Source organism: Schistocerca cancellata, chromosome 8 (assembly GCF_023864275.1).
Source record: "Schistocerca cancellata isolate TAMUIC-IGC-003103 chromosome 8, iqSchCanc2.1, whole genome shotgun sequence".
Taxonomy (NCBI): Eukaryota; Metazoa; Arthropoda; class Insecta; order Orthoptera; family Acrididae; genus Schistocerca; species Schistocerca cancellata.
Window position 1 is genome coordinate 62,593,022 of NC_064633.1, and position 144,179 is coordinate 62,737,200.

The 144,179-nt window shown below is 43.7% G+C and overlaps 1 protein-coding gene across 1 annotated transcript; it reads left to right on the plus strand.

The window, feature by feature from the left end:
* The first annotated feature begins 16,472 nt into the window (after window positions 1-16,472).
* Window positions 16,473-118,863, plus strand: LOC126094950 (myrosinase 1-like). The gene is made up of 11 exons (XM_049909605.1): window positions 16,473-16,608; window positions 31,404-31,537; window positions 53,884-54,018; window positions 63,804-63,926; window positions 64,006-64,189; window positions 74,152-74,246; window positions 80,083-80,230; window positions 81,766-81,881; window positions 98,346-98,480; window positions 98,574-98,680; window positions 118,678-118,863. Exons 1-11 carry the CDS (start codon window positions 16,473-16,475, stop codon window positions 118,802-118,804), a joined length of 1,440 nt encoding a protein of 479 aa, XP_049765562.1. The 3' UTR covers window positions 118,805-118,863.
* The last annotated feature ends 25,316 nt before the right edge of the window (window positions 118,864-144,179 follow it).

The window sequence follows — 144,179 nt, forward strand, 5'->3', positions numbered from 1 at the left end:
GTAGAACAGGGCATGTGGGTCGAGTTGCTTTTAGTTTTGAAAAGCCAGCTTCACAATGGCGTAGCAAAGCCGCACTGTGGGAGTTATGCTGGCAACCACTTAAAGGGGTGGCAGGAAGGACAGCGATGCTGGGCCAGGTGATTAAAGCTGGAGGGCCGCCTGTAGCGAGGGCATCGGTACAAGAGCAGAGAGGAAGCTTTAGAAAACTGCGTTTCGAAATTCCAATGGGATACGAACAAAAGCAAATGACGCATTTTCGTCCAGTGAGTGTGACTCACTGAAACGTCAATGTACTTTAGGTGTATGGAATGGGCACAAAACGTCCGATTGGCTGAAACTCACTAGGAAGCAGGAAACTACTCAAGTTTCGACGCAGTGTGATAGAAGGGAGATTGATATTGGTAGAAGGTGTTTCTACAAAATGAGAGGGACGCTCCTAATGGTCGAAAAAAGCCGTGACGTAAAAAAGGAAGCCAAATGGAGGGAGGCAGTTCCGCCATGAGAGGACAAGAGAGAAATTTTGTAATGGACTCTTCTCTGAACTGCCGTCAAGTGCAGAACGGAGCGCTTAACGCTCTGTACGACGCAGAGACGAAATTGGTGTGGACACTGCATTCACAGCGGCTGCACTGAAGCTAAAATTAGCTATAGCAACGTTTAGCTCCAACTGTGGAGAAACGAACCAGACAAAGTATTTAATTGTTCTTGCGAGAACTGAGAGGGCACTATAATATGCACGCTGCTCCAACCACGCGCGTGTATATCGCCATATAATAAGACTAGGGCTGAGTACATGTTTTCTCGCATAACGAGAAACATAGGGAAGGTTTCCGCTGGAAAGTTCAGAAAAGGCCATATTAATTTTGTGGGAATTTCAGTGGGAGAGAGCGTCCTTGCAGACAGCACCACGTCGCAGCTTAAGGTAAATACCGCGTGCAGAGGCGTAAACTTTGTTGGTTCACCAGCTTGCGTCCACTGTAAACTCGAGCGGCCTTGGATAATCTTGCGCTCAAATTTGTCACTTAACTAACCATCCACCGTAGACTAGATTGTCATCTTAAATACACTCCTGGAAATTGAAATAAGAACACCGTGAATCCATTGTCCCAGGAAGGGGAAACTTTATTGACACATTCCTGGGGTCAGATACATCACATGATCACACTGACAGAACCACAGGCACATAGACACAGGCAACAGAGCATGCACAATGTCGGCACTAGTACAGTGTATATCCACCTTTCGCAGCAATGCAGGCTGCTATTCTCCCATGGAGACGATCGTAGAGATGCTGGATGTAGTCCTGTGGAACGACTTGCCATGCCATTTCCACCTGGCGCCTTAGTTGGACCAGCGTTCGTGCTGGACGTGCAGACCGCGTGAGACGACGCTTCATCCAGTCCCAAACATGCTCAATGGGGGACAGATCCGGAGATCTTGCTGGCCAGGGTACTTGACTTACACCTTCTAGAGCACGTTGGGTGGCACGGGATACATGCGGACGTGCATTGTCCTGTTGGAACAGCAAGTTCCCTTGCCGGTCTAGGAATGGTAGAACGATGGGTTCGATGACGGTTTGGATGTACCGTGCACTATTCAGTGTCCCCTCGACGATCACCAGTGGTGTACGGCCAGTGTAGGAGATCGCTCCCCACACCACGATGCCGGGTGTTGGCCCTGTGTGCCTCGGTCGTATGCAGTCCTGATTGTGGCGCTCACCTGCACGGCGCCAAACACGCATACGACCATCATTGGCACCAAGGAAGAAGCGACTCTCATCGCTGAAGACGACACGTCTCCATTCGTCCCTCCATTCACGCCTGTCGCGACACCACTGGAGGCGGGCTGCACGATGTTGGGGCGGAGCGGAAGACGGCCTAACGGTGTGCGGGACCGTAGCCCAGCTTCATGGAGACGGTTGCGAATGGTCCTCGCCGATACCCCAGGAGCAACAGTGTCCCTAATTTGCTGGGAAGTGGCGGTGCGGTCCCCTACGGCACTGCGTAGGATCCTACGGTCTTGGCGTGCATCCGTGCGTCGCTGCGGTCCGGTCCCAGGTCGACGGGCACGTGCACCTTCCGCCGACCACTGGCGACAACATCGATGTACTGTGGAGACCTCACGCCCCACGTGTTGAGCAATTCGGCGGTACGTCCACCCGGCCTCCCGCATGCCCACTATACGCCCTCGCTCAAAGTCCTTCAACTGCACATACGGTTCACGTCCACGCTGTCGCGGCATGCTACCAGTGTTAAAGACTGCGATGGAGCTCCGTATGCCACGGCTAACTGGCTGACACTGACGGCGGCGGTGCACAAATGCTGCGCAGCTAGCGCCATTCGACGGCCAACACCGCGGTTCCTGGTGTGTCCGCTGTGCCGTGCATGTGATCATTGCTTGTACAGCCCTCTCGCAGTGTCCGGAGCAAGTATGGTGGGTCTGACACACCGGTGTCAATGTGTTCTTTTTTCCATTTCCAGGAGTGTAGTACCGAACTTTGAACCGGAATCAGACGATTTTCGTAGCACTGACCAACATCATAACGTATGTGTAGGAGCAATTTTGTAAAGAAACGTCCAATTAAACTTTCGTATTATTGTGCTTAGAATTAATGTAAAGAAACTTCCAATTAAACTTTCATAATATTGTGCTTAAGATTACTGTTCTTTCAGAGAGTTAATATCTAACATGGTTGTGTGTAAACTTATTTCACTTTTTGATGTTGGCAAGATGCGTTATCCATTGCGCTGTTGGAAACTGTGTGAAAACCTGTAATTTGGTGAGAAATATTGCGACATTAAACTTGTCTTTTCACCTCACATAGTTGTTCTCAATTCAAGAATAAACAAGCAAATAACAAACCCCCACAACCATACACAGTGCGTTTAAATTATGATATTCCCCTTTGGCTGTTTTTATGTTAACTGAGCCGCCCAGAGTTGTCTGTTCTGGGGATAGAATACTAGGCAGGATCTGGCGGCATCGCGTAGCCAGGAGTCGTGCAAAAATTCTATAGTCTGTGTTAAGCAGAGGTAGTGGGTGGCAAAGTGCTGTCGTCGCTACCGGTGTCAGTTTGTGGATGGATATAACAGTTCCCGTAACAAAGATAGGCAGTACGGCGTTGCCCAATCTTCAAAAGTTCATGAGACATTGCCGTCCAAAACGATACCATTAGCACAAGGAAGGCTCGATAAAATTCTGTCGGAAATCCGTCGACGCCAGGTGACTTATTCAGAGCATCTTTGCTGATTGCATAGTGGACTTTGTCGCACGTAACCGGCTCCGACTGCCTGTCTGCCTTGTTGCCGGCGGGACCGATACTGACCTGTGGTAACACGAACTCCTCTCCATCGGTACTGGCAGGCTGCTCCTGGTACATTGCGCAGTGGTTATAAAGGCATTGACGATTTCCACCTGACAAGTGATATACTGCGCGCGACACGTGTGTAAATCTCGGTAATGAGTCGTCGGCGTTTCCAGTTGGAGTCGATATGATGCATGATGCGATGTTCCTGTTCCGCCGTATCTTGATGTCTGGTGCCCTCTGCAGTCTACAGTGTGTCAACGTTACGATTTCGGCAAAATTCTGCTGCGTCTTTGCTGTGTTTCAAGGCTGGGTAGTTGGGCGTCCAGGTCACAGAGAACGACATAGAAACAGTCGGGGGTGCGCCAGCGTCTAGCAGCCACTTCCTTGCCATACTGAACTGACAGACGTCGAATGGCAGTTTGGCACATTCCAGCCACCAAGGTGGCAGGGGTAAAACTCAGGGAGCGACAGGCTATTTACAATTTGTACAGAAACCAGATGGCAGTTATATGAGTCGAGGGACATGAAAGGGAAGCAGTGGTTGGGAACGGAGTGAGACAGAGTTGTAGCCTATCCCCGATGTTATTCAATCTTTATATTGAGCAAGCAGTGAAAGAAACAAAAGAAAAATTCGGAGTAGGTATTAAAATCCATGGAGAATAATAAACACTTTGAGGTTTACCGACGACATTGTAATTCTGTCAGAGACAGCAAAGGACTTGGAAGAGCAGTTCAACGGAATGGATAGTGTTTTGAAAGGCGGATATAAGATGAACATCAACAGAAGCAAAACGAGGATTACGGAATGTATTCGAATTAAGTCGGGTGATGCTGAGGGAATTAGATTAGGAAATAAGACACTTAAAGTAGTAAAGGAGTTTTGCTATTTGGGGAGCGAAATAACTGATGATGGTCGAAGTAGAGAGGATATAAAATGTAGACTGGCAATGGCAAGGAAAGCGTTTCTGAAGAAGAGAAATTTGTTAACATCGAATATAGATTTAAGTGTCAGGAAGTCATTTCTGAAAGTATTTGTATGGAGTGTGGCCATGTATGGAAGTGAAACATGGACGATAAATAGCTTGCACAAGAAGAGAATAGAAGCTTTCGAAGTGTGGTGCTACAGAAGAATGCTGAAGATTAGATGGGTAGAACAACTAATGAGGAGGTATTGAATAGGATTGGGGAGAAGAGAAGTTTGTGGTACAACTTGACTAGAAGAAGGGATCGGTTGGTAGGACATGTTCTGAGGCATAAAGGGATCACCAATTTAGTATTGGAGGGCAGCGTGGTGGGAAAAAATCGTAGAGGGAGACCAAGAGATGAATACACTAAGAAGATTCAAAAGGATGTAGGTTGCAGTAGGTACTGGGAGATGAAGAAGCTTGCACAGGATAGTGTAGCATGGAGAGCTGCATCAAACCAGCCTCAGGACTGAAGACCACAACCACAACAGCCCCCAAGTCCAGGTTGTACAGTACTTACGTAAGCGACGTTCACAGGAGACCTATGTCTCAGCAACGCTTTGAAGATAGTCGGGGTCGTTGAGGTGGGAGGTGGGTAGCTTCCACATTGCACGACTGCGCCAGACCACTTATTGAGTGAGGAGATTATTGTAGATGTAGGCACAGTGGTCCGAAAAGGCAAAGTGCCAAAGTTCTGCACCTAGGAGTGCAGGTGTGAGCTCCTGAGAGACATAAATACTGTCAAGACGGCTCGTGGAGTGCCCCAACTGGAAAGTATGTACGGATGCGTCGCCGTGCCGAACTCCCCAAGTGTCACGGAGCTACAGATCACAGACGACAATGAGCATTGCTTGCGTATCCGTCTCTCTGTTTCGGACGACGGGAGGGAATCGTGCTGGTCTGCGAGAAAGGCCGTCGCAGGGATAAGTGAAGGAGTGTCCATATCATCGCCCAGGAGGGGATCGGAAGTCGTGGCCGTGCGGTTCTAGGCGCTACAGTCTGGAACCGAGCGACCGCTACGGTCGCAGGTTCGAATCCTGCCTCGCGCATGGAGGTGTGTGATGTCCTTAGGTTAGTTAGGTTTAAGTAGTTCTAAGTTCTAGGCGACTGATGACCTCAGAAGCTAAGTCGCATAGTGCTCAGAGCCATTTGAACCATTTTGAACCAAACGTCGATCAGATTCCACGTTACACTGTAGCTCCCTTTCTTACAGTTTAATAACTGGTTAGGGACTTGCAAACCGCTTGAGTGATTCCCATGTCATCGAACTCTTTTCAGAACAACTTCATAAAGAAAAATATGGGAGTCCAAAACCTATGTTTTTCAGCTATTTATGCAAAGCGTAAAATGCAGCATGCAGTGCAGCTTTGCTTCGCATATATAAAGAATGTTTTGCAGCGGCGCGGCAAATGACTCAAATTCAAGTTTCCTGCTTTCCTTATGTCAAACACAGATGCGACCACGATGCTTTGCGTGATGGGGTGAAAGATGTTATTTGCTTAGAGACTTTCAAACTATGCTGAAGACTGGTAAACTAGTCTCCTCTGACGATAAAGGGGTTTAGTCCTTTTAAGGATCATAAAAGCAGGGGCACGATATTCTTGAATGGAATTCAGATATTTATTGCGGATGAATGCACATTTCGAAATACTTCTACAGACTGCTGAAGGACGGAACTCGAAATATGACAACAAACTGCCAATTTTTGCGTTCCTCAGATTACCAGTCGCGATTCCCAGTCTTCATTCACTGCAAATTCTTCGGACAACGGGCAGTGAGTTACTCAGTCCTGAAGTATCGTGATAAATATAGCTAGTAACGAAAAGAAACCACCTCATCTTCAGGATGTGATGTGATATTTACAATTCGAAATAATCGAATATTTTTAAGTAATAGTTTCCCTGCAGTCGTTTGAGAACAATTTCCTGGAGAAAAAAACATGCAATTCGAAAATATGTTGGACTTTACTGCTTATGCTTCAAGTAAAACTTTCTCCGAAAAAGTGCTTCAACAGCCTTGCTTCGTGTACATGTATATGTTCTTTCATCAGCGCATCCGATGGATCAACTTCCAGATTTCTGCTTTCTCTGATCAAAAATACATGTGTTGATGTATCTTCGCATAGCATGGCAAAGAAGTTCCCCAAACAGTGTCAACAAGCTAATGAATCAAACATTTTGCCACGGCCGGAACTTGAACCCACGTGCTTGAATGCTGGGGTGGTATTCCAGTACCGAAGAGCCCCAGCAATAATGACGATTTAAGGGGAAGATGATTTGGTGTTGGGGAGGGCACTCGAGTTGGATAGTCCATGCAGCAATGTTGACCATGGTGCTCCGGTGAGGTAATGGTCAGCATTCCTGCCTAGTATGCAGGCCGGCACGGTAGCTCAGAGTGTTCGGTCAACGGTCTAGCCGCCCTCTGTAATATAAAAAGTGAGAAAACGGATCAACGATGAACTTGAGCAGGTGACATGGGACAAGCGCCCCGGACAAATGCAGTGCACGTTAACGACCAAAATGAGATCAGGGAAAAGAAAGTAATCAAGGAGACCTGGTCGTGGCACAAATTTCGATTCATTTAATCAGCTTCCATCATTATCGTAGATAAAAATCAGATTTAAATGTCTAGAGGAAAATTAAATTATATGATTTATTTCCGAGTTCTACAAAATAGTTACATGTTTCAAATTCGTACTGTCCTTCAGAGTAGTCGCCAGCATTGTGTACAACCCGATGCCAGCGATGTCCAAGAAGTAGGGTAACCTTAGCAGCTTTAGTTATGTTGACAATTGGAGTGGAGTCGTTAGTTGCCGAACGAATCTTTGTAACAGTTCTGAAGCGAATACCGTGAGCTGCTTCCATCAACTCAGGAATCAAGCTGAAGTCACATTGACTTAAGTGCGGGGAGTTTCGTGGAAGATACAGCACTTCTAAGCACCAATCAATCATCATATCTGTCACAACTTGCGCCATATGCGCCGAGCATTGTCCTGCAAAATGATGGTTCCTGCAGAACGTGTCTCAGCTTCTTTCTCTAACGTGTTCATTTTTGGAGCACAGCAAGCGACTGCCGACGTGTATGGAATTTTGTCTGTCAAGTTCAGTTTCGGTAACAAATAAATTGACGTGTAATAGTACAAATGAATTGGTCTCTATGAAAAAAGTTTAAGTTGCAAGAGACTGAATGTAGAGAAAGGAAAAATTACTCCCAAGTCTTTTATGAACTGTGAGAAGAGCCTGAACAACAGGTGTAGACGTACTATGGCATGTATAACAATTCCGAAATATTGCACTGATAATCCCTAGCTACCAGCCGAAATCTGTATCTGCTCTAATAAAGCTAGAACGGAAACGGTGACTGATTGCTGCCCTTTACCATTTTGATAGTTATATCCCAGTCGTAGCGCAATCCACTTTCTAAAAAAATTACTTCTTATTTAGTACTTTAGTACTTAGTTTGAACGTCCTTTATCGTCATCTATCTTTACGTGAATATAATACGTGATTTTTAGTTCTGATGTAAATGGCCAACGGAAATGGAAGTGCCGTGTGGGTAGACTGTTTCGCCTGGTGCAAGTCTTTTGAGTTGACGCCACTTCGGCGACTTGCTTGTCGATGGGGATGACATGATGATCATAACGACAACACCCAATCCCTGAGCGGAGAAAATCGAACCTGGGGTTTGACATTCCGTCGCGCTGACCACTCAGCTACCAGGAATGGCCAATAGTATATCGAAAACAATGGCTGCCACCAATGATGCATGAGTATGATTTCTTTCCGTCTCATCTGTGGTTGAGGTTGATGCTAATCTCTAGCACTCCCAGACCAGCAGATGTTTTTGATGCGACAGGAAGGTGCAAAGATGTCTGTGACCAGCTTCGTAAACGATCAAATTAATTACAAAATGCAAATAACTCCAGCTACCCCTTTGGTGCACCTTCCTGATTGCTAAAACCTTGGAAAGGATAATGGAATGATATGTGTTGTTCTGGTGTACGAACAAAGTTTTTAAGCACAACAATGAAAGCTCACATAACGATGTACTTGATCAGCGTGTCCTCGCTTTATTAGTCAAGATTAAGGCATGCTTTTCTCCTCACAGGAAGCGCTTTAACAACCGTTAATTCCATCACAGTCCTCCTCAAACAAGAAACTGACCAACAATCAATTTCTGTAGCACAGTATGCAACACAACTGTAGGTCCCTTGTTGTGTTCTGCTCTTAGGTGAAGTACCATCAGTATCCCCTCTCCACACACATTCTGCCAATATATCAGACATTCACGGTCCTCTGATGAAAATCACTTGTGGCCTTCTACTTTCAGATGTTTATTAAAACTTGATCTCCTGTTGTCTTCTGTGCTAATCTTTTTAATTAATATACAAACTTAGTCTTGAATCTTGCGTTCGTATAGTTCCCTCTTCCACGTTACACCTTCCGACTGTTACAACAAAGAAACATGCCTCCTATCCGCAAATTTATCACTCTTTTCTCGTAATAAAACGACAGGTCTTCACATTCCAACATCCCAGCTCCAATTCTTAGCTTTCATTTGTCATTTCGTTCTTACTAAAAATTTGCACAGACTTCATTTCTCGCGTCGAACCAAAACGCTGTCTTTTGCATAGACATTACACAGAAATCATATAAAATGTACTACACAAATGTATTATATTTTCTTTACAGTTGAGTAATATATGCATAAATACATACAAAAGATATGACATTACATACAATGTCTATTATTATAATATACAATGTTTATTAGTAGTGGAAAAAATTTCCGTTTTATAACCTTTCAACCCCAACAGAGTAGACTCAGCTTAAACCACGTTCCAAACAGCTAATTAATTATTAGAGTCGTTAACTTTTTATTTCTTTTTCTCGCAGCGTACCGCCACCAGCCGAAGAAATGCCATTACCTTTTCCTCCACTTAGTGTTTCCATTTGACTGTCTCTTTTCCATGTTTCTCTGATTTTGTATTGATATTAATTCGTCTGGGCATAAAGCTTAAGCTACAGTACATATACGTGTACAATATTTACACACATGAATAACATCTGCATTGTTTAAATAACATAAACAATATTAGTTAAAAAGTGCATAAATAAGGAACCATTCATTCAGAGAAATATTCGATCTCAGTTTGTATGGGTGCACAAGACTGGGGTGTTTCGTGTCCATATTGAAATCTGATAACATGTATGTTGTTGAAGCAGATTGTGTTAGAATGGAAAATACCATTTTTTTCTAAAAATTCTTGTTTACAGCCATACACATTCGCAAACGATCACGCCCACACACACACGTAAGATAACTGTTTGACTTGTGCTAGTCGTTCAATGTTTCTTTTGAAATAAAGATTGATATAATGTCGCAGACATTGAGAAACTATGAATGTTCAAGAAAGCCCCAAAATTGTAAATATGTCTCACCGTCAGCCAAAACAGAGGGCAGGTCCTCACTTACGAGTACCCCCGCGCTCTTGTCAGAGATAAAGTACAAACAATGGCGGCTCGTTTTACATTATCGCGAAATAAAGGAGATAGTGCCACCGACATGATACGTGAATTGGAGTGGCAATCATTAAAACAAATGCATTTTTCGTTGCGCAGGATCTTTTCTTGAAATTTCAATCACCAGTTTTCTCCTCCGATTGCGAGAACTTTCTGTTGGCACCTATCTACACAGGGAAAAACGATCATCACGATAAAATAAGAGAAATGAGAGATCGCATAGAAAAATTTAAGTGCTCCTTTTTCCCGTGTGCCGTTCGAGAGTGGAACGGTAGAGAGACAGCTTGATGGCGGTTCATTGAACCCTCTGCCAGGCACTTTACTGTGAATAGCAGAGTAATCACGTAGATGTAGGTACAGTTGACTCAGAATGTAGCGCACAACGCCGTCCTCTCGCCAGTGTACGAATGTACGGGCTTTGGAGGCGGAACTTCCTGACTGGCTAAGCATGCAGGTAACACAAAATATAATGATGAAAAGTGATTTTAGTAGAGTAGCCCATGTCCTTCCTGAAATTAACGTGCAATATCTTTGTCCTTCCCATATCAAAAGAGCAACATTTTTATCTAATATGTTAGAGGGAAAGCAAAGATACGTATTTTGTTATAGTGAGCAAGAACAACTGATCAAAAAATTGTTGTATCCACATTCCATTTTTGGGCAACACACTATTAAAATAGAAGTGGAGAATGGGGGTGCTTACATGAGCAAGTGCAGTGAGAGACTGTCTCGTTAGATTGTGGCTCGACGGCCAATTATTCAAACCGTAGGAGCGACGTAAATGGCAACCTGTATGTTTGTCTCAAAAAGAGAACTTTCGTGTGCCCATCGTTGATACATATACACATGGTTATCTGTGAACTTAAACAAGAAGTTATCTCCACCTCGTGTGGATATGAAGCTATGACCTCACAGTGAGCAACCATTATTCACCGTTGCATCGACAAGCGCAACATACAGCTAACGAATTACAGATTGCGTCTATCTTTCACATGACTGCAGATTTGTAGTACATACGTGGTTGCAACAAATGCTGCTGTAGTAAGGTGCGCATCTCAATCACTTTGGAGAAACCGTGGTTCAAATTTTAGGAGCCTGTTGAGTAATAATGGGGACGCCAGCCATTATTTTACGGCGTTAGCGCACGCTATCAAAAATTTCCTGAAGCGACTGCAGGCCGCTTCTATATTTTCACAGGGCCAAAGAGAAATATTGGCTAAATGATTCAAATAGCTCTGAGCATTATGAGACTTAACATCTGAGGTCATCAGTCTCCTAGAACTTAGAGCTACTTAAACCTAACTAACCTAAGGACATCACACACATCCATGCCCGAGGCAGGATTCGAACCTGCGACCGTAGCGGTTGCGCGGTTCCAGACTGAAGCGCCTAGAACCGCTCGACTACACCGGCCGGCAGAGAAATATTATCTCGTAAAGACTGTCCTACTATTCGCTCTGTTTTACTGCGTTATTTATCAGTTCTGGTATTCATATGTTGAGATACGCATGATGTTACCAAAAATTGCTTTCGTGCGATCAGTGTTCTTGAATGTTAACGAGGTGTGCTTTTCGGTATCATTATTAAAAGTCAAAGTTGCTGGTCATAAATTAGCACTATGATCGAAATTGTTTTATTGTTCTCTTCAGAAGGCAGATGATTTTTCTAGTATGGTTGTTCAAATGGCTCTGAGCACTATTGGGCTTAACTTCTGAGGTCATCAGTCCCCTAGAACTTAGAACTACTGAAACCTAACTAACCTAAGGACATCACACACATCCATGCCCGAGGCAGGATTCGAACCTGCGACCGTAGCGGTGGCGCGGTTCCAGACTGAAGCGCCTAGAAGCGCTCGGCCACCCCGGCCGACAGTATGGTTGTTGACAGCGGTCTAGCCGACTGCGCTTTAGTCGCTGTTCGGTGGCTGTCGATTTCGAGCAGTGTTCAACAGTGCTATGACCAGTGAAAGCTACTTTCGTCCGACCATGGATGTGGGTTCTTTGAGTGTTCTGCGGGAAGGCTCAGCAAACTAAAACACATAAAATGTTAGTTCACTTTGTTACAATTAATGAATACAAGATTTACGTAACTTTGCCACAGTTCCTCGCCAGAGGATTGAGTGATAAGTTTCATTGACTCTGGCCGGCCTGAGTGGTCGAGCGGTTCTAGGCGCTACAGTCTGGAACCACGCTGCCGCTACGGTCGCAGGTTCGAATCCTGCCTCGGGCATGGATGTGTGTGACGTCCTTAGGTTAGTTAGATTTAAGTAGTTCTAAGTTCTAGGGGACTGATGACCTCAGAAGTTAAGTCCCATAGTGCTCAGAGCCATTTGAACCAACCATTGACTGTGAAAGCATCACCTGTTACGCAGATTAACAGAATGTTCTCTTGCAGTACGAAATGAAACATTTACAGAAGTACATTTCTTCGGAAACTTCAGCTGTCACTGCCCTACACGATGATGTTGACTGCTGAAGCTGAGGTTACGTACTGGGCAGAGCTCCTCCATGCTCGGCTCTATATTGACCTCAGCACGAGACCGTTGCTGTTGCTGAGATGGGAGCTGTGGTCCTCTATAGCTCCTCCCACACGTCGTTGCAGACAGCAGCAACCCCTCGCTAACCTCCGTGGTATCGGTATGCGTTGCCGACTTTGTTGTGGCACCGCGATCTCTGGACGATACCACAGAGAGAATCGCAAGACTTCGAACCGCTGTTGATAGAAAACTAATGGGAAGCTATCGTTCTACAGCAGCATTTGTTACATCCAAGTATCTACTACAATCGTGCGAAAGATGAGCAAAACCTTCTCCCTTCCTAGCGCCGTAGCGACTGAGAGGCTGCCCTCTATTGTAGCCATGCCAGCAACCCATAGCCCACGCGCGGATTGAAGTCCATCAGGTTTACGATTCCATTGCCCGCAAATGCGCAACATTCATTCTGCTCTGCGTCTACATTTGGCGGTGATTTTATTGATGAGGGAATGGTAGAGGTGGGTCACAAAGTAAAACGGTACGGTGTCAGTCTGTTTGAATCATTCTCATCCATCATAACAAATGTAATGTGTTGCGAATACATAGAAAGAAGGATCCTTTATTGTATAAGTACATGATAGCGGAATAAACACTGGTAGCAGTTACTTCTGTAAAATATCTGGGAGTATGCGTACGGAATGATCTGAAGTGGAATGATGATATAAAATTAATTGTTGGTAAGGCGGGTGACAGGTTGAGATTCATTGGGAGAGTCCTTAGAAAATGTAGTCCATCAACAAAGGAGGTGGCTTACACAGACTCGTTCGACCTATACTTGAGTATTGCTCATCAGTGTGGGGTCCGTACCAGGTCGGGTTGACAGAGGAGATAGAGAAGATCCAAAGAAGAGCGGCGCGTTTCGTCACAGGGTTATTTGGTAAGCGTGATAGCGTTACGGAAATGTTCAGCAAACTCGAGTGGCAGACTCTGCAAGAGAGGCGCTCTGGATCGCGGTGTAGCTTGCTGTCCAGGTTTCGAGAGGGATTACCACTGTAAAATTAGAGAGATTCGAGCGCACACGGAGCCTTTCCGGCAGTCGTTCTTCCCGCGAACCATACAGGAAAGGGAGGTAATGACAGTGGAACGTAAAGTGCCCTCCGCCACACACCGTTGCGTGGCTTCTGGAGTATAAATGTAGATGCAGATGTTGAACAAGAGACGCAGTGATCGTGGTACTCTACTGGGTAGATCAGTAAACTCAGACACAGGAGATACCGGACTGATTTCCAGGTAGGAGTGGGGGAATTTTCCTCGTTCCAGTCCATCCAGCACGGCCCAGGTCCACTTACCCTGCTAAAAAATTAGTACCGGGAATCCGCCCCGGGTGTGGAAGGTCGCTGGTGCCACTGACACGCCGGCCCAGCCACTCCTAGTGGCGCGGTGAGCAACAGGCTGCACTCCACCTGCCCTTTAGAGCACCAGACTTCACCTTTACTAATACGCAAGCGAGTTGTCACACTACGGGAATGAAACGTTCGCCAAAATTTCCTAACGTTACTCCTCGTCTGCGTTGCACAGTAAAACTGATATACACTATTGGCCATTAAAATTGTTGCACCACGAAGATGGCGTGATACAGACGCGAAATTTAACCGACAGGAAGAAGATGCTGTGATATAAAAATGATTAGCTTTTCAGAGCATTCATACAAGGTTGGCGCCAGTAGCGACACCTAAAACGTGCTCACATGAGAAAAGTTTCCAACCGATTTCTCATACAACAACAGCAGTTGACCGGCGTTGCCTGGTGAAACGTTGTTGTGATGCCTCGTGTGAGGTGGAGGAATGCCTACCATCACGTTTCCGACTTTGATAAAGGTCGGATTGTAGCCTATCGCGATTGCGGTTTATCGTATCGTGACATTGCTGCTCGCGTTGGTCGAGATCCAATGACTGTTACCAGAATATGGAATCGGTGGGTTCACGAGGGTAATACGGAACGCCGTGCTGGATCCCAACGGCCTCGTAACACTAGCAGTCGAGATGACAGGCATCTTATCCGCATGGCTGTAACGGATCGTGCAGCCATGTCTCGATCCCTGAGTCAGCAGATGGGGACGTTTGCAAGACAACAACCATCTGCACGAACAGTTCGACGACGTTTGCAGCAGTATGGACTATCAGCTGGGAAACCATGGCTGCGGTTTCCCCTGACGCTGCATCACAGACAGGAGCACCTGCGATGGTGTACTCAACGACGAACCTGGGTGCATGAATGGCAAAATGTCACTTTTTCGGATGAATCCAGGTTCTGTTTACAGCATCATGATGGTCGCATCCGTGTTTGGCTACATCGCGGTGAACCACATTGGAAGCGTGTATTCGTCATCGCCATACTGGCGTATCACCCGGCGTGACGGTATGGGGTCCATTGGTTACACGTCTCGGTCACCTCTTGTTCGCATTGACGGCACTTTGAACAGTGGACGTTACATTTCAGATGTGTTACGACCCGTGGCTCTACCCTTCATTCGATCCCTGCGAAACTCTACATTTCAGCAGGATAATGCACGACCGCACGTTGCAGGTCCTGTACGGGCCTTTCTGGATACAGAAAATGTTCGACTGCTGCCCTGGCCAGCACATTCTCCAGATCTTTCACCAATTGAAAACGTCTGGCCAATGGTGGATGAGCAACTGGCTCGTCACAATACGCCAGTCACTACTCTTGATGAGCTGTGGTATCGTGTTGAAGCTGCATGGGCAGCTGTACCTGTACGCGCCATTCAAGCTCTGTTTGACTTCATGCCCAGGCGTGTCAAGGCCGTTATTAGGGCCAGAGGTGGTTGTTCTGGGTACGATTTCTCAGGATCTATGCACCCAAATTGCGTGAAAATGTAATCACATGTCAGTTCTAGTATAATATATTCGTCCAATGAATACCGGTTTGTCATCTTCATTTCTTCTTGGTGTTGTAATTATAGTGGCCAATAGTGTAAGTACGTAAATTCCTACACAAGAGCCAAATGACTACAATCTCTGAGAAGTGCAGATACGTGACACAAAGACCTCATCTTGTTAACGTACTGAAATCTAACGCACATTGAGAGCGCCACGTCAGAAGACAGAATTAGATAAGATGACGCTCATAAGGAAAAACTGGTCAGTCATTAACGAAAGGGAGTACAAAGTACACTTGAAGAAATTTTAAATGTCTCGAAACTGCGGACTCCAAACCCTATTAGGTTGCAGTTATATCCCTTGTCTACGTTCCATTAGGCAGTACTTGTGCGTCTCTAGAGCGGAATTTTTAATCTCCTTATATATGACACTCTTGTATTAATCACCAGATCAGACCGATGTGGACAACAAGGGTATAACTAAGTACTGGGAGCACAAATGTTGGTACTACTACATTATTTTGTCCATTTTTGTAATAGATAGAGAGTTGATCATGCTGCAACTGTTCAGGACCAAAGATAGTATGGTTTTACGAACTTTCTGACCTCAACAACGTCACAGAATCGCTTAGGTTTGGAAATGATTGAGGTTTAGCCTTTTATTCTTTATCTATTCTCAATACTCTTGGGTGCGTATCTACATTTCCTGTAGCTGGCCTCAAATTGATTTTTTTTTTCACTCTTAAATCTGACGGGAAGACGTCAGTAGACGTGCACTGTTTGAGGTAAAAAGGAAAGAGTGTGCCTGTCACCATTATGACTTTGTATTTGTATGTAATTATAGTTACACGACGTAGAAAATGTGTCAGGCTCAAGAGTAATACTTCTACGGCATTCGCATAAGAAATTAGTTTACAAATCTTGACAAGTAAAATTAAGTAGTCAGCAACACCAAAGACATTGCAGAGGACTCAGATGTACATCCTAGACTGCACTTGCATCTAGATCTGTAACAGCATTAACCACGGTCACTTTCCTGATCTATGGGCGCTTTTCCTGCTTGGCTGTACTGGTTTTTGCCCTCTTTCCGTCCTTGGTAATCTACAAATCGCACCTCGCCACTTACCGAAAATCTTTTCAAAAGCGAGAACGACTTGATATCGCTATTGTCTGATTAGAATCAGCGATAACCTCCACGTATTACTTTGTTTGTCCACCGCATAAAGATGCTGAGTAATATTGTGAAGTATCACAGAACGTATATATACGGAATCCAATTACCGCGTATAATCGTTGTCCGTACACAATGTTGACGCCGATTCTGTTGGCAGCCCTGCTGAGTGTCACTACGGCACAAACAGCTGTTAACCAGTTCCCGGAAGGTTTCCTTTTGGGGACCGCCACGGCGTCCTACCAGATCGAAGGAGCGTGGAATGAGGATGGTGAGTTCATGCCAGAAAAGCCATCTGCTCTGTTCGCAGACGTTCAAAGTGTATTGCGCGCATTTTCTAACAACGTATCTATGGTAACTGATTTGCGTCATCTCAACTTTTCTTCTGAAATACAGTGCTTACATTAACCACATCATACACTACTGGCCATTAAAATTCCTACACCACGAAGATGACGTGCTACAGACGCGAAATTTAACCGACAGGATGAAGAGGCTGTGATATGCTAATGACAAGCTTTTCAGAGCATTCACACAAGGCTGGCGCCGGTGGCGACACCTACAACGTCCTGACATGAGGAAAGTTACCAATCGATTCCTCATACACAAACAGCAGTTGACGGGCGTTACCTGGTGAAACTTTATTGTGATGCCTCGTGTAAGGAGGAGAAATGCGTACCATCACATTTCTGACTTTGATAAAGGTCGGATTGTACCCTATCGAAATTGTGGTTTATCGTATCGCGAATTTGCTGCTCGATCCCTCAGTCAACAGATGGGGACCTTTGTAAGACAACATCCATCTGCACGAACAGTCTGACGATGTTTGCAGCAGCATGACCTATCAGCTGGGAAACCATGGCTGCGGTTTCCCCTGACGCTGCATCACAGACAGGAACGCCTGAGATGGTGTACTCAACGACGAACCTGGGTGCATGAAAGGCAAAACGTCATTTTGTCGGATGAATCAAGGTTCTGTTTACAGCATCATGATGGTCGCATCCGTGTTTGGCGACATCGCGGTGAACGCACATTGGAAGCGCGTATTCGTCATCGCCATACTGTCGTATCACCCGGCGTGATGGTATGGGGTGCCATTGTTACACGTCTCGGTCACCTCTTGTTCGCATTGACGGCACTTTGAACAGTGGACGTTACATTTCAGATGTGTTACGACCCGTGGCTCTACCCTTCATTCGATCCCTACATTGCAACAGGATAATGCACGACCGCATGTTGCAGGTCTTGTACGGGCCTTTCTGGATACAGAAAATGTTCGACTGCTGCCCTGGCCAGCACATTCTACAGATCTCTCACCAACTGAAAACGTCTGGTCAATGGTGGCCGAGCAACTGGCTCGTCACAATACGCCAGTCACTACTCTTGATGAGCTGTGGTATCGTGTTGAAGCTGCTTGGGCAGCTGTACCTGTACACGCCATCCAAGCTCTGTTTGACTCAATGCCCAGGCGTATCAAGGCCGTTATTACGGCCGGAAGTGGTTGTTCTGGGTACTGATTTCTCAGGATCTATGCACCCAAATTGCGGGAAATGTAATTACATGTCAGTTCTAGTATAATATATCTGTCCAATGGATACCTATTTATCATCTGCATTTCTTTTTGGTGTAGCAATTTTAATGTCCAGTAGTGTAATATGCAATGTGAGAATTCAAATCGCAGGTTATTTGTATGGACTACTTGTTCTACAAGTACCTTAGTTAAGATTCTTTCCTACCCATCTGTCTTGTTTTCGTATCATTTGAATTCTTGTCTAAATTGTGGTTATCAGAAGCGTGCGCTTTCCCAAATTAGTAATAATCGATCAGAAACATGTAACAGATGGCATCAACGAACAAACTTGGCATACAATCACAGTCAGGCAACACAGTCTTGAGAAATATGAATCTAGGTGACAAAATTGGTCTTGGAATCAAATCCTATAATTCCAGAATGAATTTTCTCTCTTCAGCGAAGTGTGCACTGGTTTGAAACTCTTTGGCAGATTAAATTTGTGTGCCGGACGGCTGGGCCTCGAACTAGGGACATCTACTTGTGCTCTCCTATCCTACAAACTTCACAGAAGTTCCCCTGCACAACTGGCGGTATTAGCGCTTCAGAGATAAAGGATGCTGCGGAGAAACGGCTTAGCCACTGCGAGGTGAACAATGAAGTTTGTACAGTTAAAGGGAGGTGCTGGCGGAACTAAAGCTATGAGTGCCGCGTGGGCAGCTCCGTCAGTGGAGCACTTCTCCAGAATACGCAAAGTGGCCACGTTCGAGTCCCGATTCGGCGCATACTTTTAATCATCCAACAAAAAGTATAACTGTGTACACAATACGATTACATAATCTTTCTTACTGCATTTTCACTTTATCAGTTAAATTTTCATTCTTAAATATTGATTTTTCTTTCTATAAAGTATTTGTCATCTAGTGTCCGTGAACTGCAAAGTGACACGTTTTTAACAGAAAAACAAAAATCGTATTCTTTCACATGACTTAACAATGAGTGAATAAAACTATAGTTACGAAACCACAATGTATGTAATTTTATATAAATGTTTCTAATGCACAGATTTCCTGGACATACGACAAATTGTCTCACAGTACATACTTATGTTGAACGCTGTGTGCTTTACGTATAGGGTCTGTCTCCATACTTAATGACAAAGTTCATGATATATTCATCTCCGTTTTTATATATTTTTAAAGGTTCAGTTTATGTTTTCGACTGTTTCCCATTTTGTATTTCCCCAATAATTTGAAAGGCCGAAAGCTGGGTCGTAATTAAGTAAACAACAATATAGTCAAATGGCGGTGTGTTCATTTAAAAATTATTGTATGACTGTTGCTCAGCAACATCAAAAATTTGATAATAAGAGACTGCGTGGATGTACGGTAATATCCTCTGACTACATATGCTGTAATATGTTTTTGGAATTGAGAATATTATTATTGTGAGATGTTACGTTACACAACTGGTCTGTCTGTTGTTAGCTAGCAGCTAATGGCGTACTGTAATTGCTTTAATCAAGCTTGAAGAAACATTTGAATAAATAAAAGATAATTAGTAGAAGCAGCTCTTGCCGACATTTACGCGTCAAAAACAACCTCAATTATACAGAGTGTTACAAAAAGGTACGGCCAAACTTTCAAGAAACATTCCTCACACACAAATAAAGAAAAGATGTTATGTGGACATGTTTCCGGAAACGCTTAGTTTCCATGTTAGAGCTCATTTTAGTTTCATCAGTATGTACTGTACTTCCTCGATTCACCGCCAGTTGGCCCAATTGAAGGAAGGTAATTTTGACTTCGGTGCTTGTGTTGACATGCGACCCATTGCTCTACAGTACTAGCATCAAGCACATCAGTACGTAGCATCAACAGGTTAATGTTCATCACGGTCGTGGTTTTGCAGTCAGTGTAATGTTTACAAATGCGGAGTTGGCAGATGCCCGTTTGATGTATGGATTAGCACGGGGCAATACCCGTGGCGCGGTACGTTTGTATCGAGACAGATTTCCAGAACGAAGGTGTCCCGACAGGAAGACGTTCGAAGCAATTGATCGGCGTCCTAGGGAGCACGGAACATTCTAGCCTATGACTCGCGACAGGGGAAGACCTAGAACGACGAGGACACTTGCAATGGACGAGGCAATTCTTCGTGCAGTTGACCATAACCCTGATGTCAGCGTCAGAGAAGTTGCTGCTGTACCAGGTAGCGTTGACCACGTCACTGTATGGAGAGTGCTACGGGAGAACCAGTTATTTCCGTACCAAGTACAGCGTGTGCAGGCACTATCAGCAGCCGATTGGCCTCCACGGGTACACTTCTGCGAATGGTTCATCCGACAATGTGTCAATCCTCATTTCAGTGCAAATGTTCTCTTTACGGATTAGGCTTCATTCCAACGTGATCAAATTGTAAATTATCACAATCAACATGTGTGGGCTGACAGAAATCCGCACGCAATTGTGCAATCACGTCATCAACACAGATTTTCTGTGGACGTTTGGGCAGGCATTGTTGGTGATGTCTTGATTGGGCCCCATGTTCTTGCACCTACGCTCAAAGGAGCACGTTATCACGATTTCATACGGGTTACTCTACCTGTGCTGCTAGAACATGTACCTTTACAAGTACGACACAAGATGTGGTTCATGCACGATGGAGCTCCTGCACATTTCATTAGAAGTGGTCGTACGCTTCTCAACAACAGATTCGGTGACCGATGGATTGGTAGAGGCGGACCAATTCCATGGCCTCCACGCTCTCCTGAACTCAACCCTCTTGACTTTCATTTATGGGGGCATTTGAAAGCTCTTATCTACGCAACCTCGGTACCAAATGTAGAGACTCTTTGTGCTCGTATTGCGGACGGCTGTGATACAATACGCCATTCTCCAGGGCTGCATCAGCGCATCAGGGATTCCATGCGACGGAGGGTGGCTGAATGTATCCTCGCTAACGGAGGACATTTTGAACATTTCCTGTAACAAAGTGTTTGAAGTCACGCTGGTACGTTCTGTTGCTGTGTGTTTCCATTCCATGATTAATGTGATTTGAAGAGAAGTAATAAAATGAGCTCTAACATGGAAAGTAAGCGTTGCCGGACACATGTCCACATAATATATTTTCTTTCTTTGTGTGTGAGGAATGTTTCCTGAAAGTTTGGCCGTACCTTTTTGTAACACCCTGTATACATGAAAACGTCTCATCGCCCAAGCTTCCAAGTTTTTAAGCGAAAGTGTATCAATATCAGCTTACGACAATTACCTTTGTGGGGCACGTTCCCTGGACATTACATTCCATCGCACTGTTGCGACTCCAGCTCCTGGCAGGCTTACGAAATCAGCCAACATGTCTACGGGGCAGTACTGGCGTAATTCTGCAGCCGGGCGCTTCGTATTCTGGAGCTTAAAGGCGGTGCATGGGACTGCTGCGTACTGTGACAGCAAGTAGCATTACCGCAGCCGACTACGTGACAGAAACCTAGCTCCTGTCATAACAACCACAGCTGGAGCGAGTGCGCATGTTTCCGGCTCAGCTGTATCGGTATCGTTGATCTTGTTGCTTTTTTGGGTGTACGGGCGCTCAGCTGCCAGCTCATGAGCGCCCTGACAAATATTAAAAGAAACGACTATGGGTAAAAGGACTGAAGGCGCTGGCACACTCACTCAACCACTCCCATGTCGTTCGCGTCGATCCACACAATGACTACACACCACAGGTCGTAAAACAAAGGAGAAATAGTGAAAGGTCCTATACCAGGGATGAAAACAGAAGTAGAGCGACAGAGGAGCTAAAACAACAGCGGACGTATCCCTGAAACGTTTGGAAAGAAGCCCTGGACAGATCGCAGAACTTTGAAACTCTAACCGCATTCGTTTCAGTTTCACTTAAAAGAGATAGTATGTCTGCCAGCAAACCTGTCGCTGCCCTCTAGTCTGAAAACAAAGCACAGTCCACCAAACTGTGATGCGCAGTGACCTGTAGGCCGCAACCTGCATGCACTGGAGAGTCCTGTCGCCAGAGCCAGAAGAAATGTGTCAGAGGACTGCGGCCTGTGCGAAGACGATAGGAAGGACCTTATCCCGTCTTCGTGGCTGAGAGGTACGCCACAGCTGTGCAATGAGCTTTACGGGGCACAGTTTTTTATCTGTCACTTGTAGCCAATCTTCCACCCAGCGACACATGAATCTGTATCTCAACAACGAAGTGATACCATGCAGAGAGATAGGACACTGAAATAACTATGGCGACTGCCTCCTTGGCTGTTACATCCATCCTTTCATTCCCCACAATACTCGTGTGCCCTGATACACATCAGAGGGACACCGCCTTCCCCAGCAGTTGTATTTGGAGGAGGACGTCCTGAATATTCTGGACTGTTTTATCTGCTGAGCACAATCATTGTAGAGAGTGAGGGGCACTCAGAAAATCGGAACAGAATTTAGCATTGGAGGCACGTCTCAGCTGCTGCAATGCCCGCAAGATGTTGAGGACACGATAATGGAAACAACAGGCCAACCAACGGAGTACCTTTGTTTCTCTCCATCCGTAAAGACAGTGGAGTTCTGGTGCTCAGTTATTATGTCATAAAATAATCTTTAAAAAAATGCAAGAGTGCAATGTCTCCGCTACTGCACTAAATCCAAAATTACTCTGGGGTTCTGCAGTAACTAGGGTGGCAGGCAGTTACAACACTGGATTTGGGGTTGTACACGTTGCACACCAAGTGACTCTGGTACACGTTGCTTGTGGACGATTGGAGAAAATCCGTTCCAGAGGTGGACGATCAACAGGGCGGTGTACAGATGAAGTCCGAGCTGCGAGAAATCTACATGCCTGTGCACTGTCAGGAGCCTCCACAGGATGGTGAATGGTGGTTCCCCAACCTCCACACAGACATTATGGATGGGGCTGATCCTCTAAGCACTGGTGGTCAGCCTAATCTCCTCATGATGGATGTTGTTGTTGTTGTTGTTGTCTTCAGTCTTGAGACTGGTTTGATGTAGCTCTCCATACCACTCTGTCCAGTGCAAGCTTCTTCATCTCCCAGTACCTACTGCAACCTACATCCTCCTGAATCTGCTTAGTGTATTCATCTCTTGGTCTCCCTCTACGATTTTTACCCTCCACGCAGCCCTCCAATACTAAGTTGGTGATCCCTTGATGCCTCAAAACATGTCCTACCAACCGATCCCTTCTTCTAGTCAAGTTGTGCCACAAAATCCTCTTCTCCGTAATTCTATTCAATACCTCCTCATTAGTTATGTGATCTACCGATCTAATCTTCAGCATCCTTCTGTAGCACCACATTTCGAAAGCTTCTAATCTCTTCTTGTCCAAACTATTTATTGTTCATGTTTCACTTCCATACATGGCTGCACTCCATACAAATACTTTCAGAAACGACTTCCTGACACTTAAATCTATATTCGATGTTAACAAATTTCTCTTCTTCATAAACGCTTTCCTCGCCATTGCCAGTCTACATTTTATATCCTCTCTACTTCGACCATTAAGTATCTCAATTCCTAATCTTATTCCCTCAGCATCACCCGACTTAATTCGACTACATTCCATTATCCTCGTTTAGCTTTTGTTGGTGTTCATCTTATATCCTCCTTTCAAGACACTGTCCATTCCGTTCAACTGCTCTTCCGAGTCCTTTGCTGTCTCTGACAGAATTACAATGTCATCGGCAAACCTCAAAGTTTTTATTTCTTCTCCATGGGTTTTCATACCAACTCCGAATTTTTCTTTTGTTTCCTTTACTCCTTGCTCAATATACAGATCGAATAACATCAGGGAGAGGCTACAACCCTGTCTCACTCCCTTCCCAACCACTGCTTCCCCTTCATGCCCCTCGGCTGTTTGTAACTGCCATCTGATTTCTGTACAAATTGTAAATAGCCTTTCGCTCCCTGTATCTTATCCCTGCCACCTTTAGAATTTGAACCTAAAAGTTTTTATTTCTTCTCATGATGGATAGCGTCAATAATCTTTAGATGGGAAGGCCTCCCAGACCCGTACTCTGTGCACCCATAGTCTTCTGGCAAACACGTGAATGCCCTATAAAACTGGAGCAGATGTGCCCTGTCTCCTCCTCAGAGCTGTAGCTAAGGCGCTCTGTGATATTCAGTGCCTGCACTAAATCCACAATAGCTCGGAGTGGGAAACGAGGCCCAGTGACCACGCTGAGTCTTCAAAATGTAGAATTGTGTCTTTCACATGAAAGTCAGTTAAATTAAAAATAGGACGGGAATAATTAAAATGAACAAGAACACATTTATCTGCAGAAAACTGTAAACCTGTCTTTACAGCCCACTCCTCTTACCTCTGCACTGTAAGCTGCACCTGACGGCTAGCAGTTGCAAGACTGCAGGAGGAACAGAAACAGCAAAATCGTCCGCAAATAATAAACACTGTACAGGACCCTGCACCGTAGACATGATACTATTTATGGCTATGGCAAATCGGGTAACACTTAAAACACTGCCCTGAGGGACACCGTTCTCTTGCTCAAAATGATTCGACAGCGTTCCACCAACGTGTAATGTAAAAAAAATTGCTCGGACTGGAAATACCATATCAAGGTAGCCAAGAAATCCTCATTGATGAAGTTGCTCTGGGATACTATGTCTTCCAGTAGTATCGTACGCCTTGCTGATGTCAAAGATATTGGCATAGGAAAGCCTTCTGAACAGCCGGCTCCTGTTTCGTCAGGTTGTCGACAGTGGACCGGAATCTCCGGAATTTACAATGAGGGTGGCTAAGGAGTTGCCTATTATCCAACAATGAGACCAAACGACGGTTAACCATTCACTTTTCGGTCTTTCCGACGCAGCTCGTTAAGTGATACTCTCATTACTACTGGCACGTGTGTGGTCCTTCCCTAGTCTGAGGAGAGGTGTCAAAAATAACTCTCTCCACGAGTTAGGGAACTTACCTGTCGGCCATGTCAAATGAAAACATTCGAGGACGATTTTCTTTGATGCTGTAGGTAAATGTCGAAGCATGCATTACCGGATTATCACGAGTCTCAGACAGTATCGATTCCAGCTCCCACACAGAGAACGGGAAATTGTAAGAGTCAGGATCATTGGATCTGAAGCCCAACTTGCCCCTCTCCACAGTTGCATGGTGTTATGTATGAGGTGGAACTGCGGGCCTCATGGAAAAAGGGTGACCCGGCTGAGTCACCCAACTTGACTCTTAGTCTGATGTGGCCATTAATTGCAAGCGTTGATCATGTAGGATAACGTGAGAATCAATGAACTATACTTGACGGGATTTATCTGGAACATCTTAGGTGATTAGAAAGTTAGTAGACAGGAATACAACTAAATACTTAGCTTTGATTCAGCTTCAGCGGGGAACGTCGATCTTGACTTTGTACAATAAAATTTACAAGTGCAGTTATAGACTGAACTGCGAATACTTCTTTACAATTCTGATTGCTTCACTCATATAGATCAATTGTCAATGCATAAACTGTACGTGGCGCCGGGCTAGGTCGTAGCTACTGTTTTAGCTGAAGGCTATGCTAACTAGCGTCTCTGCAAATGAGGTCTCTGAAGCTATAACAAGTGAACCATCCCTATTAAAGTCGGCTGTAGAACTGGGCAGTTCGCTAGCTTGTCTCGTAAGACCAGCCGAATGGCGGCGCTCGGTCTGCTAGCGTCGACAGTGGCGACTCGCGGATCCGATGTGTACTGACGGACCGCGGCCGATTTGAAGCCTACAACCTAGCAAGTGTGGTGCCTTGTGGTGACACCACACATGGTATTGGCGAATCCCTGGATCCTGGCTGACATTGGCAGTAGTCGCTGTAAAATTCTCTGCCATCGTCTGACCGGTGTCTCTGGGCGTTGTGGCAACTGTGGCTTCATCAGATGTTCTTGAGAGGGCTGTGGGCTCTGAAAAAACTGCAGCTTGACAAGTGCACTGACAAACACAGGTACAGGTACTAGAGCTGACACTAGGAACCTCTGTTTGTGTATAAGCGTTGGCTGTCGAAATAGGCTTTTTAATGGCGGAAGGAAAAAGATGTAGTGAATGTGGGAGGCTCAATGGCCTTATACATCTTCTTGGTCTTATCATACAGAATGCGTTTCGATGTTGTGATCTCCTGTGTCTTCCTTCTTCAAGAAACACACTGCAGTCCCTACTCCAGCTGGGTGATCACAAGAGCAAGTTACATACTTCGGAGCAGGGAAGCATCCAGCTCCATAATGGGCGGCCTTGCCTCTTTGTCACCAAGGGGCTACAGTCTTACATTCTAAGGTGTGCCAAAGCTCTTTCGTTTAAAACAGTGCACTGGTTTCGGGGCAAAGGGCCATACGCTTAGGCGAAGGAAACCTACCTCTCGTGCTATTCAGTGTAAGGATGAGGGAGTCAGATTATACGAGCTCCGCATACATCATTTTCATATATTTTGCACATCAACGATCTGTTCATGCGCCCACTCATTCTTCGGTTCCTCCTTTGGAATGTCAAACAGATCTCTATGTGACGCAGCACGTTCGCTATGGATCAAGGTGTTGTGGGGCTTCGTTTCTAAGACATATCCCCTAAGGCTTTTAGCTTTCCAGAGGTTGACTACTTGTTGTGAACTAACAGTTTCAAACAACAGTGTTCCGTTAGGCACTAGCTTGACCGATTTCAGAGTATTTGCGATGTTCTCTAAACTTTTTTGAACGTAAAAAAGCGAAAGCTTGTCACTGCTGCCCTCTTTTCGCTTCGCAATCGAAAACACATTCCGAACAGCAGGATGCCTTCTGTTACTATGTACGGAAGAACTCTGTATAGTCTCTGAGTCAGGAGGACTGGCTACATCAGCCCTCTTGTTATGCTGGTTGTTGGTACCTACCAGCGGCCCACCCAGTCAACTATGAGGAAATTTCGACGGTTTCACCTCGACTCCACGAGCAGCTAAGGAAGTAAAAGTCAACCTAGACAGAGCCCCACCTGCTTGCGCAATCCTCATACCACTAAGGTGCCGTAGATTCCCCAGAGATTGCCCACCAACAACTGTTGCTTGCCACTCATCGGCACGTAGCACACCTTGAGATGGAGGCGTTTTTGACAGAGGTTATTAGAATCCTCGTGATCCGGGTGGTCAAGCCAAGATCCCCTTTTCCTGTGGCACACAACGTCAACATTCCACCGCTGTGCTGTACAGTGAGAGCTGAAGCATGCCCACAGCTTACAGTGACAGAGGACAGGTAGCGCGTACCAGTGTACAGCTCATAAACCTTGGGGTCGCGAAGCCCATACTCAGAAAACGAATGCTGAGCCCCTGAAGGCATGTAGATGTGAGTGGTTGACAGAAACATCGATACTGAATGTACCACTGACAGTTATCCTGCTGGAAGATCCTATCGCCATTCGGCAAGACGTAAAGTATGATGGTATCCAGGTGGTTTGCAATAAAGTTCACGAAGTCCGTTCAATCCCGTCTCCGGCCATCCTGATTTAGGTTTTCCGTGATTTCCCTAAATCGTTTCAGGCAAATGCCGGGATGGTTCCTTTGAAAGGGAACGGCCGATTTCCTTCCCCATCCTTCCCTAACCCGAGCTTGCGCTCCGTCTCTAATGACCTCGTTGTCGACGGGACGTTAAACACCACTAACCTAACGAAGTCCGTTGCAAGGCCAGATATTTGTGAGCCTAAGGGCTCAAGCGTCCAAGTTATAGAAGAATGGAAAAGACAGTTGAGGATCTGTTAGACGACTATCAGTTTTGGATTCGGAACGATAAACGCAGTTCTGATGTTGGGATTGATGATGGAAGCAAGACTTAAGAAAATAAAAGCACGTACGTATGATTTATCGACGTGGAGAAAGCAAAAGTTGAGAAAAATCAAGATCATTTGTTATCTCCCTCGCTCTTACCACTAACTCTTGTAAAAAGTATAGCACACAGCAAGCTGTGAATGAAAATATTCACATCACTGAATCCTCTATCCACCGTCACAGCTCCCAAGACTAAGACCATGCCACTAACACCTTGGCCTCTTTCCACGAGGCCCCAATAATTTTACATTCCTCCACCTGCTGACCGAAGCGCGTCAGACTCATCAGTTAAGAGCACATTCTTGCACTCACTCATGGCCCAATGTCATTGTTGCTGATTCCACTATCAAGTGGTCTTTCTCTCCACCGCCGATAATGAGTCACACTGTTGGACAGCTCACATACCGACGGACATACGTGAGCCAGCAATACCTAATTATCGAGGAACATTGGTTCCTGAAGCAGCTGTAAGCATCCAGTGCTACATCGGTTGAATGTGTATGTTCGAACGCTGTCAATGTCGTATTCGCAATTCTGTGGTTCCGCCTAAAAGGTGAATTAAATTAGCCCTGCAATTGACAACCGGCAACTGAGAATAACATGTGGAGTCATTACCTAAGTAGTAACAGTACTCCACTATAAATCAGGATCAGTACTTGGAGTGTAACCCTAGGAGACGTAGAACAACTAGGCACTGATAATATATTTTTGTATAAAAACAACTTTCGAAGAAAAATATTCAAATTGAAAAACTACAGACATAGATCGTTAACTCTTAGCCATTAATCTAAATTTGAGATTGTGTGTGTGTGTGTGTGTGTGTGTGTGTGTGTGTGTGTGTGTGTGTGTGTGTTGGGGCTTATGGGCGCTCAACGTCGAGGTCATCAGCGCCCTGACACGCACTATAGGGAACGAATGTGGACAGACCTAATTAAACTGAAACTGAAAGTTGAGATTGGCAAAACATGTATGACTTGACTAGAAGTCGCCTCACCGTTTAAACAATGGTAACGTTAAGTGGTTGATACTATTTGGCATCGAAATAAAGGAAACCTCCATCCTGTGCGGCACTGACGATAAAGAGCATTGCGATCAAGCAACTGATCTTAATATAGCTACGGTTAAAAATTCCCTATCTTGCTGGCCGTGGTGCGTACGTCACCGAATTCACTGCTGTGAAGAGCAGTTCAGCAGCGCCGAGCTGCTCATTGTTGCCGGCAGTCGTGCCGAGAACGTGTGTTGCGTAGCTAAAAATATTGTGACTGCACAAAAGACACGAAACAGCGTCCGCAAAGTTACTTCCGTGCAATGCCGGACACAAACCAAGAATTCCGCTTGTTCATAAGCCAGGAGCAGAGATTTGGCTCAAGTGCGCGGTCGTGAAGAAGCACTTCGTAATACCTCAGTCTCCACGAAGAATCACATCTTAGTTTCTCTGCTCCCAGAGAAACGAATGCTGCCATTCCTAGAGGCGAAATCAGCACTTCGGAAACTAATGGTGAAACTGTCCACTCACGCCTTGCTAGCCAAGTCTCTAAACGCTACCCAGCGAAGTGTGTCCTACCAACACCTGCCAGAGACCCCCTCGCCACGCTGTGCCCAGTTCAGAACAAACCTCAGCTCGTTAGCGTGGACGATCACCACGCCCTTAACAAACGGAATGTCTCCCACTCTGCGAGTCATGAAGCTAACTGCCTTCAGCTCATACACAATTCGGTAGAAATTTTTAAAACAAGCTGTGACCCCTCCTTCATCTACGAGTCAGCCAACAAGATACATCTCTCTGTCTTTTTGTGGAAATACGCTTTGGCGTTTGACAATCATTCTTCATGCATTCCTCTGTGCTAAATATGGCCGTTGGCGGCGTTTGTAAGATGCTATCTATACGATCTTCTGCTTTTAGCATCGTCTTGCGCCCTGTCTCCTTACCAACGCAGGGCGTCTGCGAAAAGCCCCTATCCGCCTGCTTCTCAACGGGCGGCGGAGCGGCCACAGTAAACGCCCGGCGTCCTCTTTTCAGAGCCAGAAACCGTCCTGTCTGTCCGCTTTATTCAAATTTGTGTCTGTGTCGCGGTGTAAAGTCCGTTTGCAACAGCGACGTGTAAGGTAGGGAACTATAATTACAGTTGATTCAGCAAAACTACTCTATTAGCAGCCGAAAGGAAGTGGCTTTCAAATGGGAATCGCAAACGATTGATAACAGGGCTACAAGTCATCCGAAGTCTCCTCCGGAAAACAGCATTAGTTCAAATGGTTCAAATGGCTCTGAGCACTATGGGACTTAACATCTGAGGTCATCAGTCCCCTGGCCAGCCGGGGTGGCCGAGTGGCTCTAGGCGCTACAATCTGGAACCGCGCGATCGCTACGGTAGCAGGTTCGATTCCTTCCTCGGGCATGGATGTATGTGATGTCCTTAGGTTAGTCAGGTTTAAGTAGTTCTAAGTTCTAGGGGGCTAATGACCTCAGAAGTTACGTCCCATAGTGCTCAGAGCCATTTGAACCATCATCTGTCCCCTACAACTTAGAACTACTTAAACCTAACTAAAGTAAGGACATCACACACATCCATGCCCGAGGCAGGATTCGAATCTGCGAACGTAGCGGTCGCGCGGTTCCAGACTGAAGCGCCTAGAACCGCTCGGCCACCCCGGCCGGCACAGCATTAGTGACTGTACGTGTGTCATATGTTAGGAATCTCTTGTCGACGTACGTACCTAATTTGTACGCGCAGTATGCGAATGAGATATGCCTCCTTGCCCGCCGCGCGGGATTAGCCGAGCGGTCTGGGGCGCTGCAGTCATGGACTGTGCGGCTGGTCCCGACGGAGGTTCGAGTCTACCCTCGGGCATGGGTGTGTGTGTTTGTCCTTAGGATAACTTAGGTTAAGTAGTGTCTAAGCTTAGGGACTGACGACCTTCGCAGTAAAGTCATATAAGATTTCACACACATTTGAACATTTTTCACCTCCTTGCCCGATTTAGGTATTCGTATGAATGTGAAGGTCATCACTCCCAAGGAAATGATGAAAACATAATAGTTTTTCACATAAATTGCAAAAAATGAAAGCAACAGCTTCATAATCACACGGATTGTCTGTGCTCTGTCAAAACATAGGTTTTCAAAGTTTTGGAAATTGCGTTCCATTTTGGAAGTATTGACTCTTGAATTGTTTTGTTGTAACATAGTTCACAGCATTTTATTTGGTGCAATCATTTCTGCGAGACGTCTATACGTATATGTGCTATCTCGCCTGCTCTCACTATTCATCACACAGGCTTGGGACGGTAACGTATTCTTATCACGTGACTCATATTCTATAACCAGTGTATAGTATGACAACTGCCAAGACAACAGAAAGAGAACAAACATCTCAGTGACCGGACGCACAGTTCATAATTTGGTGAAAAACAAAAAATAAAAAATAAAATAAACAGCATGAAACAGTTTAGTAAGCGGGTCATCCACATAGTAGTCCAACACGTCAACCACTTAGCACGGCGCTCTAGCTACTGAAATGTGCGCGATGTTGCACTTGTTAATCTTGGACCATTCACTGGTACACTTCAGTACATCTTGTTCCTATTTTCATGCCTGATCTGTGTTCAGTTTTTGACGGACTAACCACTTGTACATCTTACCATTATATCTCAGGGGGGAGCGATGAGGTAGGTATTTCTTAGAAATTACCTATTTTGTAGCTATTGTCGTTTCAAGCAAACATGGTCTACACTTCGCCAAACAATTTCGTTTTGTACGCAGGCAAGGGCGAGAACATCTGGGACCACATGCTGCACGAACACCCGGAGTACGGCACGAATGGCGACAACGGCGACGTGGCCTGCGACTCGTACCACAAATACCAGGAGGACGTGCAGATGCTGAAGGCGCTCAACGTGAGTATTCTGTCTGCCACAACTCATGTGACGGATCGCGCAAGCGCTAGAGGACTCTTCAAGTTGGCAAGCAAAGGCGATTGTGCTGAGAGTGGTAGGAATCGTCTACTTGTTTTTTTTTAAATATCTCTTGTTTGCAACGGTTAATGCCCAGACGAAAATGTCTTTCTGGCTTCTGTGACGCTTTAGTGTTAATATTTGCAATAACTCATACAACCGTTTGTTTTTCCTACTAATAACTGGTGTAATATTTTTACAGTTGTCCTTCTTTATACGAAATTTCACATATCAGTAGTTCAGGGAGACATCTAATGAGAAATATTAACTTCAGGGACACTAAAATAGTTACCTTTTATTCTTTAAAGCTGTGTCTTTTCATTAAAGTGGAAACTACAAGGGGCGTTCAATACGTAATGCAAAACTTTCTTTCGGTTCAAAAAATGCGGAATCCGTTATGGACAATGTGAAATATTCCCGCTTCAGCCCCCATAGTTTCATGAAGTTCCTATAGATGATGGCGATACACGTAGACTTCAAAATGGCGTCTGTAACGGAGTTGTGTTGCAGAGAGTTGTCACTGACCTTCTTTTGGTGGAAAAAGAGAACATCGCAGACATTTATCGGCGCCTCACAGAAGTCTGCACACCCCAGAGGAGCTCACAAAAAATTCAAATGGCTCTGAGCACTGTGGGACTTAACGTCAGAGTTTATCAGTCCCCTGGACTTAGAACTAATTAAACCTAACTAACCTAAGGGCACCACACACATCCATGCCCGAGGCAGGATTCGAACCTGCGACCGTGGCAGCAGCGCGGTTCCGGACTGAAGCGCCTAGAGCCGCTCGGCCACAGCGGCCGGCCGCGCAGCACCGCCGGCTCCGACCGTGGGAGCAAGCTGCAGCTGTGGTAGGGAGCCCGACTAAAGCTCACCTTTCCTCCATATCGATAACTGGCCTCGATGCGAAATCCGAATCACTGTTGAACACTAAAGTTAACATCCATGCATTCTCTCTAGTGCAAAACCACATACTTCACTGAAAAAATGCAGTATATTCCATCTGTGTCTTGTAAGTTCAGTAGTGGGGATTTATGCTGTCAGTGTAACGTTCCAAGTACATTTTACTTCCCATCACATCCTTATAGCGAAAGGAAAGAGAGTCAGCTTTCACATTCATCATTGTTGCTTCCAGTTGCCAACTGCCATACCTACTGCAGATATCTTTCCCAAACACTTGTAATGGAAACAGTTTCAGCAACACTACCACATAATTAAATGTCAGGAATGAAATATAGTTTGTAGATAACTGTGAAAGATGGCATACACCACAGTAAAATAAATACGCTCAATCAAAAACTTACAACAACCAACAAATGAGTTTAATCACAAGACATTTGCCACAGAACAGAGTATAAAACTTCTTGTTGCAACTAATATATGGATTACAAAAATATTTAATTATAAAGGAGCAACTCTTGCATTCCGACTAGGTAGTTATTTTGCGATGTGGTTCTCTCACATTCCTGTAAAAGGGTCTGAAGAAGTTCTTGCTGGCGGCTAAGAAAACGAAGTTCGTCGCCGCAATGGCATCGCAGCCATTCTTTACAGAATTCACACGCGTTGACTGTGCCCAACCGATATCTCCACTTATCCATCACAGTTTCTCGTTGTGGGCAACGCATAATGTCGATGAAATGGATACCCAGACCAACTGTCCCGACTTTTATGTGCATGCAGTGTGTCACAGCTCCACCTCGGAACGTTAATGATCTTATTTTCTTAATTCTCTCTCTTATATCATTTTAAATAGATGGTTCGGCACTCTCACTATTTAAGAGGAAGTACATAATTTCCCCCCACCCCCACCCCCTCCCACCATGAACCATGAACCTTGCCTTCGGTGGGAATGCTTGCGTACCTCAGCGATACAGATAGCCGTACCGTAACTGTACCTGTAACTGTTGAGAGGCCAGACAAATGTGCACCTTTTCAGCAGTTCCAGGGGCAACAGTCTGGATAATTGACTCGTCTGTCCCTGCAACATCAATCAAAACGGCCTTGCTGTGCTGGTACGGGGAACGGCTGAATGCAAACGGAGACCACAGCCGTAATTTTGCCCGAGGACACGCAGCTCTATTGTATGGTTAAATGATGATGGCGTCCTCTTGGGTAAAATATTCCGGAGGTAAAATAGTCCCCCATTCGAATCTCCGCGCGGGGACTACTCAGGAGGATGTCTTTATCAGTAAAAACGAAACTCGCATTCTACGAATCGGAGCGTGGACTTTTAGACCCCTTAATCGGGCGGGTAGGACAGAAAATTTAAAAATGGAAATTGATAGGTTTAAGTTGGATATAGTTCTAATTAGTAAAGGTCGGTCGCAGGAAGAACAGAACTTCTGGTCAGGTGAATACAGCATTCTAATTACAAACTCAAATACAGGTTCAATGGCTCAAATGGCTCTGAGCACTATGGGACTTAACATCTATGGTCATCAGTCCCCTACAACTTAGAACTACTTAAACCTAACTAACCTAAGGACGTCACACAACACCCCGTCATCACGAGGCAGAGAAAATCCCTGACCCCGCCGGGAATCGAACCCGGGAACCCGGGCGTGGGAAGCGAGAACACTACCGCACGACCACGAGCTGCGGACAAATACAGGTAACGGAGGAATGGCTTTAGTAGTGAATAAGAAAATAGGAATGCGGGTAAGCTACTACTAACAGCATACTGAAGGCATTATCGTAGCCAAGACAGAAACGAAGCGCAAGCCTACCGGAGTAGTACACGTTACATGCCAACTAGCTCCGCACTTGATGAAGAGATTGAAGAAATGTATGATGACGCAAAAAAAAAGGTAGTAAAGGAGATGAAAATTTAATCGTAATGTGGGACTGGAATTCGATAGTAGGAAAAGGAAGCGACAAAAACCTCGTAGAGTTATTTACAGAGCATAATTAAATCATCGCCAACACTTGGTTTAAGAATCATAAAATAAGATTACATACGTGTAAAATACCTGGAGACACCGGAATGTTTCAGATTGATTATATAATGGTTAGACAGAGATTTAGAAACCAGGTTTTAAATTTCCAGTTGCAAATGTGGACTCTAATCACAATTTATTGTTTATGAACTGTATATTAAAACTGCAGAAACTGGAAAAAGGTAGGAAATCACAGAGGTGGGACCTGGATAAGTTGAAAGAACTACAGGTTGCTGAGAATTACAGAGGAAAAATTAGGGAACGACTGACAAGAACAGGGGAAAGGAATACAGCATAAGGAGAATGGGTAGCTTTGAGAGACGAAATAGTGAAGGTAGCAGAGGACCAAGTGGGTAAAATGACAAGGGCTTCTAGAAATCCTTGGGTAACACAAGCGATATTTAATTTAATCGATGAAAGGAGAAAATATAAAAATGGAATAAATGACGCAGGTGAAAGGTAATACAAACGACTAAAAAATGAGATCGGCAAGAAGTGCAAAATTACTGAACAGGAGTGGCTACAGGACAAATGTAAGGATTTAGAAGCATGTTTCACTAAATGAAAGATAGATACGTCACATAACGAAAATTAAAGAGGTCTTTGAGGAAAAGAGAAGCAGCTGTACGAATATCAAAAACTCAGATGGTGGACCGGTCCAAGTAAAGAAGGGAAGGGTGAAAGGTGGAAGGAGTATATAGAGGGTCTGTACAAGGGAGATGAAACCAATATTATTGAAAAAGAAGTGGACTTAGATGGAGACGAGATAGGAAATATGATCCTGCGAAAAGAATTTGACAAAGCTCTGGAAGATCTAATCCGGAAAAAGGCCCCGGGAGTAGACGGTATTCCATCAGAATTACTGATAACGTTGGGAGAGCCAGCCATGATAAATCTCTTCCATTTGGTATGCAAGATGTATGAGGCAGGCGAAATAGCCCCAGACTTCAAGAAGAATGTGGTAATTCCAGTTCTAAAGTAAGCAGTTGCTGACAGGTGCAAAAATTGCCGAATTATCAGTTATACAAGTCGTGGCTGCAAGATACTAACATAAATTCTTTACAGAATAATGGAAAAACTGGTAGAAGCGAGGTAATACTGACCCTACGGCTTATCTTAGAAGGTAGGTTAAGTAAAGGCAAACCTACATTTGTAGCTTTTGCAGACTTAGAGAAAGCTTTTCAGTGTTGACTGGAGTACTCTATTTGAAATTCTGAAGGTAGCAGGGGAAAAATGCAGGGAGAAAGGCTATTTACAACATGCACAGAAACCAGACGGTAGTAATAAGATTCGAGGGGCATGGAAGGGAAGCAGTGGTTGAGAATGGACTGAGACAGGTTTGTAACCTATCACCGAAGTTATTCAGTCTGTACATTGAGCAAGCAGTAAGGGAAACCAAAGAGAAGTTTGGAATAGGGACTAAAGTCCAGGGAGAAGACATTGGAAGAGCAATTGAACGGAATGGACGGTGTTCCGAAAGGAGAATATAAGATGATCATTAAAAAAAGCACAACAAGTATAATGGAAGGTTGTTGTTGTGGTCTTCAGTCCAGGGACTGGTTTGATGCAGCTCTCCATGCTACTCTATCCTGTGCAAGCTTCTTCATCTCCCGGTACCTACTGCAAACTACATCCTTCTGAATCAGTGTATTCATCTCTTGGTCTCCCCCTACGATTTTTACCCTCCATGCTGCCCTCCAATGCTAAATTGGTGGTCCTTTGATGCCTCGGAACATGTCCTACCAACCGACCCCTTCTTCTAGTCAAGTTGTGCCACAAATTTCACTTCTCCCCAATTCTATTCAATACCTCCTCATTAGTTATGTGATCTATCCATCTAATCTTCAGCATCCTTCTGTAGCACATTTCGAAAGCTTCTATTCACTTTTGACTATTTATCGTTCATGTTTCACTTCCATACATGGCTACACTCCATACAAATACTTTCAGGAACGATTTCTTAAATCTATACTCGATGTTAACAAATTCCTCTTCTTCAGAAACGCTTTCCTTGCCATTGCCAGTCTACATTTTATATCCTCTCTACTTCGACCATCATCAGATATTTTGCTCCCCAAATAGCAAAACTCCTTTACTACTTTAAGTGTCTCATTTCCTAATCTAATACCCTCAGCATCACCCAACTCGACTACATTCCATTATCCTCGTTTTGCTTTTGTTGATGCTCATCTTATATCCTCCTATCAAGACACTGTCCATTCCGTTCAACTGCTCTTCCGAGTCCTTTTCTGTCTCTGACAGAATTACAATCTCATCGGCGAACCTCAAAGTTTTTATTTCTTCTCTATGGGTTTTAATACCTACTCTGAATTTTTCTTTTGTTTCCTTTACTGCTTGCTCAATATACAGATCGAATAACATCAGGGAGAGACTACAACCCTGTCTCACTCCCTTCTCAACCACTGCTTCCCTTTCATGCCCCTCGGCTGTTTGTAACTGCCATCTGATTTCTGCACAAATTGTAAATAGCCTTTCGCTCCCTGTATCTTATCTCTGCCACCTTTAGAATTTGAAAGAGAGTATTCCAGTCAACATTGTCAAAAGCTTTCTCTGAGTCTACAAATGCTACAAACGTAGGTTTGCCTTTTCTTAATGTAGCTTGTAAGATAAGCCGTAGGATCAGTTTTGCCTCACGTGTTCGAACATTTCTAAGGAATCCAAACTGATCTTCCCTGAGGTCGGCTTCTACCGGTTTTTCCATTCGTCTGTAAAGAAATCGCATTAGTATTTTGCAGCCGTGACTTATTATACTGACAGTTCGGTAATTTTCACATCCGTCAACACCTGCTTTCTTTGGGATTGGAATTATTATATTCTTCTTGAAGTCTGAGGGTATTTCGCCTGTCTCATACATCTTGCTCACCAGAAGGTAGAGTTTTGTCAGGACTGGCTCTCCCAAGGCTGTCAGTACTTCTAATGGAATTTTGTCTACTTCCGGGGCCTTGTTTTGACGTAGGTCTTTCAGTGCTCTGTCAAACTCTTCACGCATTATCATATCTCCCATTTCATCTTCATCTACATCCATTTCCATAATTTTACCCTCAAGTACATCGCCCTTGTATAGATCCTCTGCTTTCCCTTCTTTGCTTAGAACTGGGTTTCCATCTTAGCTCTTGATATTCATACAAGTGGTTCTCTTTTCTCCAAAGATCCCTTTAATTTTCCTGTAGGCAGTACCTATCTTACCCCTAGTGAGATAAGCCTTCATCCTTACATTTGTCCTCTAGCCATCCTTGCCTAGCCATTATGCACTTCCTGTCGATCTCAATTTTGAGACGTTTGTATTCATTTTTGCCTGCTTCATTTACTGCATTTTTATATTTTCTCCCTTCATCAGTAAAATTCAATATTTCTTCTGTTACCCAAGGATTTCTACTGGCCCTCGTCTTTTTACCTACTTGATCCTCTGCTGCCTTCAATACTTCATCCCTCAAAGCTACCCATTCTTATTCTACTGTATTTCTTTCCCCCATTCTTGTCAATTGTTCCCTTATGCTCTCCCTGAAACTCTGCACAACCTCTGGTTCTTTCAGTTTATCCAGGTCCCATCTCCTTAAATTCCCACCTTTTTGCAGTTTCTTCAGTTTTAATCTACAGGTCATAACCAATAGATTGTGGTCAGAGTCCACATCCGCCCCTGGTAATTTAAAACCTGGTTCCTAAATCTCTGTCTTACCGTTATATAATCTATCTGAAACCTGTCAGTATCTCTAGGCTTCTTCCGTGTATACAACCTTCTTTTATGATTCTTGAACCAAGTGTTAGCTATGATTAAGTTATGCGCTGTGCAAAATTCTACCAGGCGGCTTCCTCTTTCGTTTCTTACTCCCTATCCATATTCACCTACTACGTTTCCTTCTCTTCCTTTTCCTACTATCGAATTCCAGTCACCCATGACTATTAAATTTTCGTCTCACTTCACTATCTGAACAATTTCTTTTATGACATCATACATTTCATCAATATCTTCATCATCTACAGAGCTAGTTAGCATATAAACTTGTACTACTGTAGTAGGCGTGGGCTTCGTATCTATCTTGGCCACAATAAGGAGTTCACTATGCTGTTTGTAGTAGCTTACCCGCACTCCTATCTTTTGATTCATTATTATACCTACTCCTACATTACCCCTATTTGATTTTGTGTTTATAACCCTGTATTCAGTAGACGAAAAGTCTTGTTCCTCCTGCCACCGAACTTCGCTTATTCCCACTATATCTAACTTTAACGTATCCATTTCCCTTTTTAAATTTTCTAACCTACCTGCCCGATTAAGGGATCTGACATTCCACGTTCCGATCCGTAGAACGCCAGTTTTCTTTCTCTTGAGCAGTCCCCACCCGGAGGTCCGAATGGGGGACTATTTTACCTCCGGAATATTTTACCCAAGAGGACGCCATCATCATTTAACCATACAGTAAAGCTGCGGAAAAAAATTACGGCTGTAGTTTCCCCTTGCTTTCAGCCGTTCGCAGTACCAGCACAGCAAGGCCGTTTTGGTTAGTGTTACAGGGCCAGATCAGTCAATCATCCAGACTGTTGCCCTTGCAACTACTGGAAAGGCTGCTGCCCCTCTTCAGGAAACGCACGTTTGTCTGGCCTCTCAACAGATACCCCTCCGTTGTTGTTGCACCTACGGTACGGCTATCTGTATTGCTGAGGCACGCAAGCCTCCCCACCAACGGCAAGGTGGGGTGTGGGGATGTAATATAGTCGAATTAAATCACATCATGCTGTCAGATTAGGAATCGAGATACTTAAACTATTAGAAGAGTTTTGCTATAACGACAGCAAAGTAACTGGTAATGGCCGAAGTATAAGGGATATAAAATGTAGACTAGCAATGACAGGAATTGCATTTCTGAAGAAGAGAAACCTGTTAACATCTAATATAGATTTAAGTGTTAGGAAGTCTTTTCTGAAGGTATTTTTTCGGAGTGTAGCCACGCATGGAAGCGAAACCTGGACGATAAAAAGTTTAGATAAAAAGAGAATAGAATCTTTCGAAATGTGGTGCTAGAGAAGAACGCTGAAGATTAGATGGGTAGATCACGTAACTAATGAGGAGATACTGCATAGAATGGGAAGACAAGAAATTTGCGTTGACGAGAAGAAGGAATCGGTTGATACGACGTATTCTGACACATCGAGGGATCACAAATTTAGTACTGGAGGAAAGTGTGTATGTGTGGTGGGATGTGGGGGGGGGGGGGGTTAAAATTTAAGAGGCAGACCAAGAGATGAGTACAGTAGCAGATTCAGCACCGCGACATTCCGTGCCTCGGCTTCACGTGCGGCTGTCGGTTGCCCGAAGCCTAGTGTTCGCAGTGGGCGGCGGCCATGCTCGCCACGTGTGAGTGATCTTTCGTTGTTCGGTGAATTCTCTTAGTAATTCCTTGTCTTTTTATTCCTTTCACAGTTCACTTTCCTCAGGTTACTTTGTGACAGCTTGGTGCTGCACTGTTGTTTTCACTCTGACCAATCCGACCGTATCAGCCTCACACACTGACGGAAAAAAAATCGCGAAACCAGGAAGGAGTTGTGCGACATAAACGGAAGCTGTAGGCGTGTTTCTACATCTGAAAGGTTATGTCTATTAAAATATCTCGCCAGTCGCATTATAATGGCGCTAGTAGCGCCACAATGACGATGCTTATCAGGTTTGCTTTAAATACACGCTGTAGCTGTCGTGAGTGTTAGTTACCTTTGAGATTAGATGTGGTGCCTTGATGTTAGTTAAGAATGCCTTCAAGTCGACGAAGACACCTTTATCAACATCTCACTGAGTTTTGACGATGTCGTATGATAGGGCTACGAGGAGCTGGATGTTTCTTCTGCAATACTGCAGAAAGTGAAAATTACCGAACAATCAGTTTAATAAGCCACAGCTGCAAAATACTAACACGAATTCTTTACAGACGAATCGAAAAACTGGTAGAAGCCGACCTCGGGGAAGATCAGTTTGGATTCCGTAGAAATACTGGGACACGTGAGGCAATACTGACCTTACGACTTATCTTAGAAGAAAGATTAAGGAAAGGAAAACCTACGTTTCTAGCATTTGTAGACTTAGAGAAAGCTTTTGACAATGTTGACTGGAATACTCTCTTTCAAATTCTAAAGGTGGCAGGGATAAAATACAGGGAGCGAAAGGCTATTTACAATTTGTACAGAAACCAGATGGCAGTTATAAGAGTCGAGGGACATGAAAGGGAAGCAGTGGTTAAGAAGGGAGTAAGACAGGGTTGTAGCCTCTCCCCGGTGTTATTCAATCTGTATATTGAGCAAGCAGTAAAGGAAACAAAAGAAAAATTCGGAGTAGGTATTAAAATCCATGGAGAAGAAATAAAAACGTTGAGGTTTGCCGATGACATTGTAATTCTGTCAGAGACAGCAAAGGACTTGGAAGAGCAGTTGAACGGAATGGATGGTGTCTTGAAGGGAGGATATAAGATGAACATCAACAAAAGCAAAACGAGGATAATGGAATGTAGTCGAATTAAGTCGGGTGATGTTGAGGGTATTAGAGTAGGAAATGAGACACTTAAAGTAGTAAAGGAGGTTTGCTATTTGGGGAGCAAAATAACTGATGATGGTCGAAGTAGAGAGGATATAAAATGTAGACTGGCAATGGCAAGGAAAGCGTTTTTGAAGAAGAGAAATTTGTTAACATCGAGTATAGATTTAAGTGTGAGGAAGCCATTTCTGAAAGTATTTGTATGGAGTATAGCCATGTATGGAAGTGAAACATGGACGGTAAATAGTTTGGACAAGAGGAGAACCTTTCGAAATGTGATGCTACAGAAGAATGCTGAAGATTAGATGGGTAGATCACATAACTAATGAGGAAGTATTGAATAGGATTGGGGAGAAGAGAAGTTTGTGGCACAACTTGACCAGAAGAAGGGATCGGTTGGTAGGACATGTTCTGAGGCATCAAGGGATCACAAATTTAGTAATGGAGGGCAGCGTGGAGGGTAAAAATCGTAGGGGGAGACCAAGAGATGAGTACAATAAGCAGATTCAGAAGGATGTAGGTTGCAGTAGGTACTGGGATAGAGTAGCATGGAGAGCTGCATCAAACCAGTCTCAGGACTGAAGACCACAACAACAACAACACTGCAGAAAGACTTGGCGGGAATATCCCCATTGTATGTGATTGCTGGCGGCAGAGGTCACAAGAATGTATGGTCGAAAGGGGAGTGGGCTCCGGACGGCCACGTAGCACAACCGATAATGAAGACACAACGAACTGCTACAAATCGGTTACTTCAAGGAAATCTTCAAGCCAGATGCGTTGTTGCTAGCATTCCGCTGAGTCAAAACCCCCTCCATTTGTGACTTCATTCGTGTGAAACGAGAGCGTATTGGAGGGCAGGGTGAAGGCCTGTTGTGTTTTCTGATGTAACTGGTTTTGCCTCTGTGGCAGTGATGGTCGTATAATGAGACCAGATGAGGGCCTGCAGCTAACCTTCTGCGTGCTTGACACACTGGACCTACACCTGGACCTGTGGTCTGAGGTGCGATTTGTAATGGTAGCAGGAAGATTCTCGTGGCTATCCCACGCACCCTAACTGCAAGTGTGTACGTCAGTCTGGTGATTCGACATGAGCTGCCATTCACGAATAGCATTCCAAGGGTTTTTTTTCCAACAGGATAAGTGTGTCGACATGTTCTCTTGGCCTGCGCGATCACCACATCTGTCTCCAATCGAGCATATATGGGACATTGTCGGATGACAACTCCAGTGTCATTAACCGTCCACCGACCAGCTGTAGCAGGCATGGAACTCCACCCCACAAACTGACATCCGGCACCTGTACAACACAATGCATGCACGTGTGCATCTTGACATTCGACATTCTCGTGGTTATAACGGTTACTACTTTACCACCATTTCACACTTTCAATGGCTTATTTTGTGCTTATATTAAGAAGTGATCCTTCAACGTTAGTAGCGTAAATCTGTTACTTAGACAATTACACTAGATTAACTATATTTTGGTGTTGCGATAGTTTATTCCGTCACTGAAACTTCCTGGCAAATTAAAACTGTGTGCCGGACCGAGACTCGAACTCGGGACCTTTGCCTTTCGCGGGCAACTGCTCTACCAAGCACGACTCACGCCCCGTCCTCACAGCTTTACTTCTGCCAGCACCTCGTCTCCTACCTTCCAAACTGGTAGAGCACTTGCCCGCGAAAGGCAAAGGTCCCGAGTTCAAGTCTCGGTCCGGCACACAGTTTTAATCTGCCAGGAAGTTTAATATCAGCGCACACTCCTCTGCAGAGTGAAAATCTCGTTCTGAAAACATCCCCAAGTCTGTGGCTAAGCAATGTCTCCGCAATATCCTTTCTTTTAGGAGAGCTTGTGTAAAGATTGGAAGGTAGGAGACGAGATACTGGCAGAAGTAAAGCTGTGAGGACGGGGCGTGAGTCTTGCTTGGGTAGCTCAGTTGGTAGAGCACTTGCCCGCGAAAGGCAAAGGTTCCGAGTTCGAGTCTCGGTCCGGCATACAGTTTTAATCTTCCAGGAAGTTTCATATCAGCGCACACTCCGCTGCAGAGTGAAAATCTCATTCTATTCCGTCACTGTATTTGTAGTTAGGCAGTGAATCCCCACAATAAGTCTTATCTCTTATACAGTCTCTTATTATAGCTTTTTTTCATTTTCCCTTTTGCAGTCTCGTCCACCTGAAAAAGGGCTTATTATTGCCTGAAATCGGTAGTGTTTTTGAACCAATAAAGGTGTTTACTACTGAAGTGGTTATCTGATTCTGCTACAGAAAGAAGAGACAGGTTTAACATTCCGTTCAGGATGAGATCATTAGAGGTGGAGCACAAGCTCGAATACGACAAGGATGGGGAAATAAACTGATCATGTCGTTTTCTAAAGAACCTTCTGGATATTCGCTACTTAGGGAAACGAAGGAAAACTTGAATCCGAATGGCCATGAGGAGTTTGACCCTGTCCCTGTCGTACGCGAGTCCACTGCGCTAACCAACGCGCCACCTCTCTCAGTAACGATGAAGCCCGTTACAGGTTGACCTAGGAGTGCAAATTAGTTAGGATTCTGGTATTAATGCCATGAAAATACTCCCTTTTATATAAAATTTGACCCATGAATGAATAACAACGCAATCTCACTACTGATAATAAGCTATCAGGTAGAAATCAAATGTCTATAGTGCAGCTTAATACGTAAAGAGGCCTTTAACATGAACTAAAGGAAATCGGATCACAACGAGGATCTTCAATCGTCGTAATGCGGCTATTACGTACAGGTGTAAATAGACCTCTTCTTATAGAAAAGACGTGTGCAGTATGGGTCAGGCTGCAATTTGTAAGGTCTAATAGCTAATCACAAGTAGCATGAACCACTAAAGTTCAAAGTCTCTATTTCTTCATGACTGCAACACGTGTCTTGAAGTTGTCTGCAAGTCAAAACCTTCATTTTGTCTGCAAAATTGCGTGTAAAGAAGAAAATACTTTGTCTGTTGAAGTTATTTTATGGTAATATTAATTCTGATGAAGGTAGGTCATTTGCAGCAATATTTGTGTTCACATCTGGTACTAACATGAAGAAAGGCTAAACGAGCACATGTGCATCTGAGCATAACAAATCGTAAAATTTAGAGATGAATCCAGAAGACGAAAATCATCGCGTCCAGCCTCCTTTCCCCAGCGTAGTGCGGAAACTACGTGGTATGGACTCAACCAGTCACTGGAACTCCGCTGGAGAAATATTAAGCCATGCTGCCTCTACAGTCGTCAATAAATGGAAAAGTGTTGCCGATGCATGATATTGTGCATGAACTGAACTCTCAATTATATCCCATAAACGTTCGATGGGATTCTGGGCGGGCGAACTGGGTGACCACACCATTCGATCGAACTGCCCAGTATGTTCTTCAAACCAAGTGAAACAGTAGTAGCCCAGTGACCTGGCGCATTGCCATCCACAAAAATTCCATCGCTGTTTGGCAGGAAATGGTCTCCAAGCAGCTGAACATTACTGTTTGCAGTCAATAGTCGGTTTGGCTGGACCAGAGGACCCAGTTAATCCCATGTTAACACAACCCATACCATTATGAACCACCACCAGCACACAGTGCTGTTTTGACAATTTGGGTTCATGGCTCCGTGGGGTCTGTGCCACACTCGACTCCTACCATCCGTTCTTACCAACTGAAATCGGGACTCATATGACCAGGCCACCGTTTCCCATCGTCTAGTGTCCAACCGATGTAGCCGCCAGCCCACAATAGGCGCTGCAGGCGATGTCGTGCTGTTAGTAAGTGCACTCGCACCGGTCGTCTGCTGTCATAGCGCATTGACGTCATTTTTTACCGCACTGTGTTAATGGATACGTATGTCGTACATCCCACATTGATGTAGTCATGTGTTACGTCTGCCACAGACGGCGCCTGCCAGGCAGACTACACTACAGACACCCCTGTGTACCATGTAACATACACAAGCACTTGCAGGAGCAACCAAGAGGAACACAATTCTTCAAAATAAACAGAACTTGCTAGAGATAAATGCGAACCTTTTTCTGCAGAGGTCGCCTCACAGACGCAGGGAAAGTTGGAGTACTACGCCGACCTCCGCCAGCTTTATAAGGCCAGCGCAGCAGCAGTACAGCCACATACCTTTTACAAATCCCTTCAGATACTTGAACGCCAAGCTCTCCGCCTCGCCTATCGCATCCGTCTCCCCTCCCCCACGCGGATCCAGTACGACCTCATTCCGTTCCCCCACCTCCTCCTTTTCCTTGAACGGATACGGATCCTGTACATCTCCCGAAAACTCGATCCTCCTCACCTGCTTGTCTCCCCCATCCTCTCCCACCCCCGCCCACTGCCGCGCCTGTATTCTCACATCCCACACAGTCTCCGTCTCTCCACCCTCCTTCCCCTCTCCCAAGGCGGCTTCCGCCAGCTCCTCCTCCCTGATGATGTCCTCCACCCCTCCATCTACCCCTCCTATCATCTTTGATCCTCCCCTCCCACATCCTGTGTCTTTTCCTTTGGGCACCCTCCCGCCCTTCTCTCTCCTTTTCCCGCCATCCCCCCTTCCTCCCCCCCTGTTCCCTGGGCTTCCTCTCCCCCTTCCTCCCCTCCCCCTATCTCCCCTGCCTGTGGCAACTCTGCTCTCCCCTCTCCCTCTCCCACCCCCCCCGCTCCTCCTCTCTTGGCAGGTCGCCAGACTTGTACACGCTCAGTGGACAATCGCGCGCCGGACGTCATCGCCATCAGTGTCTCGTGTGTGTGTGCCTTCGTTTTGTGTTTAGTGTTCTTTCGCCGTGACGCCACCACTGTTCACCTGTGCCGTCGCAAGCGTCCGTGTTTTGTGCGCCGTGTCAACGGGTTTTAGTGTTTCTTCTCGTCCAGCGTGAACGGCTTCGTGTTTATTGTTTTTCGTGTCTACCGTTTTTGCCCGCCATTTTTATTGTATTATCTGTACCACCTTTCTGTCATATTTATTGCACCACATGTGGTAACCACAACCAACAGCGGGAACGCCTTGGGCTGCAGATCGGAGCCGCGAGGCGTGGAAGCCACCGGCGGTGGATCACGCACCACCGGGTAAACACAGGACGAGTCGGACGACAGACCAACGACAACTGACAACAACCGACCACGACCGACTATGAGCGACACAACAAGGAAGAGGTAAACAACGGAGGCCTGTAGAAACCACAACACGAAACACCAAACGTAAATCCACTCGGAACCAGAGCCAGGCAAACGTCAACAACGAGCAACGACCAGAACGCAGTACCGCCGAGATAGAAACGAAATCCAGAGCGAGTACCAGACTGGCTTTTTTTTCTTTTTCTTTATTATTATTTGGAAACCTGTTTACAGGCAGGCCTGCAGCAGCATACTACGCCGCTCTTTGCCTGCAGACAAACACAAAGATACAAATGAAGACAATTAGAGAAAAATAGATGGTGGACATATAAACGGAGACAAACACTTTTTAAAATACAAGGTGCCGTTCACGGGCGTAGAGTCCAAGATAAAATTGTTCAGACACTTGGAAACACACAGAGACGAAAATTGTCACACGTCAACGTAGGTCCACAAAACGAATAACACTGAACCACTTAAACACAAGACGACGGCACACACAGAACACGAGGCGTTGATCTCCGGCACGCGAATGTTCACTAACCGTGTACGAGTCTGGAGACCTGCCAAGAGAGGAGGAGGGGGGTGGAAGAGGGAGAGGGGAGAGCAGATTCCATGGGCAGGGGAGATAGGGGGAAGGGAGGAAGGGGGAGGGAAAGCCCGGGGGAAGAGGGGTGGAGGGAGGGGACGGGGGAAAGGAAAGAGAAGGGAGGGAGGGTGCCTAAAGGAAAGGACACAGGAATTGGGGAGGGAAGGATCAAACTTGATAGGAGGGGTAGATGGAGGGGAGGAGCACATCATCAGGGAGAGGGAGCTGGCGGAAGCCACCTTGGGAGAGGGTAAGGAGGGTGGAGAGATGGAGACCGGGTGGGACGTGGGAATACAGGTGGGGCAGGGGGCGGGGGCGGGAGAGGATGGGCGAGACAAGCGGGTGAGGAGGATCGAGTTTGCAGGAGGTGTACAGGATCCGTATCCTGTCAAGGAAAAGGAGGAGGTGGGGGAACGGAATGAGATCATATAGGGTCCACGTGAGGGAGGGGAGACGGATGCGATAGGCGAGGCAGAGAGCATGGCGTTCAAGGATTTGAAGGGATTTATAAAAGGTAGGGGGGGTGGACATCCAGGCCGGATGGGTGTAATAAAGGATAGGGCGGATGAGGGATTAATAGGTGTGGAGTATGGTGGAGGGGTCCAGACCCCACGTATGGCCAGAAATGAGCTTGAGATGGAGGCGGGAGCATGCCTTGGCTTGGATTGTTTGGAGATGGGGGGTCCAGGAGAGGGTGACGCCAAGGTACTTAAGGGTGGGGGTGAGGGCGATAGGATGGCCATAGACGGTGAGATAGAAATCAAGGAGGCGGAAGGATGGGGCGGTTTTGCCTGCAATGATCGCCTGGGTTTTGGAGGGATTGACCTTGAGCAACCACTGGTTGCACCAAGCGGTGAACCGGTCAAGATGGGATTGAAGAAGGTGTTGGGAGCGCTGCAGGGTGGGGCCAGGGCAAGGAAGGCGGTGTCATCGGCAAACTGGAGAAGGTGGACAGGGGGTGACGGCGGCGGCATGTTCGCCGTATATAAAAGGTACAGAAGGGGAGAGAGGACGGAGCCTTGGGGCACACTGGCGGAGGGAAAAGAGGTGTATGAATCTGTGTCATGGATGGTGACGAAGGAAGGACGGTGAGAGATAAAGGAGCCGATCAGACGGACAAAGTTAATGGGAAGGGCGAAGGTTTGGAGCTTGAAGAGGAGACCAGACTGCCATACGCGGTCATAAGCATCGGAGTGGGCTGGCAGCAGCATATGCGCTGCTCTTCAGCCGAAAGACATAGAACAAACAATAGAAGACATTTAAAAAGAACAAAGGAGAGAATATGGTGAACATAGATATAAGAAAGGGGAATATCATGGAAGGCAATAGACGAAAAAACGGGGTGACTGTAAAATGGAGATAAAAAACTGTTTAAAAGTAGCACACACAAAAGCCACACACTGCGACAATTAAAAGAACATAAGGCACAGTATGACTGGAGCATAAAAGGTATCGACGGATGGCGGAGAACATAACAAACACTGACGGCGAACCGCAAGGCAGCACACAATTAAAATTACATCTCTTGATGCACAGGAGAAACAGTACTAAACACAACACTGATGTGGCACACTGACGATGATCAAAACGGAGGATCTGCAAGGCGCAAGGAGATGGGGGAGACTGGAAGAAGGGAGGGAGGGGAAGAGATAGGGGAGATGAGCGAGGGGCGCGCTGAAGAGGGCCAGGTATGGAGGGATGTGGAAAGGACAAACGCAAGTATGGGGTGCAGGGTCTCAGGGGAGGGGGGGGGGGAAGGAGGAAAATCCGCTCGGGGAGAAAGAAGGAAGAGGAAAAAGGGGGCCCTGGGGAGTGCTGGACTAGGGCAGAGCGGGTCCCTATACAGGGTGTTACAAAAAGGTACGGCCAAACTTTCAGGAAACATTCCTCACACACAAATAAAGAAAATATGTTATGTGGACATGTGTCCATAAACGCTTACTTTCCATGTTAGAGCTCATTTTATTACTTCTCTTCAAATCACATTAATCATGGAATGGAAACACACAGCAACAGAACGTACCAGCGTGACTTCAAACACTTTGTTACAGGAAATGTTCAAAATGTCCTCCGTTAGCGAGGATACATGCATCCACCCTCCGTTGCATGGAATCCCTGATGCGCTGATACAGCCCTGGAGAATGGCGTATTGTATCACAGCCGTCCACAATACGAGCACGAAGAGTCTCTACATTTGGTAGCGGGGTTGCGTAGACAAGAGCTTTCAAATGCCCCCATAAATGAAAGTCAAGAGGGTTGAGGTCAGGAGAGCGTCGAGGCCATGGAATTCGTCCGCCGTCACCGAATCTGTTGTTGAGAAGCGTGCGAACACTTCGACTGAAATGTGCAGGAGCCCCATCGTGCATGAACCACATGTTGTGTCGTAGTTGTAAAGGCATATGTTCTAGCAGCACAGGTAGAGTATCCCGTATGAAATCTTGATAACGTGCTCCATTGAGCGTAGGTGGAAGAACAAACTAAAATGAGCTCTAACATGGAAATTAAGCGTTTCCGGGCACATGTCCACATAACGTCTTTTCTTTATTTGTGTGTGAGGAATGTTTCCTGAAAGTTTGGCCGTACCTTTTTGTAACACCCTGTATACGAAACCGGAGGGAGCGGCTATTGGCCGCTGTCGGCACGTGGGTTAGCGGTGGCGCCCTCGCTGCGCGAGAGCCTCTGCGCGGAACAGCCGCCGCGGAGGCGGAGTCCTCTATGGGCTGACCACGTCCATTTGTTCTGCCGCGTGTTCGACTTCCGCGGCGGAAGGTACTAGACCACTCGCGGCTGAAGAGCAGCGTACTATGCTGCTGACAGCCCACCTTTGTATAAGGTGATTAAAATAACAATAAATAAAATAAAAGCAGTACAGCCAGTTCCTCGTCGAGCTAGGACCAGCTCCGACGGACCTCACCGACGCTCTTAATGAACAGTCGTCTACATGTTATTTGTTTTCTTTGTGTGTATATAGTGATATTTCGATAAGTGTAGTTCAGTTTCAATAAACGACATTATACTGAGTGTTCTACAACACTGTTGCTTGTCTGTTAACACGACAGCTCCCTGCATACGCCGCTGCTCTCAGTCGCTACGTGGGAGCTGTCGGCCACTTCATTGTCCGTGGTGAGAGGTAATGCCTGAAATGTGGTAGTCTCGGCACACTCTTGACACTGTTGATCTCGGAATACTGAATTCCCTAACGATTTCCGAAATCGAATGTCCCATGCGTCTAGTTCGAACTACCATTTCGCATGAAAAGTCTGTTAATTCCCGTCGTGTCGCCACAATCACGTCGCAAACCTTTTTATATGAATCCTGAGTACAAAAAACTGTTCATTTATACCTTGTGCACGCGATACTACCGCCATCAGTATCTGTGCACATCGCTGTCCCATCACTTTCGTCAATCAAAAAATGGCTCTGAGCACTATGGGACTTAACTTCAAAGGTCATCAGTCCCCTAGAACTTAGAACTACTTAAACCTAACCAACCTAAGGACATCACACACATCCATGCCCGAGGCAGGATTCGAAGCGGTCCCAGACTGTAGCGCCTAGAACCGCTCTGCCACAACGGCCGGCGCTACAGTCTGGAACCGCACGACCGCTACGGTCGCAGGTTCGAATCCTGCCTCGGGCATGGATGTGTGTGATGTCCTTAGGTTAGTTAGGTTTAAGTAGTTCTAAGTTCTAGGGGACTTATGACCACAGTAGTTGGGTCCCATAGTGCTCAGAGCCATTTTTGAACAACGGCCGGCTTTCGTCGATCACTGTGTACTACACTTCGATCCAGACAGTAATCAGAAGCTACCTCGGGTTCGTAAATTTCACACGAGCGTGAATATAGTAGCTACCTTGGTACGATTGCGTGCCAACTGTCGCTCAACTCCTTCTCACTCAAATAGACATCAAGGATAAACCTTTCCGTCAAAAGAAACAAGAAGGTGGAGTAAATCATGAACGGTGTCATGGCCCATCGAACGTAGGACGGTGTGAGGTGGAGCGTACACCATTAAGTAGTGGTTTTGACTTTTCTACATATGTACTGTTTGTGTTTTCCTTTTCTATTTCGTTTATAAATGTGTAGCTGTGGTGTTCTTTTAATCATTGGCAAAGGTCTTCTTAGGCACTTATGGGTTTTATTGTTGTTCTGAGGTACATGTAGTTATCTACGCCGAAGCCTGGATTAACACTAGGTGCTTTTTTCGCAATCGAGGCGGGTTTTTAGTTTTTTACTGTATTAACCAATGATTGCTGACGCGCTGCGATGTTGAAGGTTCTTATTTTCTTTGTGCTTCCAGACCCTACCTAGTCCTGCAGGTTCACCGGATCGCTCTCCAACTGAGAAAGTTCTGACTATCATGGGCAAAGCCCTTCGACCATCTCGGCATTTTGATGATGTATCGCGTCAGTGGGACACACCCTGGCTCTATAACCCTATAAATAATATCCAGTAACTCTGTGAATCAATGCTAAACTGAATAACGGCTTGCATAAGAGCCAGAAGTGGGCCAACTCGTTACTGATTTTCTGAGTCTGTGAAGCTGTTTCTCTTGAAAAACTATCCAATTTCTCAGAAACTGCAATCGCTTGTTTGTCTGTACATGAATACAACCTCTGCCGAATTGTGTTGTTCTTTTTTTTATTCTTTTGAGTATATTTCCACTATGTCCGAATTAAGTGTCTTTGAACGGTATGCTTTGAGTATAAAAAGCTTGTTCTCTTTATGGTCCCTGAGCAGGAAGAGACAGTTCTTATATCTAACCAGGGTGTCTCCTCCACAATCCAAGCACTGTAAATTAGTAGCTATGCACTGAGTTGACGAGTCTCCTGCGGCACATCTATTACGGCGCTCGAAGAAAGACGCTAGAGTTTAACGTCCCCACCATTAAAGATAGATCTCGGATTACGAAAGGCTGAGGAAAGAAATCGGCCGTGCGCTTTTCAAGGGAACCAGTTGGAGCTATTTAGAGAAATCACAGAAAACCTACATTTGGATGGCCGGGCCAGGATTTGAACTGTCGTCGTCGCGAATGCGAGTCCAGTGTCCTGGCCACTGAACCTCCTCGCTTGGTGCAGCGCTCGAGACTACGGCATTGAGTCTGAGGGATTCGTTACATTGACGGACCTATGGAAAGTATGGATGCACTTAATACCTAGACCCAAGCAGATAAACGTACTTCCGGGACAGAGAATCTCTTCATATCAATCACTTTAAGAACGGATTAGATTTCGAAAAATATTTCCTGTTCGTCAAATTCTTAAGTTGCTCCTCGAATAACATCCTGCCTCCTATGTAAGTGAGTATGAAAGCCACTAAACTGTACTGTACTAGTAAATTCATTCTACTAAATGGTTAGCTGTGAGTGCTTCCTTACTTGCAAATCGATCCTGTTTTTACCGGCAGAGGTAATATTAACCATTTTGCCTTTAGTTTCTGGATGGTTTAAATTTATTAATTTCCAGCACACGCTGAATGCATGTTGCTAACATCATCTAGTTACTTTCGAATACAAACGCAGTAAGGAGCACAATCATTTGGTTTATACTGGTTGTTTTTAGCTAGAGCTGTCTAATAACAGTAGTGGCATTTTTCTCATCAGACTGTACCTAAAGCGTTATTTTGAATGGTAACATCTTGTGCGCCGACACTTTCGAGGCTATTTCCTGTAGCAATCTTTTTCTCAACAGCATGCAGAGTGTCAACTTCATTGACACCATTACTGTTTTCATCTGCTTGCTGGGCTTCCGCATTGGCTACATCCCCAGGACTGGTATAACACCACGCTACTAATGCTTCACAGAAAGCAGCTGTGAAAAGGTAAGCAGCCGCTGGGTGGCGGCACAATCCACACACAAACACTGAAGCACTACTTGAGCAAACTGCGCGACACAGACTGCGATACTCTGGGTGAATGGGTGAAGAAAGAGATGCTAGCCCGCCTTATACCCCCTGAGGCGTTGCGGGACGGATGGGTTGCTTTTCGTTATCAGTCAATTACGTGCCTATCAGAAGTACAGGGCTATTACAAATGATTGAAGCGATTTCATAAATTCACTGTAGCTCCATTCATTGACATATGGTCACGACACACTACAGATACGTAGAAAAACTCATAAAGTTTTGTTCGGCTGAAGCCGCACTTCAGGTTTCTGCCGCCAGAGCTCTCGAGAGCGCAGTGAGACAAAATGGCGACAGGAGCCGAGAAAGCGTATGTCGTGCTTGAAATGCACTCACATCAGTCAGTCATAACAGTGCAACGACACTTCAGGACGAAGTTCAACAAAGATCCACCAACTGCTAACTCCATTCGGCGATGGTATGCGCAGTTTAAAGCTTCTGGATGCCTCTGTAAGGGGAAATCAACGGGTCGGCATGCAGTGAGCGAAGAAACGGTTGAACGCGTGCGGGTAAGTTTCACGCGTAGCCCGCGGAAGTCGACGAATAAAGCAAGCAGGGAGCTAAGCGTACCACAGCCGACGGTCTGGAAAATCTTGCGGAAAAGGCTAAAGCAGAAGCCTTACCGTTTACAATTGCTACAAGCCCTGACACCCGATGACAAAGTCAAACGCTTTGAATTTTCGGCGCGGTTGCAACAGCTCATGGAAGAGGATGCGTTCAGTGCGAAACTTGTTTTCAGTGATGAAGCAACATTTTTTCTTAATGGTGAAGTGAACAGACACAATGTGCGAATCTGGGCGGTAGAGAATCCTCACGCATTCGTGCAGCAAATTCGCGATTCACCAAAAGTTAACGTGTTTTGTACAATCTCACGGTTTAAAGTTTACGGCCCCTTTTTCTTCTGCGAAAAAAACGTTACAGGACACATGTATCTGGACATGCTGGAAAATTGGCTCAATCATTTGTAATAACCCTGTATATGTACTCGTTTCCTGCACGGACAGCAACAGTTTGGCTTACATGAAACACTGACGGTGATTTCGAGTAATTACTCCCCTTTCCTGCCTTACTTTTCGTGTTTTGTCTGTTACGACTAACTTTGTGCGACCGTTGTATGCTCTTGTCGTACCATCGTAATGAGTTCTGTAAAAATTATTTACACAGCGGTTATTAAAGTAGCTTTTATTTCTCTTTTGTTCGTGAACAGGCGGATGTGTACCGGTTCTCCATCTCGTGGGCCCGCATCCTGCCAACCGGGGACCTCGACGTCATCAACCAGCCGGGAATCGACTACTACAACAACCTCATCAACGAGCTGCTCGCGAACGGAATTCAGCCCGTGGTAAGAGACACACACAAGTGTGTTTAGGTGGTGCAATTTTTTTAGTTGTTTTGTGTTGCAATCTAATGCTGGAAACTTCACCTACAACGGAATAAACTGTTACCGGAATATGTTACGGAAAGGAGGACTCAATTTATTGTACAGTGGGTTGCTGGATGTGAGACAAAATGTTCCCTCCTCTTAAATCCATGTGCGCTGTTTGCATAAACTTACTTATGCCACAAAATTACTTCTTTCAATTTTCAAACTTTTTTTTATTTATTTTGAGTAGCTTTTTCCAGCTCGGTGTCATGTCCACCGTTATTACTAAAGCTAGTTCATGTAGAAATATTGTTCCGCCGTATGAACTCAACAACTGCGAAAAGAATTCCGGATCAACCGGTTCGTGGAATGAGTCCATGTTCACTCATCGATATCGACTGAGAAGCGAAAATATTGTGAGCTCCTGCTTAATAGCACGGTGGTCCACATATGGGACGCAAGACAGCAACGATTCTGAGTGATATGGGTTATACGAAAGCTGGGTCTCCAGCACCAGATGTCTACGCACAGGTGACGCACTTCCCGTAAATTATGGGTCGACATCCTGTGGGAGTGAGGTCTGCGCCCATTAGTGTTCCAGATGTGTTCCACCGGGTTCAATAGCACGATTCAGGCCTTGTAACACCGACTGTTATCCTGTTTGACGATTCCATCGCCGTCGGGGAAGACATCAAGTATGGAGGGATGCAGGCGGTCTGCAGTAATATTCACGCATCAAATGAAACCTTGTGGGCAAGAGAACTATAGTCTCAAACATCTATGAGGTACACAGGGTGTTTCCGTTAGAGCGTCCAAAAATTGATCAGGACATAGAGGATGCACCACTGAACAATGTGAGGTAGGGAACATGGGGTCGTAGAAGCCAGTTTAAGGCTACGCCTGCGAGTAACGACATTCCTCAAAACAGCGAGTAGTTCGCCTTCTGTAATGTTCGCACATGCATTGACAATGCGCTGACGCATGTTGTCAGGCGTTGTCGGTCGATCACGATAGCAAATATCCTTCAACTTTCCCCATAGAAAGAAATTCGGGGACGTCAGATCCGGTGAACGTGCGGGCCATGGTATGGTGCTTCGACGACCAATCCACCTGTCAATAAATATGCTATTCAATACCGCTTCAACCGCAAGGGTGCAATGTGCCGGACATCCCTCATGTTGGTAGTACATCGCCATTCTGTCATGCAGTGAAACATCTTGTAGTAACATCGGTAGAACATTACGTAGGAAATCAGCATACATTGCACCTTTAGATTGTCATCGATAAAATGGGGGCCAAATATCCTTCCTCCCATAATGCCGCACCGTACATTAACCGGCCATGGTCGCTGATGTTCCACTTGTCGCAGCCATCGTGGATTTTCCGTTGCCCAGTAGTGCGTATTATGCCGGTTTACGTTACCGCTGTTGGTGAATGACGCTTCGTCGCTAAATAGAACGCGTGCAAAAAATCTGTCATCGTCCCGTAATTTCTCTTGCGTCCAGTGGCAGAACTGTACACGACGTTCAAAGTCGTCGCCATGCAATTCCTGGTGCATAGAAATATGGTATGGTTCAAATGGTTCAAAGGGCTCTGAGCACTATGGGACTTAACATCTATGGTCTTCAGTCCCCTAGAACTTAGAACTACTTAAACCTAACTAACCTAAGGACATCACACACATCCATGCCCGAGGCAGGATTCGAACCTGCGACCGTAGCAGTCGCGTGGCTCCGGACTGAGCGCCTAGAACCGCTAGACCACCGCGGCCGGCAAATACGGTATGGGTGCAATCGATGTTGTAGCATTCTCAACACCGACGTTTTTGAGATTCCCGATTCTCGCGCAATTTGTCTGCTACCGATGTGCGGACTAGCCGCGACAGCAGCTAAAATACCTACTTGGGCATCATCATTTGTCGCAGGTCGAGGTTGACGTTTCACATGTGGCTGAACACTTCTTGTTTCCTTAAATAACGTAACTATCCGGCGAATGGTCCGGACACTTGGATGATGTCGTCCAGAATACCGAGCAGCATACATAGCACACGCCCTTTGGGCATTTTGATCACAATAGCCATACATCAACACGATATCGAACTTTTCCGCAATTGGTAAACGGCCTATTTTAACACGGGTAATGTATCACGAAGCAAATACCGTCCGCACTGGCGGAATGTTACGTGATACCACGTACTTACACGTTTGTGACTGTTACAGCGCCATCTACCACTAAGCGAAAAAAGTGGTCCAGCTAAAACATTCATATTTTTTACGTACTACACGAATATGTAATTAAAAATGAGGGTTCCTATATTAAAAAAAAACGCACTTGCTATCCGTTTGACGTATCGCAGCGCCATCTAGAGGGAGCCAACCATAGCGGCATCTGGTTTCCCCCTTCAAACTAGACGAGTTTCGTTCTTTGTAGTTTCTTCGTTTGATGCTTATTTCATGAGATACTTGGCCCGGTCACTATCAATGGACTACCCTGTGTATGGATCGTGGCAACCCTTGAGGGGGCTCTGAGCACTATGGGACTTAACATCTATGGTCTTCAGTCCCCTAGAACTTAGAACTACTTAAACCTAACTAACCTGAGGACAGCACACAACACCCAGCCATCACGAGGCAGAGAAAATCCCTGACCCCGCCGGGAATCGAACCCGGGAACGCGGGCGTGGGAAGCGAGAACGCTACCGCACGACCACGAGATGCGGGCGGCAACCCTTTGAGCATCAACTAAGACCGGTGTGGTGTCACCGCCAGACACCACACTTGCTAGGTGGTAGCTTTAAATCGGCCGCGGTCCATTAGTACATGTCGTACCCGCGTGTCGCCACTGTCAGTAATTGCAGACCGAGCGCCACCACAAGGCAGGTCTAGAGAGACGTACTGGGACTCGTCCCAGTTGTACGACGACTTTGCTAGCGACTACACTGACGAAGCCTTTCTCTCATTAGCCGAGAGATAGTTAGAATAGCCTTCAGCTAAGTCCATGGCTACGACCTAGCAAGGCGCCATTAACCATTTCTAGAGAGAATCTCACTTGTATCATCCAGAATGCTGTATACAAATGATGGATTAAAGTTAAGTATTCCAGCAGCTACGTACTTTTCTTTATAGCATTCATTACGTATGCTGTTTCAGACCTAATGCCAGCCGGCGTGTGTAAACGCGTGCCTTTCGGTTACCAGTCACTGTGGACTGGCTGTCTTCTCAGTCCACTACAACAGGAAGATGGCACACTGAAGCGCAGAAACTGGTAGCTACACAATAAATAAGATCACAAGGACGGCTGTAGGGGTTTCATTTTCTTACAATAGTGAACGGCCGTGGTCCGCGAGACCTCCAGTCAAAAGGACGGACATATAGAAACCTCTGCCTGAAGTCAAGATGGCTGGTGGGAAACAGTGTGGCGTCAACGACCACAGTAAAATGTTATTACGGTTCAGTACGTACGTTCACAGTGATCACAAATCGTCGTTCTCCTGCAGCAGCCTCAGCTGTTGCAGAGTCAGCCGGGTGCTGGATTCCAGCTGACGTACGTCGAGTCAGCTCAGCGTCTGCACGCCCGGGGTGGTGACGTCAGCGACTCTGGCGGCGTGGCGGCTGTCCAGCGCGAAGTGATTTCGCTCGCTCCGTCCGAATTCCACGGTGACGCTCGATGGCCGAAGCGCTATGTACCTGCTGTCGGCAGTCGTGTGGTCGGTTGTTTTCCCCCGTAGCCCTCGTCGGTTTCAGCGCTCGAAGGCGCCTGAGTTGAACAGGAACGTCGACCCCAAGGGGTTGATAATATATCTAGTAATTTATTGAAATATTCTTCTGTCATATTTTCAATGCTTCCCTTCAGAAAGGTGTTGTTCCCAGTTCAGTATGCCATTGTGAAGCCCCTGTACAAAAAGGGTGATAAAGCTGAACTAACTAACTATCGACCTATCTCTTTGCTGACAGCTTTCTCCAAAATTCTAGAAAAGCTAATACATGTAAGAATTACTGATCATCTCATGAAGAACGAAGTTCTCAGTAAGATCCAGCTTGGCTTTCAAAAGGGCCGTTCAACAGAAGATACAGTCTACACACTTGCAAATGAACTCCTAGAAACTCTTAATGAAAAAATGCTAGCACTTGGTGTCTTCTCTGATTTATCCAAAGCGTTTGACTGTGTTGATCACCAGATTCTCTTGCAAAAAGGAAAATTAGTAGGAATAAGTGGTGTTTCAGGCAATTGGCTACAGTCGTACCTCCAAGACAGAAAACAAAAAGTTGTGTTGAATAGCTCGGGTGGAGTATGTGACACTTCCTCAGATTCTGAATGGAGTTCCATTATATGTGGAGTGCTCCAGGGCTCAATTCTTGGGCCACTGTTATTCCTGATTTTTATAAACGATCTACCATCATGTACAAGCCTGCCGTGTAAATTTACATTATTTGCTGATGATACCACAATTTTTATGAGCAGTAGAACAGACAACACTCTTGAGGAACTCATTAATCACATACTCTCAGATGTGGTTAATTGGTTCAAGGTGAATGGTCTCTCATTAAATTCCAGTAAGACCAGCTTTATTCAATTCTGTACAAAAACAGAAAAAGAGAGAGAGGTAAGTGTGACATGTGGTAATCAACCAATAGTTAGAATGGAAACAACAAAATTTCTTGGAGTGCACATTGACAAGAAAATGAACTGGTCTTCACATATTATTGATCTCTGTAAGAGGCTTAGCTCTGCTACCTATGCTTTACGGGTTGTCACTACATGTGTTGAACCTAACACTGCAAAAGTGGCATATTATGGCTATTTTCATTGTCTCATTGAGTACGGAATTATTTTTTGGGGCAACCAGCCATTAGCAAGGAAAATGTTCATTGTACAGAAGCGAGCTTTAAGAATTATATGTGGATTGCGCCCAAGAGACTCGTGTAGAAATAGTTTTCGTAAACTTTAAATATACACAACTACATGCCAATATATTTTTTCTCTCATGTGTTTTGTTTGTAAAAATATGGAGATATTTCAACCAAACAGTAATTATCATGAGCATAACACACGGAGGAAGAATGACATACACAGTGAACTCAGAAGTTTGAGCTTGGCACAAAAGGGTGTCCACTACACTGGAGCAAAACTCTTCAATGCTCTTCCTCCCGAAATAAAGACAGAGATTCATAACACGAGTAAGTTTAAGAAAGCTCTAAAAATATTTTTGCTAGAAAAAGCTTTTTACAGTCTAGATGAATTTTTAACTAAATAAATTATAATACTTTAATACTATATAATACAAGTTGACATAATGCCACTACGAATTTTATTTAACCTGAGCTCTGTAGCTGTGTGTGCTCCATATCTGTTTTCTGTAGTGTTTTAATGATTCTAAGGAAATATGTATTTTCTTTTCCTGTATTGCTGCCCAAAGAATTTACTGTATAAATTTTTATATAATTATGTACTCAAATTTCTGTATATGCTATAAGATTATCAGATTGTATTTGTAAAAACCTGACTCGTTCCACGTCCTTGTGTATCCAACACAGTTGGACCTATGGAACACGAAATAAATCAAATCAAATCAAATCAAATCAAGAGCCCCTGTTGCTGGCTTCCGCGTTGAAGTGCGGTACTTGCAGCACTCTAAAATGTGGTGTCGTTTCTCCATTAATAAATGGCAGGAGGAGAGCAGCACGACGTTCATCCAGTGAAGACCATCGTCTTGAGTACCGCTAGTTTACAGACTGTACTGGAGCATATAGGTCATAGATTCACTACAGTATCGTAATCACAGAATCGAGTGCTGTGAATGACCAACTCATGACGGCAGGTGAAGAGCTGGAGTATTTAAACTGAGCTAGCGTGAGGCTATGACGCAAAGTTCGATTCGAAATGGCCGAATGTGCTCCCCTTATTCTGCTGCAATCCGTCCCTGGTAGCTGTGTGGTCAGCGCGACGGATTGTCGTGCCTAACGGCCCGGGCTCGATTCCCGGCTGGGTTGGAGATTGTCTCCGCTCAGGGACTGGGTTTTGTGTTGTCCTTATCATCCTCATTTCATCCCCCATCGACACGCAAGTCGCCGAAGTGGCGTCATATCTAAATACTTGTAGCAGCCGACCGGTCTACCCGATGCGAGGCATTTCCATTCTGCTACATTCAGTTGACAGGCTGTTAAGTGCTGTGTCGGTCCGTCACTATGTGCTCTTACAAAATACACGGCTATTACAAATGATTGAAGCGATTTCATAAATTCACTGTAGCTCCATTCATTGACATATGGTCACGACACACTACAGATACGTAGAAAAACTCATAAAGTTTTGTTCGGCTGAAGCCGCACTTCAGGTTTCTGCCGTCAGAGCGCTCGAGAGCGCAGGGAGACAAAATGGCGACAGGACCCGAGAAAGCGTATGTCGTGCTTGAAAAGCACTCACATCAGTCAGTGATAACAGTGCAACGACACTTCAGGACGAAGTTCAACAAAGATCCACCAACTGCTAACTCCATTCGGCGATGGTATGCGCAGTTTAAAGCTTCTGGATGCCTCTGTAAGGGGAAATCAACGGGTCGGCCTGCAGTGAGCGAAGAAACGGTTGAACGCGTGCGGGCAAGTTTCACGCGTAGCCCGCGGAAAATTGGCTCATGCCACAACTGGAGACCGACAGCGCCGACTTCATCTTTCAGCAGGATGGTGCTCCACCGCACTTCCATCATGATGTTCAGCATTTCTTAAACAGGAGATTGGAAAACAGATGGATCGGTCGTGGTGGAGATCATGATCAGCAATTCATGTCATGGCCTCCACGCTCTCCCGACTTAACCCCATGCGATTTCTCTCTGTGGGGTTATGTGAAAGATTCAGTGTTTAAACCTCCTCTACCAAGAAACGTGCCAGAACTGCGAGCTCGCATCAACGATGCTTTCGAACTCATTGATGGGGACATGCTGCGCCGTGTGGGAGGAACTTGATTGTCGGCTTGATGTCTGGCGAATCACTAAAGGGGCACATATCGAACATTTGTGAATGCCTAAAAAAACTTTTTGAGTTTTTGTATGTGTGTGCAAAGCATTGTGAAAATATCTCATATAATAAAGTAATTGTAGAGCTGTGAAATCGCTTCAATTATTTGTAATAACCCTGTACATACAGTTTCTTGCAACTTGCCTTACGGGCTAACGAATATGCTTGTCCCGCTTCCTTTGGTTTTCGGTCCTCTTTTTCTGCTGAACACTTATTCCTTACTCTGGTGACAGTGACGTCGACCTGACCCACTTGCGTCATAATGCCTCTCTTCCTGCTTCTCTGGCATGACTTGAATTTGCCTGAGACTATGTGAGTGAGTTTTACCACTTACTATTCTGTGTCGTAACAGCCAGAACGAGGAAAAGTTGACTTTCCGTTAACTTCTCAACGCGGGCAGCCTTTTCCAGTTTTGCAATATTTTCGGCAAAATAAGGCGAAGAAATGATCGTCTCTGTGGTTTTTGATTTTATCAGTATATTTAGGCAAATGCACGATTTTTGAAATAAGGTCTGTGATAACTTTAACTACTTTCGAATCCAATATTAAAATAGCAAATAGTAGCAGCACTTCATTTTAAAATCGTTACAATAGGTAAGATAGATACTGCCTACAGGAAAATTAAACAGACCTTTGGAGAGAAGAGAACCACTTGTATGAATATCAAGAGCTCAGATGGCAACCCAGTTCTAAGCAAAGAAGGGAAGGCAGAAAGGTGGAAGGAGTATATAGAAAGTTTATACAAGGGCGAGGTACTTGAGGACAATATTGTGGAAATGGAAGAGGATGTAGATCAAGACGAAATGGGAGATAAGATACTGCGTGAAGAGTTTGACAGACCACTGAAAGACCTGAGTCGAAACAAGGCCCCGGGAGTAGACAACATTCCATTTGAACTACTGATGGCCTCGGGAGAGCCAGTCATGAAAAAACTCTACCATCTGGTGAGCACGATGTATGAGACAGGCGAAATACCCTCAGACTTCAAGAAGAATATAATAATTCCAATCCCAAAGAAAGCAGGTGTTGACAGATGTGAAAATTACCGAACTATCAGTTTAATAAGCCACAGCTGCAAAATACTAACGCGAATTCTTTACAGACGAATGGGAAAACTGGTAGAAGCCGACCTCGGGGAAGATCAGTTTGGATTCCGTAGAAATGTTGGAACACGTGAGGCAATACTGACCTTACGACTTATCTTAGAAGAAAGATTAAGAAAAGGTAAACCTACGTTTCTAGCATTTGTAGACTTAGAGAAAGCTTTTGACAATGTTGACTGGAATACTCTCTTTCAAATTCTGAAGGTGGCAGGGGTAAAATACAGGGAGCGAAAGGCTATTTACAGTTTGTACAGAAACCAGATGGCAGTTATAAGAGTCGTGGGGCATGAAAGGGAAGCAGTGGTTGGGAAAGGTGTAAGACAGGGTTGTAGCCTCTCCCCGATGTTATTCAATCTGTATATAGAGCAATCAGTAAAGGAAACAAAAGAAAAATTCGGAGTAGGTATTAAAATTCATGGAGAAGAAGTAAAAACTTTGAGGTTCGCCGATGACATTGTAATTCTGTCAGAGACAGCAAAGGACTTGGAAGAGCAGTTGAACGGAATGGGCAGTGTCTTGAAAGGAGGATATAATATGAACATCAACAAAAGCAAAACGAGGTTAATGGAATGTAGTCAAATTAAGTCGGGTGATGCTGAGGGAATTAGATTAGGAAATGAGACACTTAAAGTAGTAAAGGAGTTTTGCTATTTAGGGAGTAAAATAACCGATGATGGTCGAAGTAGAGAGGATATAAAATGTAGACTGGCAATGGCAAGGAAAGCGTTTCTCAAGAAGAGGAATTTGTTAACATCGAGTATAGATTTAAGTGTCAGAAAGTTGTTTCTGAAAGTATTTGTATGGAATGTAGCCATGTATGGAAGTGAAACATGGACGATAACTAGTTTGGACAAGAAGAGAATAGAAGCTTTCGAAATGTGGTGCTACAGAAGAATGCTGAAGATAAGGTGGGTAGATCACGTAACTAATGAGGAGGTATTGAATAGAATTGGGGAGAAGAGAAGTTTGTGGCACAACTTGACTAGAAGAAGGGATCGGTTGGTAGGACATGTTTTGAGGCATCAAGGGATCACAAATTTAGCATTGGAGGGCAGTGTGGAATGTAAAAATCGTAGAGGGAGACCAAGAGATGAATACACTAAGCAGATTCAGAAGGATGTAGGTTGCAGTAGATACTGGGAGATGAAGAAGCTTGCACAGGATAGAGTAGCATGGAGAGCTGCATCAAACCAGTCTCAGGACTGAAGACCACAACAACAACAGGTCTTCCCGCATAAGATACAACATTTTGTACAAAAATAGATGATGCTTTGAAGTACTAGTGCTGTATCAACTATTTCACCTTTTATTTTTATGAAATACGGACGTATACTTGCCACAAATAAATCAGATACTGATAGCAAGAGTCTCTTATTAGAAAGGTGATGCTGTCAGCATTCTGTAAGGTTAGATCTTGGTTTTAATTCTGTAGTCAGATTTCCGAAGGACTACATATTTTATACACAGCTTGTAGTACAAGTAAGTCTTACAAACGCCACGATGTATTGCTAAAGTTACGTAACTTAAGTTTATTTGCAGGGGAAAGTTAGATTGCGTTTCGAGAACAAGAACTTATATTTATGAATATAAAAGTGTTACGAGTGAGCAGAGTAACGTGAGATTGGTAACATGAAGCTATAACTGGGCGCAGGTGACGATGTACCACTGGGACCTGCCACAGGCGCTGCAGTACATCGGCGGATGGCCGAATCCACTGCTCGCCGACTACTTCGTGGAGTATGCCAGAGTGCTGTTCGAAAACTTTGGAGACAGAGTAAGTGCCGGTGGCTCCATTGTTTCTCGCACCGCCTTCTGCTCATTGCGATACATGTCTGAGCGCCGTGGTCGCACAGGTGAAGTGGTGGATCACCTTCAACGAGCCGTCCGTCTTCGTGATGGGCTACGCGTCCTCCGGCGGCCAGGCGCCGTCGCAGAACGCCTCCGGCATCGGCGACTACCTGGCCACGCACACCCTGCTCAGGGCACACGGACTCGTCTACCGCCTCTACGACGAACAGTACAGGGCCACGCAGAACGGTAAGTTTCATAATTTGCTTGCATTACTTTGCTGTCGAATTATCTCAGTCTGTCAACCTGAACACGGCGTTTAAAGAAAATTGTAACGTATTAATAAATGTAAAGCACTAGTTTGCTTTTGTTCTACGGTATTACTTTTATTGTGTTAGCCGGTTTTCGGCTTACAGGGCCATCTTCAGACATTTGCTGAGTATTGTCACCAAAGAAGTTACAATGTGTGTAAACAACACTGGAAGATAAGTTACACGTCTACACTGAAGCAAACACTTACATTAAGTAACATCTTTGACAGTGTGGTGGTAAGGCAAAGTAAAAAGTAAAAAACTGAACAGTACATAACAAAAGTAAAAACGGAAAAGACAGGAGAAAAAGTAACACAAAATAGGAACAGCATGCCTACATATTAATAAGCGAAACTAATAAAACGATATAAAGTTAGTACTTGACAAGGCTACTTCAGGAGGTATAGAACATGGAGAGTGATACACAAACCAATTGAAAGAAGAAAGAATTATCAGTGTATCTACAGAATTTATAAGGAACTTAAACAATAGCAATAAGATAAACAGAAATGAATAAATGCAGGAAAATGGAGGAGTGTGAGAGAACATACTGTAAATGAAATCTTTGAGAGTGTGGTGGTACTGCATTTTAAAAGATAAAAAAGGCTGAACAACACACAAATACAACAAGAGCAAACACGAAAAACGTTAACATTATACTCAAAACTGTGACTACATAACAGTTTGAATTACATAAATGAATCAAATAAAATAAAAACAATATTTGATGAGGCAACTACAAGAGGTATTAAACCAGTTAGAAGAAAGCTTTAACAACAGAAACTACAGTTTATATGGATTACACAGACGATTTCAATAAAATGAAAGAACTTAATGAGTATAGGAAAATGAGAATATGTAGGAACAGACAGTGTTGGAAGTAATGAAAAACACAGATGATTATGTGGAGCTTGGGATAGGGGAAGTGTTGAGCTGTGTCTGGTCATTTAGGATTAGATCTAGACTGTGAGCTAGATGTTTGTTAATTTCCAGTGCTTCCAGCAGGTTGAGTTTATGGCCTTTGTTTGCTAAGTGAAGGACATGGGACACTGGCTGGTACTTGTGACCCTCACTCAGTACATGCTCAACAAACGCAGAGTCAGAATTCTGCAGCCTCCAGCTGCGTTCGTGTTCAGCCAGTCCAGTTGATATGTCTCTGTCTCACTGACCAATGTAAAACTTGTTACAATCAGAACAGGTGATTTTGTATACCCCACTGCTGGCTAATAACTGGATCTTATCTTTGCTATTAAAATACACTGGGCTGTCGTGTTCATAACGTAGTACGGAAGCCTATACTTGCAGGCCTTCAGTCCTTTGGCTACAATCTGTCATACCTCTAAATTGCTCTGAGCACTATGGGACTTAACATCTGTGGTCATCAGTCCCCTAGAACTTAGAACTACTTAAACCTAACTAACCTAAAGACATCACACAACACCCAGTCATCACGAGGCTGTGATACCTCTCCCAGATATGGTAATGTACACAATTTGACCAATGGATGGGGAAGCAGACGGGGCATGGAGGAGGGGTATAATTTTCCGTTTTTGTTTCCTATGCAAAATGTGGTCAATAAGGACACGACTGTAGCCATCGGCCATCTAACTTTGCTTTAAAATTATGTGTGGACAGGGGGACAGATATGAGACGCTGTACCATTGAGTGGAAAGCTGCGTGTTTGTGAGCTGTGGGATGCTGTGAGCAAGACGGTATTACTGCGTCTGTAGTTTAATTTTTTTTATAAATTTCGAAATCATGTGTCTAAGTACTGATGTTAATGGTGAGATCTAAGAAGTTTATTGAGTTGTTTCCAACCTCCATTGTGAACTGAATTTATTGATGTTGACTGTTTGTTGTTATTGTTGTGGTCTTCAGTCCTGAGACTGGTTTGATGCAGCTCTCCATGCTACTCTATCCTGTGCAAGCTTCTTCATCTCCCAGTACCTACTGCAACCTACATCCTTCTGAATCTGCTTAGTGTATTGATCTCTTGGTCTCCCTCTACGATTTTTACCCTCCACGCTGCCCTCCAATGCTAAATTTGTGATCCCTCGATGCCTCAGAACATGTCCTACCAACCGATCCCTTCTTCTGGTCAAGTTGTGCCACAAACTTCTCTTCTCCCCAATCCTATTCAATACTTTCTCATTAGTTATGTGATCTACCCATGTAATCTTCAGCATTCTTCTGTAGCACCACATTTCGAAAGCTTCTATTCTCTTCTTGTCCAAACTATTTACCGTCCATGTTTCACTTCCATACATGGCTACATTCCATACAAATACTGTCAGAAACGACTTCCTGACACCTAAATCTATATTCGATGTTAACAAATTTCTCTTCTTGAGAAACGCTTTCCTTGCCATTGCCAGTCTACATTTTATATCCTCTCTACTTCGGCCATCATCGGTTATTTTACTTTCTCATTTCCTAATCTAATTCCCTCAGCATCACCCGACTTAATTTGACTACATTCCATTACCCTCGTTTTGCTTTCGTTGATGTTCATCTTATATCCTCCTTTCAAGACACTTTCCATTCCGTTCAACTGCTCTTGCAAGTCCTTTGCTGTCTCTGACAGAATTACAATGTCATCGGCGAACCTCAAAGTTTTTACTTCTTCTCCATGAATTTTAATACCTACTCCGAATTTTTCTTTTGTTTCCTTTACTGCTTGCTCAATATACAGATTGAATAACATCGGGGAGAGGCTACAACCCTGTCTCACTCCTTTCCCAACCACTGCTTCCCTTTCATGCCGAGGCTACAACCCTGTCTCACTCCTTTCCCAACCACTGCTTCCCTTTCATGCCCCTCGACTCTTATAACTGCCATCTGGTTTCTGTACAAATTGTAAATAGCCTTTCGCTCCCTGTATTTTACCCCTGCCACCTTCAGAATTTGAAAGAGAGTATTCCAGTCAACATTGTCAAAAGCTTTCTCTAAGTCTACAAATGGTAGAAACGTAGGTTTGCCTTTTCTTAATCTTTCTTCCAAGATAAGTCGTAAGGTCAGTATTGCCTCACGTGTTCCAACATTTCTACGGAATCCAAACTGATCTTCCCCGAGGTCGGCTTCTACCAGTTGACTGTTTAGGTTTTCAAAAATGTGCTGCCTTGTCTTGTAGTACCAGTCCTCGTCACATATCTAAACCATTATTCGATATTTTGACTCAAAGGTTCTTTTTTCAGAAAATGTTGTTCAAAATGGTTCATAAATATTTCAGCCAACAGTGGACTAAGAGTGGAACGCATACCTAAGCCATCTTATTGTTTATAAAGAGCCACCTTGGAACTGGAAATAGTTCCGTGACAAGCATGTCTGAGTGGCCAGTCTCAAGTCATTCAGTTCCACGGGATTGACATTAGACTTGTACATCAACTCTGTCAGAATATCAATGCATTCCAATGCTGGTATGTTGGAAAACAAACTGTAGACATCAAAGGACACTACTTTATCACTCTGTTACATAGTGCATCTTTCATATTATTTACAAGGTCCACAGAGTTTGAAATACCACGGTTTGGTTTGAATTTAATCATGCTCTTAATTAAGGCATCCGCTTGAGACTTCCCGATATCAAAGTAAGGGCTTCAGTACCGTTTATACGACATAAAGTATTAACATTTACTCGAGCTACTCATTCCATTATATCTCATTTATTAACGTGTCTTCGACCGGCCAGTCTGGCTCCCCCTGCCGATGTTGGCCGGATCAATTCTAAATTCCGGCACATACGTAATAACAAGTTTTCTGGTCGCCGACGTTTTATCAGTGACACACCTTATCACCAGATCTTTGGTTCAAAAGGCTCTGAGCACTATGGGACTTAACATCTGAGGTCACCAGTCCCCTAGCACTTAGAACTACTTAAACCTAACTAACCTAAGGACATCACACATATCCATGCCCGAGGCAGGATTCGAACCTGCGACCGTAGCGGTCGCGCGGTTCCAGACTGTAGCTCCTAGAACCGCTCGGCCACCCCGGCCGGCGCAACAAACGAAATCCCCCGATTTTGACCCACCTGTAAAGACAGATATGAAGTTGTAGTGCTGAGTTAAATGCTCTTAAATAATGTATTAAAAACATCTATAGGAGTACAACGTCTCCTGCACTGTACTAAAACTAAAATTACTCTTGGCCTCTGCAATAACTATGGTGGCAGACGGTTGAATCCCTGGATTTGGGATTGTACATGCTACATACCAAGTGACTCTAGCATATGCCACACGTGGATCACAAAGGTCCTTGTTGCTCGTGGTCGATTGGAGAAAGAGTGTGTCAGAGGTGGTATGGCATGCAGGTGAAGTCGGAAGTGTGAGGAACTTACATACCTCACGCACCATGAGAAGCTGCCGTCGTATTGTAAGTGGCGGTTCACCAGTCTCAGCACAGAGACTGGGTATAAGACTGGTCCTATAAGCATCCTTGGCGGGTCTGTTCCCTCATGGTCGATAGCGTCGTTGATCTTCAGATAAGAAGGCGTCGATGATCCATATACTGGGCATCCATAGTCCAGCAAACGGACGAAAGCTCTGTAAAACTGGAGCAGACGTGCTCTCTCTGTTCCACAACACCTGTGGCTTAGGTACTTTATCATCTTCAGGGTCCTGGCTTTCAAGTGTCTCAAGAGTGCCAATCACGACACTTTGAAGTAAAAACAACGAGGCCCAGAAAACTCACTGAGTCTTCAAAAAGCAGAACTGTGTCCCTCCTATGCAAGATAGGTAAATTAAAAAGACGACGAGAACGGAGGCGCACATCTGCAGAAAACCGAAAAACCTGTCTTTGCATTCCACTCCACTAACCTCCGCAGAGCAAGTTGCAAGTGACGAGTCTTTGTTGCAACTCTGTAGGAGGAACAGAAAACATCAAAATCGCCCACAAATAAGGAACATTGTACCGGATTCTGCACCGTAGACGTGACACTGTTCATGGTCGTAGCAAACAGGGTTACACTTAAAACACTACCCTGAGGGACCCCATTGCCTTGCTCAAAACAGTCTGGCAGAGTGAGGAGGGTGATAAAAATTGTCTCCCTCCCAGAGTTGGGAAAGTTCCTGTTTGCCATATCTAATTAAAAAATTGAAGGAGGATTTCCTTTTATGTTGCTGGCAAGTGTCGAAGCACGCAGTACCGTTTTTGGTCGTGTCTGGGTGCAGTATCACGAGTCTCAGACATTGCCTGTTCCATATTCCACTAGGAGAATGGGTGGTTGGAGCACCCACAATTGTTGGATCTGAAGTCCAACTTGCTCCTCTCTACGGTCGCACGGTAGCAGCGAAACTCTGGATCCTGGCAGGGATTAGCTACAGTCTTTGCAAAACGTTCTGTCATCGACTGAGAGAGGTCTGCAATTATTGTTTGGAGACACACATTTTCCATCACTGCTGCTGTCGGTAAACGACTTTGTTTACCTAAAATCCTGGTGACGGCTTCCCATACTTATGTAAAACAAGTGAGACTGTTGATGGAGTTCAGGCGAGAACGCTTTGCCATGACGTTTCCCTGCTGTCCTTAATTACGCGTCGAGCCTTGAAACTCGCAACTGTGAAGGCTGTGAGGTTGTCTGCCGCTGGGCGGTATTTAGACCGTCGGAGGGCCACACGCCTTTTACGGTTTGCTGAACGGACTCATCAGTACACAAAGGTATAGGTCGCCCCGTAAGACAACCAGAGGACTTTGGGATGCATAACTCAGTGGCACGATGGGTTACTCGTGTGATGTGGTCCACCCATTCTTGGACACTACGTTGTCGCTGTTTTGAAATACTGCCAGCTGGCTGAACAGTGTCCACTTAGCACTGCTGACAATCCATTTCGTTGGCTTATGTTCAGATAATGTTCCAACCTGTAGCTGGATCCACAGTGGGAAGCGGTCACTCGAATGAAAGTCATCAGTTGCCTTCCACTGATCTGAGTCTGCAAGGGCGGGAGAGCAGTAAGAGCGATTGATGGCTGGGGACGATCTAGTAGCAGCCGCGAAATGACTGGGACTGCCTGTAGTGAGAATGAACAGCTCCTGAGACATCATGAGGTTCTCCAAGATTCGACGAATTACATTTCCACACAGGTTCTTCTGTTGCGGACGAGAACACTGGTACTGGGTTCGCAGATAATTGATTTTCCTTATCCGATCATCTGAAGCTGCTATCTCAGTTAAACGTCTTCTCCGTCTGCACTTACCCATTTTCCCTCAGACGATCGTATGGTTCCACGGGCACTAAACTGACTATGCAGTCGGGTGTGACAATACCAACCCCATATTTTTGACCAAGATATGACGAATTTGCATTGGAAATGGCAGAGGCTTCCACGTTATCGTCAAGCTACTGGAGATTTATAGGGCCTTTCCCCTTGTTCTGGAGCCTTTCCGCATTGCGTTCTTCCTAGAGAAAAAAAAATTGTGTTTCCTTTCAGCCCCAGAATAGTGGAATTTATTTGCATTAACTTTTATTAAAAAATGTTCCACGCCTGTATTGTGAAGCAAGGCCTGTGTGAGTTCTAAAAATCGAAATGCAAGAAAGTGGTTAGCGTTCAAGCTCTATAATCGGTGGGTCACTGGATCGAGTCCCGCTTATGTTTTTAATGTATATCTGTTTTTCAACAGTCATGATATTATTTCATATCTATGAAGTTTTACATGTAATATAACGAAAAAATACTTGTATTTATATGAAAGTTTGTTGAATGCACAATGGTATTTGGCTGTTTTCTAATTTTAAATATCATGACAAATACTATATTTATAACTGTCCACAAGTAAACGACCAAATGCATAAAATTTTCCTGAAAATGTATGCCCGTCGTGATTTGCAAAATGCGTTACACTTGTATGTGCTTTGTAGCTGGACGGTTCAACCTGCAGACACAGAGACAGGGCCAATTCAGCATTTATCTTGGGTAGCGATGTGACCCTACTAGTGTTGCAAGAACGAAGAATGTTCGTAAGAAATTTTTGAAGAACACAAAATTTGTATTTTTTACTGCAAAAATGAACATATGATACTCATTGTCGTAAAAGTCTTCAGTTTCACAGAAAAGTTCTTCTTCAGCCAGTCTGTAGGAATGGATGAGGTCCTCGTCAGTAGCAACTGTCTTTTCTCGTAACATTTCGACGTTAGGCCGACCATGTTATTCTCCCATCGCCACAGCATCTGCAGAAATCGTTTTGGATGATTCTTATCTTCTTGAAGAAGATTATCATAGTGTGCGAAGGCATCTATTGACTGACGTTTTGCGGCTGCGTTTTGCACTGAGTCTTCATGACATTCATCATCCGCAGTAGTGGAAGGATCGGGAGTCGCCTCCATTTTTGCGCTAAAAATGTTAATTTTATGATTTTCGAAAAATTCACACATGTGCGAGGATCTGTGTCTGCAGGTCGAACCGATCGTCTACAAGGTAGTTCTGTGTGTCTTAGCCAACTGCAAGTACAGGGTGTTCATAAGTCTCTCCGCAGTGGCGTATGTTTGTTAGCCGCTCGTGCGTATGCCGCAGTGAATATACCGAAATGAAACTCAGTGAAATACAAGTTATTAATTGATTGAATATTCATTTTTATTTACAGTGTCCCTGCTGTTGCTGAATACACAGTTTTATTCGTCTAATCATCTTTCCAAACACAAGCTGCAACATTTCTTCTGTTACAGAAACAGTGAAAGTGGATATTGCAGTACTCAATTCATCGATGGATTTTGGTCGGTTTTTATAGACAGTTGCTTTCGCTGCACCCCAGAAGAAAAAGTCAGGTGGTGTTAGGTCAGGCGATCGTGGAGACCAAAGTGCCTGTGAAATTATGCGATCACCAAAAACATCAGCAAGCAGTGCCATTGAGACGCGAGCTGTATGCGCGGTTGCTCCATCTTGTTGTTCAGTATTTCACTTACCACAAGTTCTCCTATGAATGGGTACAGAATATCACTGCAGTATCGTTGTGCGTTTATTGTTTCGCTGAAAAATACGGGACCCACACACCGAGGTCTAGAAATTGCAATCCAAACTCCTATTTCCACAGAATGAAGTGGTTCCTCATGAATACACTACGGATTTGCAGTACTTCACATACGACAATTTTGCGAGTTCTTGTACCCGGATAAATGAAACGACGCCTCATCAGTGAAAAACCTTTCATTAAGAATATCCCCTCCATTTTGTTGAACGGAATTTTTGAACCATTGACAATAATGCAGTCTCTTGCCAAGATCAGTATTTTTCAGTTCTTGCACGACTGTCACTTTGTATGGGAAAAGTTCTAATTTTTTTCTTACATCTGTGTGGGCCGTTCCGACACTAACATCGATTTCCTGGGCGAGTTTTCTTACTGACTTGTTCGGACTCATGTACATTTTATCGCAAATATCGAGTAGTTTATCCTGAGACAAAACGCTAGGACGACCACTTCTCGGTACATCTGTCACTGAACCCCTACTTCGAAATTTGTTAATCAAATCTCACACAGTATCGCGATGTGGGAGTGTTTTCTGCGAGAAAACTGAATTAAATGTTTGACGAACTGACACTGTGTATTTACCGCCAGCTTTGAACACTTGTTCGGCTAAAAACACACGTTCTTCAATGGTTAGCATTTTAAGTGTGACAAAAACGCAACAAACGAACAAAGCAACTAAACTTAAACGTTCACGTCAACACGTAACGACCCACACCAACGATACTACTGACGCTGGCTGAGATAAACGAGACAGTGGAATGTTGGGAGAGTCCACTTGAAGGGACGTAACCCAGGCAGGCGAACAATCATACGGCACGCGCGGCTAACAATCACACGGCACTGCGGAGGGACTTTTTGAACAACCGCTATAAGAAATTTCGCAACACACGACAGACATATATGTTCACGGAAACTTCATCTGTTTGTTCGTTCTCTTGTTCCACTTGTCGAATACTATTAATATAGCACTTGCTGTAACAATTAAAATCAGTAAAAGGCCAAAAGCAATCAGTAAATGTTCGTGAAAATACGCGTGTTTTTTCATTATGTTACCTTTCAATTTCACATATGTGTGAAGTAATAGTACGGTCAATAATATGACCAGCGTTGAAAATATATCCATAAAAAATAAGAATGAGTGTGCTACCGATTACCGCTCTTGACTTAAAAAAAAATTAAAAAAGAAAAATAGAAAAGCAGATTTTATCCCTGTCGTCGTTGACTGTAGCTATTTTTATATATTTTTTTCTTTCGTTTATTTGTTTATTAATTTTTATAGTTCAATAAAGCGACAGCAAGAGTGCCACAGAAATGAAATAAATTATGAAACAATATACCTGAAAATGGGCCAGGACAAGAATACCACAAGGACCGGTCAACTCAACCGGTACCTTGACGATGAAATACAAGGTTCAGCATATTTGCGAGTAACTCGTGGTATAGGGGCGGGCGCAGACACTTCCAATGTGCGGTGTCAAAATATTGGTGAAAGGCGATTGGGTCTGTGCTGTCTCCTCCATCTACAATATAATGAACATAGTGGCCCAAAAGCCATGGAGTTGTGCCTGAGTTTGTCCTCGGAAAGTAGGAGGAGTCTGGACGCAACAGGATATCGGCCGAAAAGGCAGTCTCAGCGGCTCGAGTTAGCAACGCTAATCGTTTTTTAAGCCAATGCCAGTTCGCTTCGTCAGCGTGACATTATTTAGAAACAGCTTATACTAAAACGGTTGCTAAAAGTTAATGATAATTGTGGTTATAAGCTCTGAGTAGCCAATGAAAGTGCTCACTGTCATGATGAAGGAATAATGTCGAGATCAGTTTTGCTTTCATAAGGCACGGAAGTTCTCTGTGTTTATAACATATAAAATTGTCAATAATATGTATTTTCTTTTACTAGATGTTAACTACATGACTGTTAATGTCCAAAATGAAAATTTGTTCCAGGTAGCGTAGGAATCACGTTGAACATTGGAGGAAGCGAACCAGCTTCAAACTCAACGGAAGATTTGGAAGCCGCTGAGAGGAATCTTCAGTTCAGTGTGAGTAAGATAAATACCACATTTTCAGTAATTCAGAAATACTTATTTTCATCCAATAACAAATTTTGAGCAGTAATAATATAGTTACCGCAATGGATTAACATGATGTACCCCCCCCCCCCCCCTCTAAGAGTGTAAACAGTTCACTGACTACCAGAGATATCATTATCACGGTAGAAGGAAAACCATTCTACGAACCACCTTTGATCACCTTGAGCCAACTGCAGAAGGGCATATAAAAATATTAATGCAGCAGAGTTCGGAAATCTGTGACCGTGTAAATTGTCATACACATCCTAAGAATAGGGCCAACGATGTTTTCTAAAAGCCTGAACCACACTTCCAACAGGGCGCGGAGAGCGTAGCGTGAGATGAATGTCTCCATTAATATTATTTTAAACAAAAGCATCTATTCCAAATAAGTTCTACTTAACTGAAATTAGACAGCAATTGGGTGACTCTTACAGCAGTGTCTTCTGAGATGGTGAACAGCAGAGTGTTTAAGGTAGCCCTCCTCTTCAAGCCACATTTTGTTCCCTTATTTTCCAGTTTTTACAATTTTGTACCGCAGATATCACGTAGCATTCAGTAAGTATAGCGGTAGTGAAGAACGCACACCGTAGGGAGTAAGATTTCGGTTCCCACGCTGGCTGAATCAGACGGTGGGCCATATGGCGTCGCCAGAGGACGATGGTGTGAGGCACGGTGGCTACAGAGGGGAACGCCGGCTACGTCAGCAGCGAGGTACTGTACGTGGTTTTACTCTCGCGCTGAAGCAAGTGATCTTATTTAACAAATACTTGCTACCGAAAGTCACTTTTTCCCGTACGGATTGAGAGGCACCCACATTCCTTGCTCATACCGTGGCATCAAGCAGTCAGGCCTGCAAGATGAGTGGTCTGCCAAGCGAGTGGATTCATTCTTATTTATCGAGTAACATGAACTCTAGTACTCACTATTAAGTTACAAATTATTCTTCTGCATGAATATTACGCAACGGAAACGCACATCTGACTATTAGTATTTTACACAACTCTGACTGTTCACTACGCACTGGCAATACCACATTTTCTTTTTTTATTTAACGGCTTTGATCAACACTTGGCCATCGCACTGAATATGAATGGCGCACACATTATAAATTCTGGGTATCATGGCAACATACAATTCGAAGGAAAAGGCCACCAATCTTTTTCTTTTCACTATCTTATTTATTCCGATAAATTCTATAACCTAAACACACAAATTCTATAACCTACAACAATAACACATGAGAAATTCCGCCCAGAGGGCATGGCTTTACATTGGTGATTCTCTATCTTGTGGTCTCGTAATTCTTTAACGCTACAGTGAACTTTCTGGATAGGATGGTGGATCTTTTTCTATATCTCACACTTCGACTCTCACAACCATCATCACAAAACTTTCCTCCAGACCGAGCGGTACAAAAGGAACATGCATAACCCACTACCTCTGAAACTACCTTGCTACTCTCCCATGCAAACCACACATACTTAAATTACATGATATACACCACACTGCAACAAGGAATACAACACAAGGAATAGCCACAACATTATAATCATATCACTTTCAGTTTTCCCACTTCATTTAGTATTTATCCCAGTTTCACACGACACTGCCCCACTTCGTAACTTTTCTTTCCTACTACGAACTCTGGACGTTATATGCACGTCTTCCTGTGCAATGCAAGCCAAGTGGCGTTGCTGGATACAGTGCTGACTCACCTTGCTTCTCTCTCAGAGTATTAGAGTTTGAATCAAGCGTCACACGGAAACATAACACGCAAAGTAATATTAAGAACATATTCATCACACACGCGAGTCCTCAACTGATACCATGGACGAGTACTTCTCTTTATCCTTTGTCTCATACACAGATTGAGACTCACACAGTACTCACCACGTGGAAGTACTCGTCTCTAATTTCAAGTCCTGCACACGCCATTTCTTAAATATTTCCAACTTATAGTACACACGCTAGTAATTCAGCTTAACTTAAGCACTCGGAAGTATTTCAACTTATTGCTACACGTGGTTTCATTGTGACCGTTGGTCACTTCCGAAGATTACTACGATCCCATTAATATTACCTGCCTGACATTTAATTCTCCCCACAACAGTTCCTGAAATAGAGAAATTATTATTCTAAACTGCTCTTAAGTATTTCACATGCATACCATGTCTCCACTCTTTTGTCCTTACGGAGCACGCCTAAGACAGGTCTTACCAACACTAGATCCAGCGGCAGAGTGCTGAAACATGGCCGTTCTTCAGGTCATCTCGCATCTCTGTCGAGGTGGGGGAAGACCATGCTACCGTATTGGTCAGCCACATTTCAGACGCTCATAGCTCCGGTAAGTTTCATCTCTTTAGTTCCACCAAAGGTGGCCAAAGGATCGTCTCAAAGATGGTCATATATTCACATTCACTATCTGCGGTTAGCAGACGACCATACATTCATTCATTTCACAGATCTCACCAAACTGGATGTAGGGATTTATTTTGTGGGAGTGCACATGTGATCAATTAAACAAATAAATTGTCATTCTTTCCCACACTGGTACCCGGCTAAGCTGTATTAATTGAAATTGAGTTATTATTAGAAAAAATATGTTGTTCTGACAAGAATAATGAAGTATGTTGTACCTATTTTCAATGTCGGGCGGTACTGTACCCTTTCAGGATATTAGGATGAACCTACAGGTCATAAGAAATTTCTTACAACAATATTACGACGCCAGAAATTGACCTTCTTAATAAATAAATGAATAATGTTCAAGCAAACGAAAATGTACAAATGGCTACGAAATGTCACGAGTGTAAGTACAAGGTACAGGCTGTGCGCTGTAGTCGCCAGTCGCTGATAGGATGGCTTCCAATCTAGATCTGACTCTCAGGAAACTGTCAGTTTCCAGTTAAATCATTATTAATTGTGTCGATATTGTCGGTTTATGGTGTTAAGTAAATAAATACATGATAATGGCAGCCCTTTTGAACGTTGTCGCGAATAATACAGCGTTCCGCTTGAACACAGAGTCACAGCAAGAAGAATTGCAGTTTACAATCTGACGGTGCCGATCCTGCTTGTGTGAGGGACATAAACTTCGAGAACTTTCCTGCAAAACAGATCGAAAGAATCCTACATGACGACTCATTAAGAAAGCCCAAGGACGGATTAACTTAATCTCCGCAAAATTCGGATGGACAATTACGGTCAGTATTACTCTGTGCCTCTTATACCATCTTCTACGGTCTCACTGGCTAAATTGAAACTTTTCTGGGGGTTTAGTACAAGTGGGTGGTTCTTGCAAATGCTATCAATAGTGACGAAGTCTCATTAAACAGAGTTATGCGATGTCTCGGGAAGGAAAAAGTTATCAGCCTGAATCACAACTGCTTCCAAAAGGAGTGTAAACGTGGCAATGTACGAGGATCTATCAGGAATTAGGGTTATCAGATATATATTGAAACGTGTACATTTTGATTCACACGACCACTACAGCCAATTGGTAGTACATGCATTAGGTTATACTCCGACATAGTCTTCATATTGGTTTAGGCACTTGTCGCTTCGTTGGACGACCCTGAATATACCCTTCTGGTAAAAATCGTGTTCAGCCACATTTCCACGAAGCGTCTCACCTCCTTGTCTGAAGTGAATCGTCGGCCTCCTATTTGCTCCTTTAAGTGAGGGAAAAGGTAAAAGTTCCTTGGAGCGAGGTCCGGCCTGTAGGAACGATGGTCAGTGACGTCCCAGAGAACAGTTTCAAGAGCGTGGTGATCCTCTTGGCAGTACGAGGTCGCACGTTGTCGCCAAGAAACACGACGTCCTCGATGAGAAGTCCTGGCCGTTGCCTCCTGCGCAGTCATGTTAAGGTCTTGCAGTATCAGTCAGCGATCACTGTCTTCCCTCTTTCCAAAAACTGCACGAGTGTGTCCCAAAACATTGCGGTCGTCACCTTCCCTGCTTTTGGAGTCACCTTAAACTACTTTGTCCTTGGAGAGGAGGGTTGTTTCCACTCCACTGACGGCCGCTTTCTGCTGGGGTTGCGGTGGTCGATCCAGGTTTCGTAACAAATGACAGTGCTGTGAATAAAACCGTTCTCTTCAGTGGAAAACCCTTGTAAAAGTTGCAGGCTTGCCTCCATGCTCTTCTCCTCGTGTTAGCTGGACAGATTTCGTGGAACCCATTAGGTACAAACTTCCCAGTATTGCAGAATATCGAAAAATTCGTGACGAACGCTTGCGGAAGGCACTGCCAGTTCTACCGTCACACGCTGTAAGTTGATTCCGAAGTTATCCTGAATCAGCTCCGGCACACGAACTCTGTTCAAAGCTGTCGTTGCCGTGCTGGGTTGGCAACTGTAATCCTCGTCGGTGACGTTTTCTCTGCCGGTCTCAAACTTTCGACACCATTCTGCAACGTGATGGGCATACAGTACAGTCTCTCTGTAAAGCTCTACCAATTGCCAGAGAATTTCAGCCATGTTTACATGTTTCGCCCTCAGAAATCGAGTAACTGAGTGGATTTCTTCGTGAGACCAGTTTCAGAGGCGAGTCGCCATTTGTGCTCACCTACAACTATCACATTTTCCAGAGGCATGTATCAGAATTACCGCGCGCAACTAATTTCTTTATAACAGTCGAAACTTCAGAAATAGCGGCCTTGTAACCTGAATTCCTGATCACCCCTCCGCCCCCCCCCCCCCCCCGTTATTTGAGAAACTTACTAGACTGGGAAACTGGATCAGCTGGTTTCATCTTCATGCTGTGAACAATTACGTATAGAGTACTAATTGAAGCTATTAATACAAACCTTAGTTCGTTGTTTCTGGAAGGCGACAGGGGAAGGAAGAAAAGAGTGCAACCTCTTACGTGTGGAAATAGATGATGAGTTTATAATGGTTAATTTGATATGATTTCAAGTGGGCCAAATATTGGCAAGTTGCTTTAACTGTTCAACAATGTAAAATTGTGCATTCCACGTTACGAGGAAAAACGTAGTATCCTACAATGCAATATCAGTGTGTCACAATTGGAATCAGTCAACTATTGTAAATACCTCGGTGTAACAGTCTGTAGAGGTACGAAAAGTAACAATCGCATACATAGGCGGCAGCCTTTGGTTCACTGGCAGAATACTAGGAAAATGTGAACAGTCTAGAAACGAGAACGCTTACGAAACACTCTTCGGACCCATCTTAGAATACCGCTCGAGTGTGAAGCACTGATACCAAACAGGACGAGCAGCGGACAGAGATCGCACAGAGAGTCCGGCAACACGATTGCTCACAGGAAGTGTCACGGAGAGACTGGGGACCTTGAAGTGGCAGTTTCTTGAGGACGAACGCCAACTGTACCTCGAATCTATACTTTTACAACAATCGATTTTAAGAGAGGACTCTAAGAATGTACAAAAACGTCCTGTGTGTCGTTCCTGTAGGGATTGCGAAGATAAGATTACACTAATTATAAATGGTTCAAATGGCTCTGAGCACTATGGGACTTAACATCTATGGTCATCAGTCCCCTAGAACTTAGAACTACTAAACCTAACTAATCTAAGGACATCACACAACACCCAGTCATCACGAGGCACAGAAAATCCCTGACCCCGCCGGGAATCGACCCCGGGAACCCGGGCGTGGGAAGCGAGAACGCTACTGCACGACCACGAGCTGTGGACACTAATTATAACACACAGAGATGGTTATAAGCAGTCATTATTGTTTTACCTATTTAGTTTCTGTGTTGCTGCGGGAAATCGGAAATGCACAAATTATAAGAGAAGCATATTTGTCTGCTGTCATCAGGGAGGACTCTACGCGCACCCCATCTACAGCCAGGATGGGGATTACCCGGCAGTAGTGCGCCAGAGGGTGGACGCCAACAGTGCTGCAGAGGGGCGGCCCCGTTCACGGCTGCCAACTTTTACAGAGGAAGAGATTGCGTACCTCAGAGGTAAGTTTATGCCACACTAATATCTACTTTCGTTCTCCTATGTCAGTAGAAAGCACATCATTGCGCTATTTCTTGAACATAAAGTCAGATCTGGAACGAAAGTTCTTTTTGTTATAGACAAGAGACATTATATCTTCTTCAAGATTTTTAGTTTTCATTTTACTGCAACCTTGTGTTTGTATGCAAACCTCTTATGCTAAGGATTCCACTTACCTTCTATTCACACAAGGGTGTTATTCAGTGGTTGTGTTTTTACAGATTCTCTAACTGGAGCATTGTAGTTAACTGTACCCTCTGTGCATTAAAATACGCTTTCAGCATAGCACTCCATTTGCTTAAGTATTCGATGCAAGTTTATATGTTTAAGATATTGTTGTCTCAATAGAAAGTTTTGTTTCGAATCTAGATAATTTGCTTACCATTAGCAGCTGCCATAGCCAGTTACATCACCCGAAAACCCCTGTGGGAACGACTCAAACATTCACTGTCGCTTATGTTTTCCCACCTGTTTCTCCCAAGCAACAATAACAGGTTTTCCCGTCTGGAAATAGAACCACCGGAGTAAGGGGTAACCCACACCCGACCGTAGCGATGAACAGCAGCTGAGTTGAAGGCACTGAAATAAAATGGATGGAATCGCGGTCAGGTTCAAAATTTCAGTTATGACTACATGTTCCTTACGTTACAGGCTGAGATTTCCTGATTAGGATTTCACTTACCTCACTTCGTCTACTTGCATTTCAAAGATATAAGCCACAGTTTTCCCATTCGTCTCACTTACTTGTATTTCATTCACTTGCTGAATACTTTTTCAGGTTCAAAATTTCAGTTATGACTACATGTTCCTTACATTACAGGCTGAGATTTCCTGATTGGGATTTCACTTACCTCACTTCGTCTATATGCATTTCAAAGATATAACCCACAGTGTTCCCATTCCTCACACTTAACTGTATTTCATTCACTTGCTGAATACTTGTTTCAGTTACGATATCAGTCGCACTGCCACCTTTTAGTTCTCTCTTCTATTAATTTGAGATTAATTAGTATCACACACTAGATATGTTAAACTTGTTCTGTTTTCTGTTTATTGTGGTGGCTTATAATTTTTACTGTCGTTTCCACTAGAAATTCCATTATCTTCATTTTGTATTATGATATATATTTTATGAGGAACATAGGTCATATTTTTCACCTATACCAAAAAAATGGCAGGAAGCTTTCAATAGATTTTTTGTTATCTCTTATTACTGTAAGAAAGTAAGTGGGAAATCGTATTGAAAAGGTGTTTATAACGCAGATGGACGTTTGGTAATAAATTGCGTAACGCAGAAATTTTTGCAGTTACCTTAAGTTCAGAGATATTTTCCATCCTTCTAAGAGTTGACAGCTTGACTATGAAACAATGTGTACAACGTATGATGCCTTAGACGTAGAGATTTCAGGGTCTTCAGTTACCTCTAGATTCTCTCACACATTTCAGAATGAATAACATGTAAAGGTGATCACCTGACGCAAGCTGTGTTCTGTTGCAGGGGCGGCTGACTTTTTCGGGCTGAATCACTATTCGACGAGCATTGTGACGTCAGGCGAGGCCGGCACATCTCCATCCAAGTCCAGAGACTCTGGCGTCGTCAGCGTCGGTAGTGGGGTGAGTAAGCCGCAGGGCGACAAAGTCTTTTCAGACAGATACGTCTCTGAATTAACCGAGGCGGAGACAATCAACAAACTTCTCTGACAAAGCTTTCACTCGATTTTCATCTGACACTCACTGACGTCAAACCACTGGTTCTTACCACGCTCCATTTTTTACAGATTAACGGCACCACGAATGAGAAATTTCTGAACCAAGCACTTTAGCTTCAATTCACGCTCTGTGCCCCCTGCTGCTCTTTGGTGCACTCCTCTGCGGTACGTTAACTCGGCCGCGACGGAAACGATGACAGGGGGAGGGGAGGGGGTGGGAGCGGCCTATGGGACTGCCGCCCCTCTCTTCCCTCCAGAACTACACCTGTTTCTTCTTCATCTCAAATAAAAAATGCAACATAGCTTTCAGTCCCAGCAGTCTCGAAAATTTTCTCGCCCTTGGCCTCAAGACCTTACAGACACAACTCAACATATCACTCTTAGCGGAACACATTCGACAGATGTAAAGGTAATTTCCAGAGTACCCCAAGGTAGGACCGCTCAGTGTATACAAATGGTCTAGCAGAAAGCGTCGGAAGCTCATTAAGACTATTGCTAATGACACGGCTGTCTATAGTAGAGATGGGCAAAACTGTTCTTTTCAGAGATCGGATCAGAACTGTTCACTCCCTGAAATGAATTAGCTCTTTTTCATGACTCACCACTCATTTACAATAGAAAATAAATGGAAGGCACATTTCCCTTTAAACTTGGTTTATTCCAGTACTATACCTGTATTTTGATCTTATTTGATCCTATTTTGAAGTAACACAGATAATGAGTAAGAATTTTGTATTGTTTATTGAAATTTCCACGATATGACAAAGTTTTTGATTATTGATTTATTTTGCACTATCGTGGTTTTTTGGGTGATCGGAAAATGTTGTAACTTGAGATTTACATTAACAATATATTTGGTTATGATGTATTAAAATTTCATTAACCTCATACAAATATATCGCAAGCCATATATTTTTAAAGTGAACGTTTCCTTCCGAAGACGCCTAAAATCGCAAAATCCGTACCAGAATAAGAAAAAAATATATAAATTTGACTGTAAAACGAAAGTGCTGCATATAGCCTTACGCAGAATAAAACAAGGACAATATTGGTGTATCACATTTTGCGATACGTTTATCGGTTCACTCGTAATTAAAGCGTAAATTCGAGTGTCCATAATAAAAATCCTATAGTAAGAGGAGTCGTCAGGAACCTAATCTGATCAGTTTAAACAAATAAAAATAAAATAAAAACAAATGATGTATACATAACATAATAATGTAATATACATAGTGGTATTACTACGAAGAACAATATCCAGTAGAGACGAACTCCGATGCAGAAGCACTGAGTCGAGCAGGTCGAGCCGCGAGCTGTATTACTGCGTGAGCTAAGACCGCAGAGACCAGAGTGACACCTGAGTTGCTTTGCTCAATGCTCTGGCTAGAGTCGAGAACGGTGGGGTGAGCGTTGAGCGGGCGAGTTCCGAGGGTGGGGGGAGCGGTGAACGGCCACCACTCACCCGCTCCGAGACAAATCGTCCGTTCCCTTGCGAGCAGGTTGTTGCAAGTAGTTCCTATGTTATCCGCTAGGTGGTTCTCTGTCCTGTTGCTCGCATCAACTGCCCAGAGGGCAGGACGTGCGACTGAAACGATCGCCGACAGAGTGCGATGCAAAGTTAAGCTGCGCCAGACACTGTACGCGGCAGACGACGCACAGAGACGGCACGGCATATGTGAAACACAAAATCCAATGGGGCACTGCACAATGCAGGCAGCCAAGGTAGAAGCAGGGCAGAGGCCGGCACTGGCTGTGTTGTGTGGCGTGCACTGTGCTGTGACCAGCAGAGGCGCTGCTGATATGCTCCGTCTCTCTCTCTCTCTCTCTCTCTCTCTCTCTCTCTCTCTCTCTGCCGTGGGAAACGTTTGGAGCTACCGTTCTTTTTTTCTGAATCACTGATTGTTCACTCGTTTGAAAGATTCAACTCTATGAATCAGTTCAAGAGCGGATCCCCCATCTCTAGTCTATAGTAAGGTAGCAACGCCAGAAGACAGCATCGATTTGCAGAACAACCTGCAGAGGACGGACTAATGGTGCAAGGACTCGCAGTTAACGCTAAACGTGAATAGACGTGACATATCGTGCATACATAGGAAAAGAAATACACTAATGCACAACTACTCTATTGATGATGAACTGCTGGAAACTGCATGTACCGAAAAAACTAGGAAAAACAATCCAGAACTACTTTAAGTGGAATGACCACATAAAAAGTAGCAGGAGAACCAGATGCCAGACTGAGATTCATAGGGGTAATCTGAAGGAAATGTAGCTCATCGACGGAAGAAGTGGCCTACAAGGCGCTTGTTCGACCAATTCTTGAGTACTGTTCATCAGTCTGCGATCCTTACCAGGAGGGACTGGTAGAAGAAACAGAGGAGGTCCAATGAAGAGTGGCGCGTTTCGTCGCGGGATCGTTACGTCGGCGTGAGAGCGTTACGGAGATGCTCAGCAATGGCAGACGCTACAAGAGAAGCGTTGTGTATCATATACAGTTGTTCTATTGAGAGAGCACTTCCGTGAAATGTCGGGCAATATATTGCTTCCTCCCGCATACCTCTCAAGAAAATTCGAGAAATTAGAGCCAATACAGAGGCTTACCGACAATCATTCTCCCCACGTGGCATCCGCGACTAGGACAGGAAAGGAGAATCAGTTAGTGGTATAAGAAGTATTCCCCACCATATATCGTTAGGTGCCTAGAGGAGAATGATGAGGTTGTAGCTGTAGATGCTATTATAACAGATTAAGAAAACATCGTTTAGAGCATTTGGAGACGGCATGGCGACACAAAATTTCTATGAGCTCAGTCCCCCTGTCATTCAGAGCAAAACCCCGGATTTGACTCTGCTGGGGGAAAAACAATTTCTTGGTGAGAATGTGCTGTGTTAGGTACACATAATCCGTAGTTTTATATGGGTATGTCGTCGTTTATGTAGATCTTGAACTTGAGGCCTTTGCTATGTTTGGGGTGCTTCAATTATTAAAGTCTCAGTCCCCATTCAGTGAGTCCACAAATCCGACATGTGTACTTCATTGCTGACATGTGATGAATTAAACTGGTTGCAATACACTCCAGAGGTCAGGTCCAAGAGGTCACCTGTGCTATGTAAATTCCAATCCATGTAAATCCTAATGAGTCAAAACGTATATGCATATCATAATATTTATTATATAAACACAAGTCACAATAGAATTTTACAGAAACAACAGACATCGGCCATGTTTTGTCACCGATGCCAACCTATATTTAGATTGCATTCACAGAAATGAAAGTGATGAGGGTCTATACGACCTACTGCAACATGAGCTCGCTCTAAACTGCCATTTGGCGTCTCTGTAAGACCTGTTTATAGACAGCTCTCTCTCCATCAGTTTAACGGATGTGAGGCCACGAAACAGGTGCGTAAATAACAGAATTAAGCTGCCTGAAAGCTAGCTCTATTTTAATTTATATTAGTGTTAGCTTTTTCCTTTGTATATCCTTCGCAATGTATATTAATGTGGTAACAACCAAACTTGATCTACAGTTCTTTCCGACGCGTTCTGACATTTTATCAAAATAAAGTAAATATAATTTAAAACGACTGCGAATTGACGTGTAAAATGTCTCATCTTGAAAAAAAAAATTGAGGTCATTACAAATAGGTTGTTAAGTTTTGTGCGTCTGATATTTCTGAACCTATGAAAAATTTAATACGACTGTTTTTAGTAAAATTAATTTAGCTCTTATGTTTGGGTTACACATATGATCTTCTGCCGTCAAGCATCAGTTGAATTAAATTTATATTTCGAAACAATCGTTTAATTCAATTTTAATATTGCACCACCACCGCTACCTTTGTTAATATGTGATGCAGTCTTGATATTGCTTTTAGTGGTTATAGATTCTACATTCATAAGTAGTAAACTGTGAGGTGATGAATTTAACTTCATTCGAAATATCGGTTTCTTATATGAATCTTAAATTAAATTTTAGAGTCATTGAGTGGTATGAATGGAATCAGCAAGCAATCAACAATATTGTTTTAAACATGTCTTACGTACAAAAAATCGCATTAACACGATATTAATTTAGATTAAGGTCAAAGACTCTGTTACTAGGTACCGCTGTTGACTTTTCTTTAATAACCGATAATTAATATTGGAACTATATCTCTAACTCAGATCAAATTCGGTCTCCATCTCCATCATACTCCACAAGCCACCTAACGGTGTGTGGCGGAGGGTACTTTCGGTACCACTATCTGATCCCTCCAATCCTGTTCCACTCGCGAACAGTGCGTGGGAGGAATGATTGTCGGTAAGCCTCTGTATTGTCTCTAATTTCTCTAATTTTCTCCTCGTGGGCAATACGCGACATGTATGTGGGGGGAAAGTAATATGTTGTCTGACTCCTCCTGAAAAGTGCTGTCCAGAAATTTCAATAGGAAATCTCTCCGTGATTCACAACGCCTCTCTCGTAACGTCTCCATGAACAACTCCGATAGCCAGAGGGACTACAATGATCATATCAACTATCCGACTGTAGCTAATCAGGACTAAACGTAGGACCATCTGTGAAATTTAACAGCACCACATTCCGCGAGAAAGTGCCAGAGAAGTTCAGTAGGGACATTATGGGAACTGATACGCCGAACATGCTGAACGTCGCAGCTATCTTCCCACAACTAGACTACTAGACGCATTAATCATCAAATGTGTCAGTTAGGGGCTGGCAGTAAACCTGGTGTGATCCGTCCATATTCCAGGCATGTTCAATTGGTAACAAAGCCAGAGACATGGCCGACTGAGAAATGGCAAGTTGTCGAACTAACTCGTACATCATCAAGTAGCAAACTGTTTTTCTGCTGGTTGCCGTACTCTGCAGGATTAAATTATTCGCTTTACTGCTGGTATGTTGCAAAATTACTACAAAATTGCTGAGAAAACAGGATTACATGATAATGAAGAAAAGACAGAATACCTGCCCCTAAGGAAGAAAATCAGAAAAGATGCACCTCTGACTGTAGATGTATTCAATTTCAAGACTGTTGACCACTTCAAGTACCTAGGAAGTCTTTTTAGTAATAGCAATAGAAGAGATATAGAAATAGATGCCGGTTTATCAAAAGCAAACAAGAAACTTTTTAGTTTCATCAAAATTCCAAGAAAAAGATCACTTAGCAGTAACTTCAAAATCCGCTTATATCAATCGAGCATTATACCTGTGATGTTATATGGATGTGAAACATTAATATTTGGAAAGAAAGATGAAGAAAAACTGTTAACATTTGAAAGAAAAGTACTAAGGAAAATTTTTGGACCTGTATACGTCGAAAATAACATGTAATGGAGAATAAGAAGAAATGGAGAATTAAGAGGGCTGTACAAACACCGTAACATCGTCGAAGTGCTCAAGAGAAGAAGGTTGAATTGGGCAGAACAATAGATAGAACGAGAGGAACAGGGGGACCCAGAATCAGATCGCGGGATGACATTCGGGAGGACATAACTAGGATGAACAGCAGCAGCAACTGGACAAACAGCGCATTGGACAGGCAGAAGTGGAAGAGGCTCATAAGCAGGCGTATGGTCGATAAGGCCATCGCCACATGTAAAGTAAAGTAAGTGCTGGTATCACTGCGAACGTGGACCGAGCCTTCTATTGAACGCTGTTTGTATGATTTCTTACGTTGGCGATGCTGTAAGTGCTTCCTGTTTGTTTACATGTCCCTGTCAATATGACCTGTTATACAGATATAAAGGGTCTAGCTATTTCAGTCTCTGTAGTTATACAGTAATTCAAGTTAAATAATATCACTCGGGTTCCTTCAGCGACTGCAGTGGTAAATTGTCGCATTTAATGGATTTCAAAATCCTCTATTGATACCGCAACGGAGAATGGACGTATTCCGAATATAGTTAACGAAAAATTTTAGAAACCGACTGAAAAGTAAGTGATGAATGTCAGAAGAGAGGTAGCTTGAAATTTTCATTTCGTGTGGGTCTGGGCTGAAACAATTCTTTCTTTGCTATAAAATGTCTATAAGTATAACTTTTAGGTGGGATATCGGTCACGATGACTTAAAGAGTCTAATGACGCCATTACACAGTCGATTTTGCGAAAGGAGATGATGAAACCCGGTTCCGGCATGTAGCGTACTTACGTCAAGTAACGCTAAAGGAACAATAGATCTTAACACGTTCTTCAATGGATGGATTAACCATCAGCGAGATGATACTGCGTCACTCAATTAGGCTTTGTAGACAAGCGTAAAACTTAACGCATGGAATCTAACGAGTGAAATTTAAAGCAGGTCTAATGATCAGTGATTGTGCTTCAATGCCTATCGCAGTCCATCACACACCTACTAGTGTGAGCGAGATGGGTTGCTGAGGGCAGTGTGTCGATCGTATTGCAACCACATGCATTGATAGCATACCGTTTGACGTGCGACGCGAGGAATAATAGTCCAGGCCATTCTGAATACCCACATAGTAATTGCTGTAAATGTAAATACAGATAGTACACGATGATGTTAAAGAAAATTACGAATGGTAAATACGAGAGACGTTCAATAAGTAACGCAACACATTTGTTTCGGCCAGTTTCGGTTGAAAAATTGCGGAATTTGTTGTTGGCCGTTGTGCAATATTCCTGTTTCATTCCCTGTAATTTCATAAAGTGCCGCTAGGTGGCGGCGCTTTACGTAGCCTTCAAAATGGCGTCTGTAACTGAGGTACGTTTCAAGCAGAGCGATGCCATTTAGTTTATTTTGGTGGAAAACCAGAGTATCGCAGATATTCGAGGGCAGAACGTCTACGAAGAGCTGGCAGCGAACAAAAGCGCGGTGAGTAGTTGGGCGAGGCGTCTGCCATCATCCCAACGAGGTCGCGCAAATCTGTCCACGTCTCGCCTGCCGACCGGCCGCACACGGCAGCGACCAGTGACTCCTACAACGCTGGTACGTGCGGACACACTCACTAGACGTGCTTCACGGATCACAACAAACACCTCGCTGCTAAACTGGACATCTCTGTTGGTGGTGCTGAAACATTCGTCCACCAGTTGAGGTACTCAAAGGTGTGTCCTCGCTGGGTTGATCGCCGCCTAACACAAGAGCATAAAGAGCAACGAAGGACCATCTGTACAGAACTGCTTGCGCATTACGAAGCTGATCGTGACAATTTTTTGTCACGGGCGATGAAACATGAGTTCTTGACTTCGAACCAGAAACACTCCATGAAGTGGCGCCACACCACCCCTGCTCCGGAGAAAACTTTCAAAGCCACACCCCCAGCCGGTTTGATGTCCTCCCTCATGGTGCAACGATCAGCTCTGGAGTGTTTTGTGCTACCCTCAGAAAATTGAAGAAACGACTTCAGCGTTTTCGTCACCACACAATTGCAAGCGAACTCCTCTCTCTCCATGACAACGTAAGGTGTCACACAAGTCTGCGCAACCGAGAGGAGTTCACAAAACTTCATTGGACTGCTCTTCCCCATCCGTCCTACAGAGCGGATCCCGCACCTTCCGACTTCCATCTTTTTGTCCCAATGAAGAATGCACTGCACGGGATGATAGAAACGTTGTCGATGCAGCAAGAGCTTGGCTCCGACGTTAACCAGCTGAGTAAGCAGAGTAGTACCAAGTGGACAATTACGATCCCTTCTGGAAGCGATTTTGAGTCACAAGCCGTCAGACGTATCTCGAGTCCCTTTCAGTCAGGTTATTTTATGGACCACATATCTGACGTCTTGCTTCGTTGCTACCTGTGTTACACCTCTGTCTGTAGACACGCTGAAGAGTCCGCCGCTAAACACCAACAAATCCAGCAACTTCATACACCGTATGGCTTTGGGCACTGTCAAACACGACTGCACTTTTTTTGCCACTGTCACGTCGTTACATTTTGTTACTGTCTGATGCTCACGTAGCGGTAGTGCACACGCGGTTGAGCACATGACTCGATTGCTGCGCCATCTGTGAAGGTCTAAACGTTCATCTGAGCGTGCGCACTGAGGACCTGACTTTGTCCGGTGAACTTGCTTTGTTGGGAATATACCAGATAACAAGATTATTATAAAATTAGAAGAAAATTGATCTTTTTAACTGTGATTTGATACAGATATAAAATGGGTGGATGAATCAGGAGAGAAACGATGAAGAAACAAAACGCAAATATGATGATGTTGCAAATTTGTGGATCACATTGAAGATCTGGGGAACATACACTAAGATCACAAAAATCATGGGACAGCGATATGCACATATATACAGGGTGTTTCAAAAATGACCGGTATATTTGAAACGGCAATAAAAACTAAACGAGCAGCGATTGAAATACACCGTTTGTTGCAATATGCTTGGGACAACAGTACATTTTCAGGCAGACAAACTTTCGAAATTACAGTAGTTACAATTTTCAATAACAGATGGCGCTGCGGTCTGGGAAATTCTATAGTACGATATTTTCCACATATCCACCATGCGTAGCAATAATATGGCGTAGTCTCTGAATGAAATTACCCGAAACCTTTGACAACGTGTCTGGCGGAATGGCTTCACATGCAGATGAGATGTACTGCTTCAGCTGTTCAATTGTTTCTGGATTCTGGCGGTACACCTGGTCTTTCAAGTGTCCCCACAGAAAGAAGTCACAGGGGTTCATCTCTGGCGAATAGGGAGGCCAATCCACGCCGCCTCCTGTATGTTTCGGATAGCCCAAAGCAATCACACGATCATCGAAATATTCATTCAGGAAATTAAAGACGTCGGCCGTGCGATGTGGCCGGGCACCATCTTGCATAAACCACGAGGTGTTCGCAGTGTCGTCTAAGGCAGTTTGTACCGCCACAAATTCACGAATAATGTCCAGATAGCGTGATGCAGTAATCGTTTCGGATCTGAAAAATGAGCCAATGATTCCTTTGGAAGAAATGGCGGCCCAGACCAGTACTTTTTGAGGATGCAGGGACGATGGGACTGCAACATGGGGCTTTTCGGTTCCCCATATGCGCCAGTTCTGTTTATTGACGAAGCCGTCCAGGTAAAAATAAGCTTCGTCAGTAAACCAAATGCTGCCTACATGCATATCGCCGTCATCAATCCTGTGCACTATATCGTTAGCGAATGTCTCTCGTGCAGCAACGGTAGTGGCGCTGAGGGGTTGCCGCATTTGAATTTTGTATGGATAGAGATGTAAACTCTGGCGCATGAGACGATACGTGGACGTTGGCGTCATTTGGACCGCAGCTGCAACACGGCGAACGGAAACCCGAGGCCGCTGTCGGATCACCTGCTGCACTAGCTGCGCGTTGCCCTCTGTGGTTGCCGTACGCGGTCGCCCTACCTTTCCAGCACGTTCATCCGTCACGTTCCCAGTCCGTTGAAATTTTTCAAACAGATCCTTTATTGTATCGCTTTTCGGTCCTTTGGTTACATTAAACCTCCGTTGAAAACTTCGTCTTGTTGCAACAACACTGTGTTCTAGGCGGTGGAATTCCAACACCAGAAAAATCCTCTGTTCTAAGGAATAAACCATGTTGTCCACAGCACACTTGCACGTTGTGAACAGCACACGCTTACAGCAGAAAGACGAGGTACAGAATGGCGCACCCACAGACTGCGTTGTCTTCTACATCTTTCGCATCACTTGCAGCGCCATCTGTTTTTGAAAATTGTAACTACTGTAATTTCGAAAGTTTGTCCGCCTGAAAATGTACTGTTGTCCCAAGTATATTGCAACAAACGGTGTATTTCTATCGCTGCTCGTTTAGTTTTTATTTCCGTTTCAAATATACCGGTCATTTTTGAAACACCCTGTATATAGAAGGCGGTAGTATCGCGTACACTAGGTATAAAAGGGCACTTTCATTGGCGGAGCTGTCGTTTGTTCTAATGTGATTGGTGTGAAAAGATTTCCGACGAGATTAAGGCCACACGACGGGAATTAACAGAGTTTGAACAGGGAATGGTTGTTGGGGGCAGATGCATGGCACATTCCGTTTCGCAGTCGTTAGGGAATTCAATATTCCGAGAGCCACAGTGTCAAGAGCTTGCCGAGAAAACCAAATTGCAGGCATTGCCTATCACCACGGGCAATGTATCACTTAACGACCAACAGCAGTGGCGTTTGCGTAGAGTTTCCAGTGCTAACCGATAGGCAACACTGTGTGGAATAACAGCGGAAATCAACGTGGAACGTGCGACGAACGTATCCCTTTGGTCAGTGCAGCGATATCTGCCGCTTGTGGCCTTGGCAGCAGACGACACGCGTGAGTGCATTTGATAACTGCATCTCATCGACTGCAGCTCCTCTGCAGGGGTACTGACCATATCGGTTGGGTCCAAGACGACTTGAAAACCGTAGCCTGACCAGATGAGTTGCGATTTCAGTTGTTAAGACCTGATGGCGGTGTCAGAGTGTAACAGAGACCCTACGAAGCCATGAAGCCAAGTTGTAAACAAGGAGCTGTGCTAGCTGGCGCCGCTCTGGGTAGCCGTGCGGTCTGAGGCGTCTTGTCACGGTTCGCGCAGCTTCCCCCGTCGGAGGTTCCAGTCCTCCCTCGGGCACGGGTGTGTGTGCTGTCCTTAGCATAAGTTAGTTTAAGTTGTGCGTAAGCCTAGGGACCGATGACCTCAGCAGTTTGGTCCCACAGTCCTTACTACAAATTTCCATTGCTAGCTGGCGGTGACTCCATAATGGTGTGGGCTGTGTTTACATGGAACGGACTGAGTCCTAGTTATATTCGACTGCTTAGAGACCATTTGCAGCCATTCATGGACTTCATGTTCCTAAGCAAAACTGGAATGTTTATGGATGATAACGTGGCATGTCAGCCGGTCACAGCTGTTCACAAATGATTTGAAGAACATAGTGGACAACTCGGGCGATTGATTTGGCCACGCAGATCACCTGACATTAATCCCATCGAACATTTATGGGACATAACCGAGATGTCATCTGGTGCACAAACTCCTGCACTGGCAACACATTCGCAATTGTGGACGGCTGTAGAGGCATCATGGTTCATTAGTTCTGCAGGGGACTTCCAACGACCTCTTGAGTCCATGCCTCGTCGAGTTGCTCCGTTACACCAGCCAAAAGGGGGTCCGACAATATATTAGGAGCTGTCCCATGACTGCTGTCACCTCGGTGTTGTATTGGAACAGTGGAAACATATTAAATGTCAAAAAGACTCATAAACAGACACATTAAAAACATATAGCCATCTGAAGTGTAAGGATAAAAGTTAAAACGACAAAACCAATTCCAACTAGTCTTAAAGTTCTTGACAAATTATAAGTGGAACTTGAGCCCCTGGGATGTTTGCCTCTTTCAGGCATGTGCTGTACCGACTGAACTATCATTTGTTGAAAATCAAAAATTATTTATCTTGCTGAAATACCCTACAACGTTACACAAAGGTCGTTGCAAAGATTAAGCATTATCAATACAGTCTTACCCCCCCATGAACCATGGACCCTGCCGCTGGCGGGGAGGCTTGAATGCCTCAGCGATACAGATAGCCGTACCGTAGGTACAACCACAACGGAGGGGTATCTGTTGAGAGGCCAGACAAACGTGTGGTTCCTGAAGAGGGGCAGCAGCCTTTTCAGTAGTTGCAGGGGCAACAGTCTGAATGATTGACTGATCTGGCCTTGTAACAATAACCAAAGCGGCCTTGCTGTGCTGGTACTGCGAACGGCTGAAAGCAAGGGGAAACTACAGCCGTAATTTTTTCCGAGGGCATGCAGCTTTACTGTATGGTAAAATTATGATGGCGTCCTCTTGGGTAAAATATTCCGGAGGTGAAATAGTCCCCCATTCGGATCTCCGGGCGGGGACTACTCAAGAGGACGTTGTTATCAGGAGAAAGAAAACTGGCGTTCTACGGATCGGAGCGTGGAATGTCAGATCCCTTAATCGAGCAGGTATGTTAGAAAATTTGAAAAGGGAAATGGATAGGTTGAAGTTAGATATAGTGGGAATTAGTGAAGTTCGGTAGCAGGAGGAACAAGACTTTTGGTCAGGTGAATACAGGGTTATAAATACAAAATCAAATAGGGGTAATGCAGGTGTAGGTTTAATAAAGAATAAAAAAATAGGAGTGCGGGTAAGCTACTACAAACAGCATAGTGAACGTATTATTGTGGCCAAGATAGACACGAAGCCCACGCCTACTACAGTAGTACAAGATTATATACCAACTAGCTCTGCAGATGATGAAGAAATTAATGAAATGTATGATGAGATAAAAGAAATTATTCAGATAGTGAAGGGAGACGAAAATTTAATAGTCGTGGGTGACTGGAATTCGAGTGTAGGAAAGGGGAGAGAAGGAAACATAGTAGGTGAATATGGATTGGGGGTAAGAATTGAAAGAGGAAGCCATCTGGTAAAATTTTGCACAGAGCATAACTTAATCATAGCTAACACTTCGTTCAAGAATCATAAAAGAAGGTTATATGCATGGAAGAATCCCGGAGATACTAAAACGTGTCAAATAGATCATATAATGGTAAGACAAAGATTTAGGAACCAGGTTATATATTGTAAGACATTTCAAGGGGCAGATGTTGACTCTGACCACATTCTATTGTTTATGAACTGCAGATTAAAATTGAAGAAACTGCAAAAAGGTGGGAATTTAAGGAGATGGGACCTGGATAAACTGACTAAACCAGAGGTTGTGCAGAGTTCCAGGGAGAGCATAAGGGAACAATTGACAGGAATGGGGGAAAGAAGTACAGTAGAAGAAGAATGGGTAGCTCTGAGGGATGAAGTAGTGAAGGCAGCAGAGGATCAAGTAGGTAAAAAGACGAGGGCTAGTAGAAATCCTTGGGTAACAGAAGAAATATTGAATTTAATTGATGAAAGGAGGAAACATAAAAACACAGTAAATGAAGCAGTCAAAAAGGAATACAAACGTCTCAAAAATGAGATCGACAGGAAGTGCAAAATGGCTAAGCAGGGATGGCTAGAGGACAAATATAAGGATGTAGAGGCTTATCTCACTAGGGGTAAGATAGATACTGCCTACTGGAAAATTAAAGAGACCTTTGGAGAAAAGAGAACCATTTGCTGGAAGGTGGAAGGAGTATATAGAGGGTCTACACAAGGGCGATGTACTTGAGGACAATATTATAGAGAATGTAGATCAAGATGAAATGGGAGATACGATACTGCGTTAAGAGTTTGACAGAGCACTGATAGACCTGAGCCGAAACAAGGCCCTGGGAGTAGACAACATTCCATTAGAACTACTGACGGCCTTGGGAACGCCAGTACTGACAAAACTCTACCATCTGGTGAGCAAGATGTATGAGACAGGCGAAGTACCCTCAGACTTCAAGAAGAATATAATAATTCCAATGCCAAAGAAAGCAGGTGTTGACAGATGTGAAAATTACCGAACTATCAGTTTAATAAGTCACAGCTGCAAAATACTAACGCGAATTCTTTACAGACGAATGGAAAAACTGGTACATTTCTAGCATTTGTAGACTTAGAGAAAGCTTTTGACAGTGTTGACTGGAATACTCTCATTCAAATTCTAAAGGTGGCAGAGCTAAAATACAGGGAGCGAAAGGCTATTTACAATTTGTACAGAAACCAGATGGCAGTTATAAGAGTCGAGGGGCATGAAAAGGAAGCAGTGGTTGGGAAGGGAGTGAGACAGCGTTGTAGCCTCTCCCCAATGTTATTCAATCTGTATATTGAGCAAGCAGTGAAGGAAACAAAAGAAAAATTCGGAGTCGGTATTAAAATCCATGGAGAAGAAATGAAACCTTGGAGGTTCGCCGATGACATTGTAATTCTGTCAGAGACAGCAAAGGACATGGAAGAGCACTTGAACGGAATGGACAGTGTTTTGAAAGGAGGATATAAGATGAACATCAACAAAACCAAAACGAGGATAATGGAATGTAGTCGAATTAAGTCGGGTGATGCTGAGGGAATTGGATTAGGAAATGAGACACTTAAAGTAGTAAAGGAGGTTTGCTATTTGGAGAGCAAAATAACTGATGATCGTCGAAGTAGAGAAGATATAAAATGTAGACTGGCAATGGCAAGGAAAGCGTTTCTGAAGAAGAGAAATTTGTTGACATTGGGTATAGATTTAAGTGTCAGGAAGTCGTTTCTGCAAGTATTTGTATGGAGTGTAGCCATGTATGGAAGTGAAACATGGACGATAAATAGTTTGTACAAGAAGAGAACTGAAACTTTCGAAATGTGGTGCTACAGAAGAATGCTGAAGATTATATGGGTAAATTACATAACTAATGAGGAGGTACTGAATAGAATTGTGGAGAAGAGGAGTTTGTGGCACAACTTGACAAGCAGAAGGGACCGGTTGCTAGGGCATGTTCTGAGGCATCAAGGGATCACAAATTTAGCATTGGAGGGAAGCGTGGAGGGTAAAAATCGTAGAGGGAGACCAAGAGATGAATACACTAAGCAGATTCAGAAGTATGTAGGTTGCAGTAGGTACTGGGAGATGAAGAAATTTGCACAGCATAGGGTAGCATGGAGAGCTGCATCAAACCAGTCTCAGGACTGAAGACCACAACAACAACAACAATACAGTCTTCAAGTTGTTTACACTGCACAAAGAATTAATAAATTTAAGAAATTGAATAGAAATTGAAGACAATACCAGTGTTTTGTGTACATAGTTCCGCGTAATCAGCGCGTACATAGCTTTCCCATTAGAGTGCGCCCCGCTAAGCACAACAGCGCAGGCGCAGCGCTCATCTGTCTCCGCACTACGAGATGGCACTGCCATAGAGACGGACCAAATTCTGCCTCCGCCGATCCGCGTATCAATATGTAACGCAGCCAATAAGATTGCTGCTAACGTAGAACCTTTTCTCCTCGCGGATCACACTCGCACAGTGATACATAAATGCGCGACTTATTATAACGAGTGTATGGACCTCAGATTAGTCAGCCTGCATTTGTCTGTACCAGTCTATAGTCAAATTTCAGTCTGCGCCTAATAAGATTACCATATTCCTGTACATAGCCATGAAGATAAATGTATAGACACTTTTGGCAAGTATCAGAGATATATGTGAGAATAAGATTAACGTACCAATACCAAAGGAAGTTCAGATTGTCAATTGTAAATAGCATCCAGAACCAAGTTAAGTAATTTTTATGCTTGTTATTATTTTAATAAATGTGAGTGAAAATTAATCAAGTTCTGTTTAAAGTTGGTTACCATCAATCTGCTACTCTAAGCGTGCAAGTGGCATTTCTATCATCTGACCTAACGGCAGAAGATAAACACGCCACGATAAGACCACGAGACATATTGCTGACACTCGCCTACTTCGTTAGAGCGACAAGTCAAATAATCTGATGGTGTGTGTACTGAAGGTCTTACAGTACGCACACCACACAGAGTACATTTTGTATCCTCAAGAGTATAATTGTTTTAAAAGAAAACAACTGAACATTTTCCTGACTGTATAAATAAATTGTTTTAACTGCTTTTAGCTGTAAATTAGAGAAAATAGACAGCAAGACTGGGACAGTAGCCACAGCATATAGATTTCTTTTTCTAAAATACGAGATTCACGTGTATTACAAGAAAGCGGACATGCGATATTTATGTTAATGGCATAAATGATTTGTTCAAATTTGTTGCAGATGAAAATGACTTTTCTAAATTTTTGTTGATTTTACTCTATACATACTGAAATTAGACGCGAAAGGCTTTCGCTGTAAAAGATACTACATTACTCAAGTGCATTAGCCACAGCCTAGAGAATTCTCCCCAGAATGAATTTGTAGAAGAGTATCTGTGAAGTTTGGGTGGTAAGAGAGAAATCTTTTGCGTAAATAAAGTTCTGAGGGAATTAGTGAGTTGTACTGAGAAAAATATAGCTCAGTCGCCAGAACACTTTCCTGTAAAAGGTAAATTTACAAGGTTCGAGTTCCAATCCAGCACAAAGTTGTAAACCGCCAGCAAATTTCAGATCAATGCACACTCCACTGCAGGGTGGAGATTCATTCCGGAATTAGTATATTGTAAGACCTGTCAATAGTACACTTCCTCCAGAAATTAAGAGGCTGAAAGCAAACGGACGGAGAGCCGTGAATAGGTCACTACGCTATGGGTACTGGACAAGCGTATTATCTGAAGCGACTGTTAGCATTATGTTAGTGATGACGATGAGTATTTCTCTGGTATAATCATAAATGAGACATAATATTTTGTGAGAATGTTTGGATGTCGCTACTGCAGTGGCACTTTCTTTTTCGTGAAGTTGTCACTTTTCATACATCCATCCTTTAGAGTAAGGAAGGGGGAGTGGGGGTTACTAAGTCTCCGGTATCATATGTTAATGTGTCTCCGCTTTCTCTCGTTCCAGCAATATCCTTGGGGATTCCGAAACTTGCTGAACTGGATCGCTAACGAATACCCGGGCTACCCTATAATGGTAACAGAGAATGGCCTCGGAAATTCTGGTGGACTGAACGACACAGACAGGGTCGATTACTTAACAGTGAGTGCGCTTCGTCATCTTGAGACACCACTAATACTTCGAGATTACCTTCAGCATGGAAATTCACTGAATGTTTTAAAATGTTTGTCGCAGTCTTATCTGACGGCGCTTCTGCAAGCTGTGAACACGGATGGAGTTCCGGTGATCGGCTACACCGCCTGGAGCCTCATGGACAACCTGGAATGGAACAGAGGATTCGAGTAAGTCTTCGTTCGTTCATATGTCACTTTGCTTTAGTTCATAGCTAAATTTTGAACAACTTGCCTGCGAAACTGCCTTCAAACTACAAGAGTTGCTAGTTTGCTATTACTAATGACGAAAGTTTCTGTAGAGTTCTTGCTGGATGAAGTAACAGCAAATGTTCAAACACTGTATTACCTTTATGTTGACATCTATGTTTGCACTTTATTAATTTGACTCGTAGCTAGGTGCAAACCAAATAAGGGCTTAAGCGTCAGGTTTCCTAAATGTATCCTTTTTGTGTAAATGAATGTAATGAATATTAACTGTGGGGCACATTCGGCTTCATTGGCCACAAAAAAGTATTCATCAGTTGCTAAAGAAAATGCCTTAAAATTACGTGACCATTCTGTGTGACTAACAACGAGCCTTTCCATGCTGCAATCAGAGCATTCTCTTCTTATGTGAGAATTGTAATCGACTCACCATTTGCACAAATACTGAGCTCCTGCAACAAGTCAGAAGTTAGCTTCACGCTGTGCAGATCACGTGCTCCCTGGTGGCAGGCACACCCTGATCTCGCTTGCCGTGGAGGAGAGACCTTCTTTTCGTTACACAGATATACTCGTGTGCCAGATTCCGACTAGTACGCCCGTCTGGTCATCCAAAGTTTTGTATTTACAACAGATTATATAACATATTCGTAGTGAACTCGTTGCGCCAGTTTGGAATAACATTTCATGTTTTCAACATTATTCCCTACAGTCTATCACACAAGAGCACCTGACTGTTACATACAGGGTGTATCAAGTGGTAAGGTCATTTCCTGATCACATAATAGAGGATCTTATTTGCTACAAAAAATCTTGAACAAATTTTCTGTATTCGTCACCGTTTTGGAGTCACATGTTTAACTCCATAACAGCGAGTTTCTCTTTCCTTAATTGCTCAATTAACGGACTTCTCTTGTAATTCATGTGTGTTGTCCCCATACACGACAAAAGGAGAGTTTGGAAGATGGCGAGTTTGCACGCCATATTGACCATCACACGTTGCCAGCCATTGTATGAGTTTCTTTGGCTGCAATTTACGTACGGTTCTGTAGCTGGTTACAGCATTCAATGTTACTGATATTGTGCTTTTTATATTTAACCCTGAGTGTGTTTCTCGACAAGACGGCTTCAGCGATGAAGTGCAAAGCTAAAATTCGTGTTTTAACATTGAGAATGTTTACTAACGAGGAACACCAGGACAGGCACTTCGTTTGTGGTTTCAATAACGGTAATGCGGCAACGGCTGAAAGGGAATACCGAGAGACGTTTCTGTAATAACGCAATCCGGGAAGATGGGCATTTCAAGCACTTCACTAACGCTCGGAGGATACAGGAACGCTACAACCGTCATGTGATCGAGCAGGACAAGCTCCGTACCACGAAGAAGAAATTCTTGATATTGTAGATGCACTTCCTCCGATGAGTACAAGGCGTCTTGGGTGTCACGTTGGTCTCTCTCACTCATCTGTCTTTTTCATTGATAACATCTTCATCTGTACCATCTGAACCCTGAGCAAGAATTAAAGCCACAAGTTCATAGGCATCATATCGCATGCTGTCAGTGGTCGCTACAGATGATTAATGACCAACCAGATTTCGTGAACCACAACTTATTGACTGACGATTCACGGTTCACAAGAGATGATGTTATCAACAGACACAACTTACACATCTCTGCTGACGAGATTTTTCGTACAACTGGTTCCATCTAATTTCAAAGGAAATTCTGTGTTAACGTATCCTCGGTGGTATTCAGTTTGTCCCATTCATAATGGTTCTAAGCCATCAGAATGGTTTGATACTGTACATATTTTCCTGTCTTGTGTTAATCTTTCAAGCTGTACACTGCACTCAGCAGCCTCTGTAAACAGTTTTGCATATTCTGACCTTTGTTCATACAACTACATTTGGTCTTTACGGCTCCTTAGAGCGAACAGTTAACTATTCGTGGATGCCGTAGCAGATGTATATTACTAAGTGGCTGAAACTAGCCTCAGTTGCAAGTCGCCTAGCTAACAGCTTCTACAGGTAACAAAAATTTAATTTTCCATACTCCGTGTCATTATTGACCGAAATTTAAAATGCTGTCATAATCTGCTGTGTAGTTTACGTAAAAGATTTAAGACGATAACTCAAGTAGCAGAGTTAGAAACAGTTTCAATATGTCTCGAGGCAACTTAAGTCACGGCGTGCAGTTGAAACAGTCCCCGAGCTAGGTGAAGTCTCTCTTCCTGTTCCAGAGGAAGCCTCTTGGCTCGCAATGCCCTGGGCATTCACACAGGGTTGGTTTGCTGATAACTGGGAGCTCCAGTATTAGGCGAGTGGTGGGGCCGCTTAGGGATATGGCCACCAGGGAGGGGAAGATATCCAGTGTGCGAACCGGGGGGAGTCATTGCCGAGGTGGAAAGGATGCTTCCAGGTGCCATGAAGAGCACAGAGCGCAGTCAACTGCAGGTGACGGGTTTCGGGTGTGTGCCCTGTAATCCATCATTCCCTTTATCTCGTGTATGTTTCCATGTTGTACAATTTGCACTAATCTATTCCAGTTCGTGCTTTTGAAATTCAAATGTGTTGTGTATCGTGTGGTTGTTGTTTCATGTGAGTTTAATTTCTGTTACATTGTGATCGCTTGTGGTCAAAGAGTCATGTACAGTCCATGTTTCTGCCGCGCGGGATTAGCCGAGCGGTCTCAGGCGCTGCAGTCATGGACTATGCGGCTGGTCCCGGCGGAGGTTCGAGTCCTCCCTCGGGCACGGGTGTGTGTGTTTCTCCTTAGGATAATTTATGTTAAGTAGTGTGTAAGCTTAGGGACTGCTGACCTTAGCAGTTAAGTCCCATAAGAAAAAAAAAAAGGGTCCATGTTTCTACCCGTCCTAGTGCTCTGTCGTTCATTAGAGTAATGTCAATTTTGCTACTGGATCCGTCTGCTTCCCGTCCATCTTCATTTATAATATGTAGTTGTGTCTCCTGTATAGCATTATCACTGTTGACTTTCATCAGTTTTGTCAGAGTGCCGTAGTGTGAATTGGGCGTTAATGTCTGCACATATGATTAGGTTCTTGTTTCTAGAATACTGCGCTATATCGTTTATTATTTCTATGTATGGTTCTATATTGTGCGTACAGTGATGCGACCACCCATGTATCTCTATCCTTTGTTATTTCTGGCGTGGCCAGGATACTGTTGCACAGCTGATAAATCTTTATGGTCTTACATTTTCTATTAAGAACCACTAAAGTGGCCTTACAGTTTTGGCTGTCAGTTATTGCGACAGCGTCCCAGGGTAGGTTGATTAGATCATCTAGGGTTGTTGCGTATGGTTCCTGCAGGCAGAGAACGTCTGCTTGCAAGCCCATCGCAACCTGCGGAAATTCCGCACTTACAAGAGTGCTTCTATTAGCATTGAGTTGTAATATATTCATGAGTAATAAGACTATAAACAGCCGACCAGTTGCAATGGATAAAGAAATCTTTACCTAGGTTTCAACAGATTTAAATCTATCTTCTTCAGAAGGCGGCAATTTTACATTAGTATAGACTTGTGAGCTCTGCAACATCCATGTACTAATTTACATTTACATGACAAACCCTATTTTCAGGGCTATACTTTAATTTGGACAAATGGATCTATGCAGATATTTGTAAAAACGACGATGATACATCAGTCTATACTAATGTAAAATTGCCGCCTTCTGAAGAAGATAGATTTAAATCTGTTGAAACCTAGGTAAAGATTTCTTTATCCATTGCAACTGGTCGGCTGTTTATAGTCTATTACGTGGAACCGTTGCTGTTGCGCAGCTATGTTTAAAATACTGATATTCATGAGTGCTTCACATATACGTAAAATTTACTGTCAGTCTGTGAGTAGTCGTAGTCGTCACCTAGTCCTTATAGATCTGGTGTGCTACACGCAAGTATCACTAATTTTTCTAGTTCTGTGCTATCGGTGGGATGTTCTCCGTTTTAAGTGTCACCCTGTGTGATTGTTCTGTGGTCGGAAAGCAGACACAGCCACCCGGAGGATGGAGTGGTAAGCAGTTTTTGGGCCGTTACAAATATATCTTTACACTCTAACCTACTAAGTCTTAAATTTAATTCTACGTTGTTGTAGTCATCATGCCATAGTTTTTGACTGTCTTTTCCCTTCTTTTTGTGTGTACGGGACAATTCCATCAACAGGGCATATTTCAACGGCGTGGAATCTTGCTGGATCTTCTGTGGTGGTGGTGTTCCGTGTGCTGCAGCATTTCTCTTTTCACTAACACTTTTCTTTTTAGTGACACTATCAACTACACTTTCCTCATCACTATCGCATTCGTCTGTTATGTTTTGCAAACAGAAGTATTACTCTCTTTTCTTGAGTTTCACTACTTCTAGTCTGCTGCTGTGGTTGCTTGTGTTCTAGTGTTGTATTGTCATGTGCAGCGGCTGCAGGACTGATTATGCCTCCCGACACGAAATTCGCTGGTTTAGTGTAACCTCTACATCTATTTGTGTCATACATCTTCCGTATATCATCTGTTCTTTGGTGTTGTGTATATACACTCCTGGAAATTGAAATAAGAACACCGTGAATTCATTGTCCCAGGAAGGGGAAACTTTATTGACACATTCCTGGGGTCAAATACATCACATGATCACACTGACAGAACCACAGGCACATAGACACAGGCAACAGAGCATGCACAATGTCGGCACTAGTACAGTGTATATCCACCTTTCGCAGCAATGCAGGCTGCTATTCTCCCATGGAGACGATCGTAGAGATGCTGGATCTAGTCCTGTGGAACGGCTTGCCATGCCATTTCCACCTGGCGCCTCAGTTGGACCAGCGTTCGTGCTGGACGTGCAGACCGCGTGAGACGACGCTTCATCCAGTCCCAAACATGCTCAATGGGGGACAGATCCGGAGATCTTGCTGGCCAGGGTAGTTGACTTACACCTTCTAGAGCACGTTAGGTGGCACGGGATACATGCGGACGTGCATTGTCCTGTTGGAACAGCAAGTTCCCTTGCCGGTCTAGGAATGGTAGAACGATGGGTTCGATGACGGTTTGGATGTACCGTGCACTATTCAGTGTCCCCTCGACGATCACCAGTGGTGTACGGCCAGTGTAGGAGATCGCTCCCCACACCATGATGCCGGGTGTTGGCTCTGTGTGCCTCGGTCGTATGCAGTCCTGATTGTGGCGCTCACCTGCACGGCGCCAAACACGCATACGACCATCATTGGCACCAAGGCAGAAGCGACTCTCATCGCTGAAGACGACACGTCTCCATTCGTCCCTCCATTCACGCCTGTCGCGACACCACTGGAGGCGGGCTGCACGATGTTGGGGCGTGAGCGGAAGACGGCCTAACGGTGTGCGGGACCGTAGCCCAGCTTCATGGAGACGGTTGCGAATGGTCCTCGCTGATACCCCAGGAGCAACAGTGTCCCTAATTTGCTGGGAAGTGGCGGTGCGGTCCCCTACGGCACTGCGTAGGATCCTACGGTCTTGGCGTGCATCCGTGCGTCGCTGCGGTCCGGTCCCAGGTCGACGGGCACGTGCACCTTCCGCCGACCACTGGCGACAACATCGATATACTGTGGAGACCTCACGCCCCACGTGTTGAGCAATTCGGCGGTACGTCCACCCGGCCTCCCGCATGCCCACTATACGCCCTCGCTCAAAGTCCGTCAACTGCACATACGGTTCACGTCCACGCTGTCGCGGCATGCCAGTGTTAAAGACTGCGATGGAGCTCCGTATGCCACGGCAAACTGGCTGACACTGACGGCGGCGGTGCACAAATGCTGCGCAGCTAGCGCCATTCGACGGGCAACACCGCGGTTCCTGGTGTGTCCGCTGTGCCGTGCGTGTGATCATTGCTTCTACAGCCCTCTCGCAGTGTCCGGAGCAATTATGGTGGGTCTGACACACCGGTGTCAATGTGTTCTTTTTTCCATTTCCAGGAGTGTATGTTCACAGAGTTTGACTTACCTGTATTCAATGTTGTTGTATGTGACTGTTTTCTTTCTGTATCTTGTGTAGTACTTCGAATTCCAGCTCATCAGTTAGTGCCTGCAACGCCTGCTGGTAATTTACCCAGTAGTACAGCTGTTTATTTCAGCTGTTTGGCTACATCATAGTGTATGGCACCATTAAACGCCATGTCATCTATGTATTCTGCAGTATTTATGTAGCTGTCTTGCAGTGCCTGCAGTCCTTGGAGAGATGGAACGTCATGTGTGCAAGTAAAGTCATCAGGGAGCAGTCCCATCTGCCTGCGCCATGTCACCGCTCTCTGATAATTCCGATTTATGGTCGAAGGTGACTTGTGCATTGTTTTGTGCTTCCTAGTTTGGGGCAGTGTCAGACTACTCACACTTTCCACAGTCGAAGCTCTAAAATGGTCGACCCTAGAGGAATGTGAGGGTTTGCCACACACGACCTTTTAGTTTGGCACACTGTTTTCCAGGGTTTTTGCACGGGATGGAGATGTCTTGTTTCTGCGCCCTACACTGTGATTTTTTTATGTCCTTTTCTCCGGTAGTTGGCACAAGTGATATCTGTGTCTTTACACAGATTTTTGGTGTGTCCAATGCCACATCACTTGTAGCAGGTTGGAAATTGTGTAAAGTTTCTAACTGTTAAGGACAAAAAGTCCCGTTTCGTTAGAATTTTGTGTAATTTCGGCGTGATCTCTATTACCTGATGGTGAAAGCCCTTAGCTCTTGGTCCAGTACGGAATTTAATCTTCGTCTCCTGCACAAAATCGTCCTTCTCAATTTCCTCACTAAAATATAGATCGTACAGGCTTTTAAGGAATTCCTGGTCGCCAAGTGTATCAGGTACGTGATGAACGGGCACTAGCGGTTTTCTCTCACTTGGCGGCTCACACTTAATTGTGTTGATGTTCTTGGCTGAATCAAGCGACTTTTTACAGTCGTCCTGCTTTGCAGTTTCGATTATGACTGTTGTTGCTGCGGTTTTGACTGCTTTGATTTTAATTTTGTCTTTTCTGGGTTCAAGTTTCTGTGTGAGGCTTTCTCGAACTGTTTTTGGGTCTTTGTTTTTTGTCGAAGCGATGACAAGTGTTCTCGTTTGTTTTGCCTTGACCTGTTCAGTTTTTAGTGTCCCTTTTGCGCCGGCCGCGGTGGCCGAGCGGTTCTAGGCACTTCAGTCCGGAACCGCGTGACTGCTACGATCGCAGGTTCGAATCCTGCCTCGCGCATGGATGTGTGTGATGTCCTTAGGTTAGTTAGGTTTAAGTAGTTCTACGTTCTCGGGGACTGATGACCTCAGATGTTAAGTCCCATAGTGCTCAGTCATTTGAGCCATTTTGTCTCTTTTGTCTTTGGCTCCGCTTTAACTACTGTGGCAAAGGATGGCAGTGTTGGTGGTGCTGGTGCGGGCTGTGAGGTTTTTACCTCTTGTAGCTTTTTCTTCAGTTCCTGCAGATGTCGGTACGAACTGTTTTGTCGCTTTGCATTGGAAGAGATTCTCTCTGATTTCGTGCGGCTGCTAAATTAGTACAGGCGGACAGCTTGCTTGTGAGACGAAGGCGGACCTCAACATCTGTGGCATCGTTGACACAACCGAGTGTGGGCCTTTGCTGAGGATCCGAGTGGAGGGTCTGAATCGGAGGCTCAGTCGGTTCTGCGACCATACGGTCTGCAGATTCCTCTACTTTCGCCATAGGGTAGGGGGTTTGCGGGCTCCGATCAGGAGTCCACTACACCCAGGAAGCGGCTACACGGGTAGCGAGGGCTATGTGAAGGGGCGGCTTTGGGTTAGATGGTCTTGTGAAACTGTAGAAAGGGCTTCAGTCTCAAAGGATGCAGGTCGAAAACAGGAAGAACATAGGTACAGGAACCGTCGGTATAACAGTTGTAAATTGTCTTAGCTCTATTGGGAAAGTACCAGAGCTTCAAGCGCTAATATAAACATTACACATATGGGAAGCTGTCTGAAGCTGGAGATAAATTCAGCAGAAGTTTTTGCAAAGGACTTAAGGGGGGTAGGACGTCAAACGGGCCGACTTGGAGCAGGAGAGGCATCACAGGACATTTTAATTTCCAGTGTCTATAATTTTACAAATAAATTCGTAAAACTTTGTCAGCAACACCAGGAAGGATTCAGGATTCACACTCATTGCAGTGGAAGTTCGAGAACATAACAAAATAATTTTGTTTTTACGTGCGAAATTTCATCATTTTTTCACTTACTAATGGCTGCACTTGTTGCTATAGGTACACTTTTCTTCATAAGTTACGGAGATTCTTCGATGCATTTTGCACAGCATACATACCATACTCACAGGTGTATGAAACTCTGGAATTTATTTAATTTGTGAAAAAACGAATGAACTGTTATATTTTAAACTTCATGTTTATAAAAACACAAATGTTTAGTTAATTACCTCCATTTTTACCACAGTTTTTAATAGATTTGGAAAATTGTAGAGTTTCATACACCTTTAAGTATGGTTTGTATGCTGTGCAAAATTCATCGAAGAATCTCTCTTACTTATGAAGAAAAGTGTACCTATAGCAACAAATACTGCCATTAGTAAGTGAAAGAAATGATGAAATTTCACATATAAAAAAGAATCATTTCGTTATGTTTTCGAACTTCCACTCCTATGAGTGTGAATTCAGAATCCTTCCTGGTCGTGCTGACAAAGTTTTATGAATTTATTTGTAAAAGTATAGACTGTGGAAATTAAAATATCCTGTGGTGCCTCTCCTGCTCCAAGAACGTCTCGTTTGCCGTCCTACCCCTACCTATCGGAAGTAGTTTACCTGATAATGGAATCGAGGTAGATAGTTCCTGTGAGTTTGTATGGGTAATAATAATAAATTAATAATTGATTCCGTTTACCGACTCCCGACTCAGATGATGCAATTGCTGAACAGTTCAAAGAAAACTTGACTTTCATTTCAAATAGGTGCCCATCTACCCCACTCATACAACTGTAGTTGGTGGTGACTTTAGTCTACCCTTGATATTATTTATTAGGTTACTCATTTTGTGCTTTGTTAGGTTCGATCTGTAGTGATTAGGTAGGAGAAGAAGAACTTCTTAGACAAGATCGCTTTTGACAGTTAGTCTTGTGACTCCCTGGTAGGGATGGCGTGTTATGCTATGGGAACGATGTTTAAGCGAATTGGTGATGTACATAATACTTTTAATTTTTATGTGCTAACACGTCGATCATTTTATGTACTTGAAAATTCAATGGAAAGATTTTGTATGTAGCTGGCACAAGATGTTTGTAACAACATTCACGAAGATCTAAAGATGGTAACATAGTTTTACCGAAACCGGTTATCTACAATAAAGTATTTCTAGCGATCTTGACTAAGAAGTTCTTCTTCTCCAAAGAAATACCCTCGATATGTTGGCGAAAATACGTATTTGAAGTCTGTGAAGGGCAAAAATCGTCGTCCGCAATGGTTCTGAGTGCATTCTTGGCAAAATTATTTTGAACAATTACCTCAGGAGTCCACGCGAAGCGTAAATGTTTGCGAAACCACACTTGACCACACTTGATTCTGTGTAAATAGGGAACATCGTGATGGATGCAGGGATTAGTGACCACGGGGTTGTTGTAGCGAGACTGACTACCGTAACACCCAGACTCACCAAAAATAAGGGCAAATACATCTTTTTAAAAAAGCAGATAAAAATTCGCTTGAAGCCTTCCTAAGAGTCAACTTCCAATCTGAATGTGTAGGCGTAGACCATATGTGGTTTAAATTCAAAGAAATAGTATCGACGGCTATTGATAGACATATACATACTAAATAAATTATTAACAGATGGTACTGGTCCCACATAGTTCACTTAACAGGTCAGAACACTGTTGTAGAAGCAAGGAAATAAAGCATACCAAATAAAAGAACGCAAAACGCTCAACATTGACGTGTTTTACAGAAGCTCAGAATGTAGCACGAATTTCAATGCGAGTTGCTTTTAATAATTTCCAAAACGGAAGTCTGTCTCGAAATCTGACAGAAAATCCAAAGAGATTGTGGTCATATGTAAAGTAAACAAATGGAAAGACACAATCAATACCTTCACTATGCGACAGCAATATTGATGTTACTGAAGAGAGTACCTCTGAAGCAGAGATACTACATACTCTTTTGCGAAATTGCTTCACCGAAGAAAACGAAGTAAATGTTCCGGAATTCGAACCGAGAACAACTACCAACATGAGTAACTTAAAAAATAGATATCCTCGGTGTAGCAAAGCAGCTTAAATCAAGAAAGGCAAGGAAATAGAAGCAGCCCGCTGAATTACAAACCCAAATCGCTAACGTGGATCTGCAATAGGATTTTGGGACATATACCGTGTTCCAACATTATGAGTTATCACGAAAAAATGATTTATTGTCAAACAGCCAACACAGATTCAGAAAATTTCGTTCTTGTGGAACACAACTAGTTCTTTATTCTCACGAAGTAATTAATGCTATTGACAGGGGATGTCAAATTGATACGATAATTAGATTTAAAGAACGCTTCCGACACCGTACCCCACAAGCGACTTTTAATAAAATTGTATGCCTATGAACTATCGTCTCAGTTATGCGACTGGATTCGTGATTTCCTGTCAGAAAGGTCAAAGTTAGTAGTAATTGACGGAAGGTCATCGAGTAAAACATAATTAATATCTGGGGCGTCCCAAGAATCTGATACAGGCTCTCTGCTGTTCCTGATCAATATAAATGATGTAGGAGACAATCTGAGTAGCACTCTTAGATTGTTTGTAGATGATGCTGTCATTTACCGTCTTATAAAGTCATCACATGGTCAAACCAAATTGCAAAACGACTTAGAAACGATATTTGTATGATGCTAAAAGTGGCAATTGACTTCAAATGATGAAAAGTGTGAAGCCATCCTCATGAGTACCAATATTAATCCGTTAAACTTCCGTAATACGATAAATCACGCAAATCTAAAGACTGCAAATTCGACTAAGCTCTTACGCAATACAGCTACGAATGACTTAAGTTAAAATGATCACGATAATGTTGTGGGTAAAGTAAACCAAACAACTCGTTTTATTGATAGATGATTGAGAAAATGCAACAGGTTTACTAGAGAGACTGCCTAATCTACGCTTGTACGTCCTCCTTTGGAGTGTTGCTGTGCGGTGTTGGAACCGCATCAGACAGAATCGAAGAAGGACATCGAAAAAGTTCAAAGAAGGGCAGCTCGTTTTGTACTATCACGAAACAGTGGAGAGAGCGCCACGAATATGATATGCGAATTGGGGTGGCAGTCATTTTAAAACAAAGGCGTTTTTCGTTGCCGCTGGATCTTCTCATGAAATTTCGGTCACTAACTTTCCCCTCAGAGGGTAAAAATATTTTGTTGACGGCCAGCTACATAGGGAGGAATGATTATCATAATAAAATAAGAGAAATCAGAGCTCTCACGGAAAGATTTAAGTGCTCGTTTTCCCGCGCGCCGTTAGAGAGTGGAACGGTAGAGAAATAGCTTGAAGGTGGTTCGATGAACCCTCTGCCAGGCACTTAACTGTGAACTGCAGAGTAATCACGTAGATGTAGATGCAGATGTAGAGACAAACGGTTACAATGAAATATTTTTCAATTCTATGAATAATTCTGTTACACGCTTTATTTTACTATTTTAAAGAGATAGAGCCCATCCACGCCCACACAGGCATGATGGCCAACACAAAATGTTCGTTTGCAAGAATCTACGCTGCCTGACAAAACACCATCGGCGCGCATGTAAGTGATTAGAATTGCAATTCTCTGCGACAAGAGAACAGCCACCAGAGTTCACTTGTGTTTTTCGTGTTCAGTGTTGCTAGCAGGACTGGTAGGGTACATAACTGGTGTGGCAAAGTTTGATCTTGAATTATCACTGTCAGGGAGAAGGTTACGCAGTCGCGCGAGCGTTATTAGCACGTGACAGAATCGGAAAGTAGCCTCACCGTGGATCTGCATTTGGCTGGAATCGTGAAATATACAGGTTTGTGCGGCATTCGGATGTGACAGGGGCAAGATGCTGGACTACATGGGAACGTGTTCACAATGCAGCACACGTACGTCCCTGGTCTGACGAACTCTAAGGCACGCTTGTGCACCTCGGTTGTCCCGATAAATCACTGAATTTAAGCAACATTACTGTTATTTTCCTCGGGCAGATTAATTTTTTTGTCCCACGTGCTTACACGATAGTCGTATGTGCGAGAGACATTGTATATTCAGAGATGTTAACGATCAGCTGTCTGGAAAAGCGGGTGAAACATATCAGTGGTCATAGCTGTAACGTGGTGGCTCGAGCGCAGGCTGTTACAACGCTGCCCCATGGAACAGGGGCGCCCACTAGTACCTGTCAGCTCGGTTGCGGGTAGGCGCTAGTTGTACAATTCACCTGGCAGCTAGCCCTGTCGCACATGTTCTCCGCTCGAGCTAGTCTCTGGGCAATCACTTGGCTACATTCCAGTGATCTGGCTGCCCACCCCCGCCTTCTGCCGCCTGCAGGTGTTCGGCTATCCGCGGGTGGGAACATGAGCTGTTCTACACGACGTACTCACGAATGAGTGGCTGTAGCTGGAGGCAGAACACGTTAAGCAACTTGTGGACTCACTGAGACCGTTATCAAGGCTTTTTGGCGAGTTACACGACATTACTGTTACGCTAACTCGGCGAGATTAATTTTTTGTACCATGTGCTTACACGAAAGGCGCATGTGTGAGAGACATTGTATATTCAGAGAGGTTAATGATCAGAATCTGTTGTGGACTGACAAGACAGCCAGTCCACAGTGACGGGTAACCGAAAGGCACGCGTTTAATTCACACAGGCTAGCTTAAGTCTGAAACAGGATACGTAATGAATGCTATAAAGAAAAGTACGTAGCTGCTGAAATACTTAACTTTAATCCATCATTTGTATACAGCATTCTGGACGATACAAGTGAGACTCTCTATAGCAATGCTTAATGGCGCCTTGCTTGGTCGTAGCCATGGACTTAGCTGAAGGCTATTCTAACTGTCTCTCGGCAAATGAGAGAAAGGCTTCGTCAGTGTAGTCGCTAGGAAAGTCGTCGTACGACTGGGGCGAGTCCTAGTACGTCTCTCTAGACCTGCCGTGTGGTGGCGCTCGGTCTGCGATCACTGACAGTGGCGACACGCGGGTCCGACATGTACTAATGGACCGCGGCCGATTTAAAGCTACCACCTAGCAAGTGTGGTGTCTGGCGGTGACACCACAGAATCAAATACGTTATAGGAGTAAAATATTCACTCTGATCTCTATACATAATGAGATCTCAATAATTGTAAATTTTAATTGCGCAGTTCACAGCAGCAATGTTTGTGACAGATGTAAACTATTCCCTGGTGCAGTCTAAACCTTCCATACATTGTACAGTAAACCAGAATACAATATTTGTCAAGATTCAGGCCGAGCAAGCCCGACCACCACGCGGAAGGATCGCGGTACTGCGCAGCAAGCACATCGTAGCCCATACACATCTGTGCCTACCATCCAAGAACGAGTAACGGGCTCCGTGAAGCACTCCGTGACATCCTGAACCATTGCTCGGAGACCAGCGGCACCCGACCGTGAAATTACAGTTCCATGCACAGACTGCCGTTAACACTACGACACTAACGGCTGCGTTCGGAGTGGTACCCCACTGTGTTTAACGATGAATCGTGATTCTACCCTACCCTGGACGACAATCGTCGGCTATTATGGTGAAAACCTGGCGAGAGGTTCCATTACTCCAGTTTTTTTGTAGGGGCACGGCTGTGTTGCTGTGGGGGAGCCGTCTGGTATGACGTCAGGGGTCGCGGCTTCTTGTGAACTGAGGGACTCTGGCAGCACAACGGTACGTCACGGACGTCCAGGGTCCTTTGGTGTTACATCTCATGCCGTAATATGTGGCTTGCGGAGTATAGAGGAGGATGTAGAAAACTATAACGAGCACTAGAAGCCTCCCTTCCTTCTTTTAACATCTCAGAAGAAGTACCTACTCACTGAATTGCTCGTACTAACTCATCCTGCTACCTGCTACCTACCTTCCTATGCATAAAGATGCAACATCTTTCACCAACATTTTTTTTTTTTTTTGAGGTGTTCTGTCCGGAGACTGGTTTGATGCAGCTCTCGATGCTACTCTATTCATCTGCTGCTATCTGCATCCTTCTGAATCTGCTTGGTGTATTCACCTCTTGGTCTCCCTCTACGATTTTCCCTCCACCATTCCCTCCAGTACTAAATTCTGATTTCTTGATACCTCAGAACGTGTCCTACCAACCGATCCGTTCTTCTTGTCAAGTTCTGCCACAAATTCCCCTTCTCCCCTATTCTATTCAGTACCTCCTCATTAGTTACGTGATCTACCTATCTAATCTTCAGCATTCTTCTGTAGCAATATATTTCGTAAGCTTCTATTCTCTTCTTGTGCCGGCCACGGTGGCCGAGCGGTTCTAGGCGATTCAGTCCGGAACCGCGCGACTGCTACGGTCGCAGGTTCGAATCCTGCCTCGGGCATGGACGTGTGTGATGTCCTTAGGTTAGTTAGGTTTAAGTAGTTCTAAGTTCTAGGGGACTGATGACCTCAGATATTAAGTGCCGTAGTGCTCAGAGCCATTTCAACCACTTTCTCTTCTTGTCTGAACTGTTTATCGTCCAAGATTTACTTCCATACATGGCTACACTCCATACAAATACTTTCAGAAAAGACTTCCTGTCACTTAAATCTATACTCGATGTTAACAAATTTCGTCAGAAACGCTTCCCTTGCCATTGCCAGTCTACATTTTATATCCTCTCTACTCAGAGCAGCATCAGTTATTTTGCTCCCCAAATAACAAAACTCATTTATTACTTTAAGTGCCTCATTTCCTAATCTAATACCCTCAGTATCACCTGATTCAGTTCGACTACATTTCATTATCCTCGTTTTGCTTTTGTTGATATTCGTCTTATATCCACCTTTCAAGACACTGTCTATTCCAATTAGCTGCTCTTCCAGGTCCTTTGCCGTCTCTGACAAAATTACAAAGTCGTCGGCAAACCATAAAGTTTTTATATCTTATCCATGGATTTTAATTCCTACTCCGAATTTTTCTTTTGTTTCCTTTACCGCTTGCTCAATATACATATTGAATGACACCAGGGATAGGCTACAACCCTGTTTCACTCCCTTCTCAACCACTGCGTCCCTTTCGTGACCCTCGACTGTTAAACTGCGATCTGCTTCCAGCACAAATTGTAAATAGTCTTTCGCTTCGTGTATTTTAGCCTGCTACCTTTAGAATATCAGTTTTTATCACCCTATGATCATAAGACCAGGAATATCTTCCCTCTAGTTATTTGTCTTCGCTAATCACTACTGAGCCCCACTTTAGCCATCTATATTTTCAGATTTTCCTGCTTCTATTAAACAATTAAGAATCTAACGTTTGACACCTAAGTTTTAGTTGCATTCATGTGCGTCCTGAAAACGCCTACCGGATCAGCGCCGCCACGGAAATGAGAACGAGCGACAAGTTTAGATCCTAGAATTAGTTACATCTTCATATTACCTTTCAAGACAGTATGTCTCTGTATACAGCTGATTATGTCTTAAAGCATTAATTTTCAATGCCATCTGCATCCTCGTACCGCTGATCATTGTTGATTCTTCCACCTTTAGCAACAGCTTTCCGTTCCAGGAGCAACGTGCTTCGTTGAACATTAATCTACACTTCCACCATCTTTTGAAAAAGCCGTTGGCAGAATGAAGATGATTTCGCATACTGGAAATTTCTTACCATCCTAACTGATTATTTTTATTGAAAATCATTGACTGGAATCAAATCCGGTTACCAGAAGCATTCGATTTTTAGTCGGAGACCCCAGTGGTCCTATAACCCTTTGGAATCGTGCACACACAGTTGTGTAGCTGCGTTTTATTTGCCTTGTAGCGCCATATTATTGCGCTACGCAGTGGAGTATTTAGAGAAAAAATTGTGCAAGAATCGCTCCTTTGTGTACAAGGTATCTTGTCTTAACCATTTTAAAATTTCAAGGCGACGGGTCGGAGACATCTGTCTCGAGAAAAGTATTAATTGTGCATTATTAATCGCGATTTGTCATTTGAAAAAATATGTCTGAGATTCCGAAGGGACTACAGAAGCAATTAAAGACTCGTCCGCCTAAAAAGTTTTAAATACCTTCGTAGCAACAGTGACTGTGACATGAAAACGCACAACTGTCGTATTGGGACAATGTTACTGGCGTCTGCTTGTTTTCAGTCGATGTCTGAGGTTAGAATTCTGAGAATAGTACGGTAGATTAGCACTTCATTGCCACAGAGCGTTTGTTCCTTACTTGTGAGGAAATTCTAACTTTATTAAATGAATTTAAAATAAATTACTTCAGCGAACAAACAAACGCAGACCGGGAGAAAGCTCTTAATTTTGCGGTGAAGAGCAAAATCTCAAAAATGCATCTCTAACAGTACTGGTTTATCCAGAAGTTCAGGAAAACTTTGCCAGGTAACAAAGTGATAGAATGCTCAACGAAGACCTCCAATATCTCAGTGATCTATAATACTTGCATTGGCACAAACGTTACCGCCAGGTGAAAGACTGTATTTCGACAGATACTTCTCAACTTTGCCATTATTGCAACAGATCCTTGAACGTAGTCTGGAAGGATCAGCCATCATCTGACAGAAGAAAAAACCTGAAAGAGTCCTGCAGGAACGATATTAAAATAGTCGTTATCCAGAGGAAAGGCTCAAAGGCTGTTCCACGTGCCTCCACTCCTACAGGTTGTGGCCCTGTAAACAATGTTTGAAAATGCAATAAAAACAGGAAAGAAGTACACATCAGTGCCGTGTTCTGCAGCTGTAATGAGGTACAGCTAATTTATGAGGGGAGCTGACCTCTGTGACCAAATGACTTGAGGGCCTACAGGACATCATTCAAGCCGACAATGTGAACTTTTAAAGTTTATCCTTTTACTTGATTTTAGTAATGTCAGTGTCTGGATACAATGCAAAGCCACTAAAGTACGAAAGAAAAATACTTCAGATATTGTGGAAAGGTGACTTGAGAAGTGCTAATTTATACGTCTCCAGAACAATTACAAGTAACAGCCGCGAAACAAAATACATAAATCAGTAAATGCACCATTATATGATAAAGAGGCTACATTGATTTTGGCAATGGTCTACTTTTCGTTTTCATACTGCTCATACCAGGAGGCAAAATAATTGCAAGAAGAGGACAAGAACAGTAGATGTGTAGTGTAACATTTATCTGTGTTCATCAAAATACATTAACAACTTCATAAATGTCACTCTAAGGAGGGACAGAAATGTGTAAGTTTGTCTCGGACCAGGCAGTCGTGTGGGTCATAATTTTTGTATCAAAATCGGAAAATAAAATTGGTTATCTGTTAATATACTATGCTATGAATATTTTAATTACAAAAACCCAGTGATTTCAAAATGTCCACTCGACTACGTTCCATTACCTTTTTTTTTTTGCTTTTGTTGATGTTCATCAGCTTAATTTTCAAAAAAATATAATGGAGAAGTGTTATGAGTGGAACAGGGAATTGTATCTATGCTTTATAGATCTAGAAAAGGCATATGACCGGGTTCCTAGGAGGAAGTTATTGTCTGTTCTACAAGATTATGGAATAGGAGGCAAACTTTTGCAAGCAATTAAAGGTCTTTACATGGATAGTCAGGCAGCAGTTAGAGTTGATGGTAAATTGAGTTCATGGTTCAGAGTAGTTTCAGGGGTAAGACAAGGCTGCAACCTGTCTCCACTGTTATTCATATTATTTATGGATCATATGTTGAAAACAATAGACTGGCTGGGTGAGATTAAGATATGTGGACACAACATAAGCAGCCTTGCATATGCGGATGACTTAGTTGTGATGGCAGATTCGATTGAAAGTTTGCAAAGTAATATTTCAGAGCTAGATCAGAAATGTAAGGACTGTGGTATGAAGATTAGCATCTCCAAAACGAAAGTAATGTCAGTGGGAAAGAAATATAAACGGATTGAGTGCCAAATAGGAGGAACAAAGTTAGAACAGGTGGACGGTTTCAAGTACTTAGGATGCATATTCTCACAGGATGGCAACATAGTGAAAGAACTGGAAGCGAGGTGTAGCAAAGCTAATGCAGTGAGCGCTCAGCTACGATCTACTCTCTTCTGCAAGAAGGAAGTCAGTACCAAGACTAAGTTATCTGTGCACCGTTCGATCTTTCGACCAACTTTGTCGTATGGAAGCGAAAGCTGGGTGGATTCAGGTTACCTTATCAACAAGGTTGAGGTTACGGATATGAAAGTAGCTAGGATGATTGCAGGTACTAGTAGATGGGAACAATGGCAGGAGGGTGTCCACAATGAGGAAATCAAAGAAAAACTGGGAATGAACTCTATAGATGTAGCAGTCAGGGCGAACAGGCTTAGATGGTGGGGTCATGTTACACGCATGGGAGAAGCAAGGTTACCCAAGAGACTCATGGGTTCAGCAGTAGAGGGTAGGAGGAGTCGGGGCAGACCGAGGAGAAGGTACCTGGATTCGGTTAAGAATGATTTTGAAGTAATAGGTTTAACATCAGAAGAGGCACCAATGTTAGCACTGAATAGGGGATCATGGAGGAACTGTATAAGGGGGGCTATGCTCCAGACTGAACGCTGAAAGGCATAATCAGTCTTAAATGACGATGATGATGATGATGATCTCTTACTTTCAGTTGCGCTTACAACTCCCGGCCGCATTATAATGTCACCGGCAACCTGCAAAGTTCGTGTTTTTCTCCCAAACTTTAATCCCCTTCCGTGTCGTTAAATGCTTACTGGATGCACAGCACGGAGACTCAAAGAGCCTGTCTTACTCCCTTCTCGAGTGCTGCTCTCCTTTCGTGTCCTTCGGCTCTTATAACGACAGTCTGGTTTCCGTAAAAGTCATTGGCAGCTGTTCACTAGAATATAGAATGTCCACTTCTAACAACCCTACCACAACAAAGGTCAAAATTTAATGATTGTGGTGTTGCTCACGATGCTAAATACTGCATTTTCGGGCAACAACAAAGTTATTATATGGCAGGTGTCATTAAAGCACAGTTAATAAAGTCATTTCATGTAATAATGAATAAACTAGGCACTCATATTTTCGTGTTTCCCACGCTGGTCTCGTTGTAAAATCATGGCTCAATCGTTGAAAATCTATGTGGTGCTGATTCCAAGCTCGGATGCAAAAAGGCCTAGGTTTTATTCTTCTATATTCAAAAGTTTTGTAGATGCGCTTCACAAACCATTTTTGAAGATTAAACCTTTCATAGTTAGCACAATAGCGATGTAAAAAAAAAATGATCAGCACTCCGAATTTAAGATACACTTCCTTTTAATTGCTTTTATTGCAATATCACGTAACACACAAAACATCACTTCACAGTACTTGAAAACATCTTCCTCACTGTTAAAGTTCACGTTTTATAAGCTGACTGCAATATGCGTCTTTCCAACATGACGTCCAAGACCTGACTTTTTCAAGGTACGACTCTCTAACAACTAACTAATAATCGCTTATGCGCCCAAAAATCAGAGTTACAAGTACGTCAAAGATCATAGTGACAAAATAAAGAATACACATAAGATTAATATCATTGCGATGTAAACATATCGATGTATCAGAAATGAAATCAAATCTGAATGTTGTCTCAGAAATATGTTAAGTAGTTAACAGAAACACAGTAGAATATTACTGCTATCGAGAGGTTCAGGTGAGGTGCCGTAATGGTTACGTAATTCAAGTACCATTATACACTGCTGTGTTAATAATGCTCAGTCAGGTATTCGATGATGGTAGCCGTCCGTATGAACAGTGATTTTCTATGTTAAATATCGTTAAAGTTAAAGTAACTACTGGATGGACGTCAGTAATACGTGACTTTCTTTTGCAGTGTCAAATTTGGTCTGTACGAGGTGGACTTCGACAGCCCGAACAGGACCAGGACTCCGAAGGCCTCCGCCGGCGTCATATCGCAGATCTACGAGACCAGAGAGGTGCCTCAGCAGTACTTCTGGTGAAGCCATCTGGACACATCACTGCAGCTTGTCTTGGGAATGTGCTGTTAAAATAAAGATCCTCTGACAATTAGCAAAATGTTGGTTCTTTACCAAATCCTAACATTTTTTGTAGCTTTTAGAACGACTATAACGTTTGGGACGTGTTTAATTATACAGATTTCTTGATACCGAACAACCCAATGCAGCTTCAAAAAGCAAAACATGTCATAGAGACCATGAAGCATTTCATCGCACGCCACACCCTGAGCTTGTTGCCCGAGTTTTTCACAGTCTACATCCTTGACGAACAGGTATGTGTGTGTCTAGGTTACGACTCCTTTGCGGCTCTGCCGTCTGTGAAAACATCTACATCTACATCTACATGACTACTCTGCAATTCACATTTAAGTGCTTGGCAGGGGGTTCGCCGAAGCGCAACATACTATCTCTCTACCATTCCACTCCCGAACAGCGCGCGGGAAAAACGAACACCTAAACCTTTCTGTTCGAGCTCTGATTTCTCTTATTTTATTTTGATGATCATTCCTACCTATGTAGGTTGGGCTCAACAAAATATTTTCGCATTCAGAAGAGAAAGTTAGTGACTGAAATTTCGTAGATATCGCCGCGACGGAAAACGTCTTTGCTGTAATGACTTCCATCCCAATTCGCGTATCATATCTGCCACATTCTCTCCCCTACTACGTGATAATACAAAACGAGCTGCCCTTTTTTGCACCCTTTCGATGTCCTCCGTCAATCCCACCTGGTAAGGATCCCACACCGCGCAGCAATACTCTAACAGAGGACGAACGAGTGTAGTGTAAGCTGTCTCTTTAGTGGACTTGTTGCATCTTCTAAGTGTCCTGCCAATGAAACGCAACCTTTGGCTCGCCTTCCCCACAATATTATCTGTGTGGTCTTTCCAACTGAAGTTGTTCGTAATTTTAACACCCAGGTACTTAGTTGAATTGACAGCCTTGAGAATTGTACTATTTATCGAGTAATCGAATTCCAACGGATTTCTTTTGGAACTCATGTGGATCGCCACACACTTTTCGTTATTTAGCGTCAACTGCCACCTGCCACACCATACAGCAATCTTTTCTAAATCGCTTTGCAACTGATACTGGTCTTCGCATCCGAAGACTAGACGGTAAATTACAGCATCATCTGCGAACAACCTAAGAGAACTGCTCAGATTGTCACCCAGGTCATTTATATATATCAGGAACAGCAGAGGTCCCAGGACGCTTCCCTGGGGAACACCTGATATCACTTCAGTTTTACTCGATGCTCAGTGGCTTATGAGACGTTGTACTGCAACAAAAAAAGAAGAAGAGAATAAAAAAACAAGAACGAAACACATGGTGAAGGAGGAAACAAGTGATATATATGAGAAAAAAATTACTAATACATCAAAAAATTTAAAAGTTAGTAATTAATTGAAAGTTATGTTACAACATCACATCGTACTACTAAAATGCAATTGAAAGGAAAAATATAGTTGAACATCTCACCGACAACGAGACCATTAGAGAAGCATGCAATTAATTATTCTGTAATAGATGATATTAATCATAAACATTCCACACACCTCCTTTACAGACATCGCCTCTGGACTTGATAATCGCCAAACTGACAATTCCTCGATGCCTCAATGTGACCTGTCAAGCGGTCCTTTCTCTTAGTCAACTTCTGCCATAAATTTCTGATTTCGCTGATTCGATTTAGTAACTCTTCATTACTTATTCCATCTTTTCATCTAACCTTCAGCATTCTTCCTTAGCACTGCATTTCAAAAGTTTCTCTTCTCTTCTAGTTTGAACTGCTTATCGTCTACGCTTCATTTTCGTAGAAGGCGTTTCTCATCTGCTCAAGGCTGATTCCATACTAACACCTTCAGCAAAGACTGTACTAGATGTTGACAAATTTCTTTTTCTCAGGAACTCTTTTATGTTATTAACAGCTTGCTTTTTATATCCTCTCCACTGTAACCATTGTCTGTTATTTTATTGTCCCAGTAACAAAAGTCCTCTACTACATTTGGTGCATCAGCTCCGAATCTGATTTCCCCAGCATCGGCTACATTTCATTACCTTTGTTTTAGTTTTGTTGATGTTCATTTCATAACCTCGTTTTAAAATATTATCCATTCTTTCAATTGTTGTTGCAAGTCTATGACCGAACTACAATATCACTGGCAAACCTTAAAGTTCGTATTTTTTCCTGATCTTTAAGGCCAAAATTCTCTTTTACCGCTTACTGAATGCATAACTGAAATAACACCGTGGAGAGCCTATAATCCTGTCTCACTCCCTTATGGACTGCTGCTTTCCTTCACTATTCTTCGACTCCTGTAACGACGGTCTAGTTTCCGTAAACGTTATAGAAAATTTTTCGCTCCCTGTGTTTTGCCCCTGCTACCTTCAGAATTCAAGTGGTGTTAGTTGCTACATATCGCTTCTTGTTCCTAATAGGCCCAGATATTTCATATGTCGTTAAGATTCAATAGGGCCAGCCTAAGTGGGACAGCGTTCCCGATTGTGCTACAAACCAGGAATGTTTGTATATGTGCAACCTTGCGAACAAGCTCGTTGTCATTTTGGAAGACAGGAGAGTCCACAGCATAGTCATCATGAAGATGTGGAAGAAAGCGCAACAGTTTGTCAACGATAATGTTGAAATAAACATCCTGGTTAATATTGGCAACGTGTATGTTTCTGCCCGAGTCATAGTACACAAAACATTTCCACATCGTCACACATCCACCTCGGGCAGATCTACAATCTGCAGACAATCTGCACTGAACGCTTCATTGGGTAGTCGGAGCCCACGCCACCTTGCATCGTTTAAAAAATGACAAAATCGCGATTTGTGAGCCACTTTACAGGTTGTGATGTTACAAAATAAAAGTGATGTTGTTATTCAATCGAAAGTTGGAAATTGAGATTTAGTTTACTGTTTTATCAATCACAATTGGCGTAAGAATCATGGATTGACCATTGTCATAAAATATTGCATTATGAGATGTGAATAGTTTTTACTTGCAGTTTCGCGTGGCTTGAGGCAGTCACAACTAGCGTGCTATTGATTAAGAAATTGCGTTATCGTCTTTCTAATTACTTAATGATCGTAGATACGATCATACCCAGTTGTGAGGTTATTGTTATGACAAAACAATTTCCTAAGGGACCAGAAAGTTCTTAAGGGCGCAAAGACAACTGTAACATCACACAAAAGGGAAATTCGATATTAAAGCTGATGCAAGAAGACGATAAAACAGTTTTCTTTTTATCAATGTAACACGCACATTGCACCTCTGATCTTGGTGTCTGTAATATTAGCAAAATGCATAATTAAAATGAAAATAATACTGAGGAGATAATAGGAATGAGCACTGCTAAATGATTCAGTATTCCAAGAACAAATATTTATTATAACTAAAACCTATATCGTACCTTAAGCTTAGTACTACAATGACAGTAGATTTTTATGTCCGTATCATGTCCATTGAGCGCTCTTTTATATAGCCATTGTCTTCTTTGAGTCGCTCGAGCGTCGTCACGGTAAGTTATAACAGTTCTTTACACTTCACTCAAACTTAGACATAACACGTTTTTATACATTTTGTAAAAATTAGATCAGACTGCCACAAATCTGCGTCCGTCTTACTTGAGAAAAACAGTACAAGTCTTTAGCGCTCAAGGCTTCATTTGTTCTCCAGCGAACAAAATAGTGAAGGATCGCATATCTATCCGTATTTTTCTGTTTATATTGCCGCCCAAAGACGACGAATTACATTATTTAGAAAATTCCACCGTCGCCATGCAACGCCTCATTATACATTAATCATTATTTATAAACAAGTATTTGCCTTCTGGCTGAAAGTATTAACTACTCGTATTTGCTGTTTTAATGAAGTCAAAAATAGCGAATATCACAAGGTGTCGAGTCAGCTAGTGACTAGTTCCGGCACTGTTTGGGCCACTGAAGTCTTTCTTGATGAGCTGCTGCGAGCAATTTCCTTTTGTGAGATACGCGATTCCAAACATCCATTGCATGCAGTTCCATTCGCAATATTGGCTCCGAAGTTAGTGTTCACGGACAGCAGAAATACCTGTATGGAGCGAAACCAAATATCACTAGCGCTCGTCTCCTTGTCTGTTAGCATTCTTCCACAACGAGTGTCCTCACGCCATGATACATGTCTGTGAGCGGCACACCAGTCTTCGTAAACCACGGTTGACAGTCCGCGATAATTTACCTACAAATCGCACAAATTCATTTGCGGTGTGGTCATGGTCATGTTCAAATACGACGTTTCATATCTGCCTGTGTTCCACGTTTCCTCATCTACCGCATCTTAGTACCCTGATTCCATTCAAAAGGCTAGCACATACACAGCACTTCACCGTCCGCCGGCTTAGCTGGGTGGTATCGTACTTGCCTCTCACGCAATGGGCCCGGGTTCGCTTCCCGGCCGAGTTGGAGATTTTCTCCGCTCGGGGAATGGGTGTTGTGTTGTCCTCACCATAATTTCATCCTCATCATCGGCCGCAGGTCGCCCAATGAGGCGCCGAATGAAATAAGACTTGCACTTGGCTGCCGAAAACGACTGGCACCTCCCGGCCAACAACGCCAGACGATCATTTCCTGTCACACTACTTCACCGTGCAACGTACCTAGGCGATGAAACTCTTAAATTATACATGATGCAGCCACACGACCAGAGCAGCCTCCGGCTGCGATATTAATATTATTCACTAAGAATTTGCGCATTAACTTGTTTCATGAACAAATTAAGCTTCTTACGAAGCGCTCGCCCTTAGCGTTCGCCTTCTGGAATCACAGGGACGTATCTTTGTGTACTAGCGGCAGGCGTCGTGATGTTATTGCGAAGAACCATATGCGGCACTGCAAATAAACCGAGTGACTGAAAAAATTAGGTTTATTTATTAACGACTAACATCACGAATCACATGCGAGATTAAATTCTTTACTCTCAAGTTTTTTGCACCAACAAAGAGCAGAGCCTGACCGGATGTTTGCTGCCAAGAAGAAACTAGAAAACAGGTAAAACTATGTATTGTAATTTCAACTTAAGTTCAGGCAGAATACGAATCCAGAGGCCGCGACAACGAGGCCCATGAGGAACGGTATGACTCTGGTGATCAGTGAAGGGTAACATGCCCGCTTGGAGCCGGTCTGCAACAATTGCAGTGCTCCAAGGCGACTGGTGTCGACTTTTAAGGCGGTGACTAACTCTTTTTCTGGCGAGCTTATGCACCTGGCTTCTTTCAACTGGTCTATCGCCTAATGAGACTAAATGCGCTGTACTACTGAATAGGAGCCACAGAGTAACACACACAAAGCACGTAAGTGACAGGAGGAAGTCCTATGTTCAATAAGGTTTCGATCCCCTGAAACGTATCTGTGAAGTCGTTTCATAAGACGCTTGTCGAATTCGGTACAACTTATCCACTTTACTACCCGATTTTAGCTCAATTCATGAACTCTTCCAGAAATACTGAGCACTGAAATAAGGCCTATTGATTATTATATGTGTGTTTTAATGTGGGGTTTCGGTTTTGTTTTGTGGGAATCGCGGAATTGGTCATCTTCTGTTGGGAGCAGACAATGTTGCTTCTCGTTCGAAGGAGAGTACAGGATGACCAACTTTCGAATACCTGAACAGAGAGGTTTACCCATCTTAGTCGAGGGCTGTGTCAAAGGCTGTTTTTGTGTGTGAGGTTGGTGACTGAGGGCCACCCCTCTGTAGCTTCCGCTGCACGGGGAGCTAGGCAATCTCGTAAGAACGCTTGCTGAGTACGGATCGTAGCTCTTAAGGTGGGTTTCAGGTTATAGGAATCAGGTTGAGTTAGGACTTCGTTATGTTTAACTAGTGAAATACTTAAGAACTTCAGCTTAACTGAAGCGTGTGAAGCGAGTTATTTTTTAATTATTTTTAATCTTATATTTTGTGGAAATTGCTTTTGTCTTTGTGTGTCGATTTTGTGCGACGTGTTTGGTAATCAATGACCCTTCTGGTCCACCACGGCACCGCAATAGGCTTTATCTTAACAGTTTGCTTGTTTAATGAGCTACAATTTCTGCAAGAATATCTGTTCTTTCGTGCGCTTTCCACAAAGCAGCACAACAGTTTGAGTCAGAATGCACCACGTGCTCTAGTTCGGCCGTCTGCAAGCAGCAGACACAGTTAGTATGTTATCGCACAGCCTTGTGTATTGGTTAAACCTCTGTCCAGAATAGTGCATGCGTAGAATGGTAAAGCAAATCTCCCTGAGATATTTTTATGGTATTAATGCAAAGGAGATAATAGTATAATTGTCTCCCACCCCCGTCTTCTGTTCTTCTTGCTGTAGTTAAATTGTGCTCTGTTTCATTCTCACGTAATTCTTACTTAAATATTTCGAGTCAGGCACCAGTTATGTGTAGTTAGGATGTGCAACTAAATATTTAGTTACAATAAATAATCTGTGTGAAAGATAAATTCTTTGGTGTCGATCTTACCCCCTTACTCCGATTTCCAATCCTGAATTAATCACGTTGCTTCATGCACGACATAGAGTACTATTTATGGCTGCTTAAAGAAATTTGCGTACTTGTAATTAAATTATTAAAGTAATTAAACTAATAATTTTCCAGCTCCCTTTTCTTCTAAATGGTTAGGAAGGGCTTGGGCTGGTGGCGACCCTGTGTTCCTGAATTTTTATCATTATTTGTGTGAGAGAAGCAGCTAGAAATGCAAGATAACGTATATGGCTCGACGAGAAACGTCGTAAAGATAGTAATACGTTACACACCTCTACCAACGTTACTGTTCCCTTGCTCAGGAAAAATAAAAATATAAACTGTGTTTTATTACTGAAATGGGAAACTAATGAGTATAAATGTAAGTGAAATATGATTTATGTCAGTGTATATAATATACAAAAATATGAAAATTAAGTGGATGATGTTACGATGTAGGTGACGATTCTGCTTCTGCTGACCGTGGAAGGGATCTGTTTGCTCGGCAGCCTGTACATTACGATTCTCCAGCGAACGATGTCGGCTACGTCTTGATTCGCTTGCAAAGTAGCACAGAGGCAGTAACCTTGCTAACCTCTCCACTCAGTGGCTCTCATTGTTTCCCACGAATGTGAATTCTCAACGTCATAGGCCATGTAGGGTTCATCACTCCTTACCATTTGTGTAATGCCAGGTAACTAAACTGTAACACAAATTTAATTTCAGCCACATCTACGCTACTTGGAATTTCCAGTTCTCGCAACCTTTAGCGTACAAGGCCGGCCTTAGTAGCCGAGCGGTTCTAAGCGCTTCAGTCTGGAACCACGCGATCGCTACGATCGCAGGTTCGAATCCTGCCTCGGGCATGGATGTGTGTCATGTCCTTAGGTTGGTTAGGTTTAAATAATTCTAAGTTCTAGGGCACTGATGACCTCAGATGTTAAGTCCCATAGTGCTCAGAGCCATTTAGCCTACAAAACAATGTCGGCTCAACTATTAAAGATCGATTAAAAGCGTGAAAAGAATAAAAGGGCACCTCCGTTTGCAAAATAATTATAACTGCAAGATATATTTCCCACTCTCAGCAGAATTTGCAGATATGTCTCAATGTTTTATTATCTCCGCCTCCTTTAAATTTTTCACTCTGCTGATTTGAAACTTTCTGGCAGGTTCCGACTGTGTGCCAGACAGCGAAAAGCAAAGGTCCGAAGTGGAGCCTCTGCCGGAAATTTCATGTATAATTCATTCATAGTTAATTCATACATTTAACTGATAGTTAATAATTCATAATTAATGTTTTCAACATCAAATATAGAAGTATAATAACGGTTATCCATTGGTTATGAACTGCAGATTAAAACTCAAGAAACTGCAAAAAGGTGGGAATTTAAGAAGATGGGACCTGGGTCTACTGACTAAACCAGAGGTTGTACAGAGTTTCAGGGAGACCATAAGGGAACAATTGATAGGAATGAGGGAAAGAAGTACAACAGAAGAAGAATGGATAGCTCTGAGGGATGAAGCAGTGAAGGCAGCAGAGGATCAAGTACGTAAAAAGACGAGTGCTAGTAGAAATCCTTGGGCAACAGAAGAAATATTGAATTTAATTGATGAAAGGAGAAAATATAAAATCCAGTAAATGAAGCAGGCAAAAAGGACTACAAACGTCTCAAAAATGAGATCGACAGGAGGTACAAAATTGCTAAGCAGGGATGGCTAGAGGACAAATGTAAGGATTTAGAGGCTTATCTCACTAGGGGCAAGATAGATACTGCCTACAGGAAAATTAAAGAGAGCTTTGGAGAAAAGAGAGCCACTTGTATGAATATCAAGAGCTCAGATGAAAACCCAGTTCTAAGCAAAGAAGGAAAAGCTGGAAGGTGGAAGGAGTATATAGAGGGTCTATACAAGGGCGATTTACTTGAGGACAATTTTATGGAAATGGAAGAGGATGTAGATGAAGATGAAATGGGAGATACTATACTGCGTGAAGAGTTTGACAGAGCACTGAAAGACCTGAGTCGAAACAAGCCCCCGGAGTAGACAAAATTCCATTAGAACTACTGACGGCCTTGGGAGAGCCAGTCCTGACAAAACTCTACCATCTGGTGAGCAAGATGTATGAGACAGGTGAAATACCCTCAGATTTCAAGAAGAATATAATAATTCTAATCCGTAAGAAATCAGGTGTTGACAGATGTGAAAATTACCGAACTACCAGTTTAATAAGTCACAGCTGCAAAATACTAACGCGAATTCTTTACAGACGAATGGAAAAACTGGTGGAAGCCGACCTTGGGGAAGATCAGTTTGGATGCCGTAGAAATGTTGGAACACGAGAGGCAATACTGACCCTACGACTTATCTTAGAAAACAGATTAAGGATAGGCAAACCTACGTTTCTAGCATTTGTAGACATAGATAAAGCTTTTGACAATGTTGACTGGAATACTCTCAAATTCTAAAGGTGGCAGGGATAAAATACAGGGAGCGAAAGGCTGTTTATAATTTGTAGAGAAACCAGGTGGCAGTTATAAGAGTCGAGGGACATGAAAGGGAAGCAGCAGTTGGGAAGGGAGTGAGACAGGGTTGTAACCTATCCCCGATGTTATTCAGTATATATATTGAGCAAGCAGTAAAGGAAACAAAAGAAAAATTCGGAGTGGGTATTAAAATCCATGGAGAAGAAATAAAAACTTGGAGGTTCGCCGATGACATTGTAATTCTGTCACAGACAGCAAAGGAAGAGCAGTTGAACGGAATGGACAGTGTCTTGAAAGGAGGATATAAGATGAACATCAACAAAAGCAAAACGAGGATAATGGAATGTAGTCGAATTAAGTCGAGTGATGCTGAGGGAATTAAATTAGGAAATGATACACTTAAAGTGGTAAAGGAGCTTTGCTATTTGGGGAGCAAAATAACTGATGATGGTCGAAGTAGAGAGGATATAAAATGTAGACTGGCAATGGAAAGGAAAGCGTTTCTGAAGAAGAGAAATTTGTTAACATCGAGCTTCCCCCTTTTATACCTCCCGAGGAGATCACGAATGTAAAATTAGAGAGATTAGAGCGCGCACAGAGGCCTTCAGACAGTCGTTGTTCCCGCGAACCATACGCGACTGGAACAGGAAAGGGAGGTAATGACAGTGGCACGTAAAGTGCCCTCCGCCACACACCGTTGGGTGGCTTGCGGAGTATAAATGTAGATGTAGATGTATAGATTTAAGTGTCAGGAAGTCATTTCTGAAAGTATTTGTATGGAGTGTAGCCATGTATGGAAGTGAAACGTGGACGATAAATAGTTTGGACAAGAAGAGAACAGAAACTTTCGAAATGTGGTGCTACAGAAGAATGGTGAAGATTAGATGGGTAGATTACATAACTAATGAGGAGTTATTGAATAGAATTGGGGAGAAGAGGAGTTTGTGGCACAACTTGACAAGTAGAGGGGACTGGTTGCTAGAGCATCAAGGGATCACAAATTTAGCATTGGAGGGCAGCGTGGAGCGTAAAATCTAAAAATCGTAGAGGGAGACCAAGAGATGAATACACTAAGCAGATTCAGAAGGATGTAGGTTGCAGTAGGTACTGGGAGAAGCTTGCACAGGATAAGTCCCTGCAGACACACTATCCTCTGTGCCGGCGGTGGCTCAGCTGGATAGAGCGTCTGCCATGTAAGCAAGAGATCACGGGTTCGAGTCCCGGTCGGGGCACACATTTTCAACATGTCCCCAGTGAAGTACATCAACGCCTGTTTACAGCTAGGGTGTCCATTTAATTATCATTTAATTTATTGGAAGCATTCTAGGAAAGCGTAGTTGATCTATTAAGGAGACTACCAGCAGAACACTTGTGCGACCCATTCTGGAATACCGCTCCAATGCCTGATATGCCCACCAGCTCGGATTGAAGGCAGACATCGAAGCTACATTTGATACTGATAGTTTCGGTCAACACTCGAGCGTTAAGGTCATGTTCCGTGAGCTCAGATGAGAATACCCGGAGTGAAGAATTTCTTTTCGTGATACACTGCTGAAAATGTTCAAAGAACCGGCACTGGTGACACACTGCAGAACGATCCTGCTGATACCAAAGTACGTCTCGCGCAAAAACTGCGAAGACGAGGCAAATGAAATGAGGGCTCGTACTGGTGTATGAAGACAGTCGTTTATGGCTCGCTCCATTTGCGAATGGAAAACAAAACGGAACGGCAAACAATGATACAGGGCGTCCTCCACCACGCACCGTATAGTCGCATGAGGAGTATGTATGTATGTATATAGATGTAGCTGTATTTAACTATAACTAAACTCATATTAACATCGTAATATCTTAATCTTTCGAGATTTTAAGCCATTGCATGCCTTACATATTTACGTCCCAAATACTTCTTTCTGTGCGATCGATGGGGTGTGATTCAAATAACACAATGTACTAGTTTTTAATTAATGATTCAGTATCAGTTATACAAGACATAGTGAACACAAATGGAAAACCAACATCTTGTTTATAGGAGAAGACAACAGAATAAATTTATACCTCTCACACAGTAAATTTTTTGGAAATTTGTGGTAAGGTCTTATGGGACCAAACTGCTGAGGTCATCGGTCTCTAAGCCTACACACTACTTAATCTAACTTAAACTAACTTACGCTATGGACGACACACACACCCATGCCTGAGGGAGGACTCGAACCTCTGACGTGGGGAGACGAACGGACCGTGCAAGGCGCCTAAGACTGCTCGGTTACTCCGCTCTGCTACACGGTAAACAGTGTTGGACTTAATGTAATACGAATTTATATTGTGCAGTTTCTAGCAAATGAAAATTTTCTGTATTAATCAATGACAGACGTCAACGGCCATTTTTCTTAGTATCATTGTGAATAAAATGGAAATATAAAATGACAAAGTGATCTGGAAGCTCGGTTTGGAATATGCTTCACTAATAAATCAGTACCTTTTATTGTTTTTTAGGACCAGACAAAACACTAGCTCATTTTACTTAACTTCAGTCTGTATTGGAAAACCGAATTATCATATGTGACACTGCAGATGAACCCAGAAAAAGTATTTATTCTGCTATAGGCGTGCAATAGAAACGTTAAGTAAAATGCAAGACTGCAGGTATTCCAGTAGTCTCTTCAAAGAAGCTGACATTCTCTTCTTCCTTCCTAAACGAAGTTTCAGAGAATATGAGTGTGCAAATGTTCTTAACAATCTATCTGACGACCTATGACAAGATATTGGGGAATCCATAAGTTGAAAACAAATGTGCAAAGGTCTCTTGTTATGTCAGTCCATTTTCAAGTTATTTCATTATTTGCACAGGAAGTAGATAACTGTTATCTTCTGACACACTCGTATCAGACTCGTAACAAGCAAGCACTGTTTGCTCAGTCATTGTGGGAAAGCTGCAGGTTCTCTCAATGCAATGCTTTTTATCTGTCAGCTGAATTATCTTGATTTTTATAGCCTGTCGAGAAATAGCCGAGTACAACAGTTTTCTAAAGGTTGAAAGTTGATACAGACTATAAATGTGTTTTCTTAGAGTTCCTCCTATCTGAGACCTTGTCTCATTCTGCAAAACATATGTATACATGAATGCATAAAGTAACTTAAAATGAAGTAGTAAAAATCCATCAGGTGAAGTTAGCGGAGCTGTTACAGTTCGCCGGCCGCAGTGAAAGAAGAAATGCAGATGATAAACGGGCATTCACTGGACAAATATATTGTACTAGATCTGACATGTAGTTACATTTTCACGCAATTTGGGTGCATAGATCCTGAGAAATCAGTACCCAGAACAACCACCTCTGGCCGTAATAACGGCCTTGATACGCCTGGACATTCAGTCAAACAGAGCTTGGATGGCGTGTACAGGTACAGCTGCCCAAGCAACTTCAACACGATACCACAGTTCATCAAGTTGCTCGACCACCATTGACCAGACGTTTTCAGTTGGTGAGAGATCTGGGGAATGTGCTGACCAGGGCAGCAGTCGAACATTTTCTGAATCCAGAAAGGCCCGTACAGGACCTGCAACATGCTGACGTGCATTATTCTGCAGAAATGTATGGTATCGCAGGGATCGAATGAAGGGTAGACCCACAGGTCGTAACACATCTGAAATGTAAGGTCCACTGTTCAAAGTTCCGTCAATGCGAACAAGAGGTGACCGAGACGTGTAACCAATGGCTGCCCATTCCAACACGGCGGGTGATACGCCAGTATGGCGATAACGAATACACGCTTCCAATGTGCGTTCACCGCGATGTCGCCAAACACGGATGCGACCATCATCAAACACGGATGCGACCATCATGAAGCTGTAAATATAACCTGGATTCATCCGAAAAAATGAAGTTTTGCAACTCGTGCAGCCAGGTCTCTGATGCAGCGTCAAGGGTAACCGCAGCCATGGTGTCCAAGCTGATAGTCCACTGTGCTGAAAACGTCATCGAACTGTCAGTGCAGATGGTTATTGTCGTGCAGACGTCCCAATCTGTTGACTCAGGGATCGAAACGTGGCTGCACGATCCTTTGCAGCCATGCGGATGAGATGCCTGTCATCTCGACTGCTAGTGATACGAGGCCGTTGGGATCCAGCACGGCGTTCCGCATTACCCTCCTGAACCCACTGATTCCATATTCTGCTAACAGTCATTGGATCTCGACCAACGCTAGCAGCAATGTCGCGATACGATAAACCGCACTCGCGATAGGCTACAATCCGACTATTATCAAAGTCGGAAACGTGATGGTACGCCTTTCTTCTCCTTACACGAGCCATCACAACAACATTTCACCAGGCAACGCCGGTCAACTGCTGTTTGTGTATGAGAAACCGGTTGGTAACTTTCCTCATTCAGCACGTTGTAGGTTCAAAATGGCTCTGAGCACTATGGGACTCAACTGCTGAGGTCATCAGTCCCCTAGAACTTAGAACTACTTAAACCTAACTAACCTAAGGACATCACAAACATCCATGCCCGAGGCAGGATTCGAACCTGCGACCGTAGCGGTCTTGCGGTTCCAGACTGCAGCGCCTTTAACCGCACGGCCACTTGTGCCGACCACGTTGTAGGTGTCGCCACCGTTGCCAACCTTGCGTGAATGCTCTGAAAAGCTAATCATTTGCATATCACAGCATCTTCTTCTTGTCGGTTAAATTTCGCGTCTGTAGCACGTCATCTTCGTGGTGTAGCTTTTTTAATGGCCAGTAGTGTACTTTTCTTTCGTGTTTTTCGAAATTTTTAACGATAGTCCGGTTTCCACAAAAGCTATAGATAATTTTTCGCTCGCTGTGTGTTTCCTCCTGCTACCTTCAGAATTTTAGCCGTGTTCGTTACTACATATCGTTTCCTTTACAAATAATCCCAGATATTTTGTATGGCATTAAGATCGGGGCATTCAGGGGGCCACAGTAACTGCGATAGCGTTTGTTCGATAAACAAGTAATAATTGTCCACAGCATAGTCATAATGAAGACGTAGAAAAATTGGCAATAGTTATTCAGCTAGAATGTTGAAATAAACATCCTCGTTTATGTTTACAGTGACCTGGATATTTCTGCCCAAATCATGGTACACAAAATATACCCACCCCGGCCAGATCTACAATCTGCTCAAAACGTCGGACTGAACTCTTCATCTGATTGCCGGTGCATCACTTTAAAAGCGAGAAAATTGGGACTCGCGGGCCGCTTTACAGGACCAAAATCAGTAGTGTCCAGTTTCGGTGTTGTTTAGCTCACTGCAGATTACATAATGAGCTGCTATGAGCAATTTCCTTTTGTAAAGTACGCGGCAGGAATTGTGCATTGTATGCAGTTTCCTTGGCAATATTGGCTCGGAAAATGGTTAAACGGAGCTGCATTTCTCGCTTCCCACGCCTGGGTTCCCGGGTTCGATTCCCGGCGGGGTGAGGGATTTTCTCTGCCTCGTGATGACTGGGTGTTGTGTGCTGTCCTTAGGTTAGTTAGGTTTAAGTAGTTCTAAGTTCTAGGGAACTGATGACCATGGATGTTAAGTCCCATAGTGCTCAGAGCCATTTTTTTGGAGCTGCATTTACGGACAGCAGCAATATCTTTCTGGTGTGAAATCGAGTGTCATTGACGCCCCCTTCCTTTTCTCTTAGTATCTTTTCATTACCAGTGTGACGATGATGTTTGGTTTATAGGGCTCTCAACTGTGTGGTCATCAGTGCCCGTACACAGTCCCAAATTGTACACAGTCTAATTATTTTTCACAGTCCAGTGTAGCCACTGTTACGAATTATGATGATGATGAAATGATGAGGACAATACAAGCACCCAGTCCCCGAGCAGAGAAAATCCCCAACCCGGCCGGGAATCGAACCCGGGACCCTGTGATCCAGAGGCAGCAACGCTAACCACTAGACCACGAGCTACGGACCTTCACCAGTGTGCTTACGCTGTGTAAAATGTCTGCGAGCGGTACACCAATCCTCGTAATCAGGATCGTGATATTATTATTATATTCTAAGAATTTCCCACATACCTTGTTTTATAAACAAATGAAGATTCTTACGAATCGCCCGCCGTCTTGCATTCGGCTTATGGAACGATAAGGACGTATCTTTATATGCTAGCGGCAGGCGACGTATTATTGTTGTGAAGTACTGTCTGCGGCACTGTGACTGAAAAAAATAGTTTTATTTATTAACGACCAACGTGACGAATCAGGAACGAAATTAAATTCTTTAACCCTAAGGTTTTAGCACCAACAAAGAGCAGAGACTGACCGGATGTTTGTTGCCAACAGAGAACTAGAAAACAGGTAACATTATCTATTGTAATTTCCGCGCAAGTTCATACAGAATACGAATCCGGAGTCCCGGTATGACTTGCGTAAGCAGTGAAGCGTAACATGCCCATCTGATGCTAGTCTACAGCAGTTACAATGTTCCAAAGCGACTGCTGTCGACTTTCAAGGCGGTGACTAATACTTTGTCTGATGAGCCTATCGGCCAGATTTCTTTCAATCCGTGTATCGCCTAATGAGATGAAATGCGCTGTACTACTGAACAGAAGGCACCGAGTTTACACACACAAAGCAGGAGGAAGTCCCAGGTTCAATAATGTGTCGAATCCTTCTATCAACATTACGCTTCCCTTGCCCAGGAAAAATAGAAGTATAAACTGAGTGTTAATATTGAAAGGAGAAACTGGTGGGTATAAATATAAAAGAAATTCGATTAATGTCAGTGTATATTTTATACAGAAATATGAACATTAAGTGGATTATGTTATGATGAAGGTGGCAATTATGCTTCTGGAGAACGTGGAAGGGATCCTTTTTGGTCAGCAGACCGTTCGTTACGATTCTCCAGCGACCGATGTCGACTACTTTTTGATCATCTTGCAAAATAATACTCAGGCAGTAACCTTACAAATATCTCCAGGAACTTATTCATGTCATACCAAGACACTCAATGGCTCCCATTGTTTCGCGAGAAACTCAATTCTCAACGTCACAGATGACGTAGAGTTCAGCACTCATCACTTGTGTAATGTCAGGTGGCTAAACTATAACATAAATTTGGTTTGAGGTGCATCTATGCTCCTTGGAATTCCCAGTTCTTGCAACCGTGCCGGCCGGAGTAGCCGAGCGGTTCTAGGCGCTACGGTCGCAGGTTCGAATTCTGCCTCGGGCATGGATGTGTGTGATGTCCTTAGGTTAGTTAGGTTTAAGTAGTTCTAAGTTCTAGGGGACTGATGACCTAAGACGTTAAGTCCCATAGTCCTGAGAGCCATTTTTTTGCACCCATGAGCGTACAAAACAATGTCGGCTCCACTATTAATAATCACATAAAAGCATGAAAAGAATAACTGGGAATATCCGTTTGCAGAATAATTATAACTGCATAATCTGTTTCCCACTCTCAGCAGAATTTGCTGAAATTTCTCAATTTTTTACTATCTCCATTTCCTTTAAATTTTTCTCTCTGCCGCGGAATGTGCGCTGATACGAAACTTCCCGGCAAAATTACGACCATGTGCCAAGACAGCGAAAAGCTTAGATCTGAAGTCGAAATTTCGTAACTAAGTCATAATACACTCCTGGAAATTGAAATAAGAACACTGTGAATTCATTGTCCCAGGAAGGGGAAACTTTATTGATACATTCCTGGGGTCAGATACATCGCATGATCACACTGACAGAACCACAGGCACATAGACACAGGCAACAGAGCATGCACAATGTCGGCACTAGTACAGTGTATATCCACCTTTCGCAGCAATGCAGGCTGCTATTCTCCCATGGAGACGATCGTAGAGATGCTGGATGTAGTCCTGCGGAACGGCTTGCCATGTCATTTCCACCTGGCGCTTCAGTTGGACCAGCGTTCGTGCTGGACGTGCAGACCGCGTGAGACGACGCTTCATCCAGTCCCAAACATGCTCAATGGGGGACAGATCCGGAGATCTTGCTGGCCAGGGTAGTTGACTTACACCTTCTAGAGCACGTTGGGTGGCACGGGATACATGCGGACGTGCACTGTCCTGTTGGAACAGCAAGTTCCCTTGCCGGTCTAGGAATGGTAGAACGATGGGTTCGATGACGGTTTGGATGTACCGTGCACTATTCAGTGTCCCCTCGACGATCACCAGTGGTGTACGGCCAGTGTAGGAGATCGCTCCCCACACCATGATGCCGGGTGTTGGCCCTGTGTGCCTCGGTCGTATGCAGTCCTGATTGTGGCGCTCACCTGCACGGCGCCAAACACGCATACGACCATCAGTGGCACCAAGGCAGAAGCGACTCTCATCGCTGAAGACGACACGTCTCCATTCGTCCCTCCATTCACGCCTGTCGCGACACCACTGGAGGCGGGCTGCACGATGTTGGGGCGTGAGCGGAAGACGGCCTAACTGTGTGCGGGACCGTAGCCCAGCTTCATGGAGACGGTTGCGAATGGTCCTCGCCGATACCCCAGGAGCAACAGTGTCCCTAATTTGCTGGGAAGTGGCGGTGCGGTCCCCTACGGCACTGCGTAGGATCCTACGGTCTTGGCGTGCATCCGTGCGTCGCTGCGGTCCGGTCCCGGGTCGACGGGCACGTGCACCTTCCGCCGACCACTGGCGACAACATCGATGTACTGTGGAGACCTCACGCCCCACGTGTTGAGCAATTCGGCGGTACGTCCACCCGGCCTCCCGCATGCCCACTATACGCCCTCGCTCAAAGTCCGTCAACTGCACATACGGTTCACGTCCACGCTGTCGCGGCATGCTACCAGTGTTAAAGACTGCGATGGAGCTCCGTATGCCACGGCAAACTGGCTGACACTGACGGCGGCGGTGCACAAATGCTGCGCAGCTAGCGCCATTCGACGGCCAACACCGCGGCTCCTGGTGTGTCCGCTGTGCCGTGCGTGTGATCATTGCTTGTACAGCCCTCTCGCAGTGTCCGGAACAAGTATGGTGGGTCTGACACACCGGTGTCAATGTGTTCTTTTTTCCATTTCCAGGAGTGTAATTAAATGATAGTAATTCATAATTAATTTCATAAATAATGTTATTCAACATGATGGTGGCCGCGGTATGGGATCGACAGAGAACGCCGCCATTTGAATACGTGCCTGTGGCTTACTGGGCAGCCGGTACAAGTGTGTCAGCCACTGAACTCGCGAGGTGCCGCCCACCTTCGAACCCCGTGCGTACTGCGCCTTCAGCAGTACTTCAGTGGACGACGTACTTTTGCGCCCCTTGAGGTTGTTTTGTCCAAGAGTACTATTTTTGTTGTTGTTGTTGTTGTTGTGGTCTTCAGATACTGGTTAGATGCAGCTCTCCATGCTAATGTATCGTGTGCAAGCTTCTTTATCTCAAGTAACTACTGCAACCTACATCCTTCTGAATCTGCTTAGTGTATTCATCTCTTGGTCTCCCTCTACGATTTTTACCCTCCACGCTTCCCTCCAATACTAAATTGGTGATCTCTTGATGCCTCAGAACATGCCCTACCAACCGATCCCTTCTTCTAGTCAGGTTGTGCCTCAAATTCCTCTTCTCCCCAATTCAGGTCAGTACCTCCTCATTAGTTATGTGATCTACCCATCTAATCTACAGCATTCTTCTGTAGCACCTCATTTCGAAAGCTTCTATTCTCTCACATTCTAACCTATTTATCGTCCATGTTTCACTTCCATACATGGCTACACTCCATACAAATACTTTCAGAAACGACTTCCTGACACTTAAATCTATACTCGATGTTAACAAATTTCTCTTCTTCAGAAAACCTTTCCTTGCCATTGCCAGTCTACATTTCATATCCTCTCCACTTCGACCATCATTAGTTATTTTGCTCCCCAAATAGCAAAACTCATCTACTACGTTAAGTGTCTCATTTCCTAACATAATTCCCACAGCATCATCTGATTCAATTCGACTACATTCCATTATCCTCGTTTTGCTTTTCTTCATGTTCATTTTATATCCTTCTTTCAAGACATTGACCATTCCGTTCAACTGCTCTTCCAGGCTCTTTGCTGTCTCTGACAGAATTACAATGCCATCGTCGAACCTCAAACTTTTTGTTTCTTGTCCTTGGATTTTAATTCCTACTCCGAATTTTTCTTTTGTTTCCTCTACTGCTTGCTCACTATTCAGATTGAATAACATTAGGGATAGGCTACAACCATGTGTCACTCCTTTCCCAGTCACCGCTCCCCTTTCATGCCCCTCAATTCTTATGACTGCTACCTGGTTTCTGTACAAATTGCAAATAGCCTTTCCCTCCCTGTATTTGATCCCTGCCACCCACAGTCATCATTGTCAAAAGCTCTCTACCAGTCTACAAATGCTAGAAACGTAGGTTGGCCTTTCCTTAATCTATCTTCTAAGATTAGACGTAAGCTCAGTATTGCCTCACGCGTTCCAACATTTCTAAGGAATTCAAACCGATCTTCCCCGATGTCAGCTTCTACCAATTTTTCCATTCGCCTGCAAAGAATTCGTGTTAGTATTTTGCAGCCGTTACTTATTATAGTTCGCTAATTTTCACACCTGTCAACGCCTGCTTTCTTTGGGATGGGAATTATTATATCCCTCTTGAAGTCTGAGGGTATTTCACCAGTTTCATACATCTTGCTCATCAGATGGTACAGTTTTGCCAGGGCTGGCTCCACCAAGGCTATTAGTAGATCTAATGAAATATAGTCGACACCCGGGGCCTTGTTTCGACTTAAATCTTTTAATGTTCTGTCAAAACTTCACGCAGTGTCATATCTCTCATTTCATCTTCATCTATGTCCTCTTCCATTTCCATAATATTGCCCTCAATTGCTTCGCCCTGGTATAGACCCTCTGTATACTCCTTCCACCTTCCTGCTTTCCCTTCTTGGCTTAGGACTGGTTTTCCATCTGAGCTCTTGGTATCCATACAGGTGATTCTCTTTTCTCCAAAGGTCTCTTCAATTTTCCTGTAGGCAGTACCTATCTTACCGCTAGTGATATATGCGTCTACATACTTATATTTGTCCTGTGGCTATCCCTGCTTAGCCATTTTGCATTTCCTGTCGATCTCATTTTTGTGACGTTTGTATTTCTTTTTGCCTGCTTCATTTACTGCATTTTTATGTTTTCTCCGTTCATCAATTAAATTCAATGTCTCTTCTGTTACCCAAGGATTTCTACTACCCCTCGTCTTTTGACCTACTTGATCCTCTGCTGCCGTCACTACTTCATCCCTCAAAGCTAGCCATTCTTCTTCTACTGTCTTTCTTTCCCCTGTTCTTGTCAATCATTCCATAATACTCTATCTGAAACTCTCTACAACCTCTGGTTCTTTCAGTTTATCCAAGTCTCATCTCCTTCAATTCCCACTTTCTTGCAGTTTCTTCAGATTTAATCTACAGTTCATAACCAATAGATTGTGGTCAGGGTCCACATCTGCCCCAGGAAATGTTTTACAATTTAAAACTTGATTCCTGAATCTCTGTCTTATCATTATGTAATCTATCTCAAACCTTCCAGTGTCTGCAGGCCTTTCTTTCATGATTCTTGAACCAAGTATTAGCTATGATTACGTTATGCTCTGTGCAAAATTCTACCAGGCGGCTTCCCCTTTCATTCCTAAGCCCCATTCCATATCCATCTATTACTTTTCCTTCTCTTCATTTTCCTACTCTTGAATTCCAGTCCCCCATGACTATTAAATTTTCATCTCCCTTCACTATCTGAATAATTTCTTTTATCTTATCATACATTTCTTCGATCTCTTCATCATCTGCGGAGGTAGTTGGCATATAAACTTGTACTACTGTGGTAGGCGTGGGCTTCATCTCTATCCTGACTACAACAACGCGTTCACTATGCTGTTCGTAGTAACCTACTCAAGCTCCTACTTTTTTATTCATTATTAAACCTGCTCCTGCATTACGCCTATTTTATTTTGTATTTATAACCCTTTATTCACCTAACCAGAAATCTTGTTCCTCCTGCCACCGAACTTCACTAATTCCCACTATATCTAACTTATCCATTTCCCTTTTTAAATTTTCTAACCTGCCTGTCCGATTAAGGGATCTGACATTCTACGCTCCGATCCGTAGAACGCCAGTTTTCTTTAGCTTGAGTAGTCCAAACCCGGAGATCCTAATAGGGGACTATTTTACCTCCGGAATATTTTACCCAAGAGGACGCCATCATCATTTAACCATACAGTGAAGCTGCGTGCCCTCGGGAAAAATCACGGCTGTAGTTTCCCCTTGCTTTCAGCTGTTCGCAGTACCAGCACAGAAAGGCCATTTTGGTTAATGTTGCAAGGGCAGATCAGTCAATCATCCAGACCGCTGCTCCTGCAACTACTGAAAAGGCATCTGCCCCTTTTCAGGAACCACACGGTTGTCTGGCCTCTCTACAGATACCCTCCGTTGTGATTGCACCTACGGTACGGTTATCTGTATTGATGAGGCAAAGTCGATGGTTCATGGGGGGAGTACTATTACTAAATAATATTGCTATTCTGTATTGTCGAATATTTGTAAGGGGGAACGCTCAAGAAGTAGAGCGAAATTTTCAATTTTCAGTTTGTTTTTTATTTGGAGAACATACAGAATAGCTTCTTAGTTTGCTTGACACAGCCACGTCTACTAAATATCTTGGCGTAACGTTGCCAGGCGACCTAAATGGAACGAAGATTGTTCATATTAATGTCAGTTGTACGGAAGGCGAATGATCAACTTCGGTTTATTGCGAGCATTCTAGGAAAGTATAGTTCATCTACAGAGAAGATCGCGAATAAATACTTGTGCAATCCATTCTTGAATGCTGCTCCAGTGTTTCGTATGGCCACCAGCTCGAATGAATGGAATACATCGAAGCTGCTAGATTTGGTAGCGGCAGCTTCGGTCAACTCACGAGCATTACGGGGATGTTCCGTGAGCTCAGATAGGAATACCCGGAGTGAAGAATTTCTTTTCATGATACACTGCTGAAAATTTTCACAGAACCGGCACTGGCGACGCAGTGAGGAACAATTCTGCTGCCACCAACATACGTCTCGCTTAAGAACGGCGAATACGAAACCAATGAAATCAGGGTTCGTATGGAAGTATGAAGACAGTCTATCTCCCTCACTCCGTTTGTGTGTGGAAAAGAAAAGAGAATGGCAAACATTGCTAGAGGGTATCCTCCACCATGCACGGCATATTCGCATAGGGAGTATGTATGTAGATGTAGAGGTATTTATTTATAACTAAATTGACATTATCATCGTAATATTATAATGTTTCATGATTTTAGGGAGTTGTTGAGTTACCTATTTACGTCCCAAATACTTCTCTCTGAGTGATCGGTGGGATGGGATGCAAACAAAGCACTGTAATACTTTTTAACTAATGATTCAGCCTCGATTATGCCAGATACATGGAACAAGATAACTGAGCAAATTAACATCTTGTATATAGACGAACACAACAGAAAAAATTTAGATCTTTCATACGTTAAGACGTGGATGGTCATTCTTCTTAGTATCAGTATAAATACCAACATAAAATGAAAATATTATATGACGAAGTTATGTGGAAGCTTAGTTTTGGATACTCTCCAGTAATAAATCAATGTCTTTTACTGTTTTTACTACCAGACAAAACACTAGCTTATTTTGCTTAACTGAAATCTGTACTGAGAAACGGAATTATCGTATATGACACTGCAGATGAACTCAGCAGAAGTAAAATGCATGACTGTACATCTTCCAGTGCTCTCTTGAAAGATGTAGATACTTTGTTCTCCCTTCTAGACGAAGTTGAGCGTACAAATGTTCTTAACAATCTACCTGACGACCTATGACAAGAGGTTGGGAATTCCAAGAAGTTAAAAACAAATGTGGAAAGGTCTCCTTTATGTCAGTCCATCTTCAAATTTTTTCATTATTCATACAGGAAGCAGATAACCGTTATCTTCTGACACACTCGTACCAGACGCGTACCAGCCAAGCACTGTCTACTCAGTCTGTGTGGGAAAGCTGCACGTTCTCTCACTGTAATACTTTTTATCTGCCAACTGCATGATCTCGATTTATATAGCCTGTCGAGATATAGCCGATTACAACAGATTTCTAAAGGTTAAAAGTTAAAACAGACCATCAGTGTGGGTTCTTAGTGTTCCTCCTCTCTTGAGACCTTATCTCATTCTGAAAAACATATGTATTTGTGAGCTAATAAATTTAAAATGAATGTACAATCAGGAGGCAGCAATACCAAGAGTTGATGAAGATTCAATTTCCCTTATATTTCTTGGAACAAATTAATCTCAACGTCCTATTTGTTACTAGAAGTTAAGTGTAGACTAAACTGAATAAAAATCTAAGATGGACGTATATATTTACATATCACTTCATCATTGTGAATCAGATTTTCCTGTTATTCACACATGTTCTTCTTCGCACATATTCTTTTGATGCAAAATGAAATATTTATTAGAAGTATAAGTGGAAAATATGAGACAAATGTTGAAAAAAATTAACGCAAATTCAGTATGATCGAAACAGAGAATGATGGAAAATCTATAGAGGAATTTAGAGCTTAAAAGGGCCATTCAATAAGTAATGTAACGCCTTTTATTCTGAAGGCAAGATGGTTTTGTTCAAGATTCCAATACACCATATTATTTGCCACTGTTTTGGCTACAAAACCCTATTTCTCAACATAGTATCCGTTCAATGGAAAGGCATTACACCATATTACCAAGAGTGTCTGTATGTCCGCATGGTACCGCTCTACTGGTCAATGTCGGGGCCAATGTCTTGCTGCATCGATACGTTTTGCTTCCCGTGAAGTGCATCCTTCACTGGGACAAACATATGGAAGTCGGAAGGAGCGTGACCCGGGTTGCAGGGCGGATGAGGAAGAATACATCTTTGTGTTCCCCAACTGGTATGTGAGCAATACCAACAGAGGCGTCCAACTGAGCAACGAGGTGCTTGATTGTGATCCGTCAGTCACCTCGAATGAGACTGTACGCGCATTCCAACATTGCAGGTGGCACACAGGAAATTCGACAGGTTTGTGCGAACTTGCTGTGATGACACCAGACACCTCGCCCAACGACTCACAGTGCTTTTGTTCACTGCCAAGTCTCCGTACACATTCTGGAAGCGCCTATGAACATCTACGATACTCTGATTTTCTGCCAAAATAAACTCAATGACAGTTATCTGCTTGCAACACAACACCATTACAGACGCCATTTTGAAAGCTGGTAATAGATCTGCTACCCATCGGAAATTCATGAACCTATAGGGGCGGGAATATTCTACGGCGTTCCATAACAAATTCCGCATTTTTTTCTCCCAAAGCTGGCAGAGTAAAAAGTGTTGCATTACTTATTGACTGCACCTTGTAATTTGAGATAAGACAGATTTGTAAAATGTGAAATTAGATAACCTCTGAAATCGAAGTCATGTATAAAACGGTTAAAACTGTTAGAAAAAGGTAATCTCACCCATTAGTCTCTAATTACCGAAAGTGTTTGAGTTGTTGCTGTTGCATGTAAAACCCCCACATGTGTGGACTATAATAACAGGAAAAATTAATTACGAGGTAGACACACCCTTAAGACCTAGGCTAAATTACTGTACTCGAGTGAATTAATTAACGGAATGAAATCTTAAGGTCCTAGTTGTGTATCCTGAAGGGAGGCGATTGCCTATTATGAAACAATGAAACTATCTAAAATTTTGCTGAATGTTATATCGGAAAAAACGCACGTGACTACCAAAGCACTGATGGATGTGGAACAGTTAATTGCAGTGCTCAGACCGGTTTCTCATCTATGCTAATGTGTTGGTGCTGCCATTACTGCTCACACGGAGGGTGTTGCTTCCATCTCTGGCTTTCTGAAGGACTGAACTTATGCTGACTCGATCTCAGGACCCGCAGATGCTGCTCCAGTGGAGGCCACTGTTTGCCGAGATGCGCTCAGTGCCGTGCCGAAGTCACCACCTTGTGTATCTGAATCGAATAGCCTACTCTTTTCTTCCTGCCAAGAAATCACGATCAACAATAATTTTACAAATGCTCTTTGTCCAACAATGGCGTAAATGCTTCTTCAGCAAAATATCCTCCAAGAAAGTGCATTATGTTTCAAAATACTCCAGTTTCTCTATCCTTCCCTCTTCTCTAAATAACTTCCTTCTGTGTGATCCAAGCTCATGATGTAACATGAATTTTGTCAATCAGCGTTTTTGTGCCTGGAAACTAGTCTCAATTTCCAGTTCCTGGGAAAGTTAAAGAACTAGCCAGTAATTGCGCGCCATCTTCATGGGTTTTGGAAAGTTGGAGACTGTTATCTCCTGAAGATACTTTTCTTAGGACGTTCACTGTGCCGG

What these genes read in the sequence shown, in the direction of transcription:
- LOC126094950 (XM_049909605.1), top strand. Translation starts at nt 16,473, where the DNA reads ATGTTGACGCCGATTCTGTTGGCAGCCCTGCTGAGTGTCACTACGGCA. An exon ending in AGATGCTGAAGGCGCTCAAC is followed by an intron (nt 31,538 to 53,883) that starts GTGAGTATTCTG and finishes GTTCGTGAACAG; the next exon opens with GCGGATGTGTACCGGTTCTC. An exon ending in ACAGGGTCGATTACTTAACA is followed by an intron (nt 98,481 to 98,573) that starts GTGAGTGCGCTT and finishes TGTTTGTCGCAG; the next exon opens with TCTTATCTGACGGCGCTTCT.